The 144,179-nt window shown below is 41.7% G+C and overlaps 3 protein-coding genes across 7 annotated transcripts in view; all 3 read left to right on the forward strand.

Annotated features, from left to right (window-relative positions):
• Window positions 1–5,240: 5,240 nt before the first annotated feature.
• Window positions 5,241–40,976, forward strand: YIPF1 (Yip1 domain family member 1). 2 transcript variants are annotated; one of them, XM_068965429.1, is made up of 10 exons: window positions 5,241–5,310; window positions 6,047–6,126; window positions 11,723–11,886; window positions 14,233–14,313; window positions 14,580–14,667; window positions 21,809–21,925; window positions 25,236–25,402; window positions 25,740–25,922; window positions 29,970–30,100; window positions 40,328–40,976. In XM_068965429.1, exons 2-9 carry the CDS (start codon window positions 6,096–6,098, stop codon window positions 30,057–30,059), a joined length of 921 nt encoding a protein of 306 aa, XP_068821530.1. In that variant the 5' UTR covers window positions 5,241–5,310; window positions 6,047–6,095; the 3' UTR covers window positions 30,060–30,100; window positions 40,328–40,976. The 2 variants fall into 2 exon arrangements, with proteins under 2 accessions (XP_068821530.1, XP_068821531.1); XM_068965430.1 differs by having other exon boundaries at window positions 40,612–40,976.
• Window positions 40,977–55,314: 14,338 nt separating this feature from the next.
• NDC1 (NDC1 transmembrane nucleoporin) lies at window positions 55,315–111,687 on the forward strand. 2 transcript variants are annotated; one of them, XM_068965218.1, is made up of 18 exons: window positions 55,315–55,371; window positions 58,141–58,261; window positions 61,493–61,594; window positions 63,780–63,954; window positions 65,262–65,400; window positions 69,787–69,895; window positions 74,181–74,232; window positions 76,297–76,432; window positions 77,279–77,371; window positions 78,874–78,955; window positions 82,377–82,535; window positions 87,188–87,433; window positions 87,532–87,647; window positions 90,493–90,543; window positions 92,899–92,962; window positions 93,683–93,783; window positions 107,679–107,839; window positions 111,427–111,687. In XM_068965218.1, exons 1-18 carry the CDS (start codon window positions 55,315–55,317, stop codon window positions 111,488–111,490), a joined length of 2,028 nt encoding a protein of 675 aa, XP_068821319.1. In that variant the 3' UTR covers window positions 111,491–111,687. The 2 variants fall into 2 exon arrangements, with proteins under 2 accessions (XP_068821319.1, XP_068821320.1); XM_068965219.1 differs by having other exon boundaries at window positions 63,900–63,954.
• A 27,651-nt stretch (window positions 111,688–139,338) lies between these two features.
• Window positions 139,339–144,179, forward strand: part of GLIS1 (GLIS family zinc finger 1) — a 251,075-nt gene continuing 246,234 nt past the window's right edge. For all 3 annotated transcript variants that reach the window (XM_068966142.1, XM_068966143.1, XM_068966144.1), the window contains exon 1: window positions 139,339–139,600. In XM_068966142.1, coding sequence (XP_068822243.1) covers window positions 139,339–139,600 — 262 coding nt within the window. The remainder of the gene's footprint in view (window positions 139,601–144,179) is intronic.

Genomic DNA, 144,179 nt, shown 5'->3' on the forward strand with positions numbered 1-144,179 from the left:
AACTACAATACAACTATGTATTAAAGGTTTAAAGCATTCATGGGCTTCCCTGGTGGCTCAGAAGAGAAAGAAGCCACCTACAATGCAGGAGACCTGGGTTTGATCCTTGGATTGGGAAGATCCTCTGAAGAAGGAAATGGCAACCCACTCCAGTAGTTTTGCCTGGATAATCCTCATGGACAGAGAAGCCTGTTGGGCTACAGTCCACTGGGTCTCAAAGAGTCAGACATGACTGAACAGCTAAGCACAGGCACCCTGGTGTACCCTGACAGCAAAGATCAGCTTCCACTAGCAAGTTATTAAATCATTTGCCTTCCTGGATTAAAAAAAAAAAAAGCATTAATAGGCTATCCAGAATAATTTTTTAAAGAGTCAAATGGAAGTTTTAGGAAACAAATACACAATTGTTGAATTAAAGACTGGGGGAATATGTTAAACAGCAGACTAGGAGCTACTTGTTCAATAGTGTGATATATATATATATATAAAGCTTAAAAAGCTGATAAGAAAAAATAAAATGAGTTAAAAGCAACAACCAAAATAAAATTAAATGAATGTATAACTTTGAACTAGCAAGAAAAAGTAGCTAGTGAAAGAACGGAAAGAAGATATAAAAGAGTCATGGAGGTAATTAAAGTGAAAAAAGATGACTGAACTGTCTACATATAAAAAAATAAATGCTTTTAATATAAATGAGTTAGAAGCCCTTCTGAACTAGAAGAGTAAGAATCTCTGAAAATCCACTTCAAAACGCATGAGGACACTGGCAGAAATTGTCAAAATCAGCTTCTTTCAGTGTTCTGTAAATTAACCAAAGAAAGGTTTTTTGATCACCAGAGAAGTGTCTATTTAATGAGAACTGCTGAATCTTGGTAAGAACAGTGAGCTTTGTGGTGTTTTAATTTGCTCTAGCCCTATTCCCCTCTTCCAGCTCCAAGGCAGCCTTGAAAAATTTAGCTTTGCAACCATGGTTGTTGTGAAAATTAAGAATTTAGTAACCACTGGAAGGGAAGAATAGGTTTGGAGCCCTTCAAAAAGTCCCAGTTCCAGAGAACTGTCATTATGTGACTAGTCTGATATCGCCTTTGGAAAGCTCCATTCCCAGGTCTTGGTTTTATTTGACCTGACTCAGCTCACTCTACAAAAACAGTGCATCTGCCAAAATAATGAGTGGCAATTCTGTAACATTGCATCATCCTGAGATAATAATGCAAGGGCCAGCAGCTTTCTCCCTGGGATGGATGTCACTCAGGGGTGTTAGAGACACTGTCAGAGCATGGCTTAGTTGTGTGGTTGCCAGCTTTCCTCTTTGTGGAAAATCAGTGGATTCTGTCAGGAGGAGAAGGGGTCGACTGAGGATGAGATGGTTGGATGGATCACCAACTCTAAGGACATGAATTTGAGCAAGTTTCCGGAGTTGGCGATGGTCAGGGAAGCCTGGAGTGCTGCAGTCCATGGGGTTGCAAAGAGTCGGACACGACCGAGCGACTGAACTGAACGGACTCTGTCGGGATCATGTGCAGCGTCTAACAAGGCTCCCACCTTTCAGACGGTCCCTCCACCCCAAACCCTGTCCATCACAGCAAGGCTTTCTCCTCAGTTTCCCTTCTTCCCTCATTCTTCCTCCATTCTATCTGGGTGAGGGTGGGGTGGGTTCTATCTCTCACTGGTTCATTCCCCGCTCAGAGCAGTGTGTGCGTCCATTGCTCAGTTGGGTCTGACTCTTTGCAACCCCATGGACTGTAGCCCACCAGTCTCCCCTGTCCGTGGGATTTCCCAGGCAAGAATACTGGAGTGGGTTGCCATTTCCTTCTCCAGGGGCTCTTCTCCACCCAGGGATGGAACCCTAGTCTCTCGAGTCTGCTGCACTGGCAGGCAGGTTCTTTACCACTAGCGCCACCTAGGGAGCAGTAGAGGTCTAAATAGCATCAGCTGGGCTCACCTTCCTTACCATATGTATTTGGACCAACGAGCTAAGGAAATATGAACATTCTGAGGTCAGATTTTTTCAACCTTGACACCACTGACATTTTGATAATTATTTGCTGTGAGGGGCTATCCTGTGCACTGTAGGATGTTTAGAAGCACACTGGCCAGTAACACCCCACAAGTGGTGACAATCAAAAATGTCTTCATGGGACCTCCCTGGTAGTCCAGTGGCTTAGACTCTGCGCTGCCACTGCAGGGGGCACGGGCTCCATCCCTGCTCAGGGAACTAAGATTTCGCATGTTGTGAGGTGTGGCCAAAAAATAAAAAGAAATAAAGTAACAACAAGAATAATAAAATAACTTTAAAAAAAAGGAAAAAAAATCTTCATAAGTCAGGCAGAGAAAGACAAATATCGTATGACATCACTCAGACAGAATCTTTTAAAAAATGATATAAATGAAGTTATTTACAACACAGAGGCAGACTCACAGATTTTGAAAACAAATTTATGGTCACCAAAGGGGAAATGTGGTGAGGGGGATAAATTAGGAGCTTCAGATTAACATACAAACACTGCTGCTGCAGCTGCTGCGAAGTCACTCCAGTCGTGTCTGACTCTGTGCAACCCCATAGACGGCAGCCCACCAGGCTCCGCCGTCCCTGGGATTCTCCAGGCAAGAACCCTGGAGTGAGTCGCCATTTCCTTCTCCAATGCATGAAAGGGAAAAGTGAAAGTGAAGTCACTCAGTCATGTCCGACTCTGTGCAACCCCGTAGATGGCAGCCCACCAGGCTCCCCTGTCCCTGGGATTCTCCAGGCAAGAGTACTGGAGCGGGTTGCCATTATACACACATTACTATATATAAAATAGGTAACCAACAAGGGCCTACTCTTTAGCACAGGGAACTCTACCCAATATTTTGTAATAACCTATATGGGAATAGAATCTGATAAAGAATGAGTATATGTATATGTATAACTGAATAACTTTGCTGTATACCTGAAACAAACACAACATTGTAAATCAACTGTACCTCAATAAAATTATTTTTTAAATGTCTTCAGACGTAGCCAAATATCCCCTAGGAGCAAAATAGTCCCCAGTTGAGAATTGCTGTTTTAGTTAAACCAGTACAGTTACATTTGATGCTTGTTTCATTTTTAGCCAAAACTTACATATCATTATAATTAATATATCACTGCAACTTTTATTTCTATCTCCAAGAGGAGAAATATATAGTCTATGTATTATTACCTCTTTCCAACATAGCTGTGGGGTTGTTGTTGCCATCTGACTGGAGCGGTCTGGTTCCAAAACTCTATGCTGAGGGCTGCTTTCTGGGACCACTCTTGGTACCAACAGGCCTCAGTGTGGGTTCCTTATCTCATGGGAGTACTTTGTTGGCAAGTGTGAGTCCAAGGACCAGGAGTGAAGGACGAGAGTTGTAGAACAGGGCGGGAAGGAGAGCTATGGCATTATCAAACTGGCCACTGCCAAAAGCATTTGGTTGTTTGATTCTGCAAGCCAGTTTGAAAGCTGTATGAAATATCCGAGGAGAGTGTATCTAAGAGGAAAAAGAGAAACATGTACTCGGTTACTGATTCCATTGGTCTAAGATTTGTCCCATGAGGTGCAGACCGCTCCCCACTTATACACTTCTGGGCTGCGCTATCCCAGTGCTGAGCCATTCCCACGGTCCCATGACCCCCTGACACAAGCCTTGATGCCGGAAGGGAGAAGCCTGTGATATGGACTTGAGGTGATGCCCACTTAGGTTACACCTGCTGAAGCTGGAATAAGGTCTGTGGTGGTGAAATTAGCAGCAGGTGCAGCCAAGAGGGTCGGACATGGGCCATAAGAGGTGTTTGAAACACTTGCACATATGAATTTGTGTGTTGTAATGCATTCCTGGTACCTATTCAACCAAAGCAAACTACACATACATACATGACCTCAGTTTTCTCTTTAGAAAATGAGGATAGTCTCCTTGAGCTTGCTGGATTGTTCAGAGAATTAAAGAGCTGCATGTATAAAGCCTAATCACAAGGTTCGTCCAGTAAATGCACTGTGTGTGTGTGTATAATTATTTCATTAGTCAGGATCTTCCTGACCCAGGGATTGAACCTGTGTCTCTCATGTCTCCTGCACTGGCAGGCAGGTTCTTTACCACGAGTGACACCTGAGAAGCCCATCAGTTCGATGTAAGTCATTCTAGTGGACTGTGAAGGCCCAGTGCAGTGAGGCGAGTCACAGCTTCCACCTTGTGTGGGCAGTGATGTTGGCTTACGCTACTAAGACAGTCAGAACTCGATCGCTCTACAATTAACCTTTGGTGAGCAGATATCGTGTCCCTGATTTTGGGCTGCCCTGAGGACCCAGAGACCAGAATCATTCCTGATCCTTCCCTGCAAGTCACTCACAAGCCCGCAAAGATGGGCAAATAATAGCAACTGCTGCGATTTAGGCAAATACAGGGCACTATGAGAGCAAAAGAAATCCTCAGAGGCGAAGGAGGGCGTTCCCTAGGAGGAACAAAGTGTACCCACATCTGAGGGATGTGTAGGTCTTAACCAAGCAAACACTGGGAGCAGGGGCAAAATGTTTCTCACCAGATCACTCAGTGCAACTTCATCGCTTACTGAGCTCCTGTGGTAGTCAAGGCATTGATCAGATGCTGTGCGGGGGACACAGGGGTAACACAGGGGTAACACCTCTCACTGCCCAGAGACCATAAGGCAGACCGTTGCAAGAGTGAAGAAACAAAGTACACACAGACGGAGGTGTCTCTATGAACAGACATCCTCCTGACCCAGATCAGGGGCATTCAACCACTCAAAAAGTAATTGACTTGCATCTCCCTCCCTGGTTAGACTTTTAAAATAAGTAAATAAATAATTTTTTTAAAGAATGGCCAAGAATGGGAGGATTGATGGTATTTTTTCCTTTTTACAATTGTCTTTCCTTAAGCTGTTCCATATTTCAATAAGAAAAGAGATATAACCAAATATAAAGTAAACCCCACTCTAGCTAATTCTCTGCTTCCCCTACCCCTGACCCGGGAGCGAGGTGAGCCAAAGCAGACCCTCTCAGCATCCCCATCGCTCCGCCCCGGGCCACCTGCCTCTTTAAGAACCCGATCTTCTCCCTTAGGTGTGTGGCGCAGGGAGTGAGCTGTGGAGGGTGCTGCTTGTTGAGGTCTCGGGAAGTGATGTCTCCGGGAGCTGCTGTTTCTTTAAGGGGGCGGAGCTCTGCCCGGAGGAGGTGGAGAATGTTTGCCCCCGGATCTCCGGTTTCCGGCAACTCCGTGGGACCAGAGCTAGCGCGGAGAATCTGAGGCCCCAGGCTTACCGAGACAGGTTGGACTCCGAGCGCCCCCGAGGTGAGGCAGCGGGGTCTGCGGGGCCGGCCAGGGACTGAAAGACCCCGGGATCTATCCACCTGGGTCGCTGCGGCCCAGCTCCTCCTCCTAAAACACTACCCGTGCGTCTTGGGCAGCTCTTTCCCAGACCATCCTGGGCTCAGGGGGCCCCAGGCTGCAGGGTTCCCATTACTCCAACGCCTACTAATTGCTTCGCTGTGCACTAAGCGCCTCACACTCACTTGTCTCAGTTAATGGCACCCAACATCGTGTGAGTAGGTACAATTATAAAATCCATTCTACTGATGAGGAAACAGGTGCTGAGGAGCCCATAGTCAAAATAGCCAGAAGCAGCAGAGTCAGGACTCAAACCCAAGTCTGTCCAACCCCAGAGCCTGTGCCCTTAACCACGGGCTAGGCTTACGGTCTTTGCTCTCCACTGCCCTCATAGCCGTCTCTATCAAATCCCTGTCTCCCCTTACTCATCCTTCCGTCTCCAGGCTGCACTCGGCCCTTAAACACCCACGTTATGAGTGAGATTGGATGGAACCAATGGACCCCTGTTCGCCAACCCCCTTAGTTTCTTTATAACATTTTTGATAGTAACTGATGCTAAATGGTTATCTTTGTATAAACCTATCAAATCCCACTAAAAAAGGACACAAGGGAAAGCAACACCATTTCTAACCCTAAAATAAGATGTTTGCAGATACTGTATTATGGTATCCTATGAAGTGTATTTATTTTTTCCTTTTAGACCTCTGCAGATTATCTTCCTAATAATTGGGAGACGACCCACTGACTGAATGGCAACGGTAGATGACTTGCAGTTTGAAGGTACATCATTTGAGTGTCCACCTTTTATGATTAGCGTTTCTGTAGTAAAAGCAATGGATTTCGGTTGGTATACTGGCACATATATTAAAGAAGATTATTTCACACATCTTCATAAAAGAATATTTGCCACAACAGGTTATTCCATTTGTCCGTATTAGCTGTTCTTTTTTGCCAAATGGCCCTCTAGGTTGGTAATATTGTAAATTTAGTGCAGATTACAGAAATTGTTTATAGAGTTCCTGCTTTAGTTAAACACGCATTTATTGAGCACCAATTTGTGCTTAGAACTCTACTAGGTACAGAAGATCAAAAGTTAAAGGGGATTTTTTTTTTACACTGCTGAGTAGATGAACGTATAAAACGATTATTATGATGAAACATAATCAGGTCATTCCTTCATTAAATCAATAAGTCTTTCATGAGTGTGACCATTGTTCTCACTATCAGGGTAGAAGAGTGAATAGTCAGTGTCTTCCTTTATAAAGCCCTCAGTCTAGTGAGGGAGACATTCTTTTGTTAAATGATCTTTTAAATACATATCTACAAACTATTAGCCCTCGTAGCTCAGTTGGTAAAGACTGCCTGCAGTGCAGGAGACCCTGGTTCGATTCCTGAGTTGGGAAGATCCCCTGGAGAGGGAAATGGCAACCCACTCCAGTACTCTTGCCTGGAAAATCCCATGGACAGAGGAGCCTGGCAGGCTACAGTCCATGGAGTTGCAAGGGTCAGACACGACTTAACAACTAAACCACCAAGCTATTAAAGTAATGAAAGAAAAGTTCATAACTCAGCCCAGAGCCTGACATAAGCTAGGGATTGATGAATGCTCATTTTGTCTTGTAACCACTTGCACGCACACGTGTGTGCGTGCATGTGTGTGCACTCAGTTGTGTCTAACACTGTGACCCCATGGACTATAGCCCTCCAGGCTCCTCTGTCTATGGAATTCTCCAGGCAAGAATACTGGAGCGGGTTCCTATTCCCTTCTCCAAGGGATCTTCCTGACACAGGGGTTGAACTTGAATCTACCACATTGCAGGTAGATTCTTTACCATCTGAGCCTCCAGGGAAGCCCATAGTATTTCCTAAATGGCAGATACTGTTCTAAGTGCTTTACAAATAAATCCTTTCATCCTTATGTCAACTTTATGAAGTAGTTATTTTACTCTCCCTATTTTACCAATGGGGAAATGAAGGTACAGAAAAATTAGGTCATTTGCCTAAAGGTTATAGTAAGTGGTAAGGAAGAGTTTGAACCCAGGCATCACAACCTATGCTCTTCCTACCTAAGGAAAACAAAAAATGTTTGAAGCAAAATCCACTTTATCAGCCAGTACTGTCAACACTGCCTTCAAAATACATCCAGCACCTGACCACTGCCTACCACCTCTACCATTCTCCTACCATAATCAAGGTCACCATCACCTCATGTCTGGATTATAGCCCTTTCCTTCCTTCAGATCTTCCCACATCTTACCTTACCTTTCTGCTGTCTTTGTTTTGCATCCAGAGTAGTCCTTTAAAACCAAGCCAGATCATGCCATTCCTCCAAAGCCTTTCAGTGGCTCCATCTCCCTGGGAGTGGAAGGTGGAGCCCTTTCTGCGCTTAGGAGGCCCTCATGATCCAGGCCTCCTCTGCCTCCGATTTCATTTTGTACTACTCTGGCCCTTTCTTTCTGCCTCCCCACATGGGCCTCATCACTGTCCCTCCTAGACACCAGGTACACTTAGGGCTTTCGTGCCGTCTTCCTGCTTAGGACACTCTTACTGCAGATAGCCATATGACTCGTTCCCTTGCTCGGCTCAAATCTCACTTCATTCCAGAGGCCTTCCTTGATCATCCTATCTGGGAGTACAGGGCATGAAAGTTCAAGTCTAAAGAACAGCCTATGCAGAGTACTTGAGAAGAGTGGGAGTGTGTTTCATCTTTTTCCCCAAGGAATTAAAGGAATGCCAGTGTACCAGAGCACAGATGGAGGGGGAGGCTGTCGTAAGGTCAGATTTGAGGGGAGGCAGAAGCTGAGTCACACAGGACTTAATTGCTGTTTGGAAGAGAACATAGGATGCTGTGGGGCTCATGGAAAGCTTCTCCGAGGAGGAATGGTGTTAAATGAAAAAGTGGAGGTCAGGGTCCTACAGATGGGAGAAGTGTCAGGAAAGGAGCAGAGGCAAAACACAGCAGAAAATGTAGAAGCAGGTGGTGTTGGTGGCAGAAATAAGCACACCCGTCTTGCTCTTAAGGGGCTGAGATGGACAAGAATGACTGCTTCGGAGCAGAATGTGTGAACAGTCATGTGCAAGGCACACACATCCTACATACAAATCAAGCTAGGCCGTCTGCTGTTCTTCACACACGGGACACGTTTTTCATCTTCTGGGTCTTGCTCATCCTACACCCCTTGGCATCAGATGCTGTCCCCACCCTTCTCATAGGGCAGCTTGAGGAGTTATCTCCCTCCCTTGAACCTCTTTGGACTTGGTACCTCTAAAGTGACAGTCTCCGTTCCTCCTTCTGGCATGTCCTTCCTCTGGTAAACTACTGCTTTTTAAATATGAGACTTAAATATATCTTCCTTGGTCTGATTCTCTCAGGCAAAGTTATAACCATTTTTTAAAATGTCAGTGCCCTGCCCAGTCAATAAATGATAGCTATAAAAATATTTATTGTTACCTCATATCATCCTCAACATTTCTGTGAGATAAGTATTATCTACATTTTATAGTTGAAGAAACCAAGACTCGGAGATATGGAGTAATTTGCCCAAGGTCATGGAGTGCTAGTTTATCTTAAACAAAGGACCGTCTCACTTCAGAGCCTCATGCTGCCAAAACCCTGGAGATGGAAACTTGAGTAATTGTTATATATCAGCCATCTCATTAATGTCAGTCACTTTATTTCTCTCCACAGACTATTTGCATCGCTGAAAGCCAATAAGATTGGGCTCGGTTATGCAAGCGCCCCATCCCACTGCCATGCTTCTAGGGTTAGAGTGGTGCCCTGTTGATACCCTTCCTTTTGTTGTTGTTGCTGTTTCGTAGCTAAGGTTTATCTGACTCTCTTGCAACCCCATGGACTGTAGCCTGCCAGTCTCCTTTGTCCAGGGGATTTCTCAGGCAAGAATACTGGGGTGGGTTGTCATTTCCTTCTCCAGGGGTTTTCCCGACTTTTCCCTAGATCTGTCAAATTCCACAGCTACCCTGAATTTTATCTGAGTGGCTAAATAAAGTTTGTTAGGATGCCTGGAGATAGGAAGTCATGAGCATTGCTGGTGGACATGAATGGGCAAGGTTCTTTTGGAGGGCAGTTTACCAATATGGCTCAAGAGCCCTAAAAATGATTTGTACCCTTTGACCTAGTGATCACGCTGATAATGTTCATTGTTGTTGTTCAGTCACTCAGTCATGTCCGACTCTTTGTGACCCCATGAATTGCAGCATGCCAGGCTTTCCTGTCCATCATCTCCCAGAGCTTGCTCAAACTCATGTCCGTTGAGTCGGTGATGCCATCCAGCCGTCTCATCCTCTGTCGTCCCCTTGTCCTCCTGTTTCCTCCTTCAGTCTTTCCCAGCATCAGGGTCTTTTCTAATGAGTCAGCCCTTCGCATCAGGTGGCCAAAGTATTGGAGCTTCAGGTTTAGCCTTCTAATGAATATACAGGATTGAGTTCCTTTAGGATTGACTGGTTTGATCTCCTTGCAGTCCATGGGACTCTCAAGAGTCTTCTCCAGGACCACAGTTCAAAAGCATCAAATCTGCAGCTTTCAACCTTCTTTATGGTCCGACTCTCAGATCTACACATGACTACTGGAAAAACCATAGCTTTGATTATAAGGACGTTTGTTGGCAAAGTAATGTCCCTGCTTTTTAATATGCTGTCTAGGTTTGTCATAGCTTTTCTTCCAAGGAGCAAGTGTCTTTTAATTTTGTGGCTGCAGTCACCATCTGCAGTGATTTTTGGAGCCCAGGAAAATAAAGTCTGTCACTGTTTCCTTTGTTTCCCCACCTATTTGCCATATGATGGGACCGGATGCCATGATCTTAGTTTTTTGAATGTTGAGTTTTAAGCCAGCTTTTTCACTCTCCTTTTTCACCTTCATCAAGTGGCTCTTTAATTCCTCTTCACTTTCTGCCATAAGGGTGGTGTCATCAGCACATCTGAGATTATTGATATTTCTTCTGCAAATCTTGATTCTAGCTTGTGTTTCATCCAGCCCAGCATTTCTTGTGATGTACTCTGCATGTAAGTTAAATAAGCAGGGTGACAATATACAGCCTTGGTGTACTCCTTTCCCAATTTGGAACCAGTCTTTTGGTCCATGTCTGATTCTAACTGTTGCTTCTTGACCTGGATACAGGTTGCACAGGAGGCAGCAGAGGCAGGTAAGGTGGTCTGGTATTCCCATCTCTTTAAGATAGTGTTCATTCTAAGGCAATAAGCCCTAAAACTGTCTCTGTACAGATACTCTTAACAGTGTTATTTGTTCTAATAAAAGTGGGAAGCAACCTAAACATCCAATAGCAGTGGAATAGTTGTATTAACTTGTGGTGTCTCTCTCCTAATCTTCCTACCTCCAGCTCAATGACTACTATGTAGACACATAAATGTTCATTATAAACACTGATATAACATGAAAAAGTCATTTTTGTATAATCCCCAGTAGTCGGAGCAGCATACAAAATTGTTGACATAGTATGCTATCACATCCTAAGTCAGTGTTTGGCAGTTGTAGGCATATAGTAAATATTTGTTGAATGAGTGATCATCACTGGTATGAATGTACTGTACAGAGAAAAGGAAATATACCAAAAGTTAATAGTGTTAGTTTTATATGGGTGGGACTAAGAGTGATTTTGGGGAGCTTCCTGGGTGGCTCAGCGGTGAAAAAAAATCTGGCTGCAATGCAGAAGACACAGAAGTCGCCAGGAGTTTGATCCCTGGGTCAGGAAGATCCCTTGGAGGAAGGCATGGCAACCCACTCCAGTATTCTTGCCTTGGAGAGCCCCGTGGACAGAGGAGCCTGGCAGGCCACAGTCCATAGCGTCGCACAGAGGCAGGCACAACCGAAGCAACTAAGCACCACGCACGCACGCAGGAGTGATTTTTATTCTATCGTTTCCACTTTCATCTTTGTCTCCATGTTCCCTGTAGTGATCACATAGGACTTATTGGAAAACAGTAACTTCCATTAGATTTTTTTTTGAACTTGAATCAAAGAAGAGAGAGTTAGGTTGGTTACTTGCTATGGGCTAGGCACTCTGCTGAGGACTTTACTTATGGTAATACTCCTAACTTCCCCCAATTCCTTAAATATTATTCTCCCTGTGGAAGAGATGGGAACACTGAAGCTTATTGAGGTTAAGTTACTTACCCAGGCTTGAATACTTAGTAATTTAACCAGGACTACAGTTCAGGTCTGACTTCAGATTCTGTTGTCTTTATGATCATTTTTCTGTGTCAGTTTGTTTTCTATGAGATGTTTTTTAGAGCCTTTTGCCATTTGTCTCAAATAGGGTCTATAGCAAAGCTGAGGTTGTAACAGCTCGACTTGAAATTAATAGTAAGATCTCTGATACCCTTGTGCTCTAATTGATTTCAGAATTTGGTGATACAACCACTTCCCTAGCAGCAAACCCAGATGCCACCACAATCAGCATCGAGGATCCTGGTGAAACCCCAAAGCATAAGCCAGGACCCCCAAGAGGCTTGGGGAGAGAAGAAGATGATGAGTTACTAGGAAACGATGACTCTGACAAAACTGAGGTTTGGACTTGTGTTTGAAATTTTTTTTTTCTTTTAACTTTAAAAAACCTCATCCATGCATTTATTGCAGTTTCCTGTGTGCTAGGAACTTTTTGGCCAGCCCAGTAGTATTTCTAGTGATATTTTATAAATGGATCATGCTTTTGATTCACTAGAGGAGTACTCGATTTGTAGCAGTGTGTTCACAGGCTTATGAAATAGTGGAGTGCCGGCTGTGCTTTGTGGAACTCCATGAAATACCAAAATAAGTACCAGAGTTTATGCCAAATTAAATACCATTATATACTAGATATCACAGCAAGAGCTCAGACTTAGGAGCCTGAGTTTGAGTCCTGGTCTGGCCAGTAGTAATAGCTCTGTGGTCTTGGGTAAGATATTTTAATTTCCCTAAGCCTGGATTTCCTCATCTGAAAGTAATATATTGACTCTTCTCATCATTATAATCACAATAGCTGACATTTATTCAGTGTTTACAGAGAAGGCAGTGGCACCCCACTCCAGTACTCTTGCCTGGAAAATCCCATGGGCGGAGGAGCCTGGTAGGCTGCAGTCCATGGGATTGCGAAGAGTCGGACATGACTGAGCGACTTCACTTTTCACTGTCATGCATTGGAGAAGGAAATGGCAGCCCACTCCAGTGTTCTTGCCTGGAGAATCCCAGAGACAGGGGAGCCTGGTTGCCTGGGCTACCGTCTATGGGGTCGCACAGAGTTGGACACGACTGAAGCGACTTAGCAGCAGCAGCAGCATTCAGTGTTTAATAGCTGCCAAACACCATTTGAAGTTTCACTTGGATCATCTCATGTAATCCTCAAAACAACCCAATATGCAAGGAAGTATTCTTATACTCCTTTTACACCTGAACTTAGCCAAAAGGCCAGGAAGCGATCCTGTACTTGTTTTATAAATGAGAAGCCTGAGGCACAGGGTTTAAGTGACTTGCCCCAGGACATGCAGCTGGCAGGTGCAGAGGGAACTTTATTTATTTTTTTTTTTTTTCAGAGGGAACTTTAAACTGAGGCAGTCTGAGTCCTTCTGTACTAGAGTTGTTTAGCTGCTAAGTCATGTCTAACTCTTTGCGACCCCGTGGACTGTGGCCTGCCAGGCTCCTCTGTCTATGGGATTTCCCACACAAGAGTACCAGAGTGGGTTGCCCTTTCCTCCTCCAGGGGATCTTCCCAACCCAGGGATCAAATTTAAATTTTCTGCAATGGCAGGTGGATTCTTTACCAACTGAGGCACTGGGGAAGTGCCAATGATTAATCTAATCCTCCCTATAACCCTAGAAGGCAGATCTGTTAGCTATACTTTTTTAGATTAGGGAGACTGAGATGAGTCTAGTGATTTGATGAAGCTGCCCCCTAGTGGAGGGACCAGGATTAAAAACCTTTTGATAAAACTTCAAAACTGATGCTTATTTTGTATCACGCAATGGCAAGAAGTGAAGAGGAACTAAAAAGCCTCTTGATGAAAGTGAAAAAGGTGAGTGAAAAAGTTAGCTTAAAGCTCAACATTCAGAAAACAAAGATTATGGCATCCTGTCCCATCACTTCATGGGAAATAGATGGAGAAACAGTGGAAACAGTGTCAGACTTTTGGGGGGGCTCCAAAATCACTGCAGATGGTGATTGCAGCCTTGAAATTAAAAGACGCTTACTCCTTGGAAGGAAAGTTATGGCCAACCTAGATAGCATATTCAAAAGCAGAGATATTACTTTGCCAACAAAGGTCCGTCTAGTCAAGGCTGTGATTTTTACAGTGGTCATGTATGGATGTGAGAGTTGGGCTGTGAAGAAAGCTGAGCACTGAAGAATTGATGCTTTTTGAACTGTGGTGTTGGAGAAGACTCTTAGGAGTCCTTGGACTGCAGGGAGATCCAAGCAGTCCATCCTAAAGGAGATCAGTCCTGGGTGTTCATTGGAAGGACTGATGCTGAAGCTGAAACTGCAATACTTTGGCCACCTGATGTGAAGAACTGACTCATTGGAAAAGACCCTGATGCTGGGAGGAGTTGGGGGCAGGAGAAGGGGACGACAGAAGATGGGATGGTTGGATGGCATCACTGACTCTATGGACCTGAGTCTGAGTGAACTCTGGGAGATGGTGATGGACAGGGAGGCCTGGCGTGCTACAATTCATGGGGTTGCAAAGAGTTGGACACAACTGAGCGACTGAACTGACTGAACTGAGGAACTGGGTGTGGCTATGGCAAAAGTGATAGGTGAGTGTAGAGGAGCTTGGTCTTTCGTATTTCTTGAGTTTCTCTTAGATCCTCTCTCTTTCTCTGTCTGGGTGGCTAGAATAAGGAAGTTCTGTGTTCATTATGTTTTATTTTACCTCTGACAGTTACTTGCTGGACAGAAGAAAAGCTCCCCCTTCTGGACATTTGAATACTATCAGACGTTCTTTGATGTAGACACTCACCAGGTCTGTAAACCACTTTCACCTTTCTTTTGATGTATGATGCACACTTAGTTCTTCTGCTGTTAAACAGTCAAGTAATGTGACAGGCATTGCATACTGGATATGGTCTGCAAAAGTAAAGGGTTATTGGCACTTGAAAATACTAAATGAAATAATAAAAAGATAATAAATAATAAAAGCTCTAATAACTGTTTCAATTTTGCAGTAAACTTTACACTAAACTTTAAGAAAAAAATCATCTGTAGGTTTACCGCTATGCTGTTTTGCAGGTCTTTGACAGAATAAAGGGGTCTCTTTTGCCAATACCAGGAAAAAACTTTGTAAGGTTGTATATCCGCAGCAATCCAGATCTCTACGGTACGTGTAGCACCGTTTTAGTTCTTTTTCATGTACCGGCTAAATGCAGATGAGGGTGTGGGTTGCCTCGAAAGCTGGCGAAGCACACTGTTGGTGGGGCATGAGCGTTTTGTTGGTCTGTTCTGAGCTTCAGTAGCAGCTCTTGCAAAGAATTTTGGAGAAAATGGAATTACATGTTTGATTAATGCTATGATGACAAGAATAGTGTGTCCTTTGAAAGTCTTCAAATGACATTACAAACTTGGGACAAATTAAGTCACTTCATATAGAGGAGATTATTGATTTTAACTTTAGAGGATTTGGTGGTTGGGGTGAGTGTGGAGGAGGCTCTCTTATACTTACTCATTGATATGCTGAGTTCCAGCCCTGCCCCTCAGACAGGCTGGCTTCCCCTTGGGAGTTTGTAAGGGGATGAGCCTAGGGATTGGTGTCATCCCAACCTCCCTGCTGTCTGAGGAGGGGCCAGAGGTCCATCCGGTGCTTCTGAGGGAAAGGGTTCCAACACTGGTGACTTCTGTGTTTGCGGGGAGGAGAGAGCCAGAGACTCGGTGCTTCTGTGTTCAGGTGCTCTGTGCTAGGCTTGGTGTACGTGGACACAGCTAGTTCTTTCAGCGACCTCTGAGGTAGGTGTTATTATCCCCATTTTTCTAATGAAGAACCTGATGCTCAGTGGTGTTCAGTAATTTATATGTTCAACCCTAAACAGTAAGTTTTAGAGCAATTATACATGTTGATTATAAGAGGAAGAGGAATTCATGAGAATCTGTTGTGTACCAATCAGTACATACAGTCTTTAATCCTTTCAAGAGGGCAATGTATTAAGTGCCATTATCTCTGTTTTCCATGTGAGAAAACTAAGATTGAAGCTGTCAAACTAAGAACTCCCATTAGCAACATTATGGATGAACTGGGAGGGTATCATACTTTAGTTCAATAAGTCAGACAGAAAAAGACATGCTGTATGATTTCACTTATATGTGGAATATAAGAACTAAAACTGGTGAATCTAACAGAAAAGAAACAAATTCACAGATATAGAGAACAAACTAGTAGTTACCAGTGGGGAGAGGGAAGGGAGGAGGGGCAGGATAGGGGTAGAGGGTTCAGTCACTCAGTCAGTTCAGTCACTCAGTCGTATCCGACTCTCTGTGACCCCATGAATCGCAGCACGCCAGTTCTCCCTGTCCATCACCAACTCCCAGAGTTCACTCAGACTCATGTCCATCGAGTCCGTGATGCCATCCAGCCATCTCATCCTCTGTCGTTCCCTTCTCCTCCTGCCCCCGCTCCCTCCCAGCATCAGGGTCTTTTCCAATGAGTCAACTCTTCGCATGAGGTGGCCAAAGTACTGGAGTTTCAGCTTTAGCATCATTCCTTCCAAAGAAATCCCAGGGTTGATCTCCTTCAGAATGGACTGGTTGGATCTCCTTGCAGTCCAAGGGACTCTCAAGAGTCTTCTCCAACACCACAGTTCAAAAGCATCAATTCTTCGGCGCTCAGCCTTCTTCACAGTCCAACTCTCACATCCATACATGACTACTGGAAAAACCATAGCCTTGACTAGATGGACCTTAGTCGGCAAAGTAATGTCTCTGCTTTTCAATATACTATCTAGATTGCTCATAACTTTTCTTCCAAGGAGTAAGCGTCTTTTAATTTCATGGCTGCAATCACCATCTTCAGTGATTTTGGAGCCCCCCAAAATAAAGTCTGACACTGTTTCCACTGTTTCCCCATCTATTTGCCATGAAGTGATGGGACTGGATGCCATGATCTTTGTTTTCTGAATGTTGAGCTTTAAGCCCACTTTTTCACTCTCCTCTTTCACTTTCATCAAGAGGCTTTTTAGTTCCTCTTCACTCTCTGCCATAAGGGTGGTGTTATCTGCATATCTGAGGTTATTGATATTTCTCCTGGCAGTCTTGATTCCAGCTTGTGTTTCTTCCAGTCCAGCGTTTCTCATGATGCAGAGGGTTAAGAGGTACAAACTGCTTATGTATAAAATAAAAAAGCTGTAAGGATGCAGCACAGGGAATATAGCTAATATTTTATAATAACTAAAAATGGAATATAATATTTAAAAATTATGATGTGCTATGTACACTTGAAACTAATGTAATATTGTATAATAAACCGACTATTTATTATAAATAGTTAAAGTAAAACTGGCACCTAGTTTGGGCTTCCTAAGCGGTGCCAATGCAGGAGACGTAAGAGATGTGGGTTTGATCCCTGGGTGGGGAAGATCCCCTGGAGGAGGTCTTGGTAACCTACTCCAGTGCTCTTACCTGGAGAATTCCATGGACAGAAGAGCCTGATGGGCTAGAGTCCATGAGGTCTCAAGGAGTTGGACGGAACTGAAGCGACTGTATACCCTCGCAGCACCTGGTTTAGTGTTAATATAAAGCTCCTACTTACTCTATTAAACTGGTGTTTTTAAGCTCCAGAAACTTTTCATCAAATGTTATGGATGTTATCCAATATTTAGAATCAGTTAAAGTGGAACTTGGACTGCACAGAGATCCAACCAGTCCATTCTAAAGGAGATCAGCCCTGGGATTTCTTTGGAAGAAATGATGCTAAAGCTGAAATTCCAGTACTTTGGCCACCTCATGAGAAGAGTTGGCTCATTGGAAAAGACTCTGATGCTGGGAGGGATCGGGGGCAGGAGGAGAAGGGGACGACAGAGGATGAGATGGCTGGATGGCATCACGGACTCAATGGACGTGAGTCTGAGTGAACTCCAGGAGTTGGTGATGGACAGGGAGGCCTGGCGTGCTGCGATTCATGGGGTCGCAAAGAGTCGGACACGACTGAGCCACTGAACTGAACTGAACTGAAAGTGGAACTGCTCTAATGGATGCTGAGGAAAGTCTCCTTTCCACTCACCTTTGATCCTGAAACATTCTTCTTTGCACAGCACTATTAGCCTCATAAATTCATGTTGTTCTAGTCGCTAAGTCCTGTCTGACACCTTGAGACCCTACAGACTGTAGCTCAACAGGCTCTTCTCTCCACAGGATTCTCCAAGCAAGAATACTGGAGTGGGTTGTCATTTCCTCCTCCCGGGGATCTTGCGGACCCAGGAATCTAACCCGCATCTCCTGCATTGTCAGGCAGGCTCTTTACCACCTGAGCCACTGGGGAAGCCGTCATGAGCTCACAGACATGCTTAAAACGAGAAAGTACAGGATCTCTCTGGCAGTGCAGTAGTTAGAATTCTGCACTCCCAATGCAGGCAACACAGGTTTGATCCCTGATCAGGGAAGACCCCACATGCCACATAGTGTAACCAAAAAAAAAAAAAAAAGTACGACTAGAAAAAAGAAAGGTTTTTAGAAGAGAGGGCTGACCTTCTCTTGGGGTGGATTGGAGGAAGGTGGTTAGGAGCAAGATAACAGAAGAGCCAGTCTGCAGGATCTGAGGGAGAGATGAATGAACTTGACTACATTTACACCAAAATTTAAAATTTCTATACCACAAAATAAACCATAAACAAGGAAAAATAAATAAACCACCGACCAAAGATAATATTTCAGAGCACATAACCCACAAAAGGTAAAAATCAAGAATACATGTAGAGTGCCTACTGATTATAAGAGTAAAACCAATTATAAATTCTAGCAAAAAATAAGCAATTCACAGAAAAGGAAACCCGAATGGCCAATAAATACATGAAAAAATGCTTAGCTACACCTGTAATAAGCCTTCCCAGGGGGCACTAATGGTAAAGAACCTGCCTTCCAATGCAGGACACCTACGAGATGCAGATTCGATCCCTGGGTTGTGAAGGTCTCCTGCAGGAGGGCATGGCAACTCAAGTATTGCCTGGAGAATCCCATGGACGGAGGAGCCTGGCGGGCGACAGTCCATAGGGTCACAAAGAGTCAAACACCACTGAGGTGACTTAGCACATGCCTGTAATCAGGGAAATAAAACTAAAACAGGATATCATTTATGTGCATCAATTTAGCCATCATACAACTTGGCTTGTCTTCGTTTATTCATTCAGTTAACAAATACGAAGCACGCACTATTCTAGGCGCTGGAGGTACAGCAGTAATAAAAACAGACAAAAGTCTCTGCTCAGAGGCAGTTTATAATCTAAGTTTAACAGTAGACAAAGAAAATAGGTAAAATACACAGTATGCTAGTGATAAATGCTAAGGTAAAAGTTTAAAGGCAGAGAAGAGAGACTGTAAATGTTTATGTAGGTGGGTGGATTTGAATCTTTTAAAAAATTTAAAAGGTGGATTCTGAGTAAACACCTGAAGGAATTGGGAGCAATGCAAGTAAGTATCTCAGAGAAGAGCATTTGAAAAAGAGAGTTCTGGGATCTCTCTGATGGTCCAGTGGCTGAGACTTTGTCCTCCCAATGCAGGAGCCCCACTTTGATCCCTGTGCAGTGAATTATACCCCGCATCCGTAACTATGACCCAGCACAGCCAAGTGAATAAATGGAAGAGAGAGCTCAGCATGTACGAAGGCCTTGAGGCAGGAACTTGCCTCATGTGCTCAAAGAACGGTGAAGACACTAGTGTGAATGGGCTGGAGTGAACAAGGGCGTCTCGTAGATGAGGTCAGAGGGCAGTGTGGAGGGACACATGTAGGGTCTTAGAAGCAAGTAAAGACTTGGGCTTTAGCTTGAATGAGATGCCACTGAAGGGTCTAAACAGAGAGGAGCTATAACTCAGCTTTTCATAAACATTGATATCAAATGTTGCCAAGGATATGGAGCCATGGGAGCTTGTGTAAAATGTGGGTGGGTATGTAACTGGTACCACAAATTGGAGCAGTCTGAAGATGCTCCTGCCCTACAGCTTAGCAGTTCTCCTCCTAGATAAATAAGAAGACATATAGAAGGGCATTATTCTTCATTGCCTCCTCATTGCTTGTAATTAGCAAATATTTGGAAATGACCAAAGTAAATATGGTGTGTTCATATACAGAATTCTGTAGGTTTTAGAAATGGATTTAATCTATAAGCATCAACAAGGACACATCTCAGAACCGTAGTCGATGAAGCATGTTGGAGAAGGATATGAGTAGTACCGCAGCATTAGAAAGATTTGAAAAATAAGCACGATGAGTGCGCCAGTGTTTGTTTTATCATTCTTTGGGCTTTTCTGTCTGTTAGAAATATTTGATAATATAAAAATGCGCAATGCAAGCTAAGTTGACATTTCCTCCCACCCCACCCCGTAATTGGAGTAGGAATTTGGCAGGCATGAGCAAGAGAGAAGGCAGTGTGGAGCCTGGTGGCAGGCCTGGGAGGAGCAGGTGGTGTGTGTCTCTGGGGGCCACGCCTCCTGTGTGCCTGAGTGCAGCAGAGGCAGTGACTGTGCCTGTCACACATCGCTGTGTCCCCAGCACCAGGGCCCAGAGGAAAGGAGGCAGTTAGTAAATAACAGCTGACAGGGTAGCTTCTGCTTCCTGTCTACAAGTACGCTAGTATTCTGATCACTTGTGGTCACCTGCTTCGATGGTCTCAGCCCATCAATAACACATGGTTAGTTTTGTTCATTTGTTCAATAAAGCTTTGGGGGATTTTTAAATTACTGTTACTGGTTGTAAGGGTGGTTTTTTTTTTTTTTTTTTTTTTGGTTGTTGTTACACTGTTTATGTGCTAGGCATGCAGAGTACTGCAGTGAACATCATCTGATCCTTGGCTGTAACAGAGCGCCCGCAGGCTAGTGAGTCAGCGATGCTACTTGGGAAGCTGATGTTGGTGACTCTTTGGAGCTTCCCAGTCAAGTGCTTGTTGTGAATCCTTTCCCACCTTCAGGAACCAACTTGGCCTCAAAAAGTGCTCATCCATTTCTGCCAGTCATCTCCCCCAGCGCAGTAATTTTCTTAATTTTGTGATATGTCAAGGTGCCTACAGTTATCCAAAAGAAAAAAGCCCTACAGAATATTACTGAAATTGAAAAATGAAATTCTTAAAATCTATTAAAATCTCTAGATTTATAAATTGTATTTGTTCAAATAGTCCTTTTTCTAGATGGGGAGAAACAAGAATGGTCAAGAAATCAAGGGAAATGATCAAAGGGACTTCTAAAGCATGGTGTACTCATTCACTTAGTGGAATATTTTATAATCATTAAAAAGAATAAGCTGAATTTTATGGGCTTCCCAGGTGGTGATAGTGGTAAAGAATCTGCCTCCCAAGGCAGAAGACATGAGACACGTGGGTTCAATCCCTGGGTTGGAAGATCCCCTGGAGGAGGGCATGACAACTCACTCCAGTATTCTTGCCTGGAGAATTCCGTGGACAGAGGAGCTTGGTGGGCTACAGTTGATAGGGTCACATAGAGACGGACACAACTGAAGTGACTTATAAATAGCTATAGTAGAATCTCCAGGACATGATACGGTGAAAATACATATGCATGTTAGCATTTCTTTAAAGCACACACACAAATATGCATTTGCTTTTATGTGTATAGAAATCTCTGACAGGGTTCACCAGAAACTGGTTATGGTGGTGAGTTCTGTGGAAGAGAATGAATAGCTAGGGAGCAGAGAGGAAAGAAGGTTAATTTTCTCTATATCCCCTTTGGTGCCGTTTGAACAATGCACTATGTGTGTGTATTACTTTTTCATTAAAAAAAAAAGAAAAGAAAAAAAGAAAGCCTTACATATGCACTCACATACAGACACCCATGGTGATTTGTTAGATTAAATGAACTGTTTCCTAAAGCTTGCCCTGATCATCTGTTTAGACAGCAAAGGACCTATATAATTTTAATTATTTTTTTCTCTGGCATTAACATCTGATATTTATGTAAAGGAAGTAACCTTTGCTTCCTGTATCCTCCACAGGTTTGTTAAACCTGTGAAGTTTTAACAAAATGTCCATGAATTTTTTTGGATGATCTTCCAACAAGAGCCGTATAAACAAATCAGTGTCTTCATTCACCTAATTGGGGAGGGTGTTTTGTTTTGTGCATTTCAATCCCCACTATCTTTAAGGCAGCTAATTACTGAGTTGTGTATTTGACCTTTTAAAAAGAAAATTCCCACGTAACAAACACTGATTCCATCTAAACTTCATTTTCCATTGCTTCCATGAGGCTGGTTCATCATTTTCTTGTCTGAGTTTTCTCATTTTCTTGTCTGAGTTTTCTGGTTTGCTTTGCAGGCCCCTTTTGGATATGTGCCACATTGGTCTTTGCCATAGCAATCAGTGGGAATCTTTCCAACTTCTTAATCCATCTGGGAGAGAAGACATACCACTATGTGCCCGAATTCCGAAAAGGTTGGTGAATAGCTTGACTTATTTGGAATGCTGTCAGTTGCTTACTGTGAGTTCTTGGACCCCTGTCTGTAGGTCCTGCCGCCCATTTTCCTGTATAAGGGTTCAAAACTAATCATCTGTCCATATAAATCCACATAGTCTTTTTATCTTTTGTTTTGTTAAAATAACCTAGAATGTTCCATTCTAACCATTTTTAAGCATGCAATTCAGTGGCATTAAGTGTATTCACCGTCTTGTGAATCTGTGTACTCTTCTGGAAAACTGTAAGGCAAGGCCCCATAGCAATCAGAATGTCTCCAAAGAAAGATGTACAAAGTAAGTAAAAAGCAGTGTGTAGAAGGGTCTCCACTGTAGTGTTATTTGCATTATCTAACTGTTAGCAGCAGTAGTGGCCTTGTTATTTAAGGCATGATGACTCAGCTAGCTATGTCTGTAGCCATTAATTATGAAGCACTTAGAACAACGTGGAGAACTCCTAATCCAAACTTACACCAGTGCTGTTAGCAATTTTGTTAAAGAGAAGTCTGCAGACGGTCAGCGCCGAGAAGGGAGAATGCAGAGGTGAGAGTGTCTGAGTGAAGATGGGCCTGTGGATGATATTCTTGTTTTAAAACTTCCTTTCTAGGGACTTGCCCTGCTGGTCCAGTGGTTAGGACACTGTGCTTCCACTGCTGGGGGCCTGACTTTGATTCCTCGTTGGGAAACTAAGATCCCACAAACTGTGCAGCACAGTCAAAAAAATAAACAAAACTTCATGTGGCAGTATTGGATAGCTGGGCGCAAAAAAACAGCTTTTAGGGACTTGCAGGTGACAGCCACCCAAGGCAGGAGTGTTTGGCTGTGCAGGAGATTGGCCTTTGCCCCATTCTCTGTCCTCTCCTTCCCTCGCTCTGTCCCTGACGACCCGCTCTCCTGTTGAGAAGCTGTGTAAGGGCATGGGCTCGGGCACCCAGCCATCGGCTTCTGCCTCCCTCTTTACTCACCAGCTTCTACCTTGTTGGACAAATTATTTCATCTCTCTTGACCTCAGATTCCTTGTCAGTGAAATGGGAGTAAGAATATCTATATTATAGGGCTATTGTAAGAATAAAGAAGTGATGTCTCTAAAGAGGTTAAAATAGTGCCTTGTACAGAAAGGATTCAGTAAAATGAACTATTGCCGTATGTGTATGTACACATGCCTGTGTGTCTACGGAATACTGTTTTTGCCTGTCTGTGTGTCCATGTGGCCTTCCTGTCCTGCCCTCACTCTCTGTGCCTGTTTGCCCTTCTCTCCTCCATGTGGAGTCAGTCCCAGCTGCATTTGTCAGGTGACCTTGGTTTAAATTTAACTCAATCATTGTTATCCATGAGCTCTCAATCTGCCTTCAAGTAGTTCAGTGGTTAAGTAAAGAAAAATAGGTAAATGGATATTGCTGTAGTAAATGGCTTATGTTAATTTCTGTATCAGAGGTCTGTAGAAGTATATTGACAGAGAAGAGGAGTGAGTCACCCTACCTGGGGGTGTGGAAGCTGGGAGGGAAGCGGGGAGGGCGGGGGGCGGGGGTCCTTGTCTGTTCTTATTCCTGTTGGACTGGGCATCCCAGTGTCAGAGTGTCTTGGGATATATATGCTAGTGAGGTCGTCATTGACTCAATCAGTCAATATTTTTCCATTTTATGTAAAGAGTGTAACTGACACATCCAAGGTCAGATCCTGCTTCCCCACTTATTAATTATTTGACCCTAACCAAACCACTTAGGTCTCTGATCTTATTTCGTCATCTCTAGAGTAAAGATATAGTTTATATGAAATAATGTATTTATATATCAGTTAACAGTATAAAAAGCTTATTCTTGATTGGGCATTTATTATTTATCAGTCAGTGTTCTAAACATACCTGTTTTTACTCATTTAATTCTAATAGTCTTATAAGGTAGTGTACTGTTATTATTCCCATTTTACAGATGAGGATACTGAGGCAGGAAGGTTAAGTAACTCACCACTCATCTATTAATATCAGTGACAGAGCTGGGCTTCCGAGGTGGTTCAGTGGTAAAGAATCCACCTGCCAGGTAGGAGATCTGGGTTCAATCCCTGGGTTGGGAAGATCCCTTGAAGAAGGAAATGGCAACCCACTCCAGCATTTCTTGCGTGGGATATCCCACAGATAGATCAGCCTGGCGGGCCGCAGTAGTCCATGGGGTGGCAAAGAGTCAGACACAACTTGGTGACTAAGCAGCAAGCGGCAGAGCTAAGATTAGCGTCTACGCATACAGTCTGTAGCTCTGATTGTTATACAGTGTCACCTCTCAGTAAAGCACTCAGTGTAATGCCTGACAGTGGACAGCCATTGTCATAGCAGCAGCTTCCTGCCTCTTCCTTTCCTTATTCAAGAAAAAGGCAGTAGATCAGCAAAATTACATTTGACTTAATGACAGAGTTACTTATATGAAAAAACTGCTCTGGGAGCTGGAAGATGTTTTGGACAATCACATATCTTACCCAGAGCCTGGCCATAGTTGCTAGGAGTGCTTTTGTTCTTGCCAAGAGCATTTGATGGGTTACCTGCTGATTTTCACGTGGGAAGGGCTGGTGTTGTGGACTGAGCCACAGTTAGGATCCTCCACTCCAGAAGAGTGAAGCCGAACCCTCTAGGACATGCTGCTGCTGGGAAGGAGGAGGGACGGACCGTAAGTAATGCAGTGAACACTGCTGCTCTGAGGAGTCACTCAGTAGCATTTCCACCGCAGAGACAAGAAATATTTAAAGAAGAAAGTGGAACTGGAGAATATTTTAAGCAATACATCAATGAGCTGAAGCTCCCTGTTTCAGAGACAGAAGGAACTCTAAATAGCACACAGAACAAGTTAATCTGTTCCCAGGGTATTTTCATAAATTTGCTAAAGAAATCAGTGTCAGCTTTTGTTATATTAGGAAAGAGGACACGTTCTTCCAAGGGGATAGTTGACTTTTATTTGATTGGAATGCTCCATGTATTTAAATACTTGTAGTATGGTCCTCGGAAGTATTTCAGTACATAATTCAGTCATTTAATACTATTAGTTGTTAGTTATAAAGTGAATTATAGAAGCCATAGGAGAGACTACTAGTCATCATCACAAAGTCAGATGCTGAAGGAACACGGATTCGGCACATTTATCGAGCATCTGCTGTTTATCGGGTACCTTGCCAGGCTCAGGGACCGAAACCAGTAAGACATCATCCCCTGACCCAGTGAGGCAGATGGACACCCCTGCAGGAAGTGAGTCCAGTGGGTCCCCGAAGTACCGCGACAGTGGAATTGCAACTTGTGTCTTCTCGCCCTCAGTGTCCATCGCAGCCACAATCATCTATGCCTACGCCTGGCTGGTTCCTCTCGCACTCTGGGGTTTCCTTGTATGGAGAAACAGTAAAGTTATGAATATCGTTTCCTATTCATTTTTGGAGATTGTATGCGTCTATGGATATTCACTCTTCATTTATATCCCCACGGCAGTAAGTACCACACTCTGAGTGAGGCCACAATTACTCAGCTGGCATCATTATTTCTAACCTAACACCGATGTGCATCTGAAAAAATAACCCCAGAATTTAGAAATGTTGTGGGAATGGGGGCCAGGGAGCCTAGTTCCTTCCGTGTGTCTTGGGCCCTTCATTAGAGAAGCGTTCCCCTCGGTCTGCACCAGGTGGAATTTCTCTGGGCTGTGCTGGGAAACCCGAGCGACAGCAAGGGCTCCTCTGCCGATGGGCTCCCAGGCCTTTATGAGCACACGTGCCTGGAATGAACAAATGCCACTCTGAACTAACCCTCCCCGCCCTCCTTTTCTTTCAGATACTGTGGATCATCCCCCAGAAAGCGGTCCGCTGGGTTCTAGTTATGATTGCCCTGGGCATCTCGGGCTCTGTCTTGGCAATGACCTTTTGGCCAGCTGTTCGTGAGGACAACCGACGCATCGCATTGGCCACAATTGTGACGATTGTGTTGCTTCACATGCTGCTTTCTGTGGGCTGCTTGGTACGGTCTCATTCCGATGCCCTTCTGGTGTGCTTTAGATGCCATGCTAAGACCTCAAACTTAGACACCATGGTTCTTTCAAAGCTGGCTCCCTGGAATAAATATTGTTTTAAATAGACTCTGCTGGATGAGAAATAGTAGTCATGAGAATTTGGTTGTAATCTCTGACTTCACCTAATTTCTTTTGTTTTCTGACTTTATCTGATTTCTGAAGTTTGGTTGAGATTTGATGTCTGGCTGGAGGAAGTAGGGATGAATGAGTGTCTTCACGTAAGGCTGGGGAGCAGAGGTCTGAGAGTTCGACCTCTAGATGCCTTTGCTGGGTTTTTGCACATACTCAGATGGAGAACTTGAGAATGAAGTCAAAATTAAGAAGAGAAGTTATTTTTAAGATGAACAACATTTAAAACAATGTTTAAGTTAATGTGTGTGGGTGTCTTTCAAGGAAGAGCATGTACTTTTTGAGTCAGACGCACCCAGGTTAAAGATCAGCTCTATCAGTCACCAGCTGTGTAAACTTGGGCAGGGAACCTAACTTCTCTGGATCTCTTAATCTGTAACATGGGTATAATAGTTCTTGCCGCAGAAAGTTGTTTTGAGGATAAAATAATACAGATAAAGCACTTAACCTGGAACTTGTCCCATAAATGCCCATAAATTAGGTCTATTTCCTTTGATCATAAGGAGATACGGTTTTTTAATTTCTGTACACACTGTATGAAATTTGCTGCCAATAGCCTTAACCAGGACTGGTATAGGTTTTTAAAAATTTTGAGTCCAAGAATGTTAAGGTGGTTGATGCCCATAGGAAGATGTCCACATAGCACATGGCCAGACCGTTGGTCAGGCTTTGCAACAGGATATATCTTTGGCACTGTTCGATCTTTAATATTTTCTCTAGACAATCATAGTCTCATTGAGTGCTTTAATAAGATCCCAATACTTTATCATTCAGCAAGTCTCATAGAAAGTGCCAAGTTCTGAAACACGGGGTTGCTTGACATGCATTTTACATGTGTCTAAGCTTTAACCCCTTGAGACAGAGGACTCACAGCAGAGTGACACTCTTCATGTTTGGTACTTGGAACCTCTGGACTGATGCTTCCAAATGCTGTGACCCTCCTGTCTGCTGAGGAAGAATGTGCTTTTTATTGAAACTGACTCTCTCGGTGTAACACCTCTCCCTGGCATCTTCCCATTTCTGTTTTGAATTTTGTGTGTGTGTTACGTTCCTTGTTAAGAAGTTGGTGAAGGAAAGGAGGCAGGAGAAAGGTGTTGCCACGTTCAGTTCTGGAAAGAACAGAGCGGAGCGAGGCAGACAGGGCTGCAAAGCAGGGAGGTAGCGTTGGTAACACATTTAATTTGGTACCTGCGGCCGGGATCTCTACCTCCCAGGCCTGCTCCTCCCTCTCGGGGTAAATGACACCGAAGTTAGGGCTTACCTGCCCATCTTACTACCCAGCAGTTTTCTAAAAGAGAGCATCATAACCAAGTAGAAAGAACACCAGACTGGGATATCCTTGGCATTGAGTGCCTGCGCTTCCCTTTCTGCCGGGGAGGTTTATGTTTCATGGGCTTTAGTGAGACTCAGTGAAATGGCTGTGAAAACCCATCACATGCTGTGATGGTTTTTTCAGATGTAAAGAAGTTATTAAAAGAGGCCTGGGTTATCAGAAATTGCTGGGGCCACTCTGTGGCCTGTTCTGCCGAGTCCCCCAGTAAGAGTGGTCCCAGGTCACAAAAAAGGGCAGTGCCCTTTCATTGATGCTTCTCCCTGGTGGCTTCCCATCTTTCTCCTGAACTTCTTACCCATACACAGAGACACACAGACACACACACCCAGGCACACACACACACACACACACACACACTCACACGCCTGGTTGAGAAGTTGGAGGGGAGAAGGAGGCAGCAGAAAAGGCATTGCCCTGTCCAGTTCCGAGGGTTCTGAGAAATGGGGCAGGTTGGATGGTGGAGCAGGCAGCTAATCACAGGTACAGGACTTCTTGGAGGGGAGGCACAGCTTTCTCTCCTTGAGGAGGCCACCGTGCTTGGGTTCTGCTGTCCACCCTGGAGACGGCCTCCTCCGTTCTCTTCTGGGGGAGATGCACAATGCAGGAGGGCGGAGGCAGACATTAGGAGACAGGTTTTAGTCTCAGCTCCATCTCTCCTTGCTTTTTTGCTTATTAGTTCGCCCCGTAGACCCTACCTCCTCACTTAGAAGAAGTAAAGACACGGTAACATTTTTGCTGTTGTAAGAATGAATGATGCGTGCAATTATCATCATTGTATGGGAGAAGAAGTATCAGGGGAGTTATTTGAGCTGAGGGGCACCGGCTGAACTGGACTGGTTAGCCTTCTGCTCTGCAACAGGAGACGTGAATTGGTGTGTTTGCCTCAGTGCAGTGAAGTATATGACAGCCCTACACCTGCCGAGGGCTCCTCGGCGCTTGTACCTGTACATGATCTAAGTTGATCCTGGAATACACCTGGCAGGGATGACTAAGGAGCCACTAGAGAAGAGGGTGCGTTCTTGGCTGGTATGTTCGGAGATGCCCAAACCTATGTTTGGCTCTCTGCAGGCTACCGTCTGTAGGGTCGTAGAGTCGGACATGCCGGAAGCCACTGAGCATGCGTGCAAGCCTACGTTTGAGGTGTTTACAGCTACCGATAGAATGTCTGTGCCCTGTTGTTTGTGAAATTAATGAGGGATTATTTTTACAGTCTCATTCTACGGATAAGACTTGTCCAAAGTCATAGTGTGAGTTCCTAGCAGAGCCAGGTTTAGAACCTGGGCTTTCTGGCCTGTTCTGTCTGGTGAGGGTTTCTTCCAGGAGCCTGGAAGAGAGTTGCTGTTCTTGCATCCTGGGGGCGTCTTGGCCCAGAGCACGTGCCAGATAACTGGAGGGACCAAACGCTAGCAGCGTGGCCTGGCCTCTGCTCGGGTTAGTGCCATTCTTCTCCTTCTTCAGAAAACAGAGCTGCTGGAAGGGGCCCTGGGGAGGAAGGCTTTCAAAACCAATAGCATTTCTCCAGGGACGACAAACTAGAGGGAGTCTGCAGCTAGAAACTTTGAAATGGACTGTTGAAGCGCTAACTTAAAATAGAAAGTGCCTTGGGGAAACTCCAGTGCGGTGTATTGGCGCCCCCTTCTGGCTAATAGAGCGTAGAGCTGGTGAGATGGTTCTTAGGGATTTTTTTATCTTTTTCACCTTCCTGAGGTCCCTGCTCCAGGCAGGAATGAAGCGCAGGCAGTGGTCATGGATTTATTAATGGGTTCACCTGTCCTTCGAACAACCCTCATTCAAGGCTATGAGACTGGTATTTTCCTGGGCTCACATTAGGCTTCTCAGACACCAAAACAAGTGGGAAGATCCTCCTTAATGTTTTCCAGTCTTCCACCTCCTTCTGATTTTTGACAGTTAAATTGTAGATGGCGAGTGGAAGCACTTATCAAACCTTTCATTTCCATGGTGAAGAATTAAGAGGTAAAGGCTGCCTAGCACTTTCTTTGAAAGGTCTTTAGGGGGAGCCGACTGGTTTAGCAGCAGCCTGTCTTGGTTCAGTTCATTAAGTATTGATTGTCTACACAGTGTACCAGGCCCTACATGAGGGGCTGGTGATGCAGAGACAAGAAGGACCTGGTCTTCGGAGGAGAGACTGTGGTGGTTAACAACTTGAGCTTTGCAGCTGGAAAGACGGACCGTTGAGTCCTGCCTGCATCTCTTGCTGCCATGTGTGCGTGATCAAATGACAGCCTCCCTGAGCCTCAGTTTCTTCATCTATCAGATGAGAGTGATGAGAACAAACTCACCAGGCTGTTATGAAGATTGAGTCATAGGTAGCAAGTGCTTAATAAGTGGTAGCAAAAATTTAGAAGGCGTGCAGTCGAGTGTAAGACAGAAATAGAGACAGTTCAGTGATCACCAGAGCAGTGGGGGAAATGTAGAGGCCACGAGGGCCCAGAAGAGCTCTTAGCGTGGAGTCTAGGACATTGACCTGGACCATTATTTTTTAACTCTCCTCCTGGGTCTCCTTTTCCTACAGGCCTACTTTTTTGATGCACCAGAGATGGACCATCTCCTAACAAGCACAGCTGCCCCAAACCAAACAGTTGTAGCAGCCAAGTCCAGCTAAAGAGGAAAGCCAGAAAGTATCTTTCATCTTCTTGCTGTGAGGTACAGTAACCATGGGCAGGGACGTCAGTCCTGTTGTTAACATCAAACATCAAGAGGCCTGGACCCTTATATCCATCAGCACGATCCAGTGTGGTGTGTGTGCATACGCGTGTCCATGTGTATGTCCCTCTTGCTGAGGCTTCAGTGGGAAAGTTTACTCATCTGGCTTTATCCGTTTGGGAAACTTGACTGAGCGACTACCACTTTTACTTTCGCTCATCTGTCTTTATCCGTTTGGGAAACACGATCTCCCAGATTCTTCTGTAAGGGGAGTTCCTGCTTTTTGACTCCAGCATCTTCTCTACTTCCTGTCGCCTTCCCAGCAGCACAATGTAGATTTATTCCATTTGGTTACAGTCTGATGGTTCTCTCCAGTTTCTCTGTGACTTGTCAGGCTGGCCTCAGACCTAGAGTATGACCTCTCCTTAATTACTCATGCAGTTCTCTGAAGGGTACCAGTTCTCATGCCTGGTTTGTTTTCGGGCCTCTTTGATGATTCCACTGTTGGTGGTTAGCCTAGGGTGTCAGAGTACAGGAAGAAGACCCTGATCCTCCTCGGCTGGTCTCTCACCTCCCTGTCCCACTCCTCAGTATTCTGAGCCTGCAGGCTTGCGGAACTGCTGCCATCATTGGAATGCATCCTGCCTTTGCACTAGCCGACCTAGTCATCTGAAGTGTTCCTTCCCTTCCAGCAGTCATTGCTTACCTTGTGATTCCATTACGTGCTCTATTATATGTCATTTTTTTTAAAGATTTTTTTTGACCATTTTTAAAGTCTTTATTGAATTTTTTATAATATTGGTTCTGTTCTGGATTTTTGGCCACAAGGCATGTGGAATCTTAGTTCCCCGACCAGGGATCAAACCTGCACCACCTGCATTTTGAAAGTGAAATCTTTTTTTGTTTTAATTGAAGTACAGTTGCTTTACAGTATTGTGTTAATTTCTGCCATGCAGCGACGTGGATCAGCTATACATATACATATATCCCCTCTTTTTGGAGTCTGTCTGCCACAGGCACATACCTGCAGTGATAGGTGTATATTTGAAGCATTTGCAAAGACTATTGTCAATCCATGTAGTAACTATTAAAGCTTAATTCATTACTTTTTGATGAAAGAGAAATATTCATAGACATTCTAATATTTTCCTTCCACTACCTCAGTGGGTTGCTTTTTGGAGCCCACTGCCTTAGAAGGAGCATGTGGTAGCTTGTTTGCATAACTGTTTAATTGTCTGCATGCTTGTCCAGCTCATCCTGCAAATGGATTCCATTAACTGTTAGCAGAGAAAGCCTCAGCAGGATCTGAGGTCCACGGGGAAGGGACTCTTGTTTCACTCACACTCCCAGGTCTTGGCTTAATGCCCACCTGGCACGGACAGAGCAAGTGCTTTATTACTGTTGAGTAGATGGAGGTGACTTTGTAGGATTCAGGCAAGAGTCAGGATATGGGCTTTTACCCAGAGGTGTCTTGGCTTGCTGAGTCCTGGATCACCATTTACATTCTCACTCAAAGTTTATTTGAGGCACTGGGGATTTAGAAAATCAGCTACAGTCTGCCTCAAGGCACTTTGGTCCATGGGTAAAACAGCTCATCAGATAAGGACCAGGCGGTGGGCCAGGCTATGTGAGAAGTGCAGTGGCCAAGCTGTTAGTTGATAGGCACTGTGGGAGCACAGAAGCACTGGCTCACCTGGCCTGGGGGAAGGCTTCACAGAGAGGGTCTTGCTTGAGCAGAAGCAACTGATTGCCCGTTTTTCTGAAACGAGCAGTCGGTTTCCTGTGGTTTTTGGGAGAGTGAAGATGCAGGCCATTCATTGAGACACTGAGATGTGCTGTGGACTCACATCACCTCGAACAAGAAAACCTGAGCTCAGCTGCAGAGGGACAGAGGTGGAGGACACATAGCTGTCTGGCTGTCTGCCTTGCCTCGGAACACCTGACATCAACCTGCAGAGGGGCTCTTGCAGCCTGCTCCTGGCCAGGGACTTCAGTTCCTTCCATACAGTTGGTTATGACGTCTCCAGACCAAGTGTCCCAGGTGCTGTCAGCCTTGAGAGAGTCAGAAGCTGGCATCTGGGTTCAGTGTCTCTGGGCTTTACTCACATCTATAAACTTGGGTGTCGGTGTTTCCATTTGGGTGTCTAGTCTCTAATCACCTCTCAGTCCTCTGCTCTACCAGCTGACCTATCGAAGGGTGCTGGTGTCAAGTCTCTAAATGAGATAGTGACAGACAGTTTCTTTGGAGCCTCCCTGGCAGAAGCATCAATTGCTTTGTCAATGAGAAGGGCTGCCCAGAGCCTTGAGCCCTGCAGATTTATGAGCTGACTGTGCCTCCCACTGTAATCTCTGGACTCCCAGCTTTCAGGAAAAGGAATGACTTTTTATCTTGCAGATAACCTTCCTCATGTAAATCTGTGGATCAGAGGGCTTAGCCTGAAAGGAATTGCTGGGAGAGCATTAACCCCTTCTCTCCCTGGAACCTGAGGATCATAGAGGAGCTTCTGATTACTTGTAATCAGGGATGCTACCCCTACATAAGTCACTGGGATATTTTAAAGAATATTTTACTTTCTTCTTTCCTTCCTGTTTTATATATATTTATCAGGTGGCTCAGATGGTAAAGAATCCGCCTGCAATGCAGGAGACCTGGGCTCAATTCCTAGGTTAGGAAGATCCCCTGGAAGAGGGCAACCCACTCCAGTATTTTTGCCTGGAGAATCCTCATGGACAGGGGAGCCTGGTGGGCTCCATGGGGTCACAAAGAGTTAGACATGACTGAGAGGCTAAGCACAGAACATCACCTTAGAGCCAGTGCTGTTTCTTCTCTGAGCCAGGACCCTGGTGGACCTAGGGAATCTTACTTTGGCTTGAGGGATGGAGTGTCTGAAGGCCTGTATCCAGACTGGGACTGCCTTCCCAGGGGCAATGACAAGTGGTTCTGTCCAGAGGAGGGCGACTGGCATATAATTATACTGCTGTGTGATATGGGCTTTGTTAAGAGATGAACAGAGGGCTTCAGGAAACTCCTTTGTAATTAAAACCCTCCTGATTTGATACCCAGGGTTTATATGCAATTATCCTTTCACTCACTCACATCAAGAGTTCATTTCATAAGCCAAAACTTCAAATGTTTTTACATCCGTTCTTTTATTCTGAAATCAGCTTTAACTCAGTGCTATAATCCCCTTTAACACAGTATCCAGACTGCATGATTTCACAGCATAGCTAACACTATTTTTTACAGCCCCTTATTCTTTTTCCACACCACGTCTGCAGTGTCCCTTCCCAGAGAACCCATCTTCAATGCCTGGGCTATTTCTTTCTCAGTTTTCTTCTTTGTTCCCTTTCTTTGAGGAAAATTGGAAGAACCTGCGATGGCAAGTGGGTCAGCACAATAACTTTTTATTCTTTTATTTGATTTATTTAGTGGAAAATGTGTTGCTGTTGTTCAGTCACTAGGTCGTGTCCGACTCTTTGTGACCCCATGGACTGTAGCACTCCAGGCTTCTCTGTCCTCCACTATCTCCCAGAGTTTGCTCAAATTCATGTCCACTGAGTTGGTGATGCTATCTAACCATCTCATCCTCTCCCGTCCCTTTCTTCTTTTGCCTTCAATCTTTCCCAGCATCAGGGACTTTTCCAGTGAGTTGGCTCTTCACATCAAGTGGCCCAAGTATTGAAACTTCAGCTTCAGCATCAGTCCTTCCAGTGAATACTCAGGGTTGATTTTCTTTAAGATTGACTGGTTTGATCTCCTTGCAGCCCAAAGGACTCTCAAGAGTCTTCTCCAGCACAGCAATTCAAAAGCATCAATTCTTCAGCCCTAAACCTTCTTTATGGACCAACCCTCACATCCATACATGACTAATGGAAAAACCATAGCTTTGACTATATGGACAACCTTTGTTGGCATGGTGATATCTCTGCTATTTAATACGCTGTCTAGGTTTGTCATAGCTTTCCTTCCAAGAAGCAAGTGTCTTTTAATTTCATGGCTGCAGTCACCGTCTGCAGTGATTTTGGAGCCCAAGAAAATAAAATCTGTCACTGTTTCCACTTTCTCCCCTTCTACTTGCCATGAAGTGATGGAACTGGATGCCATGATCTTAGTTTTTTTTATTGTCGAGTTTTAAGCTGGCATCTCCTCTCACGCTCATAGACCGAATTGTATAATGAATCCCTAAGTACCCCTCCCCTCTTTTACTTTCAACAGTTGTCAACTCACAGCCAGTCTTGTCTCATTCATATACCCATATATTCTCCATCTCTTTCCCCTGTATTATTTGGAAGCAAATCTAGAACATCCTGTTCTTTCATACATAAACATTTATATTCTGTATCTATAAAAGATACTCTTTTCAGAGACTTCTCTGGTGGTCCAGTGGTTAGGATTCTGTACTTTCAGTGCCATGAACCTGGATTTGATCCCTGGTCAGGGAACTAAGATCCTACAAGCCACATAGTGTGGCCAAAAATAAACATAAAATAAAAGGCTAAAACAATCTTTAAAAAAATATGTATATATATATATATACACACACAGACACACACACACACACACTCTTTGCAAAACCTAGCTATAGTACCATAATCACATTTTAAAAATCATAATTATTTAATATCAAATACATTCAGTGTTTGAATTTCATATTGCAGTTGGGTAGTATATCTCTTAAATGCCTTTTATTTATTTTTAAAATTATGTATTTATTTATTTGACTGCAGTGGGTCTTCATTGCAGCACACAGGGTCTTTGATCTCCTTTGCGGCATACAGGATGTTTTAATTGCAGCATATGGGATCTGGTTCCCTGACCAGGGATCAAACTCAAGCCCCCTGCATTGGGAATGCAGAGTCTTAGCCACTAGACCACCAGGGAAGGCACCTTAAATGCCTTTTTTTTTCCTTTTAAATTGCAGGATAATTGCCTTTAAGTGCCTTTTAACTTATAGAGTTCTGTTCCATCTCTCCTTTCTCTTTCCTTTTGCCATTTATTTGTTGAAAGCTCATTTATCGTGGATTTTGCTGATTGTTTCTCCATGGTATCATTTAACATATAACTCTGTCCTCTGTTTTCTGTGAATTGATGGTTGTATCTAAAGGATTGATCAGATTCAGATATGATTTCTTTGGCAAGACTACTTGATGTGTGCTGTAAATTCTTCCATCCATAAACTCATAATGTCCAATTATCTCTCTTTTTGATATTAGGAGCCATTAATAAGCTATGCTTAGGTTCACTGAATCAGTAGGGGTTTTAAAACAGTGATATCTCAATTCTATCTTTCTTTCTTTATTAACTAGAATATTTCTTTAATAAAAATTTCCTTTCATTTGTTTGGGTGTCCATTGATACAGTTTATGTATAAGAAAAGCAAGATAAATGATTTTTTTCTTTTTTCCCTGCTTTCAAAATTGTAGTTGGCTCACTAGGACTCTGCAGCAATGACCAATTAGTTTCAGGCCATTGCAAATATTATGCTTATTGATGCTCAGATTGTCCTATATTTGGACGCCAGTTGGCCCCTGGGTCTTGTTGGCACAATTCTAGGAGTCTCTCTTAACTGCTTTGCTGTCTGTTATAACCAACTGTTCTCGGCTTATTTTGAACTTTTCGTGTTCCAGATCCAGACTGGGCCATTTCTCTAAGGACTCCTGGTTCCATTTAGTGGGGAAATAGCATTTTCAGGTCACAATCTGGATGCTACTGCTGCTCATTGGAATTGGCTTGGTCATTGTTTTCAGGCCTTTCCAATGTGTATGATGGCTGTTTGCTTGACAGAACATATGTGAGTTCATACTGATACTTCCAATTCCTGGTCAGTACTACAGAGTTCTTACGAAATTGCTTTTATCATACATTCATATCTCCTTTCTCCTGTGTTGAGGATTTCACTTCTCACTGATACCGCTGGTGATAGAATTGGACTGCCACATAAGAGTGTGCTCAGTTGCTCAGTCGTGTCCGACTCTTTGCGGCCCTGTGGACTGCAGCCGGCCAGGCTCTTCTGTCCATGGGATTCTCCAGGCAAGAGTACTAGAGTAGGTTGCCATTTCTTCCTCCAGGGGATCTCCTGACCCAGGAAATGAACCCAAGTCCCCTGCATCTGCTACACTGGCAGGTGGCTTCTTTCCCACTGCACCACTTGGGAAACCCACCACAGAAGTACTTACCTGTTTCACCCACCGTGCACTCGTAATGATCTAGTAATAAAAGTTCCAAACTACCTTTAACTACTGGAAATGTTACTTTAAAACCTTTGAAGGGAATTCCCTGGTAGTCCAGTGGGTAGGACTCAGTGCTTTCACTGCCAGGGCCCAGGTTCAATCCCTGGTTGGGGAAGTAGGATCCCACAAACTGTGCAGCATGGCATAAAAAAGATTAAAAAATTTAAATAAAATCTTTGAAGATTTTTTTTTAAGTTTTGGAGTATGCTGTTTCCTCCCTTGTCTGCTTGGAAACTTCTTATTTATTCTCCTATTTATTCTTCAGGACCTACTTCAGATATTCTATCCTTGATGAAGTTTTGCTTTACTTCTCCAGATAATATTACTTACTTATTTCTCTGGGCTGTGGTAGAGCTCTTTGTATGTTTCTCTTTTATGGCCATTTTCTTATTAACTGTGATTTCATAGACTGAGAGTTCCTTGAGGTCAGAGATTTATTTACCATTATAGCCCCAGCACTCAGCAGGCATTTGGGGAAAGCTTGATTTTGAACAAGGGAGGATTATGTACATACCACATGGCATTCAAAACTTGGATCATTTGCCAAGTTGCTTGGAAACTCGTGTTCTTCACTGAGGACTGGGCTACTCGTGAATAATGGAGACAGGTCCTTATCTCCCCAGACTTCACAGCCCAGCTTCTTTCTTAATTCATTTGGCTGCTCCGAGTCTTAGTTGCAGCATGTGTGGGATCTAGTTCCTCGGCCAGGGACTGAATCCCCAGGCCCACCCTCTGTGTTGAGAGCAGGGACCATCAGGAAAGTCCCCCACAGTCCAACTTTATATCTCCTGCATCACACAGATGAGCAGGCCTTGCTAAGTTAAAGAGAGAATCATGCCTTTGGGAACTTCGGATTGGAATGCCTCAGATGAGGCAGTTGTCTGACGTTGTCTCGCTTGGATGCAGGGATGGGGCCAGGAGGGGAGCAGGGCATGGCACAGAGGGGCTGCCACAGTGGGGGCCAGAAGTGACCAGGGGCCAAGTCTTAGGCCTGACAGTGGCGAAGGAGCCCTGGCTGGTAGTGACATTATGGACCACATCTGGCCCAAAAGGGATCTTACTATCCTCAACCTAAATGTCAGGAATTCCAGCCTCTGCCCCACAGGCCACCTAGTAACAGTTAGCAGTGGGAGGAGGGAATTTTCTGTCTTCATGTTGTTGTCCAGTCTTGACATTAATTTGGAACAGACGGCTAGAAACATGAGAAAAACAGAATTTTTCATGACTTCCCTGTGGGCTGGCTTGTCCTTACCTTTGCTTGGCATTTCAGAACCCAACGCCGATGTTTACCAGAAGGCCAGTCAGGACTTTAGGTTCTGGCCTTCCATCACATTATACCATCTACCCTTCTCCAACTACTTTTCACAGCTATTTGATTGACAACTTTTCCTTTTTCTAGAGCAGGTAGATTTAGGCAGATTTCCCCTGCCTCAGCATCACCTTTGTGGTGTGCTTAAATACTGACCCTGATTGTGACATTTCCCCTGATGAGGTCCTCAGGGAGGCCTGGCTCATTCTCTTAGGAGGAAGGCCATGCATTAGGAACCCCTCTCTGCCACATTCCCTCATCTTTCCTGGGTTTGACCATATCTTTACCTCTCTTTCCTGTTCCCATTTCTTGCAAATCCTCGACCAAGTGTACCAACAGATGCCACAAATTCATCATGTTCAAAACTAAACTCATCTGCCCAGCAACTAGATCTTCTTACATTTTCCTCTCTTAGTGAATGGCACTACCATCCACTCCTGACTCCAGACTAGGTTTGATTCTTTATCATGCCCTTTCATTGTACCTGGCTTCCCTGGTGGCTCAGATGGTGAAGTGTCTGCCTGCAATGCGGGAGACCTGGGTTTGATCCCTGGGTTGGGAAGATCCCCTGGAGAAGAAAATGGCACCCCACTCCAGTACTCTTGCCTAGAAAATCCCATGGATGGAGGAGCCTGGCGGGCTACAGTCCATAGGGTCGCAAAGAGTCAGACACTACTAAGTGACTTCTCTTTTCATTGTACCTTGCATAAATTATGTTTTATATATTTGCTTATCCCGTAGTTTCCCCTGCTGGACTGTTAAGTTTCTTCAGAGTTAGAACCATGTTTGCCTTATTATCATTGTATCCAGTGCCTGGCACATGAATCCTCCATCAGTATTTGTTGGATAAATTAAGAAATCTACGGAAGAATTTCCTGGTGGTCCAGGGGTTAGGACTCTGCACTTTCACTGCTGAGGGCCTAGGACTCTGCACTTTCACTGCTGAGGGCCCAGGTTCAATCCCCAGTCGGGGAACTAAGGTTCCATAAGCCACAAAGCATGGCTGAAAAAAAAAGAAATCTACCTAGCCACTCAAGCTAGAAACCTCAGCATCAATGTAGATTCCGTCCTCTTATCGTCCACATCTTATCTGTCAGCAGGACTTGTCTATGCTACCTTGGAAATATTCTCAGATCTGCCCTATTAGTACCATACCCAGCGCTAAGGACCTGACCATCTTACATCCAAACTATGGTCATAGTTTGATGGGTTTCTCTGTCTCATTTCTTTTCCTCCTTCTGATTTATCCTATATGTAGCTCAGTCGTGTCCAACGCTTTGTGATCCCATGAACTGTAGCCATGGAATTCTCCAGGTAAGAATACTGGAATGGGTTGCCACTCCCTTCCAGGGGATCTTCCCGACCCAGCGATTGACCCAGGTCTCCCGCATTACCGGCTGATTCTTTACCTGCTGAGCCACCAGTATGTGTTATGTAGCTATGAGCGTCTTTAAAATTTATAAATCTGACTGAGCCTTTGAGTGCATCACTCTTCTACTTAAAAACTAATGTTGTTGTTTTTTTTTTTTTTTTTGGTCTCCTGTCATCTAAAGAAGAAAACCCAGACTCCTGTATTGCCACAATGTATCCCTAATCTACTTATCCTGCCTCATATCCTGCCATTGTCCCGTGTATAGCCTTATGCTTGTTGTTATTCAGTTGCTTAAGTCGTGTCTGATTCTTTGTGACAACATGGACTGCAGCACACCAGGCTTCTTTGTCCTTCACCATCTCCTGGAGCTTGCTCAAACTCATGTCCATTGAGTTGGTGATGCCATCCAACCATCTCATCCTCTGTTGACCCCTCTCACCCTGCCTTCCATCTTTGCCAGCATCAGGGTCTTTTCTAATGAGTCAGCTCTTCACATCAGGTGGCCAAAGTATTGAAGCTTCAGCTTCAGCATCAGTCTTTCCAATGAATATTCAGGGTTGATTTCCTTCAGGACTGACTGGTTTGATCTCCTTGCTATCCAAGGGACTTGCAAGAGTCTTCTCCAACACCACAGTTTGAAGGCATCAATTCTTTGGCGCTCAACCTTTTTTATTGTCCAGCTTTCACATCTGTACTTGATTACTGGAAAAACCATAGCTTTGACTAGATGGACCTTTGTTGGAACAGTAATGTCTCTGCTTTTTAATATGCTGTCTAGGTTTGTCATAGTTTCTCTTCCAAGGAGCTAGTGTCTTTTAATTTCATGGCTGCAGTCACCATCTGTAGTGATTTTGGAGCCCAAAAATATAAAGTCTGTCACTGTTACTTTTGTTTCCCCATCTATTTCCCATGAAGTGATGGGACTGGATACCATGATCTTAGTTTTCTGAATGTTGAGTTTTTAGCCAACTTTTTCACTCTCCTCTTTCACTTTCATCAAGAGGCTCTTCAGTACTTCTTCACTTTCTGCCATAAGGGTGGTATCATCTGCGTATCTGAGGTTATTGATATTTCTCCTGGCAATCTTGATTCCAGCTTGTGTTTAAATAAACACAGTCATCTCTCAGCTCCTGAATCTTTTTCTGTCCCTCCATATTTCTTTTTATTTTCTTTTTGACTGTGTGTGCAGCATGTGGGGTCTTAGTTCCATGACCAGGGATCAAACTTGTGCACCCTGCAGTGGAAGTGTGGAGTCTTAACCACTGGACCACCAGGAAAGTCCCTTCCATATTTTCTTTTATCTTTTCTCCTCTAGCACCAAACAGAGAAATCACAAAGAAGAGTTTGAGGAGACTGGGTGAAGGTAGCTTTGGGATCTGTGTCCAAGGAAGTCACTGGGTTTCCAAAGAAATGGAGAAAAACTTTAAAATGTCATCTCCGAGCTAGCAGTAAGTCTTCCCTGTAACCTGTAAATCAGGACTCAAGGCTCTAGGTTTGGCGAGCTGGTGGCTGCGACTGCTCTGGTGTCGAAGTTATCTCTCTGAATCTTTCCTGTACGGGTGAATCTTTGTCTTGAGAGTGACTCTTTTCGCTCTTCAGTTCTCTTCGATGGGTTTTGGAGTGTGGCTCTTTTGGACATGGCATCCACTGCAGAAAGGCAGAACAACCAAAGGCATCAGGAAGATGGATGGAATGGACCCAACACCCCACATCTGGGTGGTGCCACATTGAAGCCTAATCATCTCCTATTTAACAAACGAGTTAAATGTGGTTGAGTTGAGACCCATGTCATTCAGCTCTTCGTTATGCTGTTGGTTGTCATTGTGACTGTGCGCTGATTTGGGGAGAAATACAAGGGGGTGGGAGGCTACTTTGGTGCCTGGCATTTGTCTCTCACAGTCACATGGTGTGCTTCACATTAGGCACGCCCTTAATCCCTGAGATGGTTCCATCCTAACTGGGGTACTTTTCTTTGGATTGTGTACAGATTACCCAGGTGAGCCTCTGCTCCCCTTGCCATCCTCAAGTGGCCAAACTATGAACTTTGGTTTGGATTCATAGTGAGTCTGAAAATTTGTCTTTGGTGACCTGACTGTGGGCAGCTGAATCTAATGGTTGCAAAATAAATACAAAATGCAAATAATAATAATAATGTCTGTGTCTGTTCTTCATGACTTTGACCTCGCCTTCTTCTTTGATGTTTTACTGTCAGCCTGCAGCGTGCTGCTGGGAGTCTTGACTTCATGTGCTAACTTTTGGGGTGTTGGGGTTAGAATGAACATCAGAATTTTTCCTCCTCTAAGTATGATAAAGCTGAAACTCCAATACTTTGGCCACCTCATGCGAAGAGTTAACTCATTGGAAAAGACTCTGATGCTGGGAGGGATTGGGGGCAGGAGGAGAAGGGGCCGACAGAGGATGAGATGGCTGGATGGCATCACTGACTTGAAGGATATGAGTTTGGGTGAACTCCGGGAGTTGGTGATGGACGGGGAGGCCTGGCGTGCTGCAGTTCATGGGGTCGCAAAGCGTTGGACATGACTGAGACTGAATTGAACTGAACTGAAGTATTGAACAGTGCTTACGAGGACTTTCCTAGTGGTCCAGTGGCTAGGACTCCGTGCTCTCAGTGCAGGGGGCCCAGGTTCGATAATATCTGGTCAAGGAACTAGATCCCACATGCCTCAACTAAGGGTGAGCATGCTGCAACTGAAGATCTCATGTGCTGTGACTAAGACTCGGTGCAGCCAAGTAAATAAATATTAAAAAAGAACAGAACATGTTTACCTATTACCTATTTTGACATACATATTTTGGAAAATTCTTTTAGAGCCCTTTGAGCGCCTCTTCCAGGTGGCATTACTTCCTGGCTAGAGTTCATGAAAGGGAGAAGCCAGTGACACCTCAAAGACACTTTTTTTATACTTTGTGTTCAAAACTCATGCCATCCACACCTGATGTCTGCCAGGTCAGGACTGCTGATTGCCCTTGCTTCTGTTGTCCTCTTCAGCACCAGAGTTCCCCATGAATTTGTGTGTTGTGTCATGTGTCTGCGAGACAACTGCGAAGATGCATTTAGAGTTAAAAGGCTGATAATGCAGGTAATCTCCTTGGATTGTAAGGAGATCAAACCAGTCAATCCTAAAGGAAATCAACCCTGAATATTCATTGGAAGGACTGATACTGAAGCCGAAGCTCCAGTACTTTGGCTGCCTGCTATGAAGAGCCAACTCACTGGAAAAGACCCTGATGCTGGGAAGGATTGAAGGCAGGAGGAAAAGGGGTGACAGAGGATGAGGATGGTTGGATGGCATCACTGACTCAATGGGCATGAGTTTGGGCAAACTCTGGGAGATGGTGAAGGACAGGGAAGCCTGACGTGCTGCAGTCCACGGAGTAGCTAAGAGTTGGACATGACTTAGCAATTGAGAGCAACACAGAGATAAAGGAAGCTACGCACAAATTCAGACTACCATTTAGCTGATTAAGGTCACCTTGGCAAACCTATCAAATGCTGAATGTCACCCCCATTACCTTATTCAACAAATATACATATATTATGCACCTACTGTGTGCTGATCACCTTTCTAGGTACTGGGGCAGCGAACAAAACAGACAAGGTCTCTGGTCCTGTGGATCACTGGATCCAAGGTCCAGTGATCCCTACTCAGGAGTCACCAGCCTCAGCCTCACCAAGGCAGCCATTCCTCCTGAACCGCTCAAGCTGTGAGAAGGGCCTCTTCGGTTTTCACTGGTTGGTCTGAGCGCTAACCCTGGGCTCTCAAATTGAGGCAAAGCTTCTTTCCCTTTGATAACTTCAGATGTTTGAAAGCGGCTATTCTGCGCCCCCTGAGTTTTCTCCAGTTAAATATTTCTTTTGTCTTCAAGTACTCTTCAAAGAACTTGGCCTTCATACTCTCCAGTCACCCTCTGAACTGGTGCCCTGGCTCACTCTTTCTGCTGCCCAAGACAGTGATTCTTACACATGTGGATCCTGTGAATTCCCCTGTACAAGCCATCTGTCACCTCTCCTTCCTCTCTCTTACCAAAAGTGACAAGATTTTTCTCTTATTGAAGACCAGAAGCATATTGTAAAATAATATTTATATATATATGTCAGTTTCTGTCCCAGTTCCTGACAAAAGCCCGTAAAGCCCTTGTGAATAGGGGTACTAGGAGAATCTTCTGTCCTGATGTTTGGTCTTTGGCACCAGTTCCTGACAGAGAGCCTCTGAGACCCTTGTTTCTTGAGCTATAGAAGTATCTGACAGAACTCCTAAATCTCTTGGAATTTCCTGGGTAGTAGAGCATTTTTGGTTCTAATTAGGAGATTTGGGGGCCCCTGGATGGGGCTGGTCACAAGAAAGCAAGCCATGATCAGAAGCCTGGAGCTTTCATCCCTAACCCCCATTCTCCATAGAGAGGAGAGGAACAAGAAACAGAGTTACTAATCAATCATGTCTATGCGATGAAGCCTCCATAAGAATACCCAAAGAACTGGGTGTGGAGAGTTTCGGGTTTGGTGAATACATCCATGTGCTGGGAGGGTGGTGTGCCCCCAAATCCAGGTAGACACAAGCTCCTGCACCTGGGACCCTTCTAGACCTCACCCTATGTGTCTGTTTATCTGGCCGTTCATTTGCATCCTTTAAAATGTCCGTTGTATATTAGCCAACAATAGTAAGTTGACTGTTTTCCTGGGTTCTGTGAGCAAATTATCAAACCCAAGGAGGGGATTGTGGGAACCTCCAATTTGTAAGCTGAGTCAGGCAGAAGTCATGGGTGCAGAAGGCTATCCCAAGGCCACAGGTGCGAGGCCTTGCATCAAGGCCTAAGGAGGGGAGCCCAGAACCTAGGTCACCTCCGAAATTGACTGAGCTCCTTCACAACTGTTGCCAAAAGTCCCCTGATCATCACCAGCAAGTTTCCTGACCTAATGTGTGTGCATAGTCACTCTATCATGTCCAACTCTGCAACCCCATGGACTGTAGCCCACCAGCCTTCTCTGTCCTTGGAATTTTCCAGGCAAGAATACTGGAGTGGGTTGCTATTTCCTGCTCCAGGGAATCTTCCCCACCCAGGGATCAAACCTGAGTCTCGTGTCTCCTGCTTTGGCAAGTGGATTCTTTACCATTGTGCCACCTGAGAAGCTCCATATTATTCAAAAATGCCCAGCCTAGTACTCACTTTATAGCACCCTAACCAATCACCTAATGCTAACCTTGCAGCAGGAATTTTCTTTGTCTTGAGGCTATAAAAATTGGCTACTAACCCACAAAAAGCGTTGGCTCTCCCTTGAGCCAGCCTGGTGTTCTAACAGTGTCTGGTCAACTTTCCCTGGTCTCAGGAGGTTGGCCCTCTGTGCTTTCAGCGCCCACATCATCTCTGCTGTTTGTTCTTAATAAACTCACTCTCTTCTGAAATGCTCTGTGTCTGGAAATTCTTCTCCAATCTGCCATCAGACTGCCATGACAGTGGGTAACGTGGGGACCCGCTGCTTGCTGTTAGCATTAAGACCCTTAACCTGTAGATCTGCACCACAGGCAATTAATGTAAAAATTGTTTAGTGTGGAAAACCACACATCTGGTCACAGAAGTGTGATAAGTGTTCAAGTAAAGAAAAACTGAGTTTTTTTCTAGGCACATATAAATATCCAATTTTGATGGGCAAATTAGTTACTACTAAGTATTTTTAAGTATGATATGACCTAAATACATTTTTCCAAAAATATGTTTAGAGATTCATTATACAGTGGTCAGAATTTAATTTTTAAGTAAGGATTTTAGACATAACCAGCATCGTAAATTAGCACCATCATCTTATGAAAGAGAGGACATTATAATATCAAAGGATCTGGAAGGGCATAGTCTCAGTACTAAAAACTTGAATAAATTTCCTTTATGAAAAACTGACTACATTGTTTATTCTTTCTCACCTACCAAGTACCATTGAAAACTTCATGAACCAACTAGCATCACCCTTTAGGAAGCCACTGCCCTTGGGACCCCCATGTAGCCCTTAAGAACTGCATTCAGTTGTAAAAGAACTCAGAAAAACAGTGGCTTAAACAAATGAGCAGTTTTATTTTTCTCATGTAAATAGAAGTTGAAGATATGGCTGCTCCATGAGGCCATCACCGACTCTGCCTTCTATCTTCTTTTGTTCAGCAAGCTTTAGCACGAATTTGTTACCATTTTACCCCAATATGCCTGCTTCCTTTTCCAGCAAAGTGGAGGAAGTGAGGAGTCCAGCTCTAAGCCTAAAACCTATGTGCCGTATTTCAGACCGAGGCATAGGCAATTATTAATTCAAAGCTTTACCCACAGCTTCATGGGAAGGTACAGAGGCTGTGCACTGCACCCTCTGAGGGGATCTGCAATCAAGGGCTCTGGCCTCACTCTACCATCACCCCAGCCCTAGCCCAGGCTTCCTGTGGGAGGAAGGGGGACCTAGCTATGGCCTCTTTTAGGTGCCTCTGCAGAGACCAACTTACTGGCTGTGGGGTGGGGGGGGGACGGAAGGGGGCCAGTGTGTGGCCTTGAAATGTTTCCTCCATTCTAAGTGTGTAGTACTTTTCCACTCTCAGCCCTTCTCTGCTCCCTTCTCCCTGCCTCCGGGTATGCAAAAAGGCAGGAGCCTTTTGTTTAGGGATCCTTCAGCAGTGAGACAATCCTGATTATCTGTATTAATCCATCTGACTCTTGCCTGGCACTGTGCCAGGGAGAAAAATGGAACATTTGGGGAGCCAGCACTTTCTCCTGTTTAGTCTCTTGGTTATACTGTCACAGTAAATGAGTCAATCATTGACCATTAGTTTCATTTTTACTACTTTACACAGATACTTGGCAGCTTAGCTCTTTGCAGCTCAGCTCAGCTTTTGACAGGTGAAAAGAAGGGAAAGGGCCAAAGGGGTTGGTTGGCCAGCCGAGTTGAGCTGACTTTTGGTGAGCTTTCTCCAAAGTCCCACTGCTGTCTTATGCGTGTATCTTATTGGTCAGAACTGGATTACATGGTCATCCCTAGCTGCAAGGGAGGCTGGGAAGTGCTTCTTAGCTGGGCACACTGCCGCCCTAAGTGAAATCAGAATGAATTTTATTTTATTTATTTATTTTTTCAGAATGAATTTTAGATTGATAACTATTACATCTCAGAATCTTCTACTTTTAGAAAAGATCATGGATGGTGGTTTGCCCATTGTCTTGTCTGATTTCGCTGGTTGGCATTGTGTAAAGAATTGAGAGAAAAGAATCCTGGGAAGATGGCAGTGGTATTTTTTTAAATCTCCCTGAATTCCCTCCTTAAAAACAAAGCAAAACAAACAAAAAATAGAGCAACTGGGATAGCAAAACCAAAAACTTTTATGGACATCTGTAACAAAACTGGGTAACAAGATAGCACCACAAACCCCAAAATTTGTGTAGGTGGAAACTGCTGATGTCTCAAAGACGTGCATGATATCAGCGTTTTTGTGGAGAGAAGGAGAGGGAACCAAGAATGTCTGAGAAATCTGAAAATAAAGAGAACCCCAAAATAGTCAACAGGTACTCCCCGGAAAGTACAAAGGACCAATAGAATAACAGCAGCTGGAACTGGGAGAGAGAGGTTATACAACGCAGTTTGCAGCTGATGAGAAGAGGGGGTCCAAAGTAAGGACTGAAGAGGCTGGAGCAGCCCCGGTGCTGTGAACCCTCAAAACCAGCCAAAGTGTCTTTCCAGAATACCAGACTAGAAACTGCAGGGTACAGACTACAAATAGGGTAGGCCAGGGATATTTGGGACAAAGGAAAGGGAAGGCCGAATGAATAGGGGAGGGGAACAGGGCCAGAAGATCTTAGAAAGTATGAAGCCATTCATTTGAACACTTAATGGACACATAGACAAGGAACTAGAGAGCCTTGAATTTAGCAAAGCCATCCTAACTCACTCCTCCCTGCTAAATATGCAGGAAAATTAATTTCATATAAAAAAAGGAACAACAGAGAGACTGCAGTCAAATCTCATAATGAAGTTATAAGAAAAATGAGAACATGGAGCAGAAAAACATCCTTAATGAAATCAAAGTGTTCCAGAAAGACATGCCCACAAAACCAGATAAAAATTGTAATTGCATGTACACCCGTGGTGGATTCATGTCAATGTATGGCAAAACCAATACAGTATTGTAAAGTAAAATAAAGTAAAAATAAAAATTAAAAAAAAATTAAAAAATTGTAATTTCAAAATGAGCAAAGGTAAATTAAGGAAATAGTATAAGATTTGAAAGACAAACACAAGTCAGAGATAGAAAGCAAAAATTAGGTATTCAAACTCAGTAAAGAATTAGAAATAAAAGGGAAAACTCATTTCACAAGTGAAGACCGAACTAGAAGGAATATATATAAGACTAACACAGTTTTTGCACAACAGATAATGCCTTAAAGGAGTAAAAAGTGAAAAGAAGAAAATTAAATTGCAGAATGAATAAGAGAAATCTGAGAATTCAGAGTCGCAAAAAGTCGCAAAGTTCGCAGAGTTGGACACGACTGAACTGAACTGAGAATTCAAGAGAAAATGACAAATAAAGAAGATAGGCAGACTTACTATCTAAATTTGTAGTATACATGTCCATGTAGGGAAAAGAATAATGGGGCAGTGGAGGAGAAAAAGTACATTTTTAAAAAGTTATATAAAAAACACTTCCCTAAAAACAAAAAGACTCAAGACTGTGAGGGCAGATCAACACTGAGACATAGTAAAATTGGTGGATTTTTTTTTTAAAGAAAAAATACTTGCATCTAGGCTAAAAGACAAATTCACTCATAAGGGAAAGAAAATCAGGTTGTGATGAGACTTGACAACAGCGCTTTATGTCAGGAGACTATGGAGTAACAGTATGTCTAAGATACCTGAAGAAAGGAAGGGTGACCTAAGCATTTTACATTCGGCAAAACTGACTTTCAGGTATGAAGGCCAAAGACAAAACGTTATCAGCATGGAAAAACACAGGGACGATTCTCATGACCTTTCTGAGGCACCTTCTAGGGAACATACTTCAGACGACCAGACTAGTGAGACATTGACTTAACAGGTGGTGAAAGTGAAAGTGAAGTTGCTCAGTCCTGTCCGACTCTGCATGCCCATGGACTGTAGCCCACCAGACTCCTCCGTTCTTGGGATTTTCCAGGCAAGAGTACTGGGGTGGGTTGCCATTTCCTTCTCCAGGGGTTCTTCCCGACCCAGGGATCAAACCCAGGTCTCCTGCATTGCAGGCAGACGCTTTACCCTCTGAGCCACCAGAGAAGAGCACTAAATATATATTTGCTTGTGTAACTAATGATAACTGATGGTTAGAATGGAGAGAATATATTTTTTAATGCTTATGTGTCTTTAATATACAGTAAAACTAGCAAAATAGAGAATGGGGAGAACATATGTAAGAGGCAGACAAAGCCTGCTGATCGCCTTACAGTTATTAACCAAAATATTGCTTCCAACCAGAGGCTGGAGAAGAAGTGAAGGAAGAAGAAGTTACTAGATAATATTGCTCATAAGAGGAAAAAAATCGATAATTGCCCTCCTCTATAAAGGGGATTAAAAATGTAACAGGAAATGGTTAGAACAAAAGTACTGTTGCTGCTGCTGCTAAGTTGCTTCAGTCGTGTCCAACTCTGTGCAACCCCAGAGATGGCAGCCCACCAGGCTCCTCCGTCCCTGGGATTCTCCAGGCAAGAACAGTGGAGTGGGTTGCCATTTCCTTCTCCAATGCATGAAAGTGAAAAGTGAAAGTGAAGTCGCTCAGTTGTGTCCGACTCGTAGCGACCCCATAGACTGCAACCCACCAGGCTCCTCCGTCCACGGGATTTTCCAGGCAAGAGTACTGGAGTGGGGTGCCATTCCCTTCTCCGAGAACAAAAGTACAAACCTTCATAAATATTCAAACCAAAAAAAAAAAAAAAAAAGAGTGAGCAAGCACATAAACAAACCATAAAGTGAAAAACTCTTTATATAACAGAGTTGAAATTTTCACACAGATGTGGGTGTGAATCCTTGCTTCACTTTCCTCTCTGCTTGGCTGCCTCAGAAAGAGTCTGTATACATGTATGTAGACTTAAGTGCCTGGGACCACACTGTGTGTGTGTAAAACTGATCTTGAAGGGCAAGTGTGAGAATTAAATTTACATAGTATGATTTGCAGTATTCAATAGGTATCAATAATAAGTGTTCAACCAGAGCAAGATCTGTAGCCTTCTCAGCAAGGGAGGGGCAAAGCTAGGACTTGAAAGTGGGATTGTCTGGCTCTCAAGTTTGCTGTTTCTCTTCTGTGCTACTCAAGGCCACACGTATTCAATGAATGCTGGAATTACAGGAATTTTTAGCAGGAGAGATTCGATAGTGAAGGCTTCATGGAAGACATGGCATTCCATGTCCGTTTTAAGCAACTCTGACAGTAGCAACTTCACTCTGATTTACATGCCTGGGACCCAGCACAGTGCCTGGTCTACACTCAACCTATGCTCATTAGGTAATTGCATTTATTGGTTCACTATTTGTATCATTTGGTATAGGTTAGATTATTCTACAATAATAAAGCAATTCGGACTTCCCTGATGGTCCAGTGTTTAAGAATCCACCAATGCAGGGGACATGGGTTCAATCCCTGGTCAGGGAAGATTCCACATGCCTCGGGGCAACTAAGCCCATGTGCCACAACTCCTGCGCCCATGCTCAACAGCCTGTGCTCCACAAAAAGAAACCACAGCAATGAGAAGCCTGGCACCACAACGAAGAGTAGCCCCAGCTCTCCTCAACTAGAGAAAGCCCTCTCATGGGAAGGAAGACCCAGCCAAATATAAATAAATTAATTGAAAAAAAAGTTCAAAGATTTCATCAGTTTAAAACAATGAAGTTTTGTTTCTTGCTCATGTTACAAGTTCATCACAGATTGGCAGGGAAACTGTTCATTGTAGTCACTCAGGCCCCTGGGTTGTTGGAATGAGCACTTCTCATGTAGGGTTGGTCACTGTGCCAGAGGAAAAAGAGCTCTGGAAGGTCTCACTGCTGCTGCTGCTGCTGCTGCTGCTAAGTCGCTTCAGTCGTGTCCGACTCTGTGCGACCCCAGAGATGGCAGCCCACCAGGCTCCCCCGTCCCTGGGATTCTCCAGGCAAGAACACTGGAGTGGGTTGCCATTTCTTTCTCCAATGCATGAAAGGGAAAAATGAAAGTGAAGTCGCTCAGCCGAGTCCAACTCTTAGTGACCCCATGGACTGCAGCCCACCAGGCTCCGCTGCCCATGGGATTTTCCAGGCAAGAGTACTGGAGCGGGGTGCCATTGCCTTGTCCGAAGTATAATCCTACTATATGCCTAAAAAACAAGAGACCTGCCATGCTTGGTGAGCAGTATTAATGACTATCACATTATCTGAAGGTGGGTAATGGGGGCTCCATTTAGCTAGGTAGATAGATTGAAAGAAAGGACAGTGTACACTACATTATTATCCTCCTTTTCGTAGTTGAGGACACCTGTGCACTAAGAGCGTAAATGATTTGCTCACACTAACCTATTACCAAGGTGCTAGGATTCAAATATGCATTTGTCTGACTGTGAAGCTCTTACCTATTGCTTACCAGGAACATATCCTGCTTTTGATCCTGTCTTTCCTCGTAGGGCTTCCCTGATAGCTCAGTTGGTGAAGAATCCGCCCTGGTTCAATTTCCGGGTCGGGAAGATCCACTGGAGGAGGGATAGGCTACCCACTCCAGTATTCTTGGGCTTCCCTTGCGGCTCAGCTGATGAAGAATCTGCCTGCAGTGCGGGAGACCTGGGTTTGATCCCTGGGTTGGGAAAATCCCCTGGAGAAGGGAAAGGCTACCCACTCCAGTATTCTTGGGCTTCCCTTGTGGCTCAGCTGGTAAAGAATCTGCCTGCAGTGCGGGAGATCTGAGTTTGATCCCTGGGTTGGGAAAATCCCCTGGAGAAGGGAAAGGCTACCCACTCCAGTATTCTGGCCTGAAGAATACAGTCCATGGAGTTGCAAAGAGTCGGACACAACTGAGCGACTTTCACTTTCCTCATATACTTGGAAACGAGGCACCAGGTAGCCTCACCTTCCTTCACCCACAAATTCCATTTTACTCTCTCTGTGTCACTGGTAGAAGTTTAAATCAGACTTTGCAAACAACTCAGGCCAGTTTAAAAGGAAGAAAAGGTCACCTCCAAAGTCTGGATTACATACTTTGTTTGTATTGTGTGGATTTTCCCCCAAGGATCTGCCTCTCCCTTCATTGTTCTCTCCTTTGAAATCTAACCCAGCAAACAGCCATCAAGACTAGCGGCTTGGCTCCAGAGAGGGGTTATCAAAGGAAGGAGGAGGAGCTTGAGCCTCATTTTTAACTTGCTGAACCTTTCAAATTCTCCCTCAAGGCTCCAGTTTGGTAAAAGAAAAATAATAATGACTTATGTTTATCCTGGGGAATATGTGTTTTCCATGCCCCCTTAGGAAATATCATCCATGTGTTTCAAATTTATTTTTTGCTTGACTCATCAAAATACTGTTGCACAAGAGACTCTGGATGTCCAAAGCGCTGTCTTTTAAAATAAATGTCTTTTATTTTGTCTTTGGAAACAGCTAATCACATTTTATCAAGAGTCAGCAGCCTTCTTTCTTCAAAGGATTGAATTTAACACTAAAAAGGTTACAGATGGGGAGAAAGAAGGGTTATTTGCTACCACCAACCCCTTCCACTAACAGGCTATAAGATGCCAAGGACTATACAATGTGAAGGTTTTGAAATGAAAACTCTAGGAAAATGATAGCTCACTTAAAAATATTAGCAAAAAGTAATTTCCATATCCCTTACCTTGTTGGGAGTGAGTTGAAGTTAAAAATGAGAGTCCAGATTCTTCAGGAACTCCAGTTATTCATATGTTAGATCTTCTTTGCCTAACATCTCTATTTATTTCTTAAAAAAAAAAATCCTTTTTGTTTGAAAAAGTCCTTCCTTTCTATGGCATTAATCTCCTGTTTCTTTGCTCTTGAGTTCCTCCTAGTTCAGCCTCCATTTCTCCAGTGATTGTTGCTATATTTCTGTTTCTTTCTGGCATTCAATGTAGCAATCCTGAGTTTTTCTAGTACTGAGTAGTGCTATCCTTTCATATTTTATATGATTTTCTTAGTTTTGTTTCATTTGGAAGACTAGGTTATAGTTTCATCTGTTTAGTGTACATGCCTTTCTGGTATGCTTTACTTGTCTATGGAAGTGAAAGTGAAGTCGCTCAGTCGTGTCCAACTCTTTGCAACCCCATGGACTGTGGCCTATCAGGCTCCTCCATCCATGGGATTTTCTAGGTAAGAGTGCTGGAGTAGATTGCCATTTCCTTCTCCAGGGGATCTTCCTGACCCAGGAATCGAACCCAGATCTCCCGCATTGCAGGCAGACACTTTAGTTGTCTATAGGGATGCTTTTAAATCTTTTTACGAAAGCCAAGAAAGATAAAGTGACTTTCCCAAGATGAAACAGCTATTAAGTGGCAGAGCAGGTCTCCAAAGCCTGTAATCTTACTAATCATACTTATCATATATTGAAATTCTACTGTGTGGCAGACAATTTATAAACAAAATCTGATCTAATACAGCATCTTACAACATCTTTTTATTATTGATGAAGAAACAAAGGCTTGGAAAGCAACTGCAGATGGTTGTGGGCACTTGTGGTAGTTTCAACTGCTATAGGCTACTAGCTCCTTAGTTTCAGAAGGTAAAGGCAGATAGCCCACAAATAGTATGATTGCTCCAAGTAATCAAGTTTTCTTTTAGCTCAGTATTTAACTTTGTCTAGAATCTGACCTTCTTCCTATAGTTCAATATGGCAGGCAATACATCCAAGTTCCATGTAGCTGAATGGAGGAAGGGATTAACAAGGGGCAAAGAAGATGAACTAGCTCTTTCTTAAACAGGGGTTTTAGGAAAGCTACTATGCAATCACGATGGTGTGATCACTCACCTAGAGCCAGACATCCTGGAATGTGAAGTCAAGTGGGCCTTAGAAAGCATCACTATGAACAAAGCTAGTGGAGGTGATGGAATTCCAGTTGAGCTATTTCAAGTCCTGAAAGATGATGCTGTGAAAGTGCTGCACTCAATATGCCAGCACATTTGGAAAACTCAGCAGTGGCCACAGGACTGGAAAAGGTCAGTTTTCATTCCAGTCCGGAAGAAAGGCAATGCCAAAGAATGCTCAAACTACCGCACAATTGCACTCATCTCACATGCTAGTAAAGTAATGCTGAAAATTCTCCAACCCAGGCTTCAGCAATATGTGAACCGTGAACTGCCTGATGTTCAAGCTGGTTTTAGAAAAGGCAGAGGAACCAGAGATCAAACTGCCAACATCCACTGGATCATGGAAAAAGCAAGAGAGTTCCAGAAAAACATGTATTTCTGCTTTATTGGCTATGCCAAAGCCTTTGACTGTGTGGATCACAATAAACTGTGGCAAATTCTGAAAGAGATGGGAATACCAGACCACCTGACCTGCCTCTTGAGAAACCTATATGCAGGTCAGGAAGCAACAGTTAGAACTGGACATGGGACAACAGACTGGTTCCAAATAGGAAAAGGAGTATGTCAAGGCTGTGTATTGTTACCCTGCTTATTTAACTTCTATGCAGAGTACATCATGAGAAATGCTGGGCTGGAAGAAGCACAAGCTGGAATCAAGATTGCCGGGAGAAATATCAAAAACCTCAGCTATGCAGATGACACCACCCTTATGGCAGAAAGTGAAGAGGAACTAAAAAGCCTCTTGATGAAAGTGAAAGAGGAGAGTGAAAAAGTTGGCTTAAAGCTCAACATTCAAAAAACGAAGATCATGGCATCTGGTCCCATCACTTCATGGGAAATAGATGGTGAAACAGTAGAAACAGTGTCAGACTTTATTTTTCTGGGCTCCAAAATCACTGCAGATGGTGACTGCAGCCATGAAATTAAAAGATACTTACTCCTTGGAAGGAAAGTTATGGCCAACCTAGATAGCATATTGAAAAGCAGAGGTATTACTTTGCCAAGAAAGGTCTGTCTAGTCAAGGCTATGGTTTTTCCAGTGGTCATATATGGATGTGAGAGTTGGACTATGAAGAAAGCTGAGTGCCGAAGAATTGATGCTTTTGACCTGTGGTGTTGGAGAAGACTCTTGAGATTCCCTTGGACTGCAAGGAGATCCAACCAGTCCATTCTGAAGGAGATCAGTCCTGGGTATTCATTGGAAGGACTGATGCTGAAGCTGAAACTGCAATACTTTGGCCACCTCATGCGAAGAGTTGACTCATTGGAAAAGACTCTGATGCTGGGAGGGATTGGGGGCAGGAGGAGAAGGGGACGACAGAGGATGAGATGGCTGGATGGCATCACCGACTCGATCGACATGAGTTTGAGTGAACTCTGGGAGTTGGTGATGGACAGGGAGGCCTGGCGTGCTGTGATTCATGGGGTGGCAAAGAGTCGGACACGACTGAGCAACTGAACTGAACTGAACTGAACTGAATGTTTGTACAGTATTTTAGTACATCGTCACATCATCTGATGCCCTCTGTATTTTTATCCTTATTTTATAGGCTCAGCGAGAGTCAAGATATTCCTCTCAGCAAGTGGTAGAGCTGGAACTAGAAAACAGATCTTAGGAAACCAAAGGTTTCTCTAGGGAAAGACAGTTCTTCATTTCAGTAAAATTAGTTATCTATGTGGAGAGGCCCACAGCATCCTTTGATTTCACTGTCAGACAGCAGATAAAGTAAGTTCGAAAGAAACGAAGGCAATCATTTTGCCAGTTTTTTGTAATCATGGAACTCAGTCAACACTGCGACTAGTAGCCCCTTTATAAATGACTACGATTCCCACGATGCCACAAGGTACGGCAGGCAAGACTTCGACTCCCAGCATGCTGTACTCTGGAACGTCCAGTCCCAGAATGCAACGCTCCTCCTTGCTCCCAGAGGTCCATGAAGACTACAATTCCCGACATGCAGCGCCGCCCCCAGTTTCTGGCGCCCCGCTGGACCCTGCTTCGGAGAGACCTTTTGGACTCCAGAGGGCGGGCCCTGGAGTCCCAGCCCTCTCTGGGGGAAGTGTCTGCGCGGCAGTTCTGGTCCGTTGGGCCTGTTCAGACGAAACCTCGAAGGGATGGGTTGGGGCCTGGGCCGGGCTTCTCCCAGGCAGCGTTTGAGGCAGCCCCAATGGGGCCCTCCGGGGGCCTTCGTCCCTTTGAACTGCGGTGGCGGGCGGGCTCGCTGTATCCTGCACCCCTCAGAGTAGGGGCCGCCATCACCATGGCCACGGCTGCGAGTCGGCCCTGCCCCGGAGGGTCGCGGGACATCCTGTGGCGCGTGAGTGCTGCGCGCACCATGGCAGGCGCTAGTTACCTGCGGGGGTCTGGCTGGTTTAGGGGCGTCGGTCGCGCGTGCGCCATGGGCGGGGGAGGGGCTGGCTCTACTGCAGCGTGGGGAGCGCGTGGGGAGGGGGAGACCCGAGTGAGTGGTTTCGGGGTTGTGCGGGGCATCCTGAGAGGAAGCTAGTTATAGTAGGGAGGGGCGTGCTAAGGAGAGCTGGTTACAAGATGTGTGTCTGTGCGGGACGTCCTGAGTGCAAACTTGTTACTGTGTGAGAGAGGGGTCCTGAATGGAAGCTGGTCATGGTGGGAAGGATGACCTGCCTGGGAATTGGGGCGGGGAATGGGAAAGAGCTGTATGCCAGGGAGGTTTAGCTACTAAGTGCAAACATCTTTAATTTGTTGATTACTTGGGATAAGAAGCGGGAAAGAATATTCGGAATCGGAAAGACAACAGCTGGACTTGGGGTCTGGGTAAAAGCAGGACGGGTATTTTGTCAGATTAGAGGAATGTGGACACTGTGGGCCGGAGGTGAGGAGGTACTTCCTTGTGGAAGTTTAGTCAGCAGTTCTGCATCCCCTCTGTGGCGGGCAAAGAGTAACAGGAGTAAGATCCCTTTTAGAACAGTGCTTATACCCTGGCAGCACTGCCATCTACTTTGTTCAGTTCAGTTGCGTCCGACTCTTTGCGACCCCATGGACTGCAGCATTCCAGGCCTCCCTGTCCATCACCAACTCCCGGAATTTACTCAAACTTATGTCCTTTGCGTCGGTGATGCCATCCAACCATCTCCTCCTCTGTCGTCCCCTTCTGCTCCTGCCCTATATCTTTCCCACCATCAGCGTCTTTTCCAGTGAGTCAGTTCTTGGCATCAGGTGGCCAAAGTATTGCAGTTTCAGCTTCAGCATCAGTCCTTCCAATGAATACTCAGGACTGATTTCTTTTAGGATGGACTGGTTGGATCTCCTTGCAGTCCAAGGGACTCACAAAGAGTCTTTTCAACACCACAGTTCAAAAGCATCAATTCTTTGGTGCTCAGCTTTCTTTATAGCCCAGCTCTCACATCCATATATGACTACTGGAAAAACCATAGCTTTGACTAGAAAGACCTTTGTTGGCAAAGTAATGTCTCTGCTTTTTAATATGCTGCCTAGGTTGGTCATATCTTTTCTTCCAAGGAGCAGGTATCTTTTAATTTCATGGCTGCAGTCACCATCTGCAGTGATTTTGGAGCCCAGAAAAATAAAGTCAGCCACTGTTTGCACTGTTTCCCCATTTATTTGCCATGAAGTGACAGGACCAGATGCCATGATTTTAGTTTTCTGAATGTTGAGTTTTAAGCCAACTTTTTCATTCTCCTCTTTAACTTTCATCAAGAGGCTCTTTAATTCTTCACTTTCTGCCATAAGGGTGTGTCATCTGCATATCTGAGGTTATTGATATTTCTCCCAGCAATCTTGATTCCAGCTTGTGCTTCATCCAGCCCAGCATTTCTCATGATGTACTCTGCATAGAAGTTAAATAAGCAGGGTGACAGTATACAGCCTTGACGTACTCCTTTCCCAATTTGGAACCAGTCTTCCATGGTTGTTCCATGTCCTGTTCTAAGTGTTGCCTCTTGACCTGCATACAGATTTCTCAAGAGGCAGGTCAAGTGGTCTGGTATTCACATCTCTTGAACAATTTTCTTTGTATCCCAAGTTATTAATACTAAATCTTGCCTGTTCTTTACAACCTTTATTATCGGCTATCGATGTCCTACACATTGTGCATCAGAAAGATGGCTGCAGTTCTTCTTTTTCAAGCTTTCTTATTGCCACTGCCTTCCTCAGACACTGACTGAAGGCCTTGGGTTGGGCCGTTGGCGTGTGCTTCCTCCTGTTTGTCTGCTGCCTCCTCTTGTCCCCTCTGATCCATCTTCAGTGTAGCCACCTTACAGACACAAGGGTCTTCTACTTTCCAGAGATAAATCTGATTGTCACTTTTGCGCTTAAAATCCCGGAAGATCTTTTCTTGTGTTTATATATTCAGCAGTAAATCTTGGGCCTCTTATGAGGGGGTGTGTGTGTGTGTGTTAAGTCGCTTCAGTCGTGTCCGACTCTTTGCCATCCTATGGACTGTAGCCCACCAGACGCCTCTGTCCATGGGATTCTCCAGGCAAGAATACTGGAGTGGATTGCCGTGCCCTTCTCTAGAGGATCTTCCCCACCCAGGGGTGGAACCTGTGTCTCTTATGTTTCCTGCATTGGCAGGCGGGTTCTTTTACGGCTAGTGCCATCTGGGAAGCCCATCTCTTATGAGGTGGGCACTGATAATTCAGACATGAATACAATGAAGTAGGTGCCCAGTTAGGAGCCCATATCTAATCATTGTAGACACAGTTGCAGTATATACATGATTCCTGTAATACGTATACACGTTCAGATATTGACATGTTTATCAAACCTAGGGAGACAACTGTAAGGTGCTGTGAAATACAGCTGTAAACTAAATGAACCCTTCACTCCCCAAAGTGTGGTATTTAATGTCACATCTGATTCTGGACTAAAACAGCAAGCATTCACTGATAGGAGAAAATTCTGTAGTGGTGTGTAATATTGTTAATAGTAGTGAGTGACAATTGGAGTTTATAGACAGCTGCATGGACTGTAATCCGGGTAAATATTAGTGATTAACATCCTGTATGAAAAGATAAGATTTGCATAACTGAAATAACTGGAATATAACTGACTTCACGATTGAGGGATTTTGTTTATTTAATTACAGGTGTTGGGCTGGAGGATAGTTACAAGCATTGTCTGGTCAGTGCTGCTGCTGCCCATCTGTACCACAGTATTTGTAATCTTCAGCAGCATTGATTTATTTCATCCTATACAGTGGCTGTCTGGTAAGTGACATTCAGTTTGGGGATAACAAATTTATAGGACCCACTTTTCAACATAAAAATTGCATTACGTTTTAAATTTATTTTAGTGTCTGAATTGAGAGTGGCAAAAAAAAAATTCACTCTGAGGTTCTTAAGGCATTCCCTGCCTAACATAGGCATTTTCACTACATAATAAGATCACAAAACCTGTCAGACACTGTTCACAGAAACAAAGAGAGGAAGTGAACCTGTGAGCTTTCTTTTTAAGGAAGTGAACTAATACTTTTATATATTTAAAAATTATAGATAGAAAATATGACATATCTTTTAAAACATTTTTTCTGAAATTAATACTTCATTTCTTTATTGTGGCTGATAAGAAAGATGAAAAGAGAGAAAAGGAGGAGACTAAGGAACATAGAGTTAAACTGATTAATAAGAAGGAAAAAATTGTAGCAGGCTAATGTTTCTCAAAATTTTGGAGATAATAAAATTAGTAAATTCATCAAAGTGCAACTATTTTATGTTAATAATAGCTACCGATTATTGCTGCCTACTGTGTGCTAGGCACTATGCTAAGTACCTTAAATAGATTCTTTTCTTTTTTTTTGTCCACTCCTCATCGCATATGGGGGTCTTGCTTCCCCAACAAGGGGTTGAACTTGCACCCCTTGCAGTGGAGAAGTGGAGTCTTAACCCCTGGCCCACCAGGGAAATCCCAGGATGTTACTTGTGAACCTTCCTAGTAACACAGTCTTGCATGATAAGAATGAGGTAGTATTCCTACTTAAATGAGGGACCTGAGACTCAGGTTATAAGTCTGTGCAGAGACACAGATAGTAAGTAACTGAACTAGGATTTGAATATTGGTCTCTGACTTCAAAGGCTATGTTTATTCCACTCTGCCACACTAGAATTTATTTTCTGTTGTTGTTTTTTTTGGTTCTTGAATATGTATTTTTTACTGAAAAAAATCATTCATAAATTAACATACAAAAATGTACAAACACATGAGTAAATAATGTAATAACAAAGGACTATATTTTTGTGAAAGGTGTTTTTTAAAACATCTTTAGATTTCAGTGCAAAAATGTACCCCTGGCACCTCTTAAAACATAAGAGCAAGCTCAAAAAATCATAGTGATGGAAATAAGCTAGTTCAATGTCATCGTCATTGGTGAGTGGATACCATCGGTCCGTGTGGCTGGCGTTCAGCTATAGGTGTTTGTGGTGGAGCAGCTCTTAGGGGAGGCCCTGTATTGTCAAAATGAATAGCTTTGTGGACACTCCCCGCCACACACACCCGCCCCGCCCCCCCCACCCCTCCCCCCCGCCCCCCCCCGCCCCCACAAAAAAATCAGCGTGAAAGAAAACTTTTCCTTGCGCACTGCAATCAAAAGACAGGGCTAATTTAAGGGGTCATCCATTTGATAGCCTTAAGGAATTTCAGCTGCCAAAATATGCGCAAGGTCACATTTGTTTCTTGTTTAACATGATAATTTCATGCTATCAACAGCACACGGGGCTGGTTGTGGTTTTTTTTTTCTTTTACATTTCCCCACTTAGTTTAGTGGATAAATGATTAACAGTGCACAGTAAGAGATTTCACACAGATAAAACAAACTCACACATAATTGCAGGATGATTTAAGTCACCCAACTTCCAGCCCTGGAAAGACACTCTAGAATTTAAAAAGAGAATTGTTCCCAGAGTAGATTTTGAAGCCTTTTAAGGTCTTGCTTAAGGCTAAAAAACACAAATACTCTTGAAATTCTTCCTTTCCCCCCTCTCCTCCAAAATAGTAACAATAAATTTCTTTTGCTTTGAAAAGTGAGAAGTATGTTGTTAATTTAATTTTTCAGAAGAAATGCCAATTTTCAAAGAGTTAAAATCTTTACCTTATGTCATTTGGAGAGAGATTGCTGCTAAAGAATTGAAGTCATTTTAAGTTTTTTGTTGAGACATATCAATCACTTTTTGGGTGAATCTCACAGTCAGATGAAGTTAAGCCATAAGTTAGTACCAGAGTGGCAAGTATTTCTGTAACCACCTTGCCTGTGTCTGCGTCACTCATGGTTGTCTAGTTGCTGCTGCTGCTAAGCTGCTTCAGTCGTGTCCAACTCTGTGCGACCCTAGAGACGGCAGCCCACCAGGCTCCCCCTTCCCTGGGATCCTCCAGGCAAGAACACTGGTGTGGGTTGCCATTTCCTTCTCCAATGCATGAAAGTGAAAAGTGAAAGTGAAGTCGCTTAGCCATGCCCGACTCTTAGCGACCCCATGGACTGTAGCTCACCAGGCTCCTCCGTCCATGGGATTTTCCAGGCAAGAGTACTGGAGTGGGGTGCCATTGCCTTCTGTAGTTGCAACTTTAGAATATTCAATATTGTAATCTAGAGCCATTACCAGTCGTTATGGATTGATACTTCTGACAAAACCTTTTTCCCATTTTGTGGCCCATGGGTTCTTTAATTGTAGAATCCCTTTTTCTCCAGATTGGATTTGATTTATGCCATTTATCTTATCAAATATTACTTGTCTGGTTCAACTTTTGCTTCATAAAGTCTTTACAGAAAAATTTAGTCCTTCCTTCCTTATTTCCAGCCACATGAATTAGTTATTTCACTCTTGTAGCTCAGTGTAATGCTTGAGAAGTTTACTTGTGGATGCTTAATAATTTTTCAGTAATTTTGGTCAATGAATTAAAATTTTAAAAATAATTGGTCTCATTTAGTCTATTTAACAAACATATGACCATATTTTTATTTCTCATTCATGTTTTTAGTCATAATATATACATATTTTAAACTGTCACATTTTTTAGATGGAATATTGATTGTTGAACCACTCTAAAATGTGAATGTATTAGTATTTCACAGGGATGTCTTGAATTTTTATTTTTAATTCTATTCATCTGGATGACTTACAGATTATTCTATTTCTGGAAATGTTACTTTTTTTAGCTATAGGGACTAACTGCATTTAAGAAGGGATCTGAAAAATATTTACATTTTAGAAAGAAACTTTGTTGGTATATTATTAAATGTGGTACTTCTCTGTTTCACATGAAATATATTTGCATATGGTATTATTTGTCTGATATTATCATATGGGTCATCTAAAAGAAATTCTGGTATATATTAAAGATAAGGTTTTAAATTAGAGTTGTGGTTCAAGCACCCCTTTTTATTGCAGTATACTAAACATGACAATATGACTGAATGAACTCACTAATTCATCTCTCTTTTGTTTTAGCTTCTTTCAATGATCTGTATAATTCCTACATTATCTTTTACCTTCTGCTGTTGTCAGTGGTAATTGTAATAATAAGTATTTTCAATGTGGAGTTCTATACAGGTGAGTTTTCAGATGTTAACCATCTTTAAAATACCTGAATTTATTTTACTAAGAGCAGAAATAATGAATTTTGTATGTGGATGTGTACATCAGAGGCTGTATTTTGTGTCAAAGTTTTAAAATGTATACAGAATTATATACTTTTTGAGTGTCTTACTGTAAAATTTATTTGATTGGTACTTTCTCTGATTTTAAAAAATAATTAGCACTCTTAGGACAAATTGTATGATTCCACTTCCATATATGAGGTAACTAGAGTAGTCTCGAATTCATGGAGATATGAAGTAGAATCACGGCTGCCAGGGACTTGAGGGAGGAAGGAGTGGGGAATTGTTTAGTGGACGCAGAGTTAATAGGCACAGGGGAAGACAGAAAAGTCTGGAGATGGATGGTGGTGATGGTTGTGCAACAATGTGAGTGTACTTAAAACTATATACTTAAAATGGTAGTTTTTTTAATATGTATTTTATGACATTAAAAAATTTAGACGTTTTAATAGTTCACAGCTAGTGACTAAAGTTGTGATTTAGCAGATATATTATAAAAATAACTCCTTTATAGAGTAGGAGATCAAGACCAGATGATTTCTGAGGTCCTTTTCAAATTGAAATTTACAATTCTGTGATTTTGGAACAACAAAATTTAAAATATCATATGTTTTGCCTTGGGAGAATCACCTGCTAGATTTTAGAGTTTTTTTACTTTTTCTCACTTTCTCTCCTTGCTCTTGCTGCCTTTTCAGATTCCTTAAGTCTGACCTTGAGGTAAAATGAGAAGCTTTTTCTTATACTTCTTTTTTTCACTATAACTTCATTCCTCTTTTTAGCTCTCTAGTACTTCCTGGCTAGATATGATATACAATTTCACATTGTTCTCTGGGTTTTAAAATATACCCTTTTCCTTTGCTTTTCTAATCCCTCACTACTTGCTAATGGATCTCTTTTTCTATTCAAGCCATCTGTAGAACCCCTTGGCTCACAGCTAGCTTTTTTGGTGAGGGGAGAGGGTTGCAGGCCTGTGCTACATGGCTTGCACGATCTTAGTTCTCCAACTAGGAACTGAATCTGTGCCCTCTGCAGTGGAAGCGTGAAGTCTTAACCACTGGACCACCTGGGAGGTCTTCATCTAGTCTTTAAGCCTGATGAGTCACTTTGGCTCATTCCTTCAGCGTTTGTTATGCAATGCATTGTGTAGGGTTAAGAGATGTTTGGTCCCAGTTTTCCCCAAGAGGTGACAATTGATGTTGAGACAGTAATACACTGGATAGTAGGAGAGGATGTCGGAGCAGCATTTGCCCAGCATGTTGAACTTCCTGAGGACATGACGTTTAAACCAAGCCTCGAAGGGTGTGTATATTAAGTAGACAAGGAAGAAAAATGATTTTCCAGGGGAAAGATATAGCATATGAAAAGGTTTAATGACATCAGAAGGTTTGGTATATGTTCAGAGTATAAGTCAATTACACAGTCAGTAGGTCTGGTGGGCACTACTGGTAGGGAGGGAAAGGTGATAGCATCCTCTTCTCCAAATTGTGAAGCACCTAAGCCCTCTCCCTTTATGCTTAGTTTTCCACCATACTTGGCGTGTATTAAATACTGTAAGAGTTAAAAGAAGACTGTGTACAAAGATAGGTCACGGAACCCTGTGCCAGCTGTTTTCAAAGGCCAGCATTCCTCACCTCCTACCCACTCTTGCCTACCCCAGTTCACCTTGCAAGCGTTTATTTTAGTGTTCAGTGTTTTCATTATTTACCTAGTTTGTGGTTTATTTTTCCAGATGAACTATATATTGTCAATTCAAAACTCTGAAATAAGGATAACTTGCTGGAAGACAGGCACTATCTTAAAATTATTGTTTATTCCTTTATGGCAGTAAGGGGAGTGCCAGGGTAGGCACTATTTGAGGTGTCTGGAAATCTTAATTAAAATGAATTGAAAAATGTTAATCATACTATCCTTAGATTTTATCTCTGGATTCCTTGGCTTTTCTTCTTCTGCTTGTATCTCTATTTACTCAGCCTTTTTTCAGATTATTTTGACTTAGAATGTTTCTGTACTGTGTTTTATACTGACTCGGCTTCTTCCTGCCCTTTGGAGTATTTATGCAAGGAGGGGAGGGAAGAGTTTAGGTCCCCTGCTTTATATGCGGAGGATTATAAAGCCACAGTCTTGTCTTTTGTTTTCAGTTGTGCCTTCCATTCCCTGCTCAAGGCTGGCACTGATAGGGAAGATCCTTCACCCACAGCAGCTCATGCACTCCTTTATTCACGCTGCAATGGGAATGACGATGGCTTGGTGTGCCACAGTGATAACCAAGGGCCAGTACAGCTTCCTTGTGGTTCCCTGCACTGGTACCGAGAGGTAATGTTCCGTATATTGTTTATAAGGGTCCTTGTTTAATTATTAATCTAAAGGTGATCTGTATATATTAATAGTTTATGGACATTCTTTACTTTCCAGACTTCTGTTAAAAAGTGCTTTCTCACGTACATCGAATGTTTTTGATGTTTTATGTTTGTTGAATTCAACAGTTTTTTTAAACCATTCTGTGCAAGGTGCTGTGCTAGATGCTGTTGGATTTATTAGGATGATTTACATATATATGGACTACAAGCCCCTTCAGAGTTGAGAACAATGGATGATGTAAGACATGGATGCAAATGAATATATGAGGAGAGGAATAGAAATGTGTGAGAAAGAGGATGTAACAGGAAGGAAAATGAAATGTGCAGATAAAACTTGTGGGAGTTCAGAAAGCAGGGAGGGATCTGTACATGGCTTCTAGGAGGAGGTGGCATTTAGGTTGGGGTTTGAAGGAAGGATAATATGGGAAGAATGAAAAAAAATTTTAATTACAACTACCTTCTTCAGTAGAGCACTTTTATAATTTTGAAACATACATAGTTCTTGAACAGATGACATTGATATAAATACCAAGTTGATATTCTGACTTTAAAAATAAAAAAAGATTTCTGGAGTAGTCTTTTAAGTCCTCAATTAGCCATTGCTTTTATACAGTGTTCATGACTACTGAATACCTGATTTCCTTTTGTTCCCCAGTTACTGTTATATAGGGCAGGCTTTTTTCCTAATGTGGTAAATGTTCCTTAGTGAAAGGGTTCCCAAGAAGGATTGCCTCCTTATAAGAGACAACACAGAGAGAATCCCAAAGTTACGGCATCTCTATCAGGTATATAGCCTTCATTTAGAGTTCTACCTAGCCCAGATATAGTTTACCAGTAACTCAAAAGCACCATTGCTTACTGTCACAGGAGACATTCTTACCCTTACCAGATTTCCAAATGAGCAGAGCTAGAGTTATGTTTTTTGTTTTGTTCTTAAAATGGGAAGATTTATTAAGGTTTTTCTGCAAAAGTAACAGCCAAGCCCATGCTTCTTAAGAGAAGTGATTAGCAGGAAATTTATGTCATACCTTGGGCCCAGAACCACAGGATGCTTCTTAGTTTTAACTAAAGGTCAAATTCTCATGCATCAGAGGAAAGGGTTTTGTTAATCTTTTGCCCACACTTAACCTGAAACACACCCTTATGTTAGAATTTGGGGATTTCTTAAGTAATTAAGTCAAAGCTTTGGCTTCAGTAAATATTGAGCCTAAATGGTGATGTGTCCCTGGCTATTGAATTAATAACCTAACTTTTCCCTTTCAGCTTAGATAGTCCTGCTGTACAAACCTGCTTAAATGAGTATCACCTTTTCTTCCTACTGGCTGGAGCATTTATGGGCTATAGCTATAGCCTCCTGTATTTTATTAACAATATGAACTATCTTCCGTTTCCCATCATACAGGTAAGCTGTCATTTTAGCATTTCCTTGTATCAGAATTTGGCTGGGTTAAAATTGCCCTGGTGATTCTTTATATAACTGGCCTCATGTGATTAATTCAAGATTTGATCAGTGAAACTTAGGACTGAGATGCTCAAAATGGCATTTGGAGGGGAGATCTTTGTCTTCATGAGACTTGAGTGTCTGGGAGCTGCAGTTACCCTTCCTGCTGCGTCTCTCAGAATACCGCTTTGCTCCACTCTTTCCCTCCTTGCTAGGAAGTGGCAGCTGCTGTGACCAAGCAGGGCTGGGGGAGGGTGAAGATGACACGCATGCAAAGTACCTCTGTGCAGCTGCCAGCTTCTTTTTGAACCTAAGAATCTCATTAGCTGGAGGATGTACAAGTAAGTATAGAACATGTCAGTTACATTCTGAATAAATAAAACAGTCTGATTGGTTTGAGTGGGATAGTTTAGACTGTCTTTCACTTAGGTTTTTAAAAAGCTGCTAATTTGGTAGAAGCTGTCCGCTCCTCTGGCAGGAGAGAGAAAGGTAGGTTGAGGTTTCTCCAGTGCCACCAAGGCTCTCCGCAGAAGTTGCCACTGTTCTTGACTGTTGTTATTCGCTTCATTCCTGCTCTACGGCATACTGATTGCTGGGCTTTGGAGTGAAACTGTCAGAACCAGTTCCTTCACGCTAGGACTCAGTCTGGGAGGGAGAGCGTAGGGGAGGGATGCATAGATAAATGATATGCCACGAGAGTGTAAATATTAGAGTGTGATGGATTAGGATTCTCCTGGTTTAACTGAAGTTTTCACATGCCTGTTGCATTCTTGAGAACAATCCAATGAAAATACACCTACTGCAAAGAGAGAGTGCTCACAGGCAAGACTGTGGCGCTTACCTCTCTGCTGTCTGTGAGCCTATGACAGGGAGTCCTGTTACCAGTTCTTCCCATCCTGTGAAGGTAAGTTAAAAGCAGAGTGCCATCTGTGCTACCTCAGAATTTCACAAGGAGAAAGATCCCAAAATCCTGCATAGAAATATCCATGGTGAATCATCTTTGATTCAAACATCATTAAGAATATAGAAAATGAAGAAAAGAAAGTACTAGAGAAAAATTAGATTACTCCCAAATATCTTGCTCCTTCATGGACTTCTGTTGATAGTGAAAGCCTGTTTAACATCAGAGATGTGTAAGGGAGTGAACAAGGAGAGTCCAGCATTGATAGTACTGATAAATTATTGTTTATACCATGTAATGCACATTTGTAAAATTTGACTGCTAAATTTTTTGTAATTTCTTTTGAAAAACTTTCGGGTTCATTCCTGTGTATTTTTCCAGACCCTTCATTGTACATTTATAAATATAGTGGCTGTAATATTATATATTTGATGGGTTGGGGTTTTCATAAATACTTTTATTTTGCACATATTATTCAGTAACTACTTTTTCATGTAACAATATGAAAAATTAGATCTCTTTAAAAATATAGTATTTTAACCAATTTGCTGTTAGTCCATTAGGTTGTTTGTTTGTTTGTTTTTTCCTTTAAACTTGCTTCTGCTACAAAACTCAGTTCTGTTGCCCTTATTAGATTCTTAATGGCTGACTGATAGGGAAAAGCACAACATTGGTGTGGAGTAGGATACAAAGAAATGAATAAATACCAAGATAGGCTTGGTAAGTTATACACCAACAAGACTATTTGAAAGATTATTAAATGAGATAAGATTTATAGAGCCTGACACATAGTGAATATTTGAATAGGTAAAGGATAGCTCATAGCCAAATCACAGAAGAACCCAACAAGGAATTGAAAAGCATGTCACCTTAGGAGCAAGAAGAGGGTAGATTAGCTTTTTCTGTGTATCTAACTGCTTCTGTAGCCTCTCTGGACCCTTGTAAGTGATGGTTGAGATGAGAGCTGCAATAGTAATAGTATAGGAACTATGCCATTTTTATTGGAAGGTGAAGGTGAGATAGTGGTAGTGCCCAGTGACTGCATGCAATAGGTGCAATTCTACATCTTGGACTTTGAAAGTATTTTAATAAACCAGGATACTTCAGGCTGTATGGTTAGTGACCAAGTATTCATTTCACCTGGGCTGCTTTTTGTAAGATACTGTTGGAATCTGCAGATATGGTATGAAGACAAAAACCTCTGCCTAAGGACTTTGCTGTCCTTCTGCTTCTGAAATCCTTAAAGAAGGACCAGCCCTAATATAAACACAAAGGAAGACTAGAATTTGGGAATTCCATCTTTGGTTCTTCAGGTTTCCTCAGATCCTCTCCAGTAATATAAAAATATTTTTCCCATTGGCATTTTTAGGGTACACAACCCTTGTTTCACAAGCAGTGTAATTTTTTCAAGAAAACCTTTCATATTTTTTCTGTCTTGATTCTTTACTCTTAGATTGTTAGCGTTGGAAGGTACCCACTGAGGAACTGTTTAGCTGGTTCAGCCTTATTCTCTCTCAGATAATTAGATAGGTGATGAGACTTACTTAATGTTGTAGTAAGAAAAAGGCAGAAAAAGGCAGTATTACAGCTCAGGTCTCCTGATTCTTAGGCTTGTGTCTTCTTCACTACCTCCTGTTTTTCTGCAAACTCCATGTGAAAAATTTTAGTGTAGAGGCATTGTACACTGTCTTTAAGGTTTCAGGCTCTGAAGCCAGCCAGCCTGCCTTAAAATCATGGATTTTTATTTTGCTAACTGGTAACATTGGTTAAATTACTTAACCTCTCTGTGCCTTGGTTTTCTCAGTTGTAAGATGGAAATAATAATAGGGGGTTGTTGTGAGGTTTAAATGGATTAATACATTTAAAGTGCTTGGAATAGTACCTGGTATGTGGTAAGTGTCCAAAAAGTATTAGCTGTTAATTATTATGTAATTATTATGTTTTTTTATACTTACTCCATCTTGATAGTCCTTACTGTATATTAGGTTGGTGAAAAACCAATGGCCGTTTCAGACCATGAATTTTAAACCATTATAACTAGGCTGAAACACATCTTTATTCATCAAAATAGGAACCATTACAGTCGACACATTTTTGCCAACGAGAAATAAATTTGTTTATTCCTGTACTATAAAAATCTGTACTTTGGGATCTAACAAATTCTTGGAAAGCGTTTTCTGCCTCTTGCTGGTTGTGGAAGCATTCTCCTTGCAAAAAATTCTCGAGATGCTTTAAGAAATGGTGGTTGGTTGACAAGAGATCAGGTGAATATGACGAATGAAGCAAAACTTTGTAGCCTAGTTCTTTGAAGTTTTGAAGCGTTGCTTGTGTGACGTGCAGTCAGATGTTTTGGGGAAGAATTGGACCCATTCTGTTGACTATTGTGTTGCAGTTTTCAGTGCATCTCGTCGATTTGCTGAGCATACTTCTCAGGTGTAATGGTTTCGCCAGGATTCAGAAAGGTGTAGTGGATCAGACAGGCAGCAAGGCGCCAAACAGTGACCATGACCTTTTTTTGGTGCAAGTTTGCTTTGGGAAGTACCTTGGGCTGCTTTTCAGTCCAACCACTGAGCTAGTCTTTGCTGGTTGTATAAAATCCCCTTTTTGTGACTCATTGTAATCCGATTGGGATATGGTTTGTTGTTGTGTAGAATAACAGAAGACAACACTTCAAAACGATGGTTTTTGAATGTGCAGTCAACTCACGAGGCACCTGGTTATCAAGTTTTTTGACCTTCCCAGTTTGCTTCAAATGCCAAATGATCATAGAATGGCCGACTTTGAATTCTTTGGCAGCTTCTTGTGTAGTTGTAAGAGGATCAGCTTCAGTGATCCTGTCAATTGGTCGTTGTCAACTTCTGATGGCTGGCCACTGCACTCCTCATCTTCACGGCTTTTGTCTCCTTTGCAAAACTTCTTGAACCACCTCTGCACTGTACTTCATTAGCAGTTCCTGGGCCAAATGCATTGTTGATGTTTTGATTTGTCTCTGCTGCTTTATGACCCATTTTTTATAAGAAAATCGCTCAGGTTTGCTTTTTGTCTAACATCATTGCCCTAGTCTAAAATAAATACAAAATAAACAGAAGTAATGAGTCATAAGCAAAAAAAAAATATAAAGCGAGAAATACACCTTAAATATAACCACATTTATTTAAGAATGTATTCCAGTATCAAACAGCAAAGTTCAACAATGCAAAGCCACAGTTACTTTTGCACCAACCTAATAGATTGATACAGTTAATTTTCTCATTTCTGATGTCATATAAATGAGACGTTGTATAAGAAAGTATTAAATATTTTAACATCAGAGATAGTTGATTTTTTTTTTACCTCTGGAATAGACTTTGTCTTTTTATGTGTGAACTGTTGTGTGCTTGCTTTAGGAAAAAGTAGAACCTTTCTTTGAATGTGTCATTTGATTCTGGTTTTCTTTTTTTCCACAGCAATACAAGTTCTTACGCTTCAGGAGGTCTCTGCTCTTGCTAGTTAAGCATAGTTGTGTGGAATCACTGTTCCTGCTTAGAAATTTCTGCATTGTGTATTATTTTCTTGGTAAGAATTTCTCCTTTTTGATACAGTGTATGTATTAGCTCACAGCTCAGGAAATGTCAGTTAAAATGTCGTTCTTAATTGTATTCACATATTTCCTACTGATGCTGGGAAAGATTGAGAGCAAGAGGAGAAGGGGGTGACAGAGGATGAAATGGTTGGATGGCCTCACTGACTCAGTGGAGATGAGTTTGAGCAAACTCAGGGAGATGGTGAAGGACAGGTAAGCCTGGGACGTGGTGCAGTTCATGGCATCACAGAGTTGGACACAATTTAGCGACTGAACAACAGTAATTAGTCCAACTGATTGCTTGTTTAGATTAAATGTTTATATTTAGATTGAAACATTCAAAGACTAGTTAGTTGAGAGAATATTGTTAAAGAAAATGTGGCATATACATGTAATGCAGTAATAGCCTTAAAAAAGGGAATCTTGTCACATGCTACAACATGGGTGAACGTTAAGGACATTATACTAAGTGTAATAAGACAGGCACAAAATGACTACATTATCCCACTTAACAAGGTATCTAAACTAGTCAAACTGTTAGAAACAGAGAGTAGAATAGTGGTTGTCAGGGGCTGGAGGGAGGGGAGAAAGGGGAGTTGTTCAGTGGATAAAGTTGTTCATTTGCTAAGCTGTGTTCAACTTTTTGCAACCCAGTGGACTGTATGTAGCATGCCAGGCTTCCCTCTCCTTCACTGTCTCTGGGAGTTTGCTCAGATGTCCACTGAGTTGGTGATGCCATCCAACCGTCTCATCCAACATTACCTTCTTCTTTTGCCTTCTGTCTTTCCCAGTATCATGGTCTTTTCCAATGAGTCAGCACTTCACATCAAGTGGCCTAAGTTTTGGAGCTTCAGCATCAGCCTCCAATAAATATTCAGGGTTGATTTCCTTTAGAATTGACTGGTTTGATCTCCTTGCTGTCCAAGGGACTCTCCAGAGTCTTCTCCAGCACTGCAGTTCAAATGCATCAGTTCTTTGGTGCTCAGCCTTCTTTCTGGTCCAACTGTCACATCTGTGCATGATTACTGGGAAAACCATAGTTTTGACTATGTGGACCTTTGTCTGCAAAGTGATGTCTTTGCTTTTTAATCTAGGTTTTTCTAGGTTTGTCATAGTTTTCCTTCCAAGAAGCAAGCATCTTTTAATTTCATGGCTGTAGTCACTGTCAGCAGTGATTTTGGAATCTAAGAAAAAATCTGTCACTGCTTCCACTTGTTCCCCTTCTATTTGCTATGAAGTGATGGGACTGGATACTATGATCTTAGTGTTTTGAATGTTGACTTTCAAGCCAACTTTTTCACTCTCCTCTTTCACCCTCATCAAGAAGCTCTTTGGTTTCTCTTCACTTTCTGCCATTAGAGTGGTATTATCTGCGTATCTGAAGTTGTTGATATTTCTCCCGGCAATCTTGATTCTACTTGTGGTTTATTCAGCCCAGCATTTTCCATGATGTACTCTGCATAGAAGTTAAATAAGCAGGGTGACAGTGTACAGCCTTGATGTCCTCCTTTCCCAATTTGGAACCAGTCTGTTATTCCATGTAGGGTTCTAAATGTTGCTTCTTGACCCACGTACAGGAGGTCAGGAGACAGGTTTCTCAGGAGACAGGTAAGGTGGTCTGGTATTCCCATCTCTTTAAGAATTCTCTATAGTTTGTTGTGATCCACACAGAGGCTTTAGCATAGTCAATGAAGCAGAAGTAGATATTTTTCTGAAATTCCTTTGCTTTCTCTATGATCCAATGAATGTTGGTAACTTGATCTCTGGTTCCTCTGCCTTTTCTAAACCCAGCTTGTACATCTGGAAGTTCTTGATTCATCTGTTGTTGAAACCTAACTTGAAGGATTTTGAGCATAACCTTACTAGCATGTGAAATGAGTGCAACCGTGTGGTAGTTTGAACATTCTTTGGCATTGCCTTTCTTTGGGATTGAAATGAAAACTGACCTTTTCTAGTCCTGTGAACACTGTTGAGTTTTCCAAATTTGCTGGCATATTGACTGAAGCGCTTTAACAGAATCATTTAGGGATTTAAAATAGCTCAGCTGGAATTCCATCACCTTTACTAGCTTTGTTCAAAGTAAAGCATCCTTAGGTGCATTTGACTTCATACTCCAGGCTGTCTGGCTCTAGGTGAGTGATCACACCATCGTGGTTTTGCGGGTCACACGACTGAGCGACTGAACTGAACTGAACACCTTTTTTGTGTAGTTCTTCTATGTATTCTTGCCACCTCTTCTTAAATCTCTTCGCTTCTATCAAGTCCTTACCTTTTCTGTTCTTTATCATGCCCATTCTTGCAAGTGTTCCCTTGATATCTGCAGTTTTCCTGAAAAGATCTCTAGTCTTTCCCATTCTGCTGTTTTCTTCTACTACTTTGCATTATTCATTCAAGAAGGTTTTCTTATCTCTCCTTGCTCTTCTGTGGAACTCTGCATTTGTTTGGGCATATCTTTCCCTTTCTTCCTTGTTTTTCACTTCTCTTCAATGGATATAGAATTTCAGTTTTACAAGATAAAACAGATCTGGAGAGCTGTTGTATGACAAGGCCCCATATAGTGTTTATAAACTTAAAAATGGTTATGATGATAGATTTTTTTTCTTTTTTTATGATGATAAGTTTTATGTGTGTTTTTATCTCATAAAAAATGTATTCTTTAAAAAAAGAGAAAATATTCTATATCATTTGGTCATTATAATAACATATTCCTTTTTATAACATTTTTGTAACTTGCTATAAGTTCAATCCTAAAGAAAATAAACCCTGAATATTCACTGGAAAGACTGATGCTGAAGCTCCAGTACTTTGGGCCATCTGATGTGAAGAGCCAACTCACTGGGAAAGACCCTGAGTCTGGGAAAGATTGAGGGCAGGGGGAGAAGGGGGCAACAGAGGATGACATGGTTGGACAGCAGTACCAACTCAACGGACAGCGGACATGAGTTTGAGCAAACTCCGGAGATAGTGAAGGACAGGGAAGTCTGGCGTCCCGCATTTCATGGGGTTGTAAGAGTCGAATACGACTTAGTGACTGAACAATAATAACTAATATGACAGAAATATCTTGTTGCTCAAGGAATATTATGGGGCTTCACAGGTGGCTCAGTGGTTTAGAATCCGCCTGCCAGTTCAGGAAGGTGCAAGAGATTCTGGTTTGATCCCTGGGTTGGGAAGATTCCCTGGACTAGGAAAGGGCAACCCACTCTAGTATTCTTTTGCCTGGAAAATTCCATGGACAGAGGAGCCTGGTGGGTTGCAAAGAGTTGGACATGACTGAGCAACTGATTATACACACAAATAAATTATAGAATATACTAATGTGAATTTCAAGCACAGAGATGCAGCTTATTTAGTATAATGAACAGTACAAGTTGAATGGAAGACTTTAATGCAAATAGCAACACATTAATGTAAACAAAATCCAGCATTCTAAAATAAATACTCTTTTCAGACTGTTTCTGAACATTTCCTGGTCCTACTTTTTTCTGTGGAATAATTTTATAAAATTGTTCTCTTTGTATTAGGCCATTCTGTTGTCTGCTGTTAAAATTTTTAGTTAACTATTAAAAGCATGTAGAAAAATGGATTGTTGGCATTTTAATGTTAACACTTTATTGTTTTTTTATTAACCTACTGCAGTCAGCCTGGCTGGTACCCTTTGGGCTGACATAGCAGCTGTGTCAGCATACATGGTCAGCTAATTCTTCTGTCATTCCAGTAGTGTTTCATTCAGATTTTATTTTCAGTATTAACACTTTTCCTTTCTTTGTTGCACTTTAGTCTTCTTGTCCAGTTTCCTCTTTCAGTTTTTCGTTTTTGTAAAATGTCATGAGCATTTATCATGGGAGATAAGGAGGCAACACAACTATGTGCTTTGCTGTCTGTGCCGGAACTGAGATGTGACCCATCACTAACAGACTTTGAAGAAAAGAAGGTCCAGCTGTTGTCTGTATGTGATTTGTGTGCTACTGAAAAGCTAGAGTACTATATTCAGTTGCATACAGCTGATGCCAGTAACTGAAATTTGAATTGTGTTGTTGAGAGCTGGTGTTATTAAACTATAGTAACTGAAATATGTATATGTTGGACCTGTGAAAAGCAAGGACTGTCTAGAAATTACTCTCTTTTCCTGCCCATTACCAATCCAACTCTAGCATTTTGACTGAGGTCTTTGTGTCCACTTGGTCATCTCTTCAGTCTCATATTCCAAAGCATAATGGTTTATTTTGTTAATTTTATATGATTATAGCATGGTATTTTTTTTCTTCCCCCTCTCAGGTCATATTCCAAAAGCTTGGATTAGCACTGCCATGGACCTGCAGGTAGATAAGTAAGTGTCACATGAAAAGTCTAATTTTAATTATCTTAATTGTTTCCATCCTTTTAGTTGTTTGCCACTTTCCAGATGTTTTATTTAAATTTAGCCTTTACATGAAAGAAAATGGTATTCAGAGGCTTCCCTGGCAATCCAGTGGTTACGGCTTCATGTTTTCAATGCAGAGGGCATGGGTTCGATCCCTGGTTGGGGAATTAAGATCCCACATGCAGCATGGCCGAAAAAATATTATTGAAAGAATTATATTCATTTTTGAATGTATATATATAGTTCACATAATTTAAGTCCCAGCGGTATATAGAAGGGTGTACAGTGACTCTGTTGGACCAGTTTCTAGTCACCCAGTTCCTTTCCCCCAAAATAAGCAGTAATGATTCCTTTTTCGTTAGATATAGCTTTTATATAAGTGGGCTTGAGTTCTACAGGCATGCCTCTCTTGCTTCTCTCCTCAATAATCATTCTATGCTATATTATAGTAGAGAAGCACCATACTGTGGTTTTACTCTTAATTGTGCCTGTGCGGAAACCAGATTTGAGCTGAGTCATGTGGCCAGCTGAAGCTCCTCAGTAGCAGTGCAGTGACAGCACTGGGGCTTTTTGTTCCAGTTGTTTCCACATGCAGTTTGCACATAGGTAAAGCTTTAATTTTTATTTGGCAAAAAAATACAAACTTCTCTATTACTATTTGTTCTTTTAATTATTGGTTATTCCACCGTGATACTTTTTGTATGATCCTCATTACTACCACTTAAAAAAAAATAACACTTTCATTGTCTTTTTAAAAAATATTTCTTTACTTATTTGACGGTGCCAGGTATTAGTTGTGGCATGTGAGATCTAGCTCCCTGACCAGGAATCGAACCTGGGCCCCCTGCTTTGGGAGCATGGAATCTTAGCCACTGGACCACCAGGGAGGTCCCTTAACTACTACCACTTTTGAGAAGTGAGAATATTAACATTTACGAATATTTGAGATCTTATGATTTCTGCACAGTAGATTTCATTTCCTAGCTTGTAAAAGTTTCTTGGTAAAATTTACTTTTGTCTTCTGCTTAATCACTAGATATGAAACCAAATGGGCAGGTTACTTATTATGTTAGCCCAGATTTTAAACTTGGCCAAATAGAAAAAGAATGATATTTGATAGACATGTAACATAATGCTTTTTTCCTCTTTTTCCTTAAAAAATGTTTTGCTTCTATGGCAGTGTATGGTATTATGGTCTTAATGTTGGCCAAGTCCTCAGTAATGTTTATTTAAAAGCATAAAAAAACATTATTTCCCCCCTTCCCTCTCCCAGCCCCAAGGAGTGTCAAATACTGTGCTGGGCACCCCTAACATAAACTGTTGTAAATCACCTAAAAGCCCTAAGAGGTAGAAGAAGAGATTATGCTACCATATGGATGAGGAAACTGAGGGTAGGTTAGGTCAAATGATTAACAAAATCACAGCATTTACAAATAGCAGAGTCAGAAGTTCCACTCCTGTTTTCACAGTTGCTAAGTGTCTGTTTGTAGAATTATGATGATGTTGCAAATTGAGCTGTTCAAGGTTTTGGTAAGATTGCCTGTGTTCTCTTTATTTAGCATTCTAACAGAGTTTCTTAAATTGATTTAAAAGTAGAGTTTGTTATTTATAGATAGTACTTTGTGCCCTTAACTATTATGAAACGGTTTATGCATATACAGATAGAGTTGAAATCTGGTCCAGGAGAGGTGCTAATCTTGTTGAATGGTTTTTAATTATCAGGCTACAAAACAACAATACTAAATTGTACCCAGCCTCTTGGGGAGTCTTCCTCTGTCATAGAAAATGACACTGAGGATTTGAAATGCAAGAAACTGAGAGCTAGTTTAGGCCTGGTCTTCCCTCAAGGCTCCCTTGTGCACTTTGTAAGAAAGTATTAGTGAGAGAACTGTATGGAGTACAAAAGAGGAGGAGTTTGTCACCATTACTGTTTAGAAATAGGATTTGCTTCTCAGCCTGGGGCCCCAGGTCTCTTCAATGCTTAGACTGTCGTCTTCCCACAGGATTAAATAGTGATTTCTGTTTTCGTAGGCAGTTTCATAGGCCTCTTGACACTGTGGGTGGCCTCTTGAATCTCCTGTTGCTCTACCACGTCTGGCTGTGTGGTGTCTTTGTCCTGATGACCTGGTACATCGCATGGCTGCTCTTCAGAATCTATGCCACAGAGGTCAGTGCTGAGTTTCTGTTGGTGCTTCTCTGTCCTGGAGCGCAGAGGTTTATTTTTGGTAGCACACTCATCAGCATGCTGTTGTGCCCAAAGCCATTTTGCGAAGTTGGGTTTTGGTTTTTTCCTGAGACTTCACAAGAAATGTGTCAGTTATAACCATCATTTAATTATAGTGTTTTTTGTTTTTGTTTTTTCCTGAGGAAAAGTATTAGTATTTATAATGTTAGAAAACTAAACTGAAAGAACAGTTGGTTAAACTTGCTATGAGTTATCTCTAGTGTAATTCTCTTTGGAAAGTTTCCATTTCTCTATTGAGTGTATACTAGATTGGCCTGCATTTTAATTAATTTTATATGCTATTGATATAGGTACTATTAAAATATTTAAATATAAGGCAATAAAAATACATATTCTTTGAAGGACATTTTAGAATTTATATTGAAGAAATGATTTTAAATGATAGGAATAGCATTGTCTTCATCATTCAAATGTTCGTCTTAGAAAATGAGTGTTTCTGTTTTATTTTACCATTTCTGTAGATTTGTATCCTTCAGTGGGTTCAGAGAATTTTTGTTTCTTAAGTTTGTTTCTATTATTGGAAGCCAGGGATCCAGTAATTTTGGGAAAGTAACATTTTAGAAGGTAGTGTATTTGAGTATATATAATTTTAATGCTGGCTGTTTTTGTAAGGAACACTAAAGATGTTAACTTTGGTGTCTTGTCTTCTTTATAATGAATTCCAAATAGTGCTAAATATACTGAATGTCATTAGTGCTAATATACTGAATGTAATTTGTCATGAAAACAAGACATTGCATAGTCTTTATATTTAATTATATTTGATAGGCTCATCTGTTCCCTGTTCAACCACCATTTTCAGAAGACTCAGATGAATGCCTTCCAAAAGTTTTAAACAGCAATCCTCCCCTCATCATAAAGGTACCAGAGCTATGCATTTTGTGTCTTTACACAGTCATCTCTAACTTATCTTACAGAATGATCTTCGTATTTAACATATTTATATTTTTTGAAGGTCTAGAATATTCTAATACTGTAAAAAGTATTGTAAAAATCACCTACATGCTACATTGAATGTTATTACTTTTTCCAACTTCCATTCCAGGTGACTAAAATGCAAATATATATTGCAATGTATGCGTATAAGCTAGACTATTTCTATGTTTAGGAGAGAGAGAAAAATATTTCAAGTATGAAATATAATGATATGCAACAATATACATTGGTTTTTCACAAATTCTTCATGGTAGCAAAACAGAACCCTTTTTTTTAGTCACTGGATTAGGAAATATTTTCACTCGCATAGTCTTGTTGACTATTATGATCAAAGAAAGTTTATTATGATCAAACAGAGTACATAGTTAATGAACTGTCTTAAAGTTTGGATAATGATAATCTGAAACAAATTTTAATCAAAAGTCTAAAGAATTTGTAACGTTTCTAAATCAACCTAAGTGAGAATAAATTATTTTGATTCTGAAATTTTAAAGTAGAACTATAATATATGTGATTTTGTTAAGAGTTCATAGTACTTAAAAAAGAATTAAAGTAGAACCTAGAGTTTGGATTATACTCTAGAAAACTTGTAAACTAATAAGAAAATGACCCACTGAGGTTCTAATTACCCTTAAGTATCAATTATGCTTAGTTTATTAGATAAACAAAAATATCAGATACTCGTTTGGTTATTTAACAGATCTGTAATTATTGGGCATATGTCGGCCACTGCTACTTGCTTAGGGTATAATGATGAATAAGACAAAGCACAACCTAATGGATAAGGCAGATACACAAAATAATGAAAATTTACTGTGGTAAGTGCAACGGGAGCCACTTACTCTGCTTGGGACCCAGACTGGAAACCTTCACGGAAGGGGTGGTGTCTTGAATGATGAGTGAAGTGGTTTGTCAGGGAACAAAATGAAGATCTATCATAAAAAAGCACAGAGTATGTTGTGTATCTACTGCGTGCTGGGTACTACCTTTGGATATGGTAGTGAGCAAGGTATTGTCCCTGCCTCACAGCTTAGTGGCTGGTACCAGGTGAGACAAGTCAGTAGGCACTTAATATAAGTTACAGTAAGCACAGCAGGTGAGAGCTGTGTGAGTATGTTTTCGTCAGGGAGGCCAGGGAAGTTCCAGGAGGAAGTGATGTTTATGTTTCCCACCACAAGGTGGAAAGGAACACAGTTCCTTTCTGTAATTCCTTGGTAGCTGGAGCCCATAGTGACTAAGGTAGCCTACGGAGGGTAGAGGCAGGAAAGTGAAAGTCTTGAAGGAAAAGTTATGATTCTGCAAAGTCTTCCCTTCATGAAGAATCTCAGCTGATTTCCCCTTAGATATGTAGTGTTGAGCCCCATTCATAAATAAGATTTTATATAGAGGATAAAAATTTAAATAATGTGTATTTTCTTTCCTTTCAGTATTTGGCCCTGCAGGACCTGATGTTGCTTTCTCAATATTCTCCTTCACGAAGACAAGAAGTTTTTAGCCTTAGCCAACCAGGTATTGCTAAAAGTAATAGACCTAATAGGAATTGAGTATGTGTGTGCAGAAAGCAATCTACTTTAAATTTTTGGTGAGTGAGATGTATTTATTAAAACATCACACATCAGTGAGTCTGTTAAAGTATCTATTTGAATCTTATACAGCTAAGTGTTCCCATTGTTGTGGTTAAAAATTATGTTTCTAGGCAAAGTATTTTTCAACTTTTATGTTATTTCTTTCAGCCCCCATCTTCCCTTCACCTAAAGATCTTGTGAGGTAGGCTGACAGTTTTAGAGAAGAAAGGCACAGTTTAAGAATCCCAGAAGTTTTAATGCTACAAAGTTTCTTAAAAATCAAGTGGTCTGATTCTCTCATGGAGGACTTAAGTCTCAAGAGAGATTAAGTGGCTTAATAAAGTTAATGTCAAGAGTTGGAATTAAGAAATTCTGTCGCTTGACTCTTAAGTGCAGAGCTCCCTATTCCGGCCATGCTACTTTGCCTCCCTGTAAAAAGGAGTGTGGAAAGGAACTAGATTCGATGGTGATCCGTCCAAGGAGGCTCTTGGCAACTCTGGAACTCTTCTCCATTGTTACTTGCCAAGGTCCTCAAGGTTGCAGCTGTGCCAAGTAATGCTCCGCCTAGTTCTTAGAAGAAAGCCTTCCAGCCTAGCACCAGTGGGGACAGAACCAGGTGGCTTTATCTCTCTCTAATAAGCGCTTCATTATTTGGCCAAACTTGTCAATTCCCACATTATAAAATAAACCTATAGTTACATGCTACATGGTAATAAAATCCAGTTATATAAAAATATAAATGGATCAGCACCCCTCTCGTTTTGTGGTGTTCAGTCGCCAAGTCATATCCGACTGTCTGCCACCCCGTGAACTGCAGCATGTCAGGCTTGCCTATCCTTCACTATCTCCCTGAGTTTGCTCAAACTCATGTCCTTTGAGTTGGTGATGCCATCTAACCGTCTCATCCTCTGTGGCCCCCTTCTCCTTTTGCCCTCAATCTTTCCCAGTATGAAAAAAAATCCACTGCTGGTGCTATGAAAATTAACTGTAGCAATTCTTTTCTAGTAGGCTTAGGTTTACTTAAGAATTCCCTATACACTAAATGTTTTCACCAGATATTCAAGTAAACTGTAACAAGGTGGCCTGTTCTCTGCCAAAGGACATATTATTAACTGGGCAGAGAAATAGAGATCAGATTTATGGTTACCAGAGGTGAAGGATAGAGGAGAGAGAATTAGATGACGGCAATCAAAAAGCACAAACTCTCAGTTATAAGATAAGTACTAGGGATGTATGTGCAATAGGATAAATATAATTAACACTGCTGTATATTATATATGAAAGATATTGAGTGTAAATCCTAAGAGTTTTCATCACAAGGAAAATCATTTTTTTTCTATTTGTTTAATTTGTATCTGTCAGAGATGATTGATGTTCGCTAAACTTACTGACCTGCCTCTTGAGAAATCTGTATGCAGGCCAGGAAGCGACAGTTAGAACTGGACATGGAACAACAGACTGGTTCCAAATAGAAAAAGGAGTACGTCAAGGCTGTATATTGTCACCCTGCTTATTTAACTTCTATGCAGAGTACATCATGAGAAACGCTGGACTGGAAGAAACACAAGCTGGAATCAAGATTGCCGGGAGAAATATCAATAACCTCAGATATGCAGATGACACCACCATTATGGCAGAAAGTGAAGAGGAACTAAAAAGCCTCTTGATGAAAGTAAAAGTGAAAAAGTTGGCTTAAAGCTCAACATTCAGAAAACGAAGATCATGGCATCCAGTCCCATCACTTCATGGGAAATAGATGAGGAAACAGTGGAAACAGTGTCAGACTTTATTTTTGGGGGCTCCAGAATCACTGCAGATGGTGACTGCAGCCATGAAATTAAAAGACACTTACTCCTTGGAAGAAAAGTTATGACCAACCTAAATAGTATATTCAAAAGCAGAGACATTACTTTGCCGACTAAGGTCCGTCTAGTCAAGGCTGTGGGTTTTCCAGTGGTCATGTGAAGAAGGCTGAGCGCCGAAGAATTGATGCTTTTGAACTGTGGTGCTGGAGAAGACTCTTGAGAGTCCCTTGGACTGCAAGGAGATCCAACCAGTCCATTCTGAAGGAGATCAACCCTGGGATTTCTTTGGAAGGAATGATGCTAAAGCTGAAACTCCAGTACTTTGGCCACCTCATGCGAAGAGTTGACTCATTGGAAAAGACTCTGATGCTGGGAGGGATTGGGGGCAGGAGGAGAAGGGGACGACAGAGGATGAGGTGGCTGGATGGCATCACGGACTCGATGGACGTGAGTCTGAGTGAACTCCGGGAGTTGGTGATGGATAGGGAGGCCTGGCGTGTTGCGATTCATGGGATCGCAAAGAGTCGGACACGTATGAGTGACTGAACTGAACTGAACTGAAACTTACTGTGATTACCATTTCATGATGTATGGAAATCAAATCATTAGGCTGTATATACCTTAAACCTGATACAGTGCTGTGTGTCAATTATGTCTCAAAACTGGAAGAAAAAAATGTAATTGGACCATGAAATAGTTCCTTTGTGGTCCTAAGTTACAGCAGAATAAAACATCCTGAGGCCTATTGTTGAAGTATTGTGTTTGTTTTCAGGTTAAGTGGTATTTCTCTTTTGAGCTGTAAATAGAGGGAAAGATTTAAGGACGGACCTAAGCACAGAGAGAATGATTTATTTGGCACCCAGGATGGAGAAACCAGTTTTCAGTGGATTCCTCTGCTGTTCTGAACACAGTGAAGCACAATTGGTTTTTACATGACAGCTGTAGGAGACAAAGGTTTTAGAAATCAAAAGATAGAAAGGAATTAAGAGTGTGGATCACAGTAGTTTAGATTAGTAGGATAGCAGATTCATAAACCCTCTAAGGATAAAGTATGATCACTATCAAATAATGTGTCACTTCTGTAGATACTATAGCAGATAGGGGCTCTTTTGCAAATGAAAATGTAGGGAAGCACAGTAGGCCAGCCATAGCAGTTTAGAGGTCACGGGAGCCATGGGGTGCATCTCATTAGACATGGTCAGTGCCTTAGTCTTTGGTCCGTTCAGTATTGCTAGTGAAGTAACCTGGGTCTGTTTCACTCAAATCGTGCTCCTGTGTTTGGCTTTATTTTGGCAATCAATTTGAGAGTTTTGTTGTTGGTTTTTTTTTAATGGTAAAATAGCAAATTTTGTTTTGTAGACTTAGGAAAATTATTTCACCCAAATATTTATGGAATTTCTGTTACTAGATGGCTTGAGTATAAATATTGGCTTAATAGTAGAAAAGTAGGCCTTTTCATGCAAAGTGTAGTAAGCATGTCTCATTGATATTTCTCCCCATTTTGAGAGGGTACTATAAGATTATCTTTATTTTAAAAGCTGGTATTTTTGGACCTCTTAGGTGGACATCCCCACAATTGGACAGCTATTTCAAGAGAGTGTTTGAATCTTTTAAATGATATGACTCAGAAACTTGTGCTCTACCAAGAAGCTGCTGCTACAAATGGGAGAGTGATGTCTTCATCGTACCCAGCGGAACCTAAGAAAGCGAATTCTCCAGGTAACTCCTTACACTGCTAAGAGAGGGGAAAGCACTTACATTCTGTTTCCTAAGAAAGATAACAGTAGTTAATCTAAGGATTAAATTGTATGTAAGTGTGAAGTATATATTTGTAGGCAGAATTGATCCAATATATGGGATATTGTACTGAACCAAGAAGGCAGCCTGAGTATCATTGTAGATTGAAAAAATTAAGTTCATTGTGGTGGTAGTGTTAAAAAGGCTAACACATGTTGGTCATTAACCAGAAGACTTCAGTTTAGCCTGCTGCTGCTGCTGCTAAGTCGCTTCAGTCCTGTCCGACTCTGTGCGACCCCATAGACGGCAGCCCACCAGGCTCCCCCGTCCCTGGGATTCTCTAGGCAAGAACACTGGAGTGGGTTGCCATTTCCTTCTCCAGTGCATGAAAGTGAAGTTGCTCAGTCATGTCTGATCCTCAGTGATCCCAGGGACTGCAGCCTACCAGGCTTCTCCATCCATGGGATTTTCCAGGCAAGAGTACTGGAGTAGGGTGCCATTGCCTTCTCCCAGAGCCAAGTGAATCTTTACAAGTAGTAGTGGGTGCTGTTCTGATTGCAGTATCCCAGAGGTAAAAAATTGCTGGAGTGCCAGAGAGAAGTAACTGAAGTGACTCAGTGATTTAGGGATGGGGGTGTCACATTCATTGTTTTAAGATAGCTAAATGTTCGAAAGATGAAAGCTGAGAGGAAGAAGTAGAGGTGGAGGAACCTATGCTATTTTATGAAACACCTTTAGTAGGTGATACTTAGGAATGTAAGACTGAGAAAAAGACTTAATGTTCTGATGCCTTGGGAGCCAGGCACTTAAAGAAAATGGGCAGAACTAGCTGGGTGAGGACCATGGTAAACTTGGGGGCATAAGCTTCATCTGAAACGGAAAACTATGGGTTAGCTTTGATCCATGGTTCCCATGTGAGAATTTGGGCCCAGTATCTGAACTTCTGATACTGGAGGTTTGTAACATTGTACAGGAGGCAGTTATCAAAACCATCCCCAAGAAGAAGAAATGCAAAAATGCAAAATGATTGTCTAAGGAGGCCTTACAAATAACTGAGAGAAAAATAGAAACAAAAGGCAAAGGAGAAAAGGAAAGATATACCCATCTGAATGCAGAGTTCCACAGAACAGTAAAGAGAGGTAAGTCAACAGTGCAAAGAAATACAGGAAAACAGTAGAATGTGAAAGACTAGAGATCTCTTCAGGAAAATTGCAGGTATCAAGGGAACATTTCATGCAAGGATGGGCATGATAAAAGACAGAAGCGGTATGGACCTAACAGAAGCAAAGATATTAAGACAAGGGGGCAAGAATATACACAAGAACTATACAAAAAAATCTTAACAGCCCAGATAACCGTGATGGTGTAATTACTCATCTAGAGCCAGATATCCTGGAGTACAAAGTCAAGTGGGCCTTAGGAAACATCACTATGAGCAAAGCTAGTGGAGGTGATGGAATTCCAGCTGAGCTGTTTCAAATCCTAAGAGAATATGGTGTGAAAGTGCTGCACTCAATATGCCAGCAAATTTGGAAAACTCAGTAGTGGCTACAGGACTGGAAAAAGTCAGTTTTCATTCCAGTCCCAAAGAAAGAATGCCAGAGAATGTTCAAACTATTGCACAGTTGCACTCATTTCACAGGCTAGCAAGGTAATACTCAAGATCCTTCAAGCTAGGCTTTAACAGTATGTGAATCAAGAACTTCCAGATAAACAAGTTGGGTTTAGAAAAGGCAGAGGAACCAGAGATCAAATTGCCAAGATCTGCTGGATCACAGAAAAAGCATGAGAATTCCAGAAAAACATATACTTCTGCTTCAGTGACTATTCTAAAGTCTTTGACTGTGTGGATCACAACAAACTGTGGAAAATTCTTAAAGAGCTGGGAATACCAGACCACCTTACCTGTCTCCTGAGAAATCTGGATGTGAGTCAAGAAGCAGCAGTTAGAACCAAGAACAACAGACTGGTTCCAAATTGGGAAAGGAGTACGTCAAAGCTGTATATTGTCACCCTGCTTATTTAACTTATATGCAGAGTATATCATGTGAAATGCCAGTCTGGATAAAGCACAAGCTGGAATCAAGATTGCCAGGAAAAATATCAATAACCTTAGATATGCTGATGACACCACCCTTATGGCAGAAAGTGAAGAGGAACTAAAAAGCCTCTTGATGAAAGTGAAAGAGGAGAGTGAAAAAGCTGGCTTAAAACTCAACATTCAAAAAAACTAAGATCATGGCATCCAGTCCCATCAGTTCAGTTCAATTCAGTCACTCAGTCATGTCCGACTCTTTGCGACCCTGTGAATTGCAGCACGCCAGGCCTCCCTGTCCATCACCGTCTCCCGCTTAATGGCAAATAGATGGGGACACAATGGTAACAATGACAGACTTTATTTTCTTGGGCTCCAGAATCACTGCAGATAGTGACTGTAGCCATAAAGTTAAAAGACACTTGCTCCTTGGAAGAAAAGCTATGACAAACATAGCATGTTAAAAAGCAGAGATATCACTTTGCCGACAAAGGTCCTTATAGTCAAAGCTATGGTTTTTCCAGTGGTTGTGTATAGATGTGAGAGTTGAACCATAAAGAAGGCTGAGCACTGAAGAATTGATGCTTTCAAACTGTGATGTTGGAGAAGAGTCTTGAGAGTCCCTTGGACAGCATGGAGATCAAACCAGTCAGTCCTAAAGGAAATCAATCCTGAATATTCATTGGAAGGACTGATGCTGAAGCTCCAATACTTTGGCCAGCTGATTTGAAGAGCCGACTCATTGGAAAAGACCCTGATGCTGGGAAAGATTGAAGACAGGAGGAGAGGGGGACAACAGAGGATGAGATGGTTGGATGGCATCACCGACTCGATGGTCATGTGTTTGAGCAAACTCTGGGAGATGGTGATGGACAGGGAAGCCTGGTGTACTGCAGTCCATGGGGCAAAGAGTAGGACTGAGTGACTGAACAACAACAATCTGAACTTCTGGTCTTTTTCTTTTTTTCTTTTAAAGAGATAGCTGAAGAAGTTTTGGGGGAAATCTGTCACTTTTTAAACATTGACAACTAATCTTGATATGTAAAAAAATCACTATATGGGCCAAAGGAAACATATCTCTGACTTTGATTTCATTATTCTGCTGACTTTATAGACCACAAACAAAGAGATTGCAGAAGAAAAGTGATTTAGATAAGTTCATGAATGTCACGTTTTAAAAGATTCTACTGTGTTTCAGATATTGTCAACATTCAGATTAGCATTTATTTATTCAACAAGTATTCACTGAATGACTGCCACGTACCAAGCACTACCAGAGAGTCAAAGATGCAGAAACATTCTTGGGCCTGACCTTTTAGTGGGAGACACACAAACGATGACAAGACAGTGTAACTATTAAAAGGAAGTCTGAAGGAGTAGGGTGATGCTTGATAATGAAAGGAGGAGTTTAAAGTTGGTCCTGAAAGATGTGGAGCCATTAGAGGATTTGAATAGTTGTAGTTTCATTAAATTAGCATTTTAGAAAGATCATTGTAATTCTGAGGTGGGGGGGTCCTGGGGCTGAGCAAATATGGATTAGTCATTTCTTTAAATGGTTGTCATATCCCATCAGTCAGAATTTGCCTTTATTTTGAGGAATAATTACAAAACTTAAAAGCACTGATCTTGGAACTTCCCTGGTGGTCTGGTGACTAGGACTGCGCTCCTAATTCAGGGGACCTGGGTTCAATCCCTGGTTGGGGAAGTAGATCCCACATGCTGCAATGAAGATCAAAGATCCTGAGTGTGGGAGCTAAGACTTGGCGAAGTCAAATAAATAAATAGAATTTTAAAAAAATATTAAAAAACAAAAAACCCCACCAGTTTTAATTTTTAAATTGATTCTTTAGCTATTTCTTATTGTCATTTACTCTTAAAAAGTCATGTAGTAAAAATTTGGTTCTTATAAATGTTTAGTGTCTTATGCCAGTTTTATTAAAAAGATAGAATACGTGTATAATTTATTGTCTTTGTGCTTTGTGCTGGAGTGGCAGAAAGATTTTATTGTATCTGTATAATTGGTATAAGAGACTGTATAATTGGTAGAGTTATAAGATAATTTTTGAAGAAGCTGTTAACAGATGTGTAGATACCTGGACAAGTTAATCACTGGTGTGACTTTTGTTAACTTTAAAGAACTCTGCGGAAAATGAGATAAGGTTAGTGCTCTGTACATTTTCACACTATAGATTTGATTTAGCCAAGTAATGGTTACAGTAAGAATATACAGTAACCCAGGGCATATACTAATGCAATAAAGTTGTTGCCATTTAAAAATAAAATATAAAATATAAATTCATTCAGTGCAGCTTAGAGTTGGAGAAATTGACCTTGAAGATGAAGATATCTGTTTAGGGTAAAAAACCGAGAGAGGCTGAACCAGTCTGACAGAAAAAGATGTATAAAGCTCCTTAAGTGGTCACCAAGTTGCAGTAGTAAAATCTGGGTGTTGAAATTGTAAACCTAGGTGGAAACAATCTACTGAGTCTTGGTTAAATGAGTTAAACAAATAATTGAGATGTGTAAAATTTGAGACCCTCCTCTCTGGCCTACTTCGATCAGATTGCCTCTTCTCAGCACTGGATCTGTTCTTTTACAGAAGAAACTGCATTTCAGACCCCCAAATCTAGCCAGATGCCTCGGACTTCAATGCCATCATTAATTAAGACATCACTGTTCTCCTCAAAGTTATCTACACCTGATGTTGCAAGTCCCCTGGCCACCCCATTTGGCTCTAGTGTAGTGAACCGGATGGCTGGAATTTTTGATGTAAACACAAGCTATGGGTCACCTCAAAGTCCTCAGCTCACAAGAAGAGGGCCAAGATTATGGACTTCAGCTTCTGGTGAGGACCGTTTATTTTCTAAAATTTGAAATGTCATAGCTGCAGAGAATCATACAGCCTAAGTTTTTGCCTTCTTGTTTTTTTTTTTTTTTTGGTAGATCAGCAAATGACTGAATTTTCTAATCCTTCTCCAACTACCTCTGTTAGTGCTGAGGGTAAGACAGTGAGACAGCCCAGTGTGATTTACTCATGGATCCAAAATAAACGTGAACAGGTAGGATGATATGGGCATAGGATTGATATTTACATATAGCATTGAGAACATCAAGGATCTCACATAAGTAAGCCATCAGGAATAAATAGAACTTTGGGGATGCTGCATATATTAAATTGACCCATATGAAATTATTAGTATTTGGTTTTGAGTTATACAAATTACAAGTTCATATGGCTTAACCTAATGCAATCAATGCCTTTGATCTATGAATTTTTTCATTTAAGAGGTATTTATTGATTTCTTCATATACACTGGGTGTGTTTTTAGATACTGGGAAAACAGCAAACAAAAGTCCCTGACTGTATGTTTACATTGCTGGGAGAAATATCAATAACCGCAGATATGCAGACGACACCACCCTTATGGCAGAAAGTGAAGAGGAACTAAAAAGCTTCTTGATGAAAGTGAAGGAGGAGAGTGAAAAACTTGGCTTAAAGCTCAACATTCAGAAAACTAAGATCATGGCATCTGGTCCCATCACTGCATGGGAAATAGATGGGGAAACAGTGGAAACAGTGCCAGACTTTATTTTTCTGGGCTCCAAAATCACTGCAGATGGTGATTGCAGCCATGAAATTAAAAGATGCTTACTCCTTGGAAGGAAAGATGACCAACCTAGATAGCATATTGAAAAGCAGAGACATCGCTTTGCCAACAAAGGTCCATCTAGTCAAGGCTATGGTTTTTCCAGTGGTCATGTATGGATGTGAGAGTTGGACTGTGAAGAAGGCTGAGCGTGGAAGAATTGATGCTTTTGAACTGTGGTGTTGGAGGAGACTCTTGAGAGTCCCTTGGACTGCAAGGAGATCAGTCCTGGGTGTTCATTGGAAGGACTGATGCTGAAGCTGAAACTGCAATACTTTGGCCACCTCATGCGAAGAGTTGACTCATTGGAAAAGACCCTGATGCTGGGAGGGATTGGGGGCAGGAGGAGAAGGGGACGACAGAGGATGAAATGGCTGGATGGCATCACCGACTCAATGGACATGGGTTTTGGTAGACTCCGGGAGTTGGTGATCGACAGGGAGGCCTGGCGTGCTGTGATTCATGGGGTCGCAAAGAGCTGGACACGACTGAGCAACTGAATGAACTGAACTGAGGGCAGATAGCTGAGCAAGCACATGTATTATAGTTCTGCGTGGTGAGATGAGGTAGCAGGCATCTGGAACAGCTTGTCAGGCTCATTAGCTGTTTTAAAGACTGAAATTTTCTCTGAATGACATGGATGACTACTGCATGGTTTTACCCACAAGAATGACGTGATGTAACCTTACATTTTGAAAGTACGGCTGTGTTGAGACTAGATCCTCAGGGGGCAGGAGTGGAAGCAGAGAGACAGTAGTAAAGCTGTTAGAGTAATCTGGTGACCTGATAATGGTATCTGGATGATGGTATCTGTGACCTGAGTGATGGTGATGGAGACTGTAAAATGTGATCAAAGTCGGAGTGTATTTTGAAGATAGGTATGATAGGATTTGCTTATGGTTTAGTTGTGGTGTGAAAGAATCAGTGTTGATTCTGAAGCTTTGGCCTGAGGATCTGAAACAATGTAGTTGCAGTTTATTGAGTTGCAACTTTCTGATGATTCTGGAAAAGAGATTTGATAGAGACGAGGTAGGGAATCATGAGTCTGATTTTAGACATAGCAATTTTGAGATACTAGACAATCCAGTGAAAATACTGAATAAGATATTAGACATGTATCTGGAGTCTAGGGAAAGTCCAGGTTAGAATTGAAATTTTGGAAGTCATCAGAGCGTGAAAGCCATGAGACTCCATGCAAATTATTGGAGAGTGTAGATATAGAAGAAAAGAGGTGCAAGAACTGGAACCCTTTGATGACAAAGTCTGGGAGATGAGGAGGAATAGCAACGGAGACCGAGCACCATTAAGGTGAGAAAGAACCAAGAAAAGGGTGTTTCAGACAGAAGTGTCAGATGCTGCTGAAAAGAAAAGATGCTGCTATGTCTGAAAAGAAGCATGAGGTTCAAACTAAAAATGAACTGGTGTGCTAGGAATGTGGAGGTCGTTGAGTCCTTGACGAGAGCTGTTGGGTGGAGTAGTAGCAAGGAATACCTGACTGGCGTGGGTCCCAGAGAGACTGGGAGAGGAATTGGAAGACACAGAGAAGCTACGTCTTTCAAGGAGATTGACTGTAAGGGGACCAGAGAAATGGGCGAATAGCTGGGGGAAGTTGAGAGGTCAGGGAAGGGTTTTATTTTTTAAGGTGGGAGAAATAACAACATGTTTGTTGATAGAATGCTCAGTTAATAGAGAGGGCAGAACTGAAGGCATTTTACAAAACTCCGGCAGCACCTATGGCTCTATGTGTGTAAGTACTACTATGTCATGAATTTACTTTCAAGTCAGTTGGGTTATGTAGCTTTTAACTTAATACTGAGAAAATTATTTTCCTTGTAAATGTCAACTAGTAGAAAACTACTTCTGTCTTAAGATCTGTTTTTTGTTTTTTTTTGATAGAGGAAACATGCTCTTTTTTGGCATTAATATTAAGAGGTTAAAGGGTAGGACAGTTGTAGAGAATTGAGAAGGAATATGGTTTTAGGAAATATCACCAGAACTACTTTTTGATTATGACAGGGCTCTAATTTGAAGGCTAGACATGTGTACATGGGAGTGCAGTTTAGATTAGATGGCCTGTCTTGGTTACCCAATTTATAGTACAAAGATATTTACTTACGTGGCTTACCTTACCTTTCTTTGTAAAGTGTGATGTGTTTCATTTAAGTTAGTGTCTGGAAGAACCTGGAAATGTGTAATATTATATTTGAGTAGCATCGAACTGTTCATGTGATAATTCTTCCCTTTTTTTCCATCTCAGGTTAAGAATTTCTTATCAAAACGAGTGCTGATAATGTATTTTTTCAGTAAGGTAAGAGTATGTAGTTATAACATTGGGAGTGGGGGGAGAGAAAACAAAATAAAAAATGAAATAGCAAATAAGATTAGACTTTTCAATATTTAGCTTGATCTTAGCAAGCCAAACAGCTTGGCATCATGCTTCACTAAACCTCCCTTTAAACAGTACCTGACCTAGACAGGCATCTCCCATCAGTGACTTCCTGAGGCTGGGCTCTAGTGGCCTTCTGGGTCTCTTGGCTGCAGGCAGCTTTGTACCAAGATGTGGCCCCTTCCTACAAATTGAGCAAATCTGTGGCAACCCTTCATGGCTCATTGTCCTGCTGACATCGTTGTGGCCAGTTTGGTGTTCAGAAGAGAGATAACTGGGTTAGACTGCAGGTGTTAAACTGGTGTTGGATTAAAGTTGTAATTTAGGTCACAAACTAAATGACTTTTCAGCTTGTCTGTCAGCTGCCCCAGCTGCTGTAGGAGAGTAAATCTCAGAAGTAGAAGCTAAAGATTCATTTCTGTTTTCACTGCTACAGCTGTTGTGTCAGTTAATCCTTTGATGAGGAAAACCTTTGCCCATGTGTAGGGGAAAGAATTTTTGTTTTAATTATTTTAATCTAGCTTCTCTGTTTTTGCAGATTCTGCATTATTAACTAATAGTGCACTTGTATTAATGCCTTGAAGTTGAAGTCTGTATTGGCATACATTCCTCATTTTATTCTTTGAGGATCCTACTCTGGTGGGGAGAGAGATCTGAGTAACTCTGGTAGAATTTAGATACATACAGCAAAGAATCCTTTCAAGTTCTTGAAACTTTTCACTGTGGTAGCAGGGAATATCCATGCAACTAGCAAGAATGTTTGCCAGAAATAATCTGTAGGCTCTCCATTAGAGCCCTGGGGAAACCATCCGACCCCGGAGAAAGGTGTCTCATCTTCTACCAAGAGAAAGAGGAGTTGTCTGAAGTTTTACTTCAGGGCTTTGTTTCAGAAGGAAGGGAAGAAAACTTAGCTTTTGTCTTTTGTGTCCCATGCTCTTTTCACTTGCTAAGTTGTGTCCGACTCTTTGCCACCCCAATGGATTGCAGCATGCCAGGCTTCCGTGTCCTTCACTTTCTTCCAGAGTTTGCTCAAATTCATCCATTGAGTTGGTGATGCCATCCAACCATCTCCTCCTCTGTCACACACTTCTCCTGCCCTCAATCTTTCCCAGCATCAGAGTCTTTACCAGTGAGTTGACTCTTCGCATCAGGTAGCCAAAGTATTGGAGCTTCAACATCAGTCCTTCCAGTGAATATTCAGGGTTGATTTCCTTTAGGATTGACTGGTTTGATCTCCTTGCTATCTAAGAGATTCTCAAGAGTCTTCTCCAGTGCCACAATTTCAAAAGCATCAATTCTTTGATGCTCAGCCTTCTTTATGGTCTAGCTCTGACATCTGTACACGACTACTAGAAAAACTGTCCCCTCATTTAATTCTGACAGCTTTCCTGTGAGGTGTCTTTTTGGCCTTGTTTTACAGAGAAGGAAGCTTGAGGGCATATAGCCAGTACGTGGCAGAGCAGAAGCTGAATGAGATCTCCTTTTTCCTTGGAAGTGAATGCTACCTTAGATTCTGATTTTGCAGGTGGATCTGCTGTGTGATAAGGAGTTGTAGACACCACTGCTTAACGTTGGGAAATGTAACATGCTATTGTGAATGGGCTTCATTGGCTGTATTACGATAGCCACTTACCCAGGCCAGTTGTTGTTCCACATCACAATACCTTGCTGTATTAAAGACTGTTGGGTGGTTTTTCTTTGTAGTGGGGTTGAGGGTAGACACTTTAGGAGAGGTAGTATGTACTTACTTAGGCAGTACTTTTTTTTTTTTTAAAGCATTCGTAACCATTCTCTTTGGGCTTCCTTGGGGGCTCAGCAGTACAGAATCTGCCTGCAATGCAGGAGAGGCGGGTTCAATCCCTTGGAGAAGGAAATGGCAACCCACTCCAGTATTCTTGCCTAGAAAATCCTATGGACAGAGGAGCCTGGTGGGCTACACTCCCTGGAGTCGCAAAGAGTTGGACATGACTGAATAACTGAGCATGCATGCAAGCATTCTCTTGAATGATTTCTATGTTAATCCTCTGAGGTGGGTTGAGGGAATATAACTTATTTTAAATGAGAAACTGAGGCACATAGAGATTTAGATACTTGGCCGGGGTCACACAGTAAGTTGTAGCAGAATGCTTTATTGCAATTAAACCATAATGTGTAAGAATTTCAGGTCTTAGCTCTAAAGAGGCAGCTGTGAATTCTTTATTATTTTAGTCTACATGATTGGTTGGATGAAATGATAATTTCTGGGCAACTGAGTTAAATGTTTTTGTCATCTTTTAGCACCCAGAGGCCTCCATTCAGGCTGTGTTTTCAGATGCCCAAATGCATATTTGGGCATTAGAAGGTAAGTAGTCTCAGTGAGCTGCAATAATGATTTATTTATTCATTAAATATTGAGATATTTAATGAAAGATCAGTTCTGGACTTTGATCTCAATCTTTGAGTTTTCAGATACATTTTATGTGTTTGTATTATATAGATAAATTTTTATTTAGGTTTATTTTAATTTAGAGATTTTCCTTGTATGTAAATGGAGAAACTGAGCCTGGGGTTCTTGGCATCTCTTTCTCTACTTCAAAAAAATTGCAATTAATAGATTGTTTTTTAACCATCACCTTATGTTGATGTAACTTGCTTAATATATTTAAACATATTTAGCTTAGTTTTAGTTGTTAAAGAACTATTTCTTTTCATCTTACAGATACCACCTTCTCAATGTTTAAATGATACTTCCTCAGAGAGGCCTTTCCTGACCACCCTATGAAAAGTATCTTTACTTTGTCCCCTTATCAGGCTTTGTTTTCTTAGCCTTTATCACGGCCAAACAGAGTATTATTTAAAAGAACTTTTTTCTATTAGAACATAAGTCAGATTCATCTTATTTAAGACTATTGCAGTTGAGTACCTTTTCCATCCCTTTTGCCTCTTTTTCTATTCTATTACTCCCTTTTTTATTTAGACTTTTATACATTCAGAATATTAATTCATCCTCAAATAGAGGTATTGCAAGTGGATTTGCCTAATTTTGATTCACTTTTAACTTGTTTCTTCTTTTCCCCTCGAGGTCTCTCTCACTTAGTAGCAGCATCATTTACAGAAGATAGATTTGGCGTAGTCCAGACCACACTACCAGCTATTCTTAATACTTTGTTGACGCTGCAAGAGGTAGGCAATATATGGGTCGGGTGGAAGTAGAGGTCCTGTCTTCTCCCCCGCCTAGCCTTTTCTGTTTGTTTCTTACATTTCACATTGACTAACGAAAAACATGTTGGAAGTCAAAATAATGGTACTGTTCTCACGGTCAGGCACTTACAGTCTAAGAGAGACTAGGAAGACAGACTTAATTCATTTATAAGTGTTAATTTTATTGTAACAGAGAAGGTATATTAAACCTGTAGGACATACCTCTGGTATTAATCAGATTATTTAGGATATTGGAATTCTGTTCAATACTATAGGTTTGTATCCTTACATAATTTGTAGCTCCTGAAAGTGACCTGTAGTTAAGTTACTTGTGTAAATAAGAAGTTACTTATCGACTAGAGGCTTAAGAAGATAGAGCTGGGACCAATGGATTCCTGCTACAAGGCTGGGTGCATAGTTTTAAACTAACAGGTCTTTTTTAGGCTTCAAGGAAGAAAAATAAAACATACGCTTGTTTTTCATTAGGCTGCCTTTTCTGACTTCATGTTGGGTGATATGTTTTCACTGCCTTGTATTATTAGTTCTGTGTCAGATGAGGTGTATAAACACTAAGGGCTGGGGACATTTAAAGGTAGGGGCTTAGGCGTACAGGTTTTCTGGAGGAAGTATTTCTGAACTAGGTTTGAAGGATAACGACTGATGCATCTTTGGGTCTTGGGAAGCAATTTAAGATATGAGAGAAAGCAAGCTTTGCTCTTCCTTTCTTCAAATCTCAATTCATTTTACCTCTTAGAATGTCTTACCCTTCAGAACCAGTGATTTTTTTTCTTCACTTTGTCCTCTTTGTGCCTACTTTCTCATGTATGTTATTTGATACATATATATACCTGTGGATAGCTTTATTATTTGGGTTCTCTTCCCAACTACCTTACTTAAAGAAAGAATTTTCTACTATTTCCATAGCTTCTACTGTTTGGCTTATCTAACCGCACATTAGGGTAACCATGATTATGGGTATATCTTTGGTATTCATAGCATAGCTTTTTTTTTTTTTTAAATCACTCTGGTTGTGTAGTTTAAAATAAAACAACAGTACAGTGTTCCCTAGTCTACAGAGTGATTTCATATCTTTTTTTTTTTTTTGAACTTCAAATCTATCTTGTAAAGTAAAGTGGAGATGTTTTGGCCCTGTCTTACACATGAAAGGGGCTTGGTAGTGCAGTGGCTTACCTCAGATCTTACACACGTCTTAGTGGCAGAGCTGGGACCTGATGTGATTTCACTGCAGGGCATTAGCAGTGGAATAGGGGCTTCAGGGAGGGGCTTCCTTGGTGGCTCAGAGGTTAAAGTGTCTGCCTCCAATGCGGGAGACCTGGGTTCAGTCCCTGGGTCAAGATCTCCTGGAGAAGGAAATGGTAACCCACTCCAGTATTCTTGCTTGGAGAATCCGATGGACGGAGAAGCCTGGTAGGCTGCAGTCCACCGGGTTGCAAAGAGGCGGACACGACTGAGCGACTTCACTTCACTTCACTTCAGACCTCAGGGAAAGCTGCAGATCCAGTCTCCGAACTTGTCTACTGTCTTCTGCTGGGCTTTTATTTTTACATAGGGTTCTCTTCAGAGACAAGGGCCCTACTTTTAGAACTGTAACTTTCAAACTTTTTAGACTATGATATGTAGTACATTAGACTCAGAATGTAGAGGGGTGTGTGTGTGTGAGTAACAAATAAAAGATTCTTACAACAGTGCTTACCTTTTATTTTGTGCTTCATTCTAATGTTTTCCACTCTTATTTCATTTTTAAAAAAATGCTGGTTGAAACATTTCACAAAGATCACACTGCCCTAGAGGTATTCTGCACCAAAATTACTTTCTTCTCATCTCCTCACTGTCAAAATCGTTATTCTTCGTAGTTGATTATGGCTAGGCATGATAAGGAAAGCAAATTTCTTTATTTGGTTGTAGTCATTCTTACCTTTGATTAGGAAGGTATGAATTACAGATTTGTTGAAGGCTCAAGCTCTTTTACTTTGAAACAGGAGCTGAATGGAAAATACTTTTGAGGGGCAGAGGAGAAAGAGGCAAAGGTATATTTTTGAGAGTTTGGGAAGCGGTAAATGGAACAAAAACCCCTCTTTGTGCGAGGCTTGTGGCATCTCTTCTCCCCAAGACAGCATCGCAGTCGCCCTTTCGGTCATGCTCTACAGTCATCAGATTTTGCAGACTACCTTGCAGTCTTTCTGCCCCATATCCCAGGGTTGAGTGTCTCGAGTGAGTCAGTGTCCACGTGGATATTTATCCTATACTTTGACTTTCTCACTTTTTTTTTTCACTTTTTACTTTGTACTGAGGACTAACCGATTAACAAACGGGGTTGTGCTAGTGTCAGGTGAGCAGCGAAGAGACTCAGCCATACGTGTGCACGCATCCATTCTCCCCCAAACTCCCCTCCCATCCAGGCTGCCTCAGCATTGAGCAGCGTTCCACGTGTATACAGTGGGTCCTTGTTGGTAGTCCATTCTAACTATAGCAGTGTGTACATGTCCACCCCAAGCTCCCTAATTCTCCCTTCCCCTCCCCCTTCTCTTTGGGCAACCATAAGCTCATTTTCAGTCTCTTGAGTCTCTTTTGAAAGTCCATTTGTATCATTTCATTTTAGATTCTACATATAAGGGATGTCATATGATATTTCTTCTCTTTCTGACTTACTTCACTCAGTAAGTAAGTCTCTAGCTCCATCCATATTGCTGCAAATGGCACTATTTCATTCTTTTTAATGGCTCAGTAATGTTCCATATATGTATGTACAACATCTTCTTTATCCATTCCTCTGTCGATGAACATTTAGGTTGCTTCCATGTCTTGACTGTTGTAAAGAGTGCTGCAATGAACACTGGGGTGCATATATCTCTTTGGATCATGTTATTCTCCAGATATGTGCCCAGGAGTGGGATTACAGGGTCATATGGTAGCTCTAGTTTTAGTTTTTAAGGAGTCTCTAAGTGGCTATACCAATTTACATTCCCACCTACAGGGTAGAAGGGTTCCCGTCTCCACACCCTTTCCAGCCTTTAATGTTTGTGGATTTTTTGATGATAGCCACTGTGACTGGTGTGAGATGGTATCTCATTGTAGTTTTGATTTGCGTTTCTCTAGTAATTAGCCGGGTTGAACATCTTTTCATGTACCTCTTGGCCATTTGTATGTCTTCTTTGAAGAAATGTCTATTTAGGTCTTCTGCCCATTTTTTGAGTGGGTTGTTTGTTTTGATGCTGTTAAGCATCACGAGCTGTTTGTAAATTTTGGAGACTAATCCCTTATTGGTCTCATTGTTTGCAAATGTTTTCTCCCAATCTGTGGATTGTCTTTCATTTTGTGTATTGTTTCCTTTGCTGTGCAAAAGCTTTTGAGTTTAAGTACGTCCCATTTATTTTTTTTTGTTTTTATTTCCATTATTCTGGGAGACAGATTGAAAAAATATTGCTACGATTTATGTCAGAGTGTTCTGTTGCCAGTCTTTTACACACTTACCAGCCTCAGCCTTTGACTGTCATCCAGGCTTCATCGGCCCTTGTATTCTCCACCTCCAAAGCTTAAAACTCCACGATTCTAGCCTCTAAGCCAGAGTCCTTGAATGTTTTTGTGCCAGAGATCCCTTTAGCAGTCTGATGAGGCCCATGGACTTTTTCCCAGAATAATGGGAAAAACAAATACATAAAATATAAAATCTTTCAGATTAGAAAGGAAATCAGTTATATTAGAATATAATTTTGAAAGTATTAAGTTTGTGATACATTAATGCGTTAAATAACAAGGTCTATCAGTGGGTCTATGGAGAAGGAAATGGCAACCCACTCCAGTATTCTTGCCTGGAGAATGGTATGGGCGGAGGAGCCTATCAGGCTATAGTCCGTGGGGTCACAAAGGGTCAGACACGACTGAGTGAGTGAGCATCAGTGGGTCTAACTCATCATTTTGAAGCAATGATTAAGATGAATGGCATTTAAAGATAATTACACTAGTGTGATGAAAATATTGATGGTTTCTGTTGGTGGCAAAGTTAGAGGAACTACTAATGCTATTGTGATTTACTGTTTCACAATTGAAACAATTGCTAAATTTTAATTAGAGCTTAGTAAAGATAAACATGTCATTTTTAGCCCAAAGTTCATGGCCCCTGAATTCTATCCATAGATCTGTGGGCTACATAAGAGCCCTTCTCCCTCATGCACAGCCTTTTATGCCTTGCTTCCTCTTTTGTCTTTGCTAATATTTTCACTCCCTTTGTTTTTCAGCTCTCCCAGCTACACATACGTCGTTCCTTATCCAGGTTACACCTTATAGTCTGTCACTTCAGCCATCTTGTTACCAATTCCCTCACCTCCTAGTTGCCAGGTCCTTCAGTTGCACCCACGTGGCAAAACTCTAAGGGATCAATCCTATACTGACCGCCTACCCTTTCTCTTGCCCATCCCTCCTACTTCAGCCTCATTTCAGGCTCTTGGCATTCCTGACCTGAATTATTACTATGGCCTTTTGCTCCCGGGACTTAACAGGGACCCTTCATTCTGACTTCAGCCACTGCCCAGTTCTTCCCATAAGCCCTCTAGTCTCATAACCACCATGGACTATTCTATTCCTCCACCCCTGCCCCAGATATACTTGATTTTCTTAACCTAACTCTAACTCTATACGTGATGCCTCTTCTTTCTTTGCCTAGTACACATTTTTCTCGTTTTCTCTGGCTCTGCCTGTAACCCCCGTTCCATCATTTTATTACACTGCATTTTCATTGTCTGTTTACTTTTATTGTCTCTAGTCAGAGTAGGGGGCTTCCCCGGTAGCTCAACTGGTAAAGAATCTGCCTGCAATGCAGGAGACCCGGGTTTGATTCCTGGGTCAGAAAGATTCCCCTGGAGAAGGAAATGGCAACCCACTCCAGTATTTTTGCCAGGAGAATTCCATGGATAGAGGAGGCTGATGGGTTACAGTCCATGGGGTTGCAATGAGTCAGACATGAGTAGAGTCAGGGATCTTGTCTTATTTATGTATTCCTAGCATCTGACCTGGTACCTGGCAAATAACAGGTACTTATTTATTAAATGCTTGGTGGATGACTGCTGGATAGCTTCATGGTTGGTTTGATGGGTGAAAGCTTCTGTTCTGGGGCCTGAATTAAATGATAGTTCTGATGTGAATTAATTATAATAGTCACAAGCCCCTTCATTTTGTAAGACAGGGATGTCATGTGACTCATATGAGTCCTGTTGTATGTTTTTGGCTTTATATTCTTTGATGTAGAAGGGATCCTTGCTTTTAATATCAAAAATAAGTTCTAAATATATCTGTAATTTAAGGTAAGTTATTAAACACAGGCTTCTGGATTTATTAAGGAACAGTTGTGTGTGGGGCTTCCCAGTTGACTCAGTGATAAAGGATCTGCCTGCATTGGAGGAGTTAGGTTTGATCCCTGGGTCGGGAAGATCCCCTGGAGTGGCAGATGGCAACCCGCTCCAGTATTCTTGCCTGGAAAATTCCATGGACAGAGGAGCTGGGTGGGCTACAGTCCATGGGGTTGGAAAGAGTTGGACACAGCTGAGCACACACACAAACATAAGGAACAATTAATGGACCTATTTTGTTCTTTTGCTTTACTTTTCATTGTCAATCACTTCAGCCATTTTACTGAATCATTAAAGACAAAATATGAAAGAAAAGGGGGAGCCTTTCATTCTTCAAACCATTCAGAGGGCAAGGAGTGGACGGATGGCTATCCTAGGACAGTTGTTCCTAATAATAGTGGGCCAAGCCATCCTGAGAGATCCAAATACTGCAGTGGGTTCATGGATCCATACATGTACTGCTGTCATCTGAATAATTGATGTTTGTCTGGCATAGTTACAGCTGTTTTTTAGAGGTTTCTATATGCTATTTTGGTTAATTGAAATACATAGTCATTTAAAAGCATTATTGAGTTCATGGAATTATTTCCTACATTAGTGGATGGAGAACAGTTACTGTCCCATGGAATTCCACTACATAGCTATCTATCTAAGTGTGTGTGTGTGTATATATATATAGTCTTTAAAAAGGATCCTTATATGTAAAAGGTTGGGGACCAAAATGGTAGAGTGGTTTGTTTAATTAAAAAATTTTTTTTAAATTGTGTTAAAATACACATATAAAATTTAAAATACACTTAACATTTTAGCTGTCTTTTTGTGTACAGTTCTGTGTCATTAAGTACAGTCACATTGTTTAACCATCAACCCCTTTTTCATTTTTGAAAGTATGTTTTAAACTTTTCAGAAAGCCTTCTAGTCTTTGAAGAGTCACTGTCACCTTGATATAGGATGTCAGCTCTATGTATTATATTTTTTGCCCTATCACCTGAAGGCCAAATTTCGATATACTTGGAAATTTGAAGTTGACCTTTATACTATTCATATATTCAATAAATATCAATTATCAAACAGTTCAGGGTGTGCTGAGATACAGAATAAGAAAAGACAAACGTGGTTCCTGCCCTCCAGGAGCTTGAAGGTAGTCGCTCAGACATGTCCAACACTTTGTAACCTCAAAGAGAAAGTCAGACAAATAAGTAACAGAAAGTAAAACAGGAGATCATACAAGTATGTATAACTGTAAGTGCCACAGTGTACAGAAGTGCAGGGTGATTAAAGCGCAGAGAACAGGCAAGTCTAACTAGTCTTGCGAATAGGAGATAAAAAGGAAGGGTGTGAAGTCATGAAAGGCTTCCCTTTCATGGGAAGTGACACGGAAGTAGGAAGTGACACAGAAGTTAGATGGAAGAACGAAGAGGAGGAGAGGAATGTTCTTGAGGGCCAGAACTCTGGGGTTTGAAGGTCCAGAGACCCTTGACCAGCATTCTTCCAAAGTCACACTGACCCTTGACCAGTATTCTTCTACAAGTCACACTGTTTTTGTTTCTCTAGAATCATATTTTTTATTTCTATATTTATTTTTGTATACTATATTTATATATATATAATTTATATATTTTCGGTTTTTATGTTTTATTTCTGTAGAATCCAAAAGAAATGTTCTTTCTTTAATTTTTGTAAAAATCCCATAAAGATAGAATTAAGCTTATTTTGCATGATTGAATCTCTCTCGAAAAGACTATATCTGTATCTGTTGGTATGACTTACTCAAGATCATGCTCAATGAATGGTCGGGTAAATTTGTAAACCAGGCTTTTACACCCCAAGTTCTTTGCTTTCTACCATATCAGATCACTTCTGCGAGGGCTTGGCAGAACATGTATTTCTTAACTTCTTTCTTAATATCGACTGTAGCAGGCTCAAGTGTGAGACCTAGGGGCAGAGCCACCTGTGTTTAAACCCTGGCTTGCACTAAAGCACTCAGGGTGCCTAGCCCATGTTATTGTTGTGGTGGTTGTAGTCACTAAGCTGTGTCCGACCTTTGCGACCACATGGACTGAAGCCCTCCAGGCTTCTCTGTCTGTAGGATTTCCCAGGCAAAAATGCTGGAGTGGGTTGCAATTTCCTTCTCCCAGGGATCTTCCCGACCCAGGGATTGAACCCATGTCTTCTGCATTGCAGGCGGATTCTTTACCACTGTGCCACCTGGGAAGCTAGCTTATGTTAAGCGCTCAGCAAATGTGAGTTAGCTCTTATTGCTTTGTTGTCACTATTACCATGCTGTATGACAGAATTCTTGTACAAGAGAAAAGATTTTTAAAGATTAAAAAGAAAAGTACTGCTGTCAATACTGTAAGCAAGTAGTCTGGGTGACAGTGTCAGACTGCTCTGTGAGTGACTAGAGCAGTTTATTAAAGTTTTCTGAGATCAGTATCTTCATTTATAAAATGAAAATAGTATCTTGCAGGAATATTATGAGGGTTAGAAATAATATCTGTGAAGAGTTTAAAATGGTTCTTGGCAAGTATAATATATGCAATAAATAGCATATACTATTGTTATAAATAATTAAATAAGTGGTTATCAGACATGGCTTTGTTAGCAAATTATTATTTAAATGAGATGATATATATATATATATATATCACAATTAACCGAGTTCCTGACACAAAATAACTGCAATCAATAAATTTAGCTATCATTATCATCATCTGATATTGTTATTATTCTGTAGCAGTGGTTCTCAACCAGGGGTGATTTTGTTCCGCAGGAGGTATATGGTAATGTCTGCAAACAGTTTGATTGTCACAGTGGGGGATGCTGCTGCATATGTTGTGTAGAGGCCAGGGATGCTGCTGAACAGCCTACACTGCACAGGTCAGGCCCCACAGGAAAGAACCGCCCAGTCCAGAATGTCAGCAGTGCTCAGTTGAGAAACTCTGATCTATAGTCATGATTTCCAGTAACAAAGTCCACTCTTATCCTTAACATTTGTTTGGGATTCTGGCTTTAGTGGAGCAGAACTCTTTTTAACTAGGTTATAAGTAGGATCCTTGAGACCAGGGACTTTCAAGTCTCTGCATGGCAGACTTTTATTAATGACGTTGATAGATAATCAGGAAGGAGCAACTGGAGTTTTCTGTTTATGTGGCCTTTGTACATATGCTACTGCATATAAATATAAATGGGCAAAAAGTGCCTGTTTCCATAGTACAGCCCCTCTTTAGGCTTCTTTTAGGGCCAAAGTGAGGCCTTCATAGAATTTATTTTTCCCAGAGTATATTTATATTGTTCAGTGGTGTGTTCTACTCACCACTTACTCTTTTCATTGTTTGGGATAATTCTTAACTAGATATTTGAGATTCTAGTTGTGTGATCTGAGTCTTAAGGGCAGGAACCAATGCATAAAATGAGTGCTCAATAGGTACTTGTTTAATCTCATAGCTGATTAAGTGGATACTTCAGTTCTGGTAACCATGGGGCATATCATTAAATACTATAAACCAATGTTCTCTAGGTTCAGTTCTGATAACCATGGGGCATATCATTAAATACTATAAGCCAATGTTCTCTAGGTTCAAGTTATTCATATACTACCATCATAGTTTTTGCTTTAATTGTTGATTAGCATACACTATTGTCATAATTTTAGTCACATTTATATACCACCTAAATGAACTATTATTTACTTAGTATTTTAAGTTAAATTTATTTAAAAGGAAACAGTATCACTGTTGTAAAAGGAAAGCTAGTTTGACTTGCTATGAATAGATATAGGTCTACCATTCCTTATCTCAAACCCTCAAATTGTTTCAAAATTTAGATATTTTAATTTTCAAAGTGTTACATGGTATACACAATCATACATTATGTAACACTGCTATTGCTATCTGAGGTAGAAGCCCCTTAATCAGATACAGTAATGCTTTTCTCCAGTGAAATATCTGAATATTCATAGCAAGTGGAATATAGAATATAAATAACCTATGTCAGCTTCAGTTCAGTTCAGTTCAGTCGCTCAGTTGTATCCGACTCTTTGTGACCCTATGAATCGCAGCATGCCAGGCCTCCCTGTCCATCACCAACTCCCGGAGTTCACTCAGACTCACGTCTATCGAGTCAGTGATGCCATCCAGCCATCTCATCCTCTGTCGTCCCCTTCTCCTCCTGCCCCCAATCCCTCCCAGCATCAGAGTCTTTTTCCAATGAGTCAACTCTTCGCATGAGGTGGCCAAAGTACTGGAGTTTCAGCTTTAGCATCATTCCTTCCAAAGAAATCCCAGGGATGATCTTCAGAATGGACTGGTTGGATCTGCTTGCAGTCCAAGGGACTCTCAAAAGTCTTCTCCAACCCCATAGTTCAAAAGCACAAATTCTTCTCTCCTCAGCCTTCTTCACAGTCCAACTCTCACATCCATACATGACCACAGGAAAAACCATAGCCTTGACTAGACAGACCTTTCTCGGCAAAGTAATGTCTCTGCTTTTGAATATGCTGTCTAGGTTGGTCATAACTTTTCTTCCAAGGAGTAAGTGTCTTTTAATTTCATGGCTGCAGTCACCATCTGCAGTGATTTTGGAGCCCAGAAAAATAAAGTCTGTCACTGTTCCCACTGTTTCCCCATCTATTTCCCATGAAGTGATGGGACCGGATGCCATGATCTTCGTTTTCTGAATGTTGAGCTTTAAGCCAACTTTTTCACTCTCCTCTTTCACTTTCATCAAGAGGCTTTTTAGTTCCTCTTCACTTTCTGCCATAAGGGTGGTGTCATCTGCATATCTGAGGTTATTGATATTTCTCCCGGCAATCTTGATTCCAGCTTGTGCTTCTTCCAGTCAAGCGTTTCTGATGATGTACTCTGCATAGAAGTTAAATAAGCAGGGTGACAATATACAGCCTTGACGTACTCCTTTTCCTATTTGGAACCAGTCTGTTGTTCCATGTCCAGTTCTAACTGTTGCTTCCTGACATGCATACAGATTTCTCAAGAGGCAGGTCAGGTGGTCTGGTATTCCCATCTCTTTCAGAATTTTCCACAGTTTATTGTGATCCACACAGTCAAAGACTTTGGCATAGTCAGTAAAGCAGAAATAGATGCTTTTCTGAAACTCTTTTTTGATGATCCAGCAGATGTTGACAATTTGATCTCCGGTTCCTCTGCCTTAGGTTAGGTTTTATTGTCCAATCAGGGCTTTTTGGATTTCAGTATCGAGGAGAAGACAATGAAAGAGAAAAGACAGTAATTTTAAATAATTCTTTTTTGCTGAAGTCCCTGAACCTGAAGCCTTCTTGTCCTTTTGTTGTGAAGGGAAATTAGGATTAGAAATGTGTTAAAGACATATCACCTCCATACTGAGACTTTCTTCCCCAGTGTAACTTTTATACATTAGGGTCTGTTGGACCCAATTTAAGTTTCGGCATTTATTTTTTTGAGCTATTCCAATTATTTGTAAGGATTGATATTTTATGACTTTTATTCTTTCTTAGAGTTCTTTTAAAGAACAAAGAGAAAACAAAATTCATTCCTTTACAATTACCCTTTCAACCCTTTTAAAATCTGAGATGTATTATGGAATCCTAGTGATTTTCCATTTCCAGTGTCTTGAAACAGTTTGCTATTTGATCATCCTAGGAATTATTTCATCATTACTCATCAGTTATTCCAGTTGTGGTAAAAAGACCAGTAAGAAAACAAAAGAATGATGAAATCATATAGTATTGCATCATCTTTCAAGAAGAGGTATATAAATAGTCTGAACAAACATCTTTGTAGTTTTTTTTTAAGCTTTCAATGAATACAGTTGCTAATTCAGATTTAAAAGATTTTCCACTGATGATAGTAAAAAGGAGAAAATTGCCCATATGTTAAATAATTATTTAGAGAAATCAGATGATGCATGCAGAGACACAGCACTCTAGAAATTTATATGATTCTTAAATGGATGCATGCTGAAGGTATACAAAGGTGTATTCAAAAGTAACTGGAAGGAAATAGTTGACGTTGAAATGAGAAAAAATCACATGTATAAAATAATTTTATATGTGATTGCATTTCAGTTCATCTTTATAAACCTAAGAATGAAAATGTTTTGCACAGTTGGGTACAAAAAAATGGCTGAACTTTGCAACAAAATTATGAACTGTCAAAAGTTTTTTAAAGTGTTGAGTTTTGATGGTGCAGTTGCAAGAAAAAGAACCAGAAATAATGATAAGCTAGAGTCTGTTGGAGATATGTCTTCAATTTGAAATCACTATTATAGGATGGATATGTTCCAGGTTTGTTCATAATAGCAGATAAGTAGGTAGTTGCATTCAAAACACATTTCATACTTCAGATGTTTATATCTTCGAAACCTGGAAACTATGTTTATAATCTTATTTATATTGCTTTAAAATTATTTTACATTATCCTGTTATTGTTATTTCTGTAAGTTTTTTGTAAAAAGACTATAAAAAGGGTCCACCGAATCCAGGTGAAAATGATGATGACTATTTTGCTGGTATACTGAGAGTTAATTAGGTTTATAAGAAAATTGAAAAGGAAGTAATATTTCCATTGTGATTCAGTGTTACTTAATGTTACTTAAGTACGTCACTGAATACTATCTTCCATACTGCCTAAAAGCATGCCCCAGTCTCAGGCATTCCTCTTACAAGTTTCTGTTGAAAGAATAAATGATTGGACTTGCAGTTGTTGTGACAGACTGAACACATGCGTCAGATTTTGTTCCTTCCCCCTAAACTCTGCTAAACTATGGTGAAAGTACTTTTAAAAAGACATAAATCCGTAAATAGGAGAGGAGACAACAGCAACAAAGTTTTCTAAGCTGGAGAGCAGACGGTTGAGAAGCTAACTTAGCAGAGTCAGAGGCAGTGCGAAGGTGGCAGTGGGGTGAGCACCTCTGGGGCCAAGGCCTGAGGGACAGACACCGAAACAAGGAGGCTGTGTGAGCGCTGTTGAAACCCAGCTGGAGCCCTAGATTCTCCGAGGTGCTTCTCCCTCATTCCAGAAGTTAAGTTTCATCCTTTAGAGAGAGTGCAGCACTGGCTCTCTGGACTGGGAGAGTTCATAGTTGTAGGCACTCTACTAGAAGTTTAGGGTGTGCTCGATAGCTCTGTTACCTGCTCAGCTTCCCTGAGCACTGGGAACCAGGCCTTCCAGAGAGGGTACTGGAAGGTTCTTCTTTGGGAACTCTGATCAAACCAAGAAGAAAGACCTAAAGTTACTGAGTTGGGCACTCACCCTCCCTGCCCTGCACACCCCTCTGCACCCCCCACCCCTCAGAAGTCCATACAGATCACCTGTTGTGAAGGCTGTTGTCGGTAATCCCCAATCATGTACTCAAAGCTGTTATCAGTCATTTCTAGTACTTAGAGCTTTTGGTCCAGCTCTTTAGAAGGTCCTATTCTCAGTCATGAGCCAAGGGAAGTAGTCAATACAGATGATAGAGACCAAGTGGAGTACAGAGGGAAAAGAAACTCTAAAGCAAAAATAAACCCTCAAATATAACAAAAAACCACAAAAACGCTCAGAAATAAAATAGGGTATTGCATCCTGGAAACAAAAAAAGGATGTTGAAATAAAAAGGATCATTTAGTTGACATAAAAGAACTCTTGAAATTAAAAACATGATGGCAGAAATCATTTTACCTAGAGTCTTAGGTACTTTTTTGGTGCTTACATCCATAACTATAAATAATAGGCTTCTGCTATTGCTTCTTGTCACCTTAGACATTATACTTGCTGCAGTAGATTAACACAGTTATTCTTCTCAATCTTCTCTTCTCTCTTCTCTTAATATAGTTATAGCATTTAAAGGGGCTTCCCTGATAGCTCAGTTGGTAAAGAATCCACCTGCAATGCAGGAGACCCTGGTTTGATTCCTGGGTCGGGAAGATCTGCTGGAGAAGGGATAGGCTACCCACACCAATATTCTTGGGCTTCCCAGTATTTAAAATTATAATATTTACCTTTGGCTTTTAAAAGTTACACTTAAATCTTTTTCTTACATTGTCAAGTATGTAAATGAAATCAGTTTCACTTGTGAGTTCTCTCTTCCTACCTATTCTTGCACATTAGATGCTTAATCATCTAGAATTGAAAAGGAAGATAAGCTAGTTTTGTAAATAACCTTACTTATGTAAAGTATAAAGTTTGATCTTTTTTTGGATTGAGATTCATAATAAAGGTATTCTTACCTGTCATGCATTGTAAGCAGAGTAGGACATCTGTGTTTCACTTCCCACTTTTGAATTTTCAAGGCTGTAAAAGTATATAACTGCTTTTGAGAGGATGGATGCAGACTTTTCCCTGGCAACTGCTGAAGTGGCAGAACCTTGACTGCACTGGTTTTCAAACCGTTTGACTGTGATCCAAAATAAATACTTTATTATATGTCTATGTGTTATCTCTGTATCTATCTATATGAAATGAAATCTCTTTAATCCTTGCACTGAGTTGGCTTTTTTGATAGTCTGAACTAATGTGTTTCCTTTTTTTCTTGATATAGTCTGTTGATAAGTACTTCAAGCTTCCTCATGTTTCCAGTAAGCCACCTCGGATTTCAGGAAGCCTCGTGGACACTTCCTATAAAACATTAAGATTTGCGTTTAGAGCATCTCTGAAAACAGCCATCTATAGGATAACCACTACATTTGGTGACCATCTGAAGTAAGTTTGCCTCTTCTGTTCACTTTCGAGAGTTCCCCTGAGAAACAGGCATGAGAATTAAGGCTCGTAAATTGAAAGTGGTGTTTTTGGGACCTTCTTGATTCCTACTGGGAAGTAACAGCTTAGATTTAGATTTAATATTTGCATTTTAAAAGTTGGCCTATTGTATAAGCTTTGGGACCTTCTTTCAGATGGATAAAAAAGGATAGAAAGTTAAAAAAGCAGCAAATGTAATTATATATTGTTTTCTTATATTCCTAAAATGACCTTAAGGGAGAAAAAAGGCAAAATGAATACTCTCCAAAAAAGCATATTAAAAATAATTCTGTTATTACATCTTGGTTAGCAAACCAAGGCTTGGGGTGAGCAGAGTATTCCATAGATGAGTTCTTGGTGCTTTGTGAATCATGCTGGAAAAACAGCAACAGATCATAACACCTTCAGAAACGGAACCAGAAAGAAAACCACAAATGCCAAGCCTGTGTATATTTAGTTTCATTGATGTTTACTGCTTTCTTTTCATGAAATAATCTAGCTAGGCAGTGTAAGGGATACTAGTTTACTAACTAAATTACATTTATCATAATTGTAAATAAACTTTAAAACATGAGATTGCTCTGTTTTTTTCTGTATGCAATTAATAGTTTAGAATTTCTTCAAACTAGCTGCTTTTAGAAACAGTAGTGTATTTCCTTTTACTTCCGTAAGGCAAATACATAAAACATACTATATACATACCTAAGGTAGCCACAGCAGCAAGTTTATGGAACACTTTGGTTCTGTGTGGGAATACAGAAAAGCTGTAGATAACCCTCTGTCCTTAGGAAGTTTATTCATTTGTTTAAAAACAAACCAGAAAAAAAAACCAAAAAACATTCATTGAGTGCTTTCTAGATCTGCAGTCTCTAATATGATAGCCATGTGTTGCTATTTAAATTTAAATTAAGTTAAATAAAATTGAAAATCCAATCTGTCAGTTACATTGGCCACCTTTCAAGTCCTCAATAACTACACATGGCTACTGGCTACTATACTGGACAGCTTAGGTATAAAACATTTCCATCATTGCAGAAAGTTCTTTTGGACAGTGCTATTCTAGACAATACACTTAACACTTTTCATTTATTCTTCTCAAAGGGCCTGTGAGGCATAGAGATTATCATAATTGTATAATATAGAAACTGAGACTCAGAGAGCTTAAGAACATGCCTGATAGCACCGTCAAGTCAGTGTTAGAACATAAACCTGAAATTAGGTCTTTCTTGCTCTTAAGATTCCAACTTCTTACCCTATACAGCACTAGACTCCCTCCAAGATGTAAACTGTAAGGTTTAAGGTATAAATGTAAGGTAGGAGATGTAAGGTACTCTTAGAAAATTCTCAGTGAATTCAGATAATGAAATACATATGATGATTGATGTATATTGATGATACAACCAAAACAGGAAGAAAAGGGGAAAATAGATTTCTTCCATAAGAAAAGTAGATGATTATTAAAAAAACTGTAAGAATGAAACTCTGCCTTAGTTTCTTTTCTCTGAGTAGAGCCATATATTATATATATACTAAAATTGATGAGGCCACTAAAGACTATTTTGTGCAAATATTGGACCAAATGGTAATAGTAGAAGCATTAGATTTGGAATTAAAACATTTGGATATATGTCTGATTACACTACTGTCTGTTGTAGTTGTGGACAAGTCATCTATTGATTTAAGTAACTTCCAGGTAGTAACTTATGCAGGTAGTAAGTTGTAGAACCAGAAATTAGACTCTAAATCTTTCAGACCCTAGAATTCTATATACAAACCTCTGAAAACCATTCTGATACTGTTTTCCTGCCATGAAAAGGGTATATTATTCGTCCCATTTTATTTCATTTGCTGTTAATAGAGATAAAATAGGATCATACATATGTAAAGCCCACATACATTATATATTATTGTGACAACAACTATTATTATTGTATGAAAGTGAAAGTTGCTCATTCTTCTTCGACTCTTTGCAACCCCATGGACTATACAGTCTATGGAATTCTCCAGGCCAGTATTCTGGAGTGGGTAGCCTTTCCCTTCTCCAGGGCATCTTCCCAACCCAGGGATTGAACCCAGGTCTCCCGCATTGCAGGTGGATTCTTTACCAGCTGAGCCCCAAGGGAAGCCCAAGAATACTGCAGTGGGTAGCCTATCCCTTCTCCAGTGGAGCTTCCCGACCCAGGAATCAAACCAGAATTGCAGGTGAATTCTTTACCAACTGAGCTATCAGGGAAGCCCCTATTAATACCTGGTTTATTCATTCCCCAGAGCTTCACCTCTGAGAACCAGGTATAAATGAAGTAAACACTTGAGGTGTGAAAACTAACACAGACCAGTTACACATTGGAGACCTTCATTTTACTCTTAATTTAGACAAGTTTGATTTACTGACTTTCCAACCAATAACATTAAAATTTGAGAGAAAGACTACTATTAGAGTTGAGTACCAACAACAGTAAGAGAAGTACAGTGCCTGCTGGCAGACGGGAATCATGAGAATAAAAATCAAAAGAAAATCATGAGAGAAGATTTGGTGTTTGAAAAAATTCAGAGCCTCCCTGGCACCGAGAGAAAGTCTGAATAGTAAAGTATACATGAGATGGTTCAGTTGGTGGCAGCTACATGGTTTAAGAAAGCAGAGATGTAAAATGTGTAAGGTGTTTTAGGATAATTTGTAACAAAATTATTATAATAAGCCTTTGACACTTTTAAAAGTGGCGACCTTCAGTTACCTGGAATTTTATTACTCAGTGTGTGAAAGTTGCTCAGTCATGTCTGACTCTTTGTGACCCCATGGACTATACAGTCCATGGAATTCTCTGGCCAGAATACTGGAGTGGGTTGCCATTCTCTTCTCCATTATTATTCAGTCAGGATACAGTATCATCAACAACTAGAAAACTGAAATCTTTCATTGTATTTAATTTCTGCCTAAAATTTTAAAAGAAAGCTCTGTACTGGTTTAAGTATACATTTGCCCCACTTTTGTCAAGGTAATGTATTTTTGTAGGGGTGAGGGTGGGAAGAAAACTCAATTCCCCATCCAAGGCATAACTTATGTTCAAAGGGAAAAGTAAATCTAAACCACCAAGCTGTTACCTTTGAAAACGATTAGTGGAGTCTATTGTATTTTATCCAAACATCTTAGTTTAAAGGATTTTATATTAAAAGCAATTCATATACTCTACAACTCAAAGATAATGTTGGAATCTGGTTTAAATAAAATAATAAAATCCAGAAAAATCTTCTGCACAGCCTGAAACTCTGCACAGCAGGTTCCACGGCAGAGCAGGTTACAGTTGCTGCCTTCAGTTGTCAGCCTTAATTTTCTTTGGGCTTTTAGAAGGTAGAAGCATGCTGTTGCTCAATACACGTCCTCCTCTCATTAGATTAAGGAGGGTTTTCATCCAACTTTTTTCAGAAGTACTAAATAAGTGAAAATTTCTATTCATTTTTAATTGTTTCGAAAAATATTGACTCTGTGCTCTGTGGTTCACTTAATATGCTTAATGTAAAATAAAGCTTATGCTTTGAATTTATGTCTCATTTAGTGCTGTGCAAGCATCTGCAGAACATCAGAAGAGACTTCAGCAGTTCTTGGAGTTCAAAGAATAGTTAAGTAATATAAACTGTGTTCATTACACTGCTGATACAACTACAGATGGGACAGTAAATGTTCAGCATTCTTGGATCAGAAGAAAATGGACTAATTAGATGCTTCCTTTGTCGTGGTGGTTGCTTTGAAAACTATACTTTAATGGGAGAAATCATGGAAAGAAATTCTCAACAGAAAAACCAAAAACTGCCTTTTCTGTACCGATTGCTTTTTGTGTGTGTGGTATAATAAAATCTTTATTCAATTTTACAGAAGCCTCTGTGGCAGTACAAATGTTTGTAGCTTATGCAGCTTAATAATAAGAACTAGAAAATGTTTAGAATTTACTTTTGAGAGGAGTAGAGGCAGTTCAGAAGGTAAAACAGGTCAACTTGATCTAGTCTTCCTTCCTAATCGGTCTGAGAGTTTAGCTCTCTGTAAACTCAAAATGCGTAAACTTTTTTGGAATAGTTTCTGTTTACTAAAGTATAAAAAGAGTAACAGTGGAGAAAAAGTCACAGAAAATGCTGTCCAAAGGACATATTTTGTTAATCTGTTAGGTTGTGTTTTTGCTTTTGGAGACAAATTAAATTTGCATGATTGTCAAAAAGAAGTCTCAATTTACAGATGCTAACTCTAAGTAAAGGAATGTGGAAAAATTCAGCTCTTAAGTTACAAGATGAAACATTCACATTTGGTTTTCAAAAGATAATTGACTGACATCTATGAATTTATTTTGTATCATGCTAGTAAACAATGTGTATGGGTGTTTTCTCAGCTAGTTTTTTCTTTCTTTTTCTGGAACAAAACATTAAGTGATTGCCAGGTTTTTCAAGTGAGAGAAAAAGTTTTACAAGAAAACCAGGAAACTTCCTTTTTTTCCCCCCACTCTCCCCATCTTCATTAGATCAAATTATTTTGTAAAGCTTATTGTCCTCACAGGGAAGCAACCTTTGCTTTGTTAACTGGCTGGTTAAAATAGATTAGGAACATCTTTACACCCAGAAACAACTTAGTCATCAGGTAGCAAGTGAAACCAAAATGTCAGAGGGATTAGTGTACTTAGGAGTATGTTGTATGTCCTGAGAGTGAGTAGGTAATTTTATAATTTATCAGCTCAACTTTGGAGGTGAAAGATTGGAAGTCCTACTGGTAGACATTCACTGGACTAGCTTTGGACTGAAATACTCTTATAATTCTTTCCTGTTATCTTTTCCCTCTAGTGTCGCCTAATTTTTTCTTTAAAGTCAGCACAGGACTGTATATGAATCTTTATTGTGGTGTATATGTCTACCATTTGTCTGATTACTTGATGTATTATATCTTGGTTTATTTGTTGCCCCTTCAGCCAGCACATGCCAAATTATAAATGAATCCTGCTGGCCTTTATGAGACAGCTTCCCATTTGTCAAGTGTTTGGAGTAATTGCCTTTTTTTTTTTTGGCATCTGAAGTGGAGTTGATCTGTTTTTTGAATGTAAAAGTTGAATTTTGAATGTAGAAGTTACTTACAGATGACCAGAAACTGTTGAGTTCCATATTTTAGTCATTGAGCTTTTTATATTCCACTCTCTGTGCTGCCCCTGTTTGAGGCATTTTGGGAGAAAAGGACTCTTAACCTTATGATTGCATAAAGAATTTAAAGTCTGACTTACTCGAATAAAATGTCTGGCTTCGTTTTAAGGTTGTTTTTTTTTTTTTCCTGTCATTTCCCATATGCTTTGGGCAAACTGTATTTGATGAGCAATGTGAAAATTTCTGAGGTGTTCATCCCTATTTTTTCTGAAGATAACATGCTTTGTACTCAATACAGTTCACATAGTATCTGCCTGGTGGAAATTTGGAATTGCCTCCCCAATCCGGATTGTATTTAGTCGATAAGAAAATCAGTTCCTTTTCCTCATTGTGTTGATAATCTACACCCGCATCTGTTGGAGTAGGGTACGGCTTGATCACCTGTTAGGGAAGAGGGAAGAGAGCTCCTTTGCCTGTCTGCAGGAAGGAGGATCTTAGGAAGGCCAGCAAGAGCAGAGAAGCATTTCCTTTGATGAAGTCACATCCTGCCTGTGAACCTGCTGATACTGTTGACCTTGGCCTGAAAATTAAAGGGGGTTCTTTAAAAGTGTTTTCTGACCGTCAGTACAAAATGTGATTGTATCAGCTCTTGTAATGTTTTCTTGACCCTTATGGAAGGTATAAATCTACATAACTTCTTTCCTAGAGAACTGGGAAAGTGTCCTAGAATTAAAAAAACAAAACCAATTTGTATAGTTGAGTGGACATGGATAAACAACAGTTTGTTACTTTGCTGGGTTTATTCCTTGGTAATTGTTCTCTGTCTTCCTGTAAATATGATAATCTGTTTATATCCTTTTGTATATCACTGATACTGAATTGGGTAGAAAAATAAATTGATAGTTTTTAGAAATGGGACTATTAATTGAAATATGCATATCTGTGAGATCAGTTATTTAATTTCTGGTGTATATGTGTATGTGTTTCCTAAGCCATTTTGATCAATCTGAGAGCTGATACTTATAAAACCTGAAACATGCCTTGAGAAATCAGCTTTTGCCTCTGACTGGACTCATCTGGTGGGTGATCTGTAATGGTAACCCTGAGGACCCTAAATTCTAAAAGCCTCTTTCTTCAAGGATGCAGGTGCTGAAAGCCATTTCTTAATAGAGGTTTCTTTTCTTGCCAGAATAGTGTTTCTAAATGGATCATATTCCCCCAGGCTAAAAGTTATGTCTGTCAACTTTACTTAAATTAGCCTGAACTTCTCCTCAGGGTAGTTGAGGTACTATAACTAAGGCCCTCAACTTTCCCTGTTTGCTATCCAATCCATAGTTATCTTTCTTTAGAACCAAATAGCTTAAAACAAAGATGACTTTAGTTCATCAGTTAATAATCTAGCTATTCTTAAAAAGCTGCTGACCACCATTCTAAAATGAGCAAAATCATTGTTTTGGGGGGGAAGTGGGGCACACAGCACATTACCACCTTAAGAGTTCTCAGTCACGGCCCTAAGCAGCTTTGGCAGTTGCTGTAGTGATAGGTGCTTTAATGTGGAGCTAGCTAATCATTCAGAAATACTCACCTAATGCCTCTTTCGGCCCAGCTACTGGAAACAAATTGACCTGTGAACAAGACAGTCCTGACCTCTAGGAGTTTGTAAGCAAATGCAGTGGCATTGGAAACTTGGGTTCACAAGCATTGACTCACAGGGAGTGCTCATTAGAGGTACAGAGTCTGGGCTCCACTTCAGTACAGCTTCTGCTTCAGGAGGTCTGGACTAGTTTCCAAGAGGTGTAGTTCGTAGCCAATTCCAAACAGTGATCTCAGAATCACACTGTGAAAAGGGTTTATCTTAGCTCAGGAGTTGTCAGATTCAGCATGTATCAGAACCACATGGAAAGCTTGTTAAAACACAGATAACTGGGCCCCCTTTCCAGAGCTTCAGATTTTAGTAAGTCTGAAGTGTTCAGTCAGTAAGCTGTGTCTAACTCTGTGACCCCATGGACTACAGCACACCAGGCTTCCTTGTCCTTCACTGTCTCCTTCACTGTCTCCTGGAGTCAATTCATGTCCATTGACTCGGTTATGTTATCTAACCATCTCATCCTTTGCCACCCTCTTCTCCTTTGGCCCTCAGTCTTTCGCAGCATCAGGATCTTTTCCAGGGAGTCTGCTCTTTGAATCAGGCGGCCAAAGTATTGGAGCTTCAGCATCAGTCCTTCCAATGAATATTCAGGGTTGATTTCCTTTAGGATTAATTGGTTTGATCTCCTTGCTGTCCAAAGGACTCTCAGGAGTCTTCTCCAGCACCAATTGATTCCAGAGCATCAATTCTTTGGCATTCAGCCTTCTTTATGGAACTCTCACATCTGTACATGACTACTGGAAAAGCCATAGCTTTGACTATATGGACCTTTGTTGGCAAAGTGATGTCCCTGCTTTTTAATGTGCTGTCTAGGTTTGCCATAGCTTTTCTTCCAAGGAGCAAAGTGTCTTTATAGTCTGAGGTGGAGCCCAAGAATTTTTAGTGTCCAGACACTAAGTGTCCAGACACTATGCTAGTCAGGAGACCACATTTTGAAAACCACTGCCCTAGTGAGTTTTCTCATATTTGGTATTCTTTCAGAAGCATATGAACAATGATTGCTATAAGATGGAGTTCTTAGATCTGATTGATTTGTTGGAAAGCGTGAAAAATATGGTTAGGTCCCATAGGTAATGCAGGAATGCTGAGAAATATTCTGGTGTTCCGATGCTTATTTTGAGTTTGCAGCAGGGATTTGCCCAGAGTTGCTCTCTTGCACCTAGCCTTCACTTGAATTTCTGTCTTGGCAAACTTAGCATTTTTCACAATGAGCTTAGCCTTCCCTCATACTCCCAGATAGATTTCAGTGTGTTTTTTCAATGCTTTGTCATTCTTTTTTGGACCTTATCACATTGAATTGTAACTTAACTGATTACAGATCTGCTTCCCCTTGTAGATTATAAGCAGTCTTTCCTTCCAAGATTCTAGGTACACCTTCTCAGTGTATCACCCTGTCTTCTTACTTTTATTTTGACTTTCCATGCTTTATTCTGCATAGTTCCTTCTGACCTATCTTACAAGTGATTTTCTTCAACTGTGTCTAGTCAGTAAACTTACCTATTACATGAACAATAGTTTCACAATAAGTGAAAATTAGCAGTCATTTTTGGGATTACTTTTTAATTTCATCTTTAGCAGGCCTTATCTACAATTCTGAATTCCAGAGGATGTTTTTATTGTTAAGTTTGGTGACAAAACATATTTGGCAGCTAAATCTGACCTTAACTGATATGAGGCTATTTGTAGACTTCATTTACTCCTTGTAATATGACTGTTCACATTCACTGTAGCGTGATGATGTAGGTGCTGTCCCAGACCCTATGGGAGTGTTATGTAATACGCATCTTTCTTACCTTTCTAAAATCCTTTATTCAAAACTTCAGGCCTTAGGAGTTTAAGACAAAGCATTGTAGACCTGTTTTTGTAAGATGCTATTAATTCTCCCATCTACTCATTCAGCAATTACTAACTGCCTGCTGTATACCAGGCCTTGTGATAGGCACTGATAGTACAGAAAGAGATCACTACTTTGTGTGGAAGAAGTAAGTCGAGGTAACCCTTATTTTTTCTGCTGCTTTGCAGAGTTGGTGTGTCTGGCTATATGCTGTCTCATTGTTGAGTGTCTATTCTGCTCCTAGCCTGCCCAGAGTGCAGCATCTCTCTAGGTGTTCTGGTGCTGCCCACTTGTTTCTTGCATTGTGTTTCAGGAGGTGTATGGCTCTACCTTGTCTTTAGTCGCTCGTGTTCTTCCTGTGCAGACACATCTCTTACCAGATACTGCTGAGTGGGCCTTGCAAGTGATCCTGATGGTACAGTAGTTCTGGAAGACCTATGGATGTCTGTGGCAGAGAAACATTGGGAGATGACCTCTGAATCACAGGCTTTTACTTGATAGTCTTTTGAAAAGATGTTGGCTTTCTTTTTGGCTGCACCACATGGCTTGTGAGACCCTAGTTCCCTGACCAGGGATCAAACCTGCACCCCCTGTACTGGTAGCGTGGAGTCTTAACCATTGGATCACCAGGGAAGTCCTGAGATATTAACTCAATTGATTTATCCTTTTTATCTCTCAGCTGATAAAGTGATCTATGGTCTTGATTCTTTGTTGCAAGGACACAATCCCCAACTTAGCTGAAGCATAAGGCAGGGAAGGTGAAAGTCAGTTGTGTCCAACTCTGCAACCCCATGGACTATATAGTCCATGGAATTCTCCAGGCCAGAATACTGGATTGGGTCGCCTTTTCCTTCTCCAGGCGATCTTCCCAACCCAGGTATCGAACCCTGGTCTCCCACATTGCAGGTGGATTCTTTACCAGTTGAGCCACAAGAGAAGCCCAAGAATACTGGAGTATTCCTGATAGGATCTTCCTGACCCAGGAATTGAATCGGGGTCTCCTGCATTGCAGGTGGATTCTTTACCAACTGAGCTGTAAGGGAAGCCCATAAGGCAGGGAGTTGACCTAAGGCACAGGGATGTCTTGGTGAGCACAAGTATAGATTTGCTTCTGGGCCCCATGAAGAACCTGGAAGGCTCTCAGGATCTCTAAATGGTTCTTTTTACTTCTTTGTGCATCAAAGCTTTATTCTTTCTCTGTCTAGTGGCTTTCTACTACTCTTCCCATCTGCCGTGTAACTCCTGAGTTTACTTATAACAGATAGAAACTGACCAGCTCTTTCTGAATGCCAACCAAATTCCTGTTTGAAAGAAATTAGCCTTGATCACCAGCATGGCTTCTGAGAACTTAGTTTTGTTGATCAGGATAAGTGGCAGGTAGGGTCAGTTTCCCAACATAGGGGGCAGAATTTGGGGTTAAGGACCTGCAAAAAGGGGCTGGTAAGTCCCCTTGCTTTGGGTTGGAACCCCAAAGGGCTGCAAACCTAGAAGGAAGGGTGAGGAGGAAGTAGACTGCATGAACTGTAGTTGAGTTAGAATCCTCATTAAGTTGAACTGCCGTAATCTCTGTTTGCCAGTGCTTCTCGCTCCTGGGAGAAGCCATCATAAATCCTCTCTGGAGGAAAACAACATCCTAGGTCTCAGTTATTTCTACAAATGAGTTTTCAAATATAGTGTCTACAGATAATTAAAAATCACCAGGCACAGGAAGAGACAACGTGAATGAGAATAACAAAAGCAATAGACCATAGGATAGACCCATGAGGACTCCAGATCTTAGAATTATCAGATAAAGATCTAAAAGAATTATGACTACTGTGTTCATTAAGATTTAAAAAAGACCTTTAATTCTTTAGAGAACTAGAAACTACGATATATATGGAGTAGAAATTACACATACACACACAGATAATTTGAAAAAGCAGACAGTTTAGAACAGAAAAATAGAATAACTAAATTAAGTCAAAGGATAGGTTTACCTGCAGATAGATATAGCTGGAAAAAACTGACTTAGAAGATCAGTCAGAAGAAATTATTTGGAATAAAGCATGGAAAGTAAGAGTACACACTGAGGGGTGTGTGTGTGTGTATGTACTCGGTCATGTCTGACTCTTTGTGACCCCATGGACTGTAGCTCACCAGGGTCCTCTGCCCAAGGAATTTTCCAGGCAAGGAAATTGGAGTGTGTTGTCACTTCCTATTCCATGGGATCTTCCCGACCCAGTGATCAAACCCAAGTCTCCTGCATGGGCAAGCAGATTCTTTACCAGTGAACCACTTGGGAAGCCTGGGCACTGAGTACTGAGTAAAAGTGCTAAAAATCAAAGTATTCAAAGTAGCCAGAAGTGAAAAAAACCACATTCAAACAAGCAACAGCTAGACAGCTAACATTTCAACAATAACAACTGAAGAGAATGGGATGGAAATTTCAAAGTGCTGAAAGTTAGAACTCCGTATCCAGCATTAATCTACAAAAATAATGGAGAAATTCAAAACATTTACATACAAAAGCTGAGAAATTTCATCAATAGGACACACTAAAAGGAACTTAATTTATAAAGGTAGTTTTTGGTTTTTTCATTCATTTTGGTTTTTTTTTTTTCAGGCAGAAGAAAGGATAGAGAAGCAGGAAGAAATTAAGAAAAAAGATAAATATGAATATTGACTCATTAAATAATACTGTCTTGATGGAGTTTTAAATATACAGAGAATTAAAGTACACAGCATAATGGTATATAAGTCAGATTTGGGGATTTAAAATATCTTAAGGTCTTCCCTGGTGGCCCAGATGGGTAAACCGTCTGCCTGCAGTGTGGGAGACCTGGGTTCGATCCCTGGGTTGGGAAGATCCCCTGGAGAAGGAAATGGCAACCCATTCCAGTACTCTTGCCTGGAAAATTCCATGGACTGAGGAGCCTGGTGGGCTACAGTCCATGGTGTCGCAGAGTCGGACATGATTGAGCGACTTCACTTATTTTACTTCCCTGGTGGCTCAGATGGTAAAGAATCTGTCTGCAATGCGGGAGACCTGGGTTTGAGCCCTTTGTTGGAAAGATCCTCTGGAGGAGAGCATGGCAACCCACTCTAGTATTCTTGCCTGGAGAATCCCCATAGACAAGAGGAGCCTAGCTGGGTACAGTCCATGGGGTCACAAAGAGTTGGACACAACCAAGCGACTAAGCACAAGGTCTTTACACTGGGAATAGAGTAAAAGTGGACTTTGATATGGTGACTTTGATACATTAAAGGAGGGCATTGTAACTTAAGGATAACCTGTAAAAGAATAGTCAGAGTTTCAAACTAAGAAAAGATGAAATAACAAAAAATGAACAAAAGTAAGTAGGAGGGAAAAAGACATCTGAAGTAGGTAGCACAAAGAAAATGTACATAGTAAGTTGTAGATTTAAATCCAAGATATCAGTAATTACATTACATATAAATGGACTAATGCACTACTCATAAAACAAGGATCATCAAACAAAACCAAAATTGTTAGCTGTCAACAAAAGCCACATTTAAAGAAAGATAGATTGAAAATAATAGGAAAGAAAAACAGGCAGACGTTAAAAGAAAGCTGATATACTTGCGTTAATTTTTGACAATGTATAAGGCAAAAAGCCTTACTAATGATAAAGAGGGTCACTTCAAAATAAAAGATTCAATTCATGGAAAGATAACAATTCTAAATGTTAATGCACCTAATAACATAGCCTCAAAGTATATTAAAACAATTGGGAAAAAGATTAACAGCACTTCAAAAGTGAGGGTATTGAAATGGCTTATAAGAGAAGGTAGGTATTCAGCACCATTAGATATTGTGTCTGTGTGCGTGCTCAGTTATGTTCAACTCTGCAACCCCATGGACTGTATAGCCAGCCAGGCTCCTCTGAAAATACCATGGGATTTTTCCAGGTAAGAAAACTGGAGTGAACTGCCATTTCCTATTAGGGAAATACAAATTGAAACCACTACACTTATCAGATTAAAAAGACTGACAGTGACCAACTTGATGAGGATGTGGAACAAATAAAACTCCTAATTTCTGGAAGGAGTGAACCAGTGCGCACTGTCTACTAAAGCTAAACATGCCAGCCTTAGACTCAATTCCCTTAATTGGCATGTGCCCAAGAAAAGTAAGTCTATGTGCTCACCGAAAGTCATACTTACAAGGATGCTTACAGCAGGATTTTTTCACAATAGCCACAAAGTGGAGACAATTAACTATCAGTAGTAGAATGAATAAATTCTGCTCCACTTTTACAATGCAGTTTTACATAGCAAGCAAAAGAGTGGATTACTGCTTTGTATTACAACATGAACGAGGCTCATACACAGTAGTAAGCAAAAGAGGCCAGACACAAAGGAATATATACTGTATGATTATATTTTCTGCTTTTCAAATCCAAGTAAAACCTTTACTCCCCTCAGTCAGAATTATAATGGAGAGAGGGGTGGCATATTGGCTTAGAGGAGCATAAGGAAATATTATGAGGTCCTGAAAATATTCTGTATCTTGATTTGGATTATATGGATGTGTACACAACATATTCACTGAAAAAAAATTTTTATTGAAGTGGATATGGAAGATTTATGTGCTTCATGTATACTTTAATAAAAAATACACAAAACAAAAATGGACAGAACCACGGACAAGGAGAAATAAATCCACAGTTATAACAAGATCCTTTTCATACCTCTCTCAAAAACTGAGAGAATGAACTTCCCAGGTGGCGCTAGTGGTAAAGAATCCTCCTGCCATTGCAGAGGATGCATGAGACGCAGGTCCTGAGTGGGGAAGAGCCCCTTGAGTAGGAAATGGCAACCTACTCCAGTATTGTTGCCTGGAAAATCCCATAGACAAAGGAACCTGGCAGGCTACAGTCCATGGAATCGCAAAGAGTCGGACACAACTGAGCACACACACTTAAGTAGATTTTAGCAATCAGTAAGGATATGGAATATTTGAATGACACAGTCAGCAAACTTGACCTAATGGGCACATATGAAATACTGCAACTGTCAATTAAAGAACAGGCATGCTCTTCAAGCTCACGTTGAACATTTACAAATATGGCTACTTGTTGACCTGTGAGGCAAGTTTCAACAAATTTCAAAGGATTAAAATGATTTAGATTATATTTGTAAGACAATTAAGGTAAATATCCATTGAAATGACAATTACTGGGTTGGTCAAAAAGTTTGTTCAGGTTTTTCATACTATCTTACAGAAAAACCTGAGTGAACTTTTGGGCCGACCCAATAGAATAGTCCATGAAAGTGAAAGTGTTAATTGCTGAGTTTTGTCTGACTCTTTGTGACTCCATGGATTGTAGCTTGCCAGGCTCCTCTGTCCATAGAATTCTCTAGGCAAAAATACTGGAATGAGTAGCCATTCCAGGATTGAACCTGGGTCTTCATTTCAAAAATAAAAAAGAATACTCCATGTGTTTGGAAATTAAGAAATACACTTCAAAATCACATAGGTGGTAATTAGAAAAATGATTCTTAAAAAATGATAATAAGAATACATGCCAAAACTTATATAGCTAATGCAATGCTTGGAAGGAAATTTAAACCCTTAAATGCACATATTAGGAAAGAAGAATGGTTGAACATCAGTGGGCTGAGTAGCATCTCAAAAAGTTAGAAAATGAATTTAATCACTTTTCTCTTCACCACTTTTTTTTTTTTTTTTTTTTTTTTACTTTACAATACTGTATTGGTTTTCCCATACATCAACATGAATCCGCCACAGGTATACACATTCCCCATCCTGAACCCCCCTCCCTCCTCCCTCCTCGTACCATCCCTCTGGGTCGTCTCAGTGTATCATGCATCAGAGACACAGATGTATAGAACAGTCTTTTGGACTCTGTGGGAGAGGGAGAGGGTGGGATGATTTGGGAGAATGGCATTGAAACATGTATAATATCATATATGAAATGAGTCGCCAGTCCAGGTTCGATGCAGGATACTGGATGCTCTTTACCACTTCTATACCTTTTCAATGCACATGACATAATTAACGAGTTTACTTGGTCTTACTGGAAATGGTGATCTATGAGTTCTTTGAGTTCCAAGATTCATGTCTTTTTATAAACCAAGTGTCTGTTGAAATACCTTGCACATGGTTGTTAATTGTTTTAAGTGAATTCAGGTCATCCTCAGTGCCTTAGGGAGGGTAGAAACGTGGAGTCCCAATCTTAAACTTAGAAAAAGCCAGACAGATAAAGTGATGAGTAAGGCTGTCAGGATGGGGAGAGCAGCAAACAGCACGTGCCCCATCTACAGGAGCGACTACTGAGTAATATCCCATCGTATGCATGCACCACATCTGCCCTACCCGTTCCTCTGTCAGTGGACATTTCGGTTTTTCCTGTGTCCTTGGGTATTATACAGAGTGCTTCAATGAGCATCCTTTCAAATCATGGTTTTCTCCAGATGTATGTCCAGGAGTGGGATTATATTCAGCCATAAAAGGGAATGAAATAATACCATTCTCAATGACATAGACGGGCCTAGAGATTGTCAGACAGAGTGAAGTAAGGGACTTCCCTGGTGGTCCAGAGGTTAAGACTGTGCTTCCACTGCAGAGGGCATGGGTTGGATCCCTGGTCAGGGAACGAAGATCTTGCATGCTGCATAGCATGACCAAAAACAAACAAAAAAGGACGAAATCAGAGAGAGAAAGGCAAATGTATAACATAATTTGTTTATATGTGGAATCTAGGAGAGTGGTACAGATGAACTTATTTGCAAAGCAGAAATAGAGTCACAGATGTAGAAAAAAAAAAACCTTAAGGGTTACAAAGGGGGGAAGTGGGGGGTAGGGTGAATTGGGAGACTGGGTTTGACATATAGCACCGCTATATATAAAATAGGTAACTAATAAGAACCTACTGTATAGCACAGGGAACTCAGTGTTCTATGATTCCTAAACAGAAAGGAAATCTAAAACGAGATATATGTATAACTGATTCACTTGCTGTACAGCAGAAACTATCACCACACTGTAAAACAACTATACTGCACTAAAAATTAATAAAAGAGGAGCAACTGCTGCTGTTTGGCCCCAGTTGATTATTGCTATGGGCAAATGCTTGCCTGGTATGTCTAGGTCTCATTTGTTTCTAAGAAGACAGAAATTTAGATTTTGCTGTGAAATCTCCATTTTTAAAGTGTTGGTAAATAATTAATTTAAAAAAAGATGCAGTAAGTGCCAAATTAAACCACATAGCCAGTTTGCAACCTCTGTTTTATTTAAATATCCCAGCCAACAGACTCTTGGGCAGCCTCCTCTATCAAGCATATTTCTGCCTGAAGGAAAGGGTCATGACTGCTTCCTAATTGGATTTCTGGGTCATATCTGTAAAAGATTTGTAGATTAAAAAAAAAAAAAAATCCTTCTTTGTAGCTGGCTGTTTACCCCAGCTGAATCAGGCATGTGTTCCCAAAGTTCCTTTCCCTCCTTTTGTTGTAATATTCTTAATGATGCATTCTGACTTTTTAGCTCTGTTTTCTACACATTTGTCACCACTTCTGCTTTTGGATCATCATGCTGGAAAATCTGAGGCTTACATGGAAGATTGATTTTTAATGCCCCTTGCGTTGTTTTTCGGCTGTAACATTTGCATGCAATTATGACATTTTAAAAATAGGAGACCACGGGGTTTGAAAAAAAGAAACTTCTGGGCAGATGAGCAAATGGAAAGGCCGGCCTTTAATTTTGTTAACATCCCAATTACATCGTGGTAACCCTTGTGACAATTTCTGTCCCTTGTAATGCAACACCTGGTTTTTGTTCCGGGGAGAGGGACCAAGCCTGGCTGACTCAACCCTTGCTCACTCGCCAGACTTGGTTGGAAAGCTCATGTTTTCCACTGGCCAGCAGAGGTCACTGTTTCAAAGTTGTTAGAGGAAAATTATCTGTAGTCCGCACCACTTCTTTTTTGTTTGAGGGAGATTGATTGTCTATTCAAAATTTTCTGTATTTTCCTAACGTTCTAAAAAAAAAAATCAGTTTTTAAAATGTATTATGTTTAAAAGTGCTGATGGCTTGTGTGGACGTCTGTAGCTTATTTTGCTTTAGAGTGATAACATTTACTGAGCACCTAGGAGGTGCTCCACGCTGTCTACTCTCTTATTTTGTAACATCTATCTGTCTTCTGGGGTAGCTGTGATGCTTGCCTCAGAAGGGGAGGCTGAGATGAGGAGAAATTCAAGGAGATGGGATTCAGATGCAAGGAGCTCTTATCTTCAAAACCAGACTCTTAACTTTCTTGGGGTCTGTATTTTTTCTTCAAAGAAGGAATATTTTAGCAGCTCGAAGCACCAGTCATCAAGAACGTATGAGAGAAGTGTGTATTTTTGAAGCAAAGCCTCAGCAATAGTTTGCTGTTTTTCTTTGCAAATGTTCTTCAAGAAGCTAAACTTGGCTTCTTGGTCTTTGAAGATGGGAACTATGATGTTCTGTCAGCCTTTGCTCCTTCTCCACAGGAAAAACAAATATTAGTAGTACATTGTCTCCAAAAATGTCCCAAGCTTAAGGCTTATTTGGTGAGTAGTTTACCCAAAAGATTTCTAATTTCAATTTATAAGTCTAACGGAAAACTTCCTAACTTTGACGAGAAATAAGCTGTTTGTGAATGAAAAGATAAATCTGTTTTAATGGACTTTTATTTACTCATGTTTTAAAAAACATTAGTAAGTCATCCGGATTTTCCATAAAGCTGGAGAGTTATGGGGACAGCTGTGTTCATCACTAGATCGTGAGTGGTCATTTTGACCCCCCCACCCCGCCCCTGTTCTCACTGAAGAGGTCACATGAGAACAGTAAGAAAAAGCGTTGGATCTTCTGGGCTGCTGAAAGGACGTTTAGTTCTGGAGTCAGCCTTACAAACTGGCCCCACATACTTCTGCCCATCATTCTTATTGCAAACGTTTTTATGTTTTGTAGTTGCTGTTAACTATAATAATTATTATTACTATTAGAACAGAAAGCCATTTTACCCTTATAGATCTTCTTAATTAACCAATAAGATGGAGCTGCTTCTTTTGGTTGCGGGGAAATATTTACCAAATTTCCATGTGGACGGCAGGTTGCTCGGAGTAGAAACACTAAGGCTCCAGTGGGGGATGTAGATAATGACTATAAGCAAACGTCATGTGGCGGCAAGCATGCCGGGGGGCGAGCAGACAGCAGGCGGTGGGTGGGGTTCTGTTTTAGGTAGGGTGGAGAGGGGGTGCCCTCCTGATAAAGTGATGCTTGGCCAGAGGCCTGAATGAGGTAAGAGAGATGATGTGTGGATATCTGGGGGAAGAGTTCCTTCAAGCTATGATCCTGGAGACCAGAGCATGGCTGATACGTTTAAGGAATAGCAAAGAGGGCCTGGGGGCAGGGTTCAGTGAGTGCGGGCAAGAGTGGGAGCTGAGGTGAGAGACAGGGGAGGGGACCAGTTCACGTCAGGGCTGGGAGATGACAAGGACTTTGCTCATCCTCTGTCTGCGTCAAGGGCAGCCACTAAGTCCTGAACAAAGGAGGAATATGGGGCCACTTATGTCTGAAAAAAAATAAATCTGGCTATTCTGAGGAAAACAGACTGAGGGGAGGGGGTGGCAGGTAAGAATGAAAACAGGGAGGCTAAGGAGGTTACTGCTGTAAACCAGATGAAAGAGAATGCAGTTAAGCCTTGAACAATGGGTTCAAACTTGCACGGGTCCTTTTTTAAAATCGTTTTTGCTACTTTAAAAAATTTATTGAAGTTGAGTAGATTCACAATGTTGTGTTGATTTCTGCTGTGCAGCGAAGTGACTCAGTTATGCATCAATATATCTTCTTTTTCATATTCTAGCTTTGGAACTCTTGATGATGATCCTCTAGATAATGGTGACAGCTCTTAGGAAATGGATGGATGACCTTGCCTTTGAGAATATGGACAGCTGGAGAGCGAGAAAGATCTCAGCCAGCATTTAAGGCTGGCTAGAAGATAAAGATATGAGAGGGGGCTGGAGGCAGGAGGAAAACTAAGAGAGTGAGTGGGTCTTCTTACATGCAGCTTGTTTCCAGTAAATCTGCACCATAGTACCACATGGTTAGCGGTCAGTTGAATCCGTGGATGTGGAACCACAGACACAGAACGTAGACTGTAAAGTGTGATGCAGAGCTCTCTGTGCACAGAGGGTGTGGGCCCCTGAGTCCTGTGTTGTTCGAGGGTCAACTGTAGTGATGGGCCCAGAGTGATAGCAGTGAAAGCAACGGAAAACAGACAGGTCTAGGTCTATTATGAAGAGTTGATGAGAATTGCTGGTGGGATGGTTGTGGGGTATGAAAAAAACAAGGCAGTAATACTGACTCCAAGGCTTTCGGCCTGAGCAGTTGGTAGACTAAAATTTTCATTTGCTGAGATGAGAGAGGAATGGGTTGACAGTGGGGTAAAGTAAGATGGGTTAGTTAAGTTTGGCTGCATATAACTGAAAAACTCAAAATAATGGTGGTCTAAGTAACATAGAAATTTACTCATTTATTTTTTTCACATAAAAGAAGATCCAGAAATAGGCTGTCTTGGGAAGACCCCCTGAGGTGACTGGGGATTCAGGCTCGTTCTAGCTCTTTTCTTGGCTAGCCCCAAGGTGTGATCCTCATCCTCATGGTTTCAAATGGCTGCTAAAACTACAGCCATTATATCTGTATTCCAGGCAACACGAAGGAAGAAGAGAAGTGAGAATGTTGTATCCCCTCCCTTTCAAAGAGGCTTCCTAAAAGTCCACACATTTACCCTTGGATCTCATTGGCTGAAGCATAGTCTGTATCTGGCTGTATCTGGCTGCAACGGAGTCTGGGAATTGTCCTTTAGAGGTTGTGTGTAACTTCTCGATAAAACTGGGGTTTTGTTACTGGGGCTCTGAATGAATATTAATGTAGAGTGCCAGCAGTCTCTTCTCCAGAGTTTGAAGTTTGATTTTGGAAGAAGCAAGTTCTAATCTGGCATCATCTAGCCATGTGACTTTGAACTAAGATTTCATCACTAAAATAAAAGAATTGGACTGAATGATTTTTAACTTCCCTTCTAATTGTAACTTTGCATGAGTCTTTGACTTTGTCACATAGTAAGGTAAGTATAGTTTTCACAAAGAAATAAGACTTAGAAGAAAATATTATGGTAAGAAGATGTCTATCAAATGTCTTCAAGTGATTTTTGTCATTGATTCATTTAAAAGTTATTCACAGATACAGTTCTATTCTTCTATTTTTCAGAATGCTTTCTTCCTATAGATGATTTAAATACTAGCTCAAAAAGCATATGAATTGCATAATACTAGTGTGCACAGATGAACTTGATATTTACTTAAATAAATTAAATAAAAACATTTATTATAAAAATGTGAATAATTGACTATCTTGTTCCTTACTCCACATATATTTTTTTGTTGTAGCCTCCTTTGCCAACTTTTGGACCTATTTGGATAATTTAGTACATGTGTTCAAATCCACACACCACTGATCATCTGTCATACATATAGAAAGTCTGTGCCTTCAAGGGTGCTACAGTTTATAACTGGAAATAGGTATGTAATAAAGGCTTCCCTCATAACTCAGTTGGTAAAGAATTCACCTGCAATGCAGGAGACCCTGGTTCGATTCCTGGGTTGGGAAGATCCTCTAGAGAAGGGATAGGCTACCCACTCCAGTATTTTTGGACTTCCCTTGTGGCTTAGCTGGTAAAGAATCAGCCCGCAATGCGGGAAACCTGGTTTTGATCCCTGGGTTGGGACCCCTGGAGAAGGGAAAGGCTACCCACTCCAGCATTGTGGCCTGGAGAATAGTCCATGGGGTCGCAAAGAGACGACACAACTTCCCCTTCCCCTCCCCCTCCGTGTAATAAGGCGGGTTTCGCAGGTGGTGCTAATGGCAGTGCTCTGAAGGTGGCTTTGTGTGCTGGTGTTCGTCTGGAGGGGAAGCAGGTGATGTGGATAAGGGGCCATTTGTGGTGAGCCTTGGGGGTCTGAATGGATTCGGGTGGGAGTGGTCAGCCACAAAGGCATTCTGAATGAAAGGAAAATAAAGGTCAGGCAAAGAGGACATTCCAGTTCAACTGGAGATGAGGTACAGTGGCAGGATGACAAGACCACTATACTTAGGATCAAACAGTCCTGAGGCTGAACCCCAAATCTGCCACTTGCTAGTTGAAGCCTTGGGCAAGTCACTTAACCTGTTTGGGTCTCATCTTCCTCATCTATAGTAGGAGCTATACCACTTTCTTCATAGGTTGTTATCTGCATTTAATTTATACACGTAGTGTGATCTGCAGTAACTATCATAAAAGAAACTTCTGTAAAGTACTCTGGTACTCTGCACTTCTGTAAATAACAGCCCCCTTCTCAATGGACAGCCTGTACTGTCCCTCACTGCTTTTCAAGCTGTCAGTTCTGATTGTCCTCATTAGCATCCTTTGGTGCACATTTTATATTGGATGATTCTGTTTCCTTATAAATACAGTGATGTGCTGAAAACCAACTTTTTATGGAAAAGCAGTTACATCATAATGAAAGAGGAAAGGGTATAACTTAACGGCCTGTTAATTGTGGCATCTTTGCTTCCAGAAGCCACCCTTAAGGATGACGAATGCCTTGGGCCACCCAGTGAAAGGAAAGTGAAAGTTTGTTGTTCAGTCACATCTGACTCTTTGCTACCCCATGGACTGTAGCCAGCCAGACTTCTCTGTCTGTGGAATTCTCCAGCCAAGAATACTGGAGTGGGTAGCCACTGTATTCTCCAGGGCCACGCAGGGGAAGTTCCAAACTCTAAAACTGCTCTTCTTCCAAACAGTCTCTCCTTTCTCTTCACTCCCATTACTAGGCTTGTCAAATTTCCTTCCTCAATGACGCTGCATTCCAGCCACTTCGCCGCATCTCCACCAACCCTTGGCTTGTCAGCATCTCTCCTTGGGATTATCTCCTGACTTATGTTCCATTACCCACACTTGCTCCTTTCTCAATCCATTTCCACAAAACAGCTAGAATATTTTCAGAACAGATCTGGTCATGTCAGTCTCCAACCTAAAGTCCTTCACTGATTTTTTTTTTTTTTTTCTTCACTGATTTTGGATCCAGCCCTTGCCAGCATTTCATAATGTTTATTGTTCTATTTTTTAATTTTAATCATTCTAAAGATGTGTATTGGTATCTCAGTGTGCTTATACTTTGAGTTCCCTAGTTCTGAGCATTTTTTTCATGACTTACTTTACATCGTCATGCTTTCTTTGGTGAAATATTTGTTCAAATCTTTTGCTCATTTAGAAAATCTGGTTGTTTTCTTTTTATTGAGCTGTAGGTCTTTATGCTGAATACAAGTCATTTGTTGGATAAGTAATTTGCAAATATTTTCTCCTGGTCTGTGACTTGTCTTTTCATTCTTTTAACAGCCAGTATCTTTCACAGAGTAAAAATTTTAAATATTTGATGAAATCCTATCTAATACATTTTTATTTTATGGACTGTGGTTTTGACATCATTATCTAATTCAGTCTTTTCTAGAAGTGATAGCTTTCCATTTGGGTCCATTTGTGGTTAATTTTAGCATAGTGTGTGAAATATAGGTTGAAGTTTATTTTTATATGTATGTACAGCAGTTCTAGCACTGTTTGTTAAAAGACTACTATTTCTCCAGTGAATTGCTTTTGTACCTTTGCAAAAGCACATGGCCATATGTGGGTTCCACAGAATCAGTATTCTGTTCCATTGACCTACGTATATAATTTTTTTCCCAATATCACACTGTCTTGATTACTGTAGCATTAGCCTGGTAGGCTACAGTCCATGGGGTCGCAAAGAGTTGAACACGACTGAGCGACTTCACATAGTGAATTTTAGAATCAAATAGCGAGTCCTCAGACTTTGTTCTTCGTTTTCAATTTTTTGGCTATTCTAGTTCCTTTCCAAATAAGTTTTAGAATCAGTTTGTTGATTTCTATTTAAAAATCCTGCTAGGATCTCGATTCAAGTTATGTTGAATCTACAGATTAAATTGGGGGGAGTCGACATCTTCACAATATTGAATCTTCCAAACCATGAACATAATATACCTCTTTATTTACTTATTTCTTTGACTTCTTTAATCAGTTTCATAGTTTTTAGCAGATTCTGCATGAATATTTGTTAGATTAATATTTATGTATATAATTTGAGTGCTATTATAAACAGTATTTTAAAATTTTCATTTCTGTTTAATAAATGCCAGTATTTACAAATACAATGGATTTTTATATATTAATCTTATATCCTGCAACCTCAATGAGCTCTTTTATTAGTTCTAGGAGGAATTTGTTTTGGTAGATCCTGTGGAATTTATATAGATATTCAGGTTGCCAGCCAACGGTTTTAATCTTTCCAGTCTGTATGCCTTTATATGTATATATTTTTTTCTTGCCTTACTACACTTTTTAGGACTTCCAGTATGAAGTTGAATAGGAATAGTGCAGATGGATATCTTTACTGTGTTCTTGATCTTAGGGGGAAAGCATTCCGTCTCTACCACTAAGTGTGATGTTGTGCTATGTGCTAAGTTACTTCAGTCGTGTTCAACTCTTTGTGACTCTGTGGACTGTAGCCCTCTAGGCTCCTCTGTCCATGGGATTCTTCAGGCAAGAGTACTGGAGTAGGTTGCCATGCCGTCCTCTAGGAGATCTTCCCGACCCAGGGGTCAAACCCATGTCTCCTGCACTGGCAGGTGGGTACCACTAGCACCACCTGGGAAGCCCTAAGTGTAATGTTAGCTATAGGTTTTGCTTTTGCTGATGCCCTTGTCTAGTTAAGGAAGTTTATTTCTATTCCTAGTTTAAGTTGTTTCTTATTCTCTAACCATATATGAGTTTATATGTAAATCATCACCTTTGGCCCTTTGTGACAATATGGAATATGGAATCCCAATATGGAAATATTGGATTCTCCAGGTTTTTGTTTGTTTGTTTGATTTGGTTTTTAAAATAGCATCTTTGAGTTATAAGATGATTTTAGGGATTCTAGGGACTTCCATGGTGGTCCATTGATTAAGAATCTGCCTTGCAATGCAGGGGACATGGGTTTGATCCCTGGTTGGAGAACTAAGATTCCACATGCCTCGGGGAAACTAAGCCCACAAACCACAACAAGACAAGCCACAAAACAAGGCCATTGTCAAAACTAGAAAAGCCCACACATGACAACGAGAAGTCCACGTGCCACAATGAAGTGCCCGCACGCTGCAGTCAAGACCCAACGACAACGAGAAGTCCACGTGCCACAATGAAGTGCCCGCACGCTGCAGTCAAGACCCAACGACAACGAGAAGTCCACGTGCCACAATGAAGTGCCCGCACGCTGCAGTCAAGACCCAGCGCAGCCAAAATGGGGCTTCCCTTGTGGCTCAGCTGGTACAGAATCCGCCTGCAATGTGGGAGTCCTGGGTCCGATCCCTAGGTTGGGAAGAGCCCCTGGAGAAGGGAACAGCTACCCATTCCAGTGTTCTTGTATTCTGGCCTAGAGAATTCCACGGACAGTATAATCCATGGGGTTGCTAAGAGTCAGACACGACTGAGAGACTTTCACTTCACTTCACCATCACAATTAAAAACAAGAAAAAGGACGGATTCTAGAAATGGTAGGAGGAGTTGAGAATTTCATTAATCATCAATCATCATTATCTCTCATTTTCCAACTGATTCTATCTTTTTCTACCTTCTCATTTGGTTTCCACAGTAGCCGTGGCGGGCAGGTACTGCTACCTTTGTTTGACAGGTGTAGTATTGAGGAACCAGGGATGGTGACTTGCTTGTGTCCCTCGGCTTGGTAACACCAGAGCCACGGCCGTTACAGAAACCCTTCTATGGACTGCTCCTAACGCGAGTCTTGAAATGAGATGAAAAGTCCAAGCTTTGGACACAGGCAGACAATCTTTTAATTTTAACTAAATTAAACATTTTTATTGCAGCGAAACTCATAGAACATAAAAGTAGCCATTTAGAAGTGAACGATCCAGTGACATTTAGTACATTCGCGGTGCTGCGCGGCCACCATCTCTACCTAGTGCCAACGGTTTTCATCACCTGAAAAGGAAACCTGTACCCATTAAGCAGATACTCCTCACTGGTCCCTCCCCTTAGCCTCTGTCAACCACTATGCTGCCTTCTGTCTCTATGAATTTACCTATTCTGGATATTTCATATAAGTGGACTCATACAGTACATGGCCTTTTGTGCCTGGCTTCTTTCACTTAGCATAATGATTTTGAGGTTTATCCACGCTGTAGTATGTGTTAGTATTTCATCCTTTATATATAAATATAATATTTTCCCCCACAATTTGTTTATACATTCATCTACTGATGAACAGTTGGCTTGTTTTCACAATAATTTTCTTTTGGGCATATACCTAGAAGTAAAATTGCTGGGTCATACAGTAATTTCCATGTTTAATTTTTTGAGGAATTGTCAAACTGTTTTCCACAGTGGCTAATTTGTGAGTACTCCACTTTCTCACATCCTTGCCAATGCTTGTTATTTTCTGTTCTTTTTTTTTCTTAACTTTTAAAATTATAGTTATCCTAATAGATGCAAAGTGATATCTCATTCTGGTTTTGATTTGCATTTCCCTAATGACTGCCCTGGTTGCTCAGTGGTAAAGAATTCACCCGCAATTCAGGAGACGCAGGTTTGTTCCCTGTGTCGGGAAGTTCCCCCAGAGGAAAGTGAAAGTGAAGTCGCTTAGTTGTGTCTGACTCTTTGCGGTCCCAAGGACTGTAACCTATTAGGCTCCTCCGACCATGGGATTTTCTAGGCAAGAATGCAGGAGTGGGTTGTCATTTCCTTCTAGAAGGAAGATCTCTAGGGGATCTTCCTGACCCAGGGATCAAACCCGGGTCTCCTGCATTGCAGGCACATGCTTTACCATCTGAGCCACCAGGGAAGGGCATGGCAACCCACTCCAGTATTCCTGCGTGGAGAATCACATGGTCACAGGAGCCTGGCAGGCTACAGTCTACAGGGCTGCAAGGAGTCGGACACGACTGAAGCGACTGAGCGCACATGGTTGCAATAACAATACTGAGCATCTTTTCCTGTTTGTACTTGGTCATCTATATCGTCTTTGGAGAGAAGATAAATAGATGGTATTATATATATATGTGTATAAGATATATAGATGATCAGCAGGTCCTTTGCCCATTTTTTGGGCTGGGTTGTTTTTGTTGTTGAGTTGTAGGAGTTCTTTACATATTCTGGATACTAGACTCTAATCAGTAGCGTGATTTGCAAATATTTTTCTCCTGTTCTAAAAGTTGTCTTTTGACTAGCTTCATAATGTTCTTTGATACACAAACGTTTTTAATTTTGATGAAGTCCAGTTTATCTATTTTTTGTTGTTTGTGTTTTTGGTTTAACACCTAAGAGTTCAGTTCAGTCGCTCAGTGGTGTCCGACTCTTTGCGAACCCATGAATCGCAGCACGCCAGGCCTCCCTGTCCATCACCAACTCCCAGAGTTCACTCAGACTCATGTCCATAGAGTCGGTGATGCCATCCAGCCATCTCATCCTCTGTCATCCCCTTCTCCTCCTGCCCCCAATCCCTCCCAGCATCAGAGTCTTTTCCAATGAGTCAACTCTTCGCATGAGGTGGCCAAAGTACTGGAATTTCAGCTTTAGCATCATTCCTTCCGAAGAAATCCCAGGGCTGATCTCCTATCCACTGCCAAATCCAAGGTCACAAAGATTACCCCTAGGTTTTCTTCTAAGTGTTTTATGGTTTTAGCTCTTATATCTAAGATGTTGATCCATTCTAAGTCACTTTTGGTATATGGTTTGAGATAGGAATCCAGCTTCATTCTTTGGCATGTAGATATCCAGTTATGTAGCACCATTTGTTAGATGATTATTTTCTCAGTGAGTGGTCTTGGCATTCATATACAAAATCATTGGCCATAGATGTATGGAAGGCAGATACTGTTGACTGTGAGAACTTTGGCAAGTCACTTAATTTTGAGCTTTTATTTTTTACCTATATATGATGAAGGATATTCTCCTTTTCTCAGAGTCACCAGGATTGAATGGATTATGTGTGGAGACTGTCAGCCATAGTACCTGGCATACAGTAGTTTCCCCAGTAAATGTTAATTCTTCCCTTGCTGCAAGAAGTACAGGCAGGGTAAGCAGTGTACCAGCTATCACTTCTATTCCTTATCCTTCCTCCTGTCTCCAGGACACAGGAGACCCTAGACATAGAACTCTCTATTTTTGCTGAGTATATGCTTATACTCCCTGGATAAACATGCTGAGGGGGGAGGTCGCAGTAGGGTGAAGAAGCACTTAGCTAGAAATGCAGGTAAGTAAAGGAAGTAGTGGTCATTCTTTAATAATTCAATTAACATGCTGACTTTGCCTGAATCTGTTTTAGGTTCTGGAGTTACAAAGGCAAAAGAGGTTTACAAAGCTCTCAGTCTAGAGGGAGAGACTGATGGGTTATTATAAAGCAGCATAACAAGTTCTAAGATAGAATGAAGCAGAGATTGCTATGAGAATGTGCAAGAAGAAAATAATTTTAGCTAGAGGATTCAAGGAAGTCTTCTGTAGAAAAGTGACACGTGACTTGAGTATTAAATGAGTATGGAGTATGAAGGAGTATGGAGGGGGACCAAAGGGAAAGTGTTAGCATAGGAAGCACAATATACAAAGCTATGAAGGCATGAACATACGTCCTGTGTTCTAGGAGATGTAAAATATTCTAAGGTGTTTGAAATATGGGAGAGAGCTAAGAAGTGCTGTGAGAAAATGGTTTGACTTTATTTAGATGGCCACTGGGAGCTGTTAATGAGGCTTAAACAGGGAAGTGACATGGTCAGATGTATATTTTAGAGATTTACAGGGAGACCAGTATGTGGAAAATGAATGACTGGGAAGAAGATAAGGCTGGAGGCAGGAAGAAGAGGTGGTAAGAGATGTATCAGTGAGGAAGAAGGATGGAGAGGAGGTGGGCTGTTAGGTGTATTCATGGCAGATCAGATATGGGAGTGTGGGAGAGGAGGGAGGAACAAAGTCAGAGAAGAGAAAAGAATGTTTGTTTTGGCAGATGGATACAGATGGAATTACCTAGTAGACAGTCTGTGTGTTGAGCAGGAACATTGGCCGGTGTAAAAAAAGCACACATTGTTGCCTGGCCTGCAAAAGGGAGAAGTGAATTTTATTTGTTTTGCTCTTGACAATTAAAATATTAACAAATTTTATTTTCAAACTAAAAGTATAAAGAAAAACATTAAAATCTGTAATCCTACTACTCTTAAATAACCCCTGTTGAAAGGGAGAGAGGAGAATATATATTGTTAGAAAAAATGAACAGTTCAGAGAAGTGTAAAATGTAAAGTACAGGCTTCCCACCCCACCCCACCCCACCCCACCCCCGAGTCTTCCATTTCTTTAACCCCTGTTAACACTTTCTTGTGTTTCCTTCTAGGAAAAAAAAAAAAGCATATACCCCCTGGATTCAGTATATCCCCAAAGAGGTCCTGCCACATACTACGTTTAAGTGGTCTGTTCTATTGAGTAGATTAAGCTTCTCATTACTTTGCCAGACTTCACATCTGTCCTGGTGGGGTGGAGCTGTGAATTCACTGAGGGAAAGGCAGGATCTCCATGTCCCCAACTCAGGCATGGAAACTGGATCAGCAGTAGGTGCTCAGCAAAGAATAACTGAATGAGTTGTTGCTGCATCTTGGAAATCTGAAGTCTTTGTCTGCAGTGCCAGTTGGTTTAAGTGACTTCTTCAGCAAATATTTTCTGAGTTCTGACTGAGTGTGCAGTGTTCTGTGTGTGTGTCTGTGGTAAGGAGAGAAGCAAAGAACTCAGTTCCTGGTTCCTGGCCTCACCAAAGGGCAGAATGGGAAAGGCCGGGAATCTTTTCCCAACCCTCCAGCTTTTTGAGGGAGAAACTGAGGTCCAGAATGAAATTCTGATTTACTAAAAGCCACATGGCCTGTGGGTGCCAAAGCTGGCCCTGGCGCTTCAGAAGAGTGAGGGAATGGGGAAGGAGCATCTGGTGGTGCATTGGAGGGGCTGGTGAGCTACTCTGACTCCTTTCTACCCCTTTCTCTCCTGCCATAAAAGTAGCAGAAATCCCCAACTCCAAGTCCCTGGATAGAGGCAAAACCTTTGAGGTGCCCTATGCAGCCCATGGCCCCTGGACTATGCGTGATGGGCGGGGCTGGCATACTGCGTCTACGAGAGACATCATGGCTGGCATAGGAGAGTGGGAGTCAGGAAGCCTGGGTTCCAGAGCCAGTTCTGCCACACCCCACCATACTGCTATGGGCCAGTCACATCTCTCCTCTGAATGTGGAGGTGGGCCTAACAAAATTTCCAAGGTCCTTCCTGCCATTACTGCTAACTTGAAGATGCTATATTTAATCAATGACAGGAAATTAGATTTTAGGATTCGGTAATTCTAATGTCCTGGCTTTCTAAGAATTCAGGGATGCTGTTTGAGGTCTCTTACCTGTGTAGAATCCTATGTTGTGAGACCTCACCTGGGTGTGTAGTAGGAAGGGGCTCCATAAACATTTTTAAATGTGAGACCAAGGCCAAAGAGACCAGACACCTTTCTTCAAAGACTGAAGAGCCAAGCAAGGTTTTTGAAGTGGGTCCAGATCATCAGCAAACAATGAGGAGTGCAGCAAGCGGACATGAAATACAGACACCATCTCAGAGGCCTGGCTGGAGCCTCCGGTAACCTTAGATAGACCTGACACGGGGAGTTAACCCCATTTTACTCAGGGGGAAACTGAGGTTTGGAGATGGGAACTGAGCTACTGTTTCCAGTTGCCCAGAGGTCTTGCTCTTCCTCCAGCGTTCTGTCTACTCACCGGGCAGGACTTGCTGCAACACTGCTGTCTGTGAGGGAAGCCGGACTGCGGGGGAACAAGGTCCCAGGTCCTGATGGACTGCGTGGACTCTAGCCCACCAGGCTCTTCAGTCTGTGGAATTCTCCAGCCCAGGATCTCCTGGGGGCTCAGTAAAAATCGAGGTTCAGGGACTCTGCTCCCAGAGAGATCCACAGATTCACTTGGGGGTATTTTCTAGTTGGGATCTGGATATCTATTTTTGTTTATCCTTTAACTTTGGAAGGAGACACTCTAGTCTGGTTTCTTTTCGGTGAAAAACACCACAGAAACAGAAACTTAAGAAAAGTAGTCTGAAAGCCCTGGGTTGGGGTCCCAACTTCGCTGCTGACCCGCTGAGAAATCTGTGGGAGCAGGTTGTATTCTGCAAGGAAACTCTGAAAGCACTTTTACTTCCACTGCCTCCACGTTAGCAGGCTTGGCGGGTCCCATTTGACCAGGAGAAAACTGACGCTGGACGAGGGAAGAAGGGTCTTGTCTCAACCTCTGGGAGAGGCGAAGAAGAGACAGGTTGATTCGGCTCTCCTGATACGGAGTGCCTCTCGCCCCCCTGGCCGGCCCAGCCCCGACTACAGTGCCCAGGGTCTGCAGCCTGCGGCGCCGCCCCGCGGGCTATCCCTGATAGGCGGCGGGCGGAGGGGAGTCCGGGCAGCACCCAGCGCCACCGGGCGCCGCCTGTCAAACCCTCCGGCCTGCCTCGCGCGCGGCTGGCCCTGGCCCGCAGCCGCGGAGGCCCCGCCCTCGCGCCGCGATTGGCCTCGGCGGGGCGGCCGCAGCGAGTTAGTGGCTGGAGAGGCTGTCAGGCAGGCTGCGGCCCCGCCCCCACCTCCGGGATGCCGCCCCGCTGGACGCTGCGGCTGCGGGGGCTGCCGCGCCAGTGGAGGCGCGCCGAGCCGTGCGCCCAGCGAGCGAGCTGCAGCAGCGGCTGCGAGGTGAGTGGGGGCGAGGTGAGAGGGGGTGCGGCCCGCGGCCCGGGAAGGGGGAGGGCCCCCGGCCGACAGACAAGGCTGGTGTCCCAGGAATGGTGAATTGGGGAGTTTGGGGATCGCGCGGGGAGCACGAGGGGAAAGGAGAGTTTGGGGCCCCGGGTCCGTTTTCCAGGAGGGATGATGGAAGGCCCAAGGCTCCGTGGAGGGGCACCCAGCGCTCGCGCATGGTGAGCGTGAGACTGCGCAGCTACTAGTGTTGCTGACTGAGCTGGTGTATGAAAGTAGAATGTATGGCACGTCTTGTCCCCGAGTGTGCACTTGCGGGGTGTGTTTGGTGTGCGTGGGAGCGGGAGTGCATGGGCTGTCGACTTTTTGCAGGTTTGCACGCGCGATAGGTTCGTTTTCTCCGCTGCGCGTAGTGTGCGTCTCGGTGCGTGTATGGGTTCACGTTGCGGGAGTGAGCACATATCCTCCGACTACCATTTTCGCAGCTTGTGTGGTGCTGGTATCTGAGAGGGTCTCCCCGCGGGCCTGCGGGTGCGTAGTCGGCTGTCCCTGCCCTCATCAGTATCCCAGAGCACCCACGAGGCGAAGTGTGCGGCCCCTGACCCATTCCGAGCAGTCTCCGCGGCTTTGCCAGTACCCTGCTCCGGGAATCTCTGCCGTCAGCTCCGTGTCCCACTGGGTGACTGCGCACAGGCGCTCTCCCTTCTCCAGGCCTCAGTTTCCCCATTCGTCCAAAGAGGACTGGATGGGGGCAGATTGGGTAGCTGGGCCCTCCACTAGTCAGGGAAGGACATCCTAGATGTTCCTGCGCCCTGGAGGGGACTTTTCCGTGGATCAGGTAGGTTTGTCACGTTAGGGTGAGTGTGGTGGCGCTAAGGAGGAATAAACGGAGGGATGGTGACCTGCTCAAACATCGCCCCCTGGACCAGAAGGGGATCGCTCCGCTCATTCTGACGCGCCTGTGCTTTCTCCCCACCGCAGAAGCCCGGCGCGACCCCCAGCGGTGCGCCCCGCCCCGGCGCCATGCACTGCGAAGTGGCCGAGGCGCACTCAGACAAGAGGCCAAAGGAGGCCCCCGGCGCTCCAGGTCCCGGCCGGGGGCCCGCTGGCCTCGGCCCGCACATGGCCTTCAGGGTCACCGTGAGCGGCGGGGGCTGCGGGGAGGGAGGTCCGCGTGACTTGCTGCCCCGGCCTCCCGCGCCACCGCGCTCCCACGACCTCCTCCGGCCCCGGAGTCCCCGAGACTACGGTCCGTCCAAGGCCTCCGCCGCTGCCGCCGGGAAGGGTAAGCATGGCCCCGCCGACGTGCCTGGCCACGGGCGTGGAGAGATTCGGGTAGTCTGATTCTACCGCAGGCCTTTGTAGGAATCTTCCCAAGCACTTGGTAGAACTTTCTCCAGAGTTCATCAGTTTTCTCTCAAGATGTTTGGGACTCGCTTGTCATTCTGAAATGGTGACTGTTTAGAAAGCACCTAATTTAAACTCAGTAAGCCTATCTGGCGGGGAGATGTGTGTTTAGAAAGCTCAGATTACATAATTTTGCTTCTGTATGTTTCTGATAAAAGTTGTGTGAAATTTGTCAAAACCTTATTATAAATTAGGATGAGTAGCAACTCGAGTATGTCTGTCTCTGAACCTGCTAACAGCATACTTTGAAGTATTCTAGTCTTCCGCAGTGACAAAAAACCAGAAGCCTTCAGCCAGGCCCCTCCCCTGTTGGGACCTCAATTTCCTGATCTGTCAAGTAAGGAATTAATTATACCAGATGATTTCTGGATTCCTGATGGAAAATTTTATGAATCTGTAGTCTAGCCTGAGTGAAGTCCTGACTTTAACAATGGCTGTTAGGTACTTGATGCTTCAGCAGCAGTCTTTGGTCAAAAGTTAGTTTGTAATACCCTTCCTCTACCCAGTGAGGCTGGTGGGTATAAGGTGCAGGCTTCAGTATAATTAATGGGTCAAAGTCAGTGACCAGGCTGGATTCTCATGAACACGTTCTTCTCATTGCAGTTAATTATTATTGAGCCATTATTTATAAGTTTCACACTGACAGATAATTAACCAGAAATTGGGGAAATTGTTGAGGCACTATATCTTTCCCCTCATCTACATTTTTTCCCTGGGAAAAAGCAAAGCTTTGGTTTTTTTTTTTATTATTTCATTGTTTGGGACCTCTCGGTTCTATTTCTAGCTGATTCTTAAGGAAGACGAAAAGTTTGTTTAATGGCTCTATAGGCATCATTACTTTAGCATCAATTGGCAACTTAGAAATGGTAGGGTGGCTTACTTTTAGGGATGAGAGCTCCTTTAGGGTAAAAAAAAGAAAAAAAAACCTCTCTAATTCAAAGACTGGTAAAGTGAAATAAACATAAATACTTTTTGTTTTTTAATGAAAATACCTGACTTTGTAGGAGAGCACTATTTCTTGTCTGTTGTTTTAAATTCAGTCTCTTTTCCAAGAGATAGAAGTCAATTTTAAAGGATAGAGAGGAAAATGCTTTAGCGTATTATTGTTGGAATACGGACATGAGGTTCCCTTTTACTAGGAAGAGAGGAGGGCTGTGCAGCAAGACATGAGTAATATTTGCAGCTCGGAGGTCCCTCACTTGCCTGCCTCCTGTAGACAATCCTCCCTTAAATAGATACCCTCTTGCAACATTTTGTGTTTGAAAAAAAAAATAGCTGTCAACTGAAGATCTCAGTTCTCTGCAGACCTAATAAATTGCTCTCCCAAACATAGCCTTTGTTCCAAGCCCTGGTTAGAGACCTTTCATGTGGATGCCTTTGTTGTGTACAACTTTCTGACGTCCATTCTCCTAAACCCCAATTATTTTTATCCACATGCCCCCAGTGTCTAAAATATGAGATCTCTAAATCAGGATTGTGTTTGGAAAGGGCAGAGGAGGGTAAAAGAATGGGAGAAATCACCTCTTTCTTTGTACCTTAAGATGGTTGTACTGATTAAACTTTTTGTAAGAGGCTTCTGTTTTCTTCACAGCCTCCAATGAGGCTGGTGGGGGTCAGATTTGTCATACCCATTTAAAAGATGAGGAAACTGAGGCCTACTGGGTGGGGGTCTCTGGCCAGCCCATAGCTTATGGACCTAGGCCTGAAGAGGCTTCTGACTCGACTTCTGTCTTTCTAGGCAATTTTTTCCCCTGTAGTCAAGCTACACAGTGGTCTGAGAGAAAATCAGAGCTGGGCAACCTTCTCAAAGAGGCCATAAAAGAAACCTTCTTGCTGCCCTTGTTCCCACCCAGATACTCCCTAGACCTCATAACCCTTTGAATATTTGGTGTCTAGCTCCAAGTCTCAGGCTTACTGGAAACAGAAGACAAGAATACCAACTGAAAAATATTTATCGACCGTGCTGGAAATTGTAAGACCCTGCCACCTAGGATCCGTGGGACTTGGGGAAGTTATTTCCTTCTCTGAGCCTTAGTTTCCTCATTTGTAAATCTACCGTGAGACAGAAAGACTGAGGAGAGTATTAGTGATATAAGGTGTCAAAGGGCCACCTCAGTGCCTGGTTATTTTGGAGATGGCTCTTGTGATGTGTTTAACGTTCTCAACCGCTGGTTTTTCATTTGCACAAGAGGTAATAATGCTTCCTTCTCAAGGGAAAATGAAACAGTTGTAAGAATATAAACTGAAAAGGAAGAAGGGTTCACGTTTATTAATTCGTGTAGGGCACCGTTATGGTCAGCTCTATTTGAGACAAAGAGGGTAGGGCGAGGAGGGAGAAAGGTTTGATTTTTTAAATTGTTGACTCTCAAGACTGTTAACTGGTGTCCTAGCCAGAGGAAGCTGAGAGGGGCCAAGCGGCAGGTCTTCTGCGGCCAGTGCTTCCCCGGTGACCGGAGAGACGACAGTATTGCTTGGTTTGGAATCAGGTTTCAGACGCTCTGCCGTCTTGTTTCTCGGACAGACCCTAAACTGAGGCGGGGCGTGAGCTCTCGAACCCAGCAGCTTATCCGTAAACGTCAGGGTCCTCTGCATTTCCAGATCTGGAGTTAGGAGGCACTGGGGATGGTGCAACGTCATGGACTAACATTGTCATCATTTACAATAAGAATCACGATCTGTTTATGGCAGAGTCCCGTTTATCCAGATTCCAAACAGCTGAAAAGGCCAAATTACCAGATGCTGCGCTTTTTCTTTCTTTTTATTAAACACCCAACACTCTGCTTGTGGAAGTTCTGACAAGGAAAGAAGGTAAACATCTGGACTTTATGGAGGCGGTCGGCTTTGTGGCGCTGGCTCCGTGAAGCTCGCTCTCTGTGCAGTTTTCAGCCTGTGTCCTGCACACGTTCTTTCATCAGCCTCATGCCAGCTGAGCCCTGCCTACCTTGTGGGCTGTTCTGAGAGGACAGATATAAAAGCTCTTTGCAGTTTGTATCTGCAGGCAGATCCTGGCTCTTATTACTGTGATTCCAATTTTATAGATGAAGACATTCAGGTTCAAGGATGTGCTTAAGGCTACAGAGAGTAAGTGGCAGTTTCTAAGGCTTCCCATTCCACAACTAGTGCCTTCTAAGTGTGTGTGTTGGTGGCTGAGAGCTGGCGTTCATGAAGGCTTCCCAAGCGTTCCCAGAGAATTTAAACTATTTTTGCTGTTGGTATTTCTTCTGTCTCAAATCTTCGGAATTTGGTAACAAGTATCTGTGCCATCGTTAGAAAACTTCTTAGTTTACCAAATGATTCTGTTTGATCAGAATTGCTGCTCTCAGACCAAACCAGATAATTCTCAACAACTCACTGGACCCTTTTCACAGTGTGCTGAGACTGGACACATCCCAGCAAATAAAAAGGCTGATGATCATGACCAATGTGAACCCTGCTGTTAGTAAACAGCCATCGTACTGTGGCTAAAAATTCCCAAAGTAGTCAATCGTGTAACTTAAAGAAAAAGTATATGTATTTTTTTCTTTAAAAATGAAAACAAAGAAGGAATGCAGTTGTAGGTTGTGTGCAGGCTCACTAGGGACTGGAGGTGGAGAGTAAGACGTGACGGTTTTGGTTGGCATTACCTTGTAGAGTTTCTTCATTTGAATGAGAAGCCACTGTGATGTTCTGGGGAGGTTTTGGAGAGGCCAGCACATCCATAATAGAAAGGTATGAGTTATTTTGAAAGCATTTACCCCCTCCGGCTCTAGTGGGCAATTTGCTTGCATTTCATCCATTTTAAAGTGCTGGTCCTGTGATCCGGAAATAATCAGATCCAAATTTCTTCAGTGCTTGAGGTTTCAAATAAGGGGGAGAAAAACCTGCTGGCCAAATGTCAGGCTCAGTGAGACAAAGAGAAACATGTATGTGTGTGGGTACACAAATAAGATAGGAACATGTTGCGTCTACAGTCATAAGAATTATGTATCCAACAAATCTTTTATAGACATGTAGCGGAAATACAATTCCCAAAGATTCCCAAAGAATCTTGGGTGGCTAGAATTTCTTTTCCCTTTCTGCCTCGCAAGCTCTGTAGAAGTTGCTAAGACCTGGAGTGCAAAATGGAAAGGGAACCAGCGCTTGAGATCGTAACTTACGTACGCTTCCTTATTGCGGACTCGTTTACCTATAGTGCTTGGCTGGGCTGAGGTCTCAGGACTGTCTTAGCTGGAATTATATCGATAGGCTGTGTTGCTCCGCCTCTGATTAAAAAACATGTTTCTTTATACACCATGGTTTCCGTTCACACATCTCCTCCTTTAGGAAAAAACCAAAACTCACCCCATCTTTAAGTTCTTCATCTCCCTGCGTTACAGTTGCGTGAGAAGCTAAGTGAGGCAGCACACTTATTTTTACAGTGCGTTAAAATCCCATTACAGGCATAAGTGCACAATGAATCATTTAAAAAAATATATTCT

The sequence above is a fragment of the Capricornis sumatraensis genome, chromosome 2 (assembly GCF_032405125.1).
Source record: "Capricornis sumatraensis isolate serow.1 chromosome 2, serow.2, whole genome shotgun sequence".
In the NCBI taxonomy this organism is placed as follows: Eukaryota; Metazoa; Chordata; class Mammalia; order Artiodactyla; family Bovidae; genus Capricornis; species Capricornis sumatraensis.

What these genes read in the sequence shown, in the direction of transcription:
- YIPF1 (XM_068965429.1), top strand. Translation starts at nt 6,096, where the DNA reads ATGGCAACGGTAGATGACTTGCAGTTTGAAG. An exon ending in AGATGACTTGCAGTTTGAAG is followed by an intron (nt 6,127 to 11,722) that starts GTACATCATTTG and finishes AATTGATTTCAG; the next exon opens with AATTTGGTGATACAACCACT. An exon ending in TGTGCCCGAATTCCGAAAAG is followed by an intron (nt 21,926 to 25,235) that starts GTTGGTGAATAG and finishes TCTCGCCCTCAG; the next exon opens with TGTCCATCGCAGCCACAATC.
- NDC1 (XM_068965218.1), top strand. Translation starts at nt 55,315, where the DNA reads ATGGCCACGGCTGCGAGTCGGCCCTGCCCCGGAGGGTCGCGGGACATC. An exon ending in TTTTAGCCTTAGCCAACCAG is followed by an intron (nt 78,956 to 82,376) that starts GTATTGCTAAAA and finishes TGGACCTCTTAG; the next exon opens with GTGGACATCCCCACAATTGG. An exon ending in TAAGAAAGCGAATTCTCCAG is followed by an intron (nt 82,536 to 87,187) that starts GTAACTCCTTAC and finishes GTTCTTTTACAG; the next exon opens with AAGAAACTGCATTTCAGACC.